Source organism: Zonotrichia leucophrys, chromosome 3 (genome assembly GCF_028769735.1).
Source record: "Zonotrichia leucophrys gambelii isolate GWCS_2022_RI chromosome 3, RI_Zleu_2.0, whole genome shotgun sequence".
NCBI lineage: Eukaryota > Metazoa > Chordata > Aves > Passeriformes > Passerellidae > Zonotrichia > Zonotrichia leucophrys.
In genome coordinates, this window is record NC_088172.1 from 96,621,837 (window position 1) to 96,766,015 (window position 144,179).

At 43.8% G+C, this 144,179-nt stretch overlaps 1 protein-coding gene across 1 annotated transcript; it reads left to right on the forward strand.

The window, feature by feature from the left end:
• Nucleotides 1-40,247: 40,247 nt before the first annotated feature.
• Nucleotides 40,248-93,034, forward strand: SYNDIG1 (synapse differentiation inducing 1). Its single transcript, XM_064709430.1, has 4 exons — nt 40,248-40,422; nt 50,173-50,726; nt 58,444-58,581; nt 91,248-93,034. Exons 2-4 carry the CDS (start codon nt 50,247-50,249, stop codon nt 91,404-91,406), a joined length of 777 nt encoding a protein of 258 aa, XP_064565500.1. The 5' UTR covers nt 40,248-40,422; nt 50,173-50,246; the 3' UTR covers nt 91,407-93,034.
• Nucleotides 93,035-144,179: the final 51,145 nt, after the last annotated feature.

Below are 144,179 nucleotides of genomic sequence, written 5' to 3' on the forward strand. Positions count from 1 at the left end.
GGCAAAGAGCGCCTCCAGTCTTTTGCTTTTGTCCTTGTAAGACTGAGGAAAGTGCCAGAGGTCCAGAGCTAGCTAGATCAGACCTCAAAGGCCGCATAGATCACCCAACGTGGGCCTCAAAACCAGCGTGGGCCTCAAACCCATTACCCAGGGATTAGGAGCCTCATGCTCTACCAGCTGAGCTAGGATGTGTTGTATGCACATTTAGGGTTGAGACACAAAGGGCTCTGATCTGGAGCCATATCCCAGAAAAACTAAGAGGCTCAGGCAGGGGGAAAAAGCAGCAGGAAGAGGCCACACAGTGTGCCAGGCCTGCCTTGTGTATTATGGTTCTGGGGGCTTCTGCTGCTCCAGCTCTGGCAGCTCTTGGGGAGCTCAGTGACAGGGTAGATCCATGGGATGCAGAATGGCACCCCTCAGAAGGTTCTGGGAATGTAGGGAGAGCTCAGTGCTGGACCCAGGAGGTGAAGGAAGGGCTGCCACAGAGCCATGGCTGCCTTACTGTATGGGCATGGAGGACAGGGAAGATTCACAGTGAAAATTACACAGAGGGATGCAGGGTACAGAGCTCTGTCAAGACCTGTCCATCTCCTTGTCTCCGTATGTTGCTCTGATTTTTTAAGTTTTTCTAAGCCTTCTGATGTTTACATTATTGTAACGAACTTTCTCGCACACTTTATGTAAATACCTTATTGTTTTGCATTCTTTTATAGAGGAAGAGAAATTTAATAGACCAATCCACTGTCACTTTTAGAAAACTATAAATGTTAGAGGCAGAAATTAAAAATTCTCTTTCCACCATAGAAGAGCTGCATGTCCACGTCGTGTTATTTCATGTCCTATAGTGACATCCATATTCACACCTTCCAGAAGAAAGCTTTTCCTGATGGATGCAACCACATTTAGGATTAAACATTTGGGTTTTCCAGTAAGGTTTCTCCAAGTGAGGCCTCCCTCAGAGCAGGGATTTCCCTGTGCAGGTGTATCCTTCAGGTACAACGCCTTTGATCCCACACCTTTTGGCCTCTGCTTTGTCTCTCTCTGATTTTTGCTTCCCTTGTGTACATATTCCATGTAAGACACGTTGTGGGGACAGTGGTATCAGGATGCACAGGGATTTGAAGAATCCATTAACACTGGTAACATTAATTACACTGCAAAACAAAGCATCCATGAAAACATATCCCACGGGATCTAAAGCAAAGATTCATTAGTTCAAGCCAAATAACTCTTCTCCAAGCTGCCTGCTAGGGAGAGCACTCTGTGAATGGCAGCTGAAGAAAAATGAATTTATTCTGGCCATGAGGAGCCACTGCTCCTCTCAGAGTTTGTCACCACAGAGGGACAGAGAGACTGGAACTGCTCAAGTCACCAGCAGCACTGAAAGAATTAAGAAAGGTCCTGGAAAGAGAAATGATTTTTTGGTATTGTATAAGGTACCTGCTTGATCAAATAGGGCCTTTAGAATAATGCCAAGTGATTAACAGCATGAGTCCCCAGGACACAGGTGATTGCAGCTGGAAATCAGTGCAGAGCATGAAATGCTAATGAAAGCAGAATTGCTAGACAGGATTGAATAACTGCTTATAACTGTTTTGCTACTGGGAAGGCATAAAACCCCCCTAGGAAACAGCAATCTGTCCAAAACAAAATTATTTCCCAACTTTCACCGACGAGTAGATGCTGCAAGGCTGGGAGCTGTGGATTTCTAACCCTTCCAAAGAGTTGTTATCTAAATTTTCTTTGCTGAAAGTCAGCACTTTCTCCTTAGCAATAAAAACAGCTAATGTAGACTTGTCTCCTAATTACATTCTTGGCATTATTGGTATCTGCAAATGGCCAGTTTCAAAGGCTTTTTTTGATGGGGAAGGGAGAGGGATAAGGATAAATTTTCTAGTTTTTGTAAATTTGGAGCTGTTCTGCTTTATCTCAGGTTGTCCAGTGAGCAAAAAGCTGAAGGTGAAAAATGACATAAAGTTTGGGTGGTGTGGAGTGGGCTGGAAGAGCTCTTCCAAGGCTATTTTTACCCTTTTGGCACCCATCTTTTCTTGCTGTGAGTGTGGTTCTCTGTTCCTTTTCCTTAGAGAAGGAAGTAGCATGAGGATGCTGGACATCATTCACAAAGGGCTTGGAACAGCATCTCACACCTAAAATACCCAAGAAGGGCCAGCTGGACAGCAGCCAGAGTGAAAAATTCCTTGGAAAGTGAGGTAATGGGGAGGAAAATTGTTTGGTAATGCTATTTCTTTTTAAACAATTATGTCTATTTTCCGGTCACCTGATGGGATGGCTGGGGCTGAAGATCTTCAAATATGTGAAAAGTAGAACAGAAAGAGGGGATAAGTGAACAGGTGGATGGGAAAAGCCATGCTAGTCTCAAACTAGTGCAGGTGTTTTATCCATGGAAACTTGTCCTCAGAGTGCCCAAAAACTCAAAGTAGGAGTGTTAATGCAGAGTGCATAAATAGACATGGGCCATGGAACAGGGCATGGGCAGACTGGGGACATTTCTTCATCACAACTGAGTGGGTTTAGTGGAGGAGAAATAACTTTAATCTCCAACCCCAAACATCTGCAGCAAACCCAGGGTGTGCTGTGCTTCTGGCTGGACGAAGCAGGAGGTCAGAATTTCCTGTTCCAGCAGGGAGAGGGGTGCCAGGCTGAGGATGCAGAGGATCTGTCAACCCCTGGATTCCATCTTGCTGTTGAAATGGATGGCAGCTGGCCATCTTCCACCTGGATATCAGTCCAATGCCTTGCTCTGCCACTTGTGCAGAGCAGGCTCAGAGGTCACCTGGACATGAAGGATATAAACCCTGGCATGAGATGGGCTGTGATTAAGGGCAGAAGGGACCACAAAACCTAAAATCCACCCAAGCCCTTGTGCTTTTCATTACCTTGTGATGTCCTGGGAACAGCCAGGAGGAAACAAAACACCTGGCATACTGGTGGAAGTTTGATAGCCTGAGTCTGGGCCATCCATCCATAAGTGAAAGCTGCTTGTGCAGCTTGAAAGGATTTCTGAGAGGAGATTTGTAGGAAATTGGGAGCTTCTCTGGCACTTGGGGAAGATGTATAAATGCATGAGATTGCCAAAAATAGCCCAGAGGCTTTCCAAAACATAAACAAGCAGACTTCACTCAAGTACACCAGGAAAGAAGAATGGATTTTTCTACAGATGGGTTTGCAGTTTATGAACTCCTTGGGAAGACAATGACTGCTGGCCCATCCATCCAGGTCAGAGACCCTTAATACAGCAGAAAACACAGGTAAATTGCCTTATTTCCAGAGGCATTCACAGGGAAATTTACTCTCGGACAAGAGTCAATTGCCTTGCAGTTTGGGTCATATGACTTATGGAAATTTGCCAAGATGCTGGGAATGATCCTGTAGGATAAGTGATGGGATTGGCAGATGATCTGGGGAAATACTCAGCAAACTGAGCCTCAGTTTCCCTGCTCTGAAGAGCTTCAAGCCTCACTGGAGGCACTGTGGGAGGCAAAGTTGCATCTGTCCTTTGTGTCAGCAATTTACCACTTCTGAATAAAGGTGCAGAGAAACTTGTCTGTGCAGAAAGCCTGAGCTGCTGTGACAAAAACTTACACAAATCAAGTTCTCTGACACAATTCTGAACAAGCACTTGGGGTAGATTATTCCAGCTTTCCTTACTCTGCAACAATGACTAATGCAAGGTTTAGGTCATCTTTAAAACAAGGCTTTCATACTGCTGTCCGTGGCACTGAAACCACTGAGATTGATTGCAGATGCAGCAAGCAGCCTTGACAAATGAATGTTCCAAGTATAAACATTTGGAAAGTCAACAAAGGTAATAAATCTGTGCAGCGTATGGGGAAAAAATAGCTGAATAAAGGTTTTTGGGGATGTTTGGCCTGGACACTGCAGAGCTCTGACAGTTCTGGAAACAGCTATCATTATTATACATTGCTTTTGTTTGCTTTATTTCATCACACAGACCCACAGGCAAAGCACGATGTGCTGCAGTGGGTATTTAAACAGGAGATGGAAAAAAAAATGTCTGGGATTTTTTTTTGGCTTTTCTCCTGCCTGGTTTGCCTAGGAGAGCAAGATTTTTGAAAGGGGATATTCATGTCCAAGTCCCATTTTTGAACGGATCTATGAACAAAGCTGAAAAGATTTTGTGAATACCCAAAGGTGCATCCTTAGGCTTTTGGGGAGCCCAGAAGGATCAGATGAACCAATTGGTATCGAATCTATGGGTGCCTTTTGGATATCTCAAAAGCTTTCCTGCATCTTCCAGCATTCTTAATGATTCAAACTCCAGCTGACCAGAGCCTTAGCTAATTCCTGAAATAGAAGTTTGGCCATCCTCAGATCTGATGATAAAGCTGCTCTGCAAGCCAGGATTTCTACACAAGATGCAGAGGTTCAAAAATGCATATTTACAATTCCAGAGCCTTGCATCATTTCTCAGAAGGGCTCAGCCACAAAGATCTCCCCAGCAGAGCCAAGGAAAAGTGAAGTTGCACTTGGTAGCAGACTCCATCCCAGAAATTTAATAACATTTATTCTTATGGGCATGTCAGAAATTAGAGGCTCCAATCTGGTGCTCCTGAAGTCACTGGAGAGAGGACAATTAGCACTGAGCTGTCTCTGCGAGTCCAGTATTGCATTATTCAAATCTTCTTTGCCTCTGGATTTAGGGACACTGCCTTGCAGCCATCCCAGTGATACAAAAATCTTAAATGACAAATGCCAACAAACGGCACAGAATCAAAAATTACTTTGTTAGTGACTTGTTCTAGTTTTTGTTTTGCTTCTCCCTGTTCCTCCCCTGCCGTCCCACATCCCCCATCCCCGGCAGGAGTTTCCATAGAAACAGCAGGAACGGGTTCCTCTGCATCCTCCACTGGGATCCAGGCAGCAGCACAGACTCTCAGAGCCATCGTTGTAAACAAAAAGAACACCTTTGTCAAAATCAGTGTTTCACCTGAGGAGAACACGAGCAAGCTGCCGCCCTGCCCGTGAAGGAGTTGGTGTTTTCTGCCCCGGCTCAAGAGGTGTTTTCTCCTGCAGAAACAGGGAATTACAGAAACACAGCTGCTGGCCCATGGCCACACGTGCCAGGATGCACAGGGCACTGTGAAACTGCTGTGCCTGGCACTAAGCACAGACAGGCCCTGCAGGAGCCAGGAGCCAGCCTGGACAGGACAAACTCTGGCAGGGCTGTTCTGTGAAAACTCAGCAGAGCTGGAGATGAAGTGGCCCCATTTCCCTACAAATCCAGGCAGTGAAATCAGTGCCTTCAAGATTTCACCTCCCATCTCTATATGCAGCTCTTAACTGGCACATTTCTGGGTATTTTGAGACAAAGCCTCCACTTGTATTTTTATTAAATCACAATAATCACATTTGAGCTGGCGTCTTAACCGAGGAAAAAACCTGTATTAAGTTTTTGTGTAGCACTTAAAAAAATAATTTAGTTGTAAATTTTTTTTATATATGAATGACTCTTGTCGAGAAAGAAGCTTTACTTTTAATGTCCACGTGGCCAAAGATATGAAGTCAATGGCTACTCTTACAAAATCTTTGCTGCCACTTTTCAAAGCCAACAGGACCTATGCAGTGATTTTTAAAAGATGTCTTGACCAAGTTCGGCCAATGCAGCTGCTTTATGATAAGTGTTCTAAGTAATTCACACTTCCACTTCTTCCACCTCCACTTCCATTTTCTTTAAATGGAAGTTTCTTCCTTTTAAAAAGAGTTTCTTCCTTTTGAAAACATCAGTTAATTGCAGTGCACTATGACATCAGCCCCTGCAGACTGGAAGGCACCAGTTCATACACTGCAGTACCTACAAAGCACAAAGGATTCCACTAAACAAAATTCATCATGACATTCTGCCAATTATAGTCCCTTCAAAGCTAAAAACTCAAGTTTTCTGAGCAATGCCAGGAATGCTAACAGGGATTGGACTCTTCACAACTTATTAGCTGCTACAATTTTCATATTTTTCAATGGGTGCAGAAATAAGCCTTGTCTCTTAACAGAAGATTTACATACATGATAAATGGAAAGGAGGAAATGAATTAATTCTGATTTGTGACTCTACTTGGAGGTCACGAGCTTGCCAAAGACATCTAACAGCATCACAAAAAATAACCAACTCTTAAAATGCAGTCTGCCCAGAGTCCTGACCCCACCTTTTGATTTTATTTTCTGAAATCCAATATATCCATTTGCTACTGTCAGTCATTCCCTTAGAGAATGACCCTGTTATTTCAGGGAAGCCCCAGACATAGGAAATTCAAGCAGACAGAGCCAGGTTACCCACTAGAACCCTATGGTTTCTTTGCAGGAAGATGAATAGTTTTCTCCCAGAGCTGCATTTCCTACTCTCTCTTTCTCTCTGCTGGTATCTCCAGCACCCTCCCAGACCTAACAAAGCAACCCAGCTGTAAAAATCTCATGCCACACTGATGAAATGCTGCACCTGCCTTCAGCCATGGCTCCATGACAGCAGCAGCTCCCTCTCCTCTAAGGGTGGAAACCCAAACCCTCTGGATTACTCAGAATCCAGGCATGGCTGCTGCCCAGAATTATTTTTCCCATTTTCCCTCAGTTCTGTGTCTGGATGCAGACTGCTGCTCCTTCCCTAGACAATCTGCTATGTGGAGATCTCAGTTCTGTCACCCACTTGTGCTGTGTTTGTAAACTGCTCCTCTCTCTATGAAGGTTTTATTATTAAGATGCCAACACTTTGCCCTGGATTGACTGCTAAAAACCATTTTGCTCTGTTTTGCTGAAAAACCATGCACAGATAAGAGATCTGTTCCACATTTCCATCTTCTGTGTGCCTGCCAGGTGACCTCCTTTGTTTGACAAATGGTTCATCATGGCTCCAAGACATGCAGAACATCCGTTTTGCTCACAGATCCTCTTCTCTCTGTGAACCTTCAGCCACTGTGCCTTGCTTTTCACAATTCTGTCACTTGTTAAGGTTTTATCTCTTGATTATCCAGCCTAATTTCAAATTTAACCTGCTGCAAATTTTCCAGGACAGCTCATCCCCTCATAATGATCTGGTAAAGCTGTGACAGGCATATTTATCCAGAAGGAGCATCTGATTCCCAGGAAAGTTAATGAGCACTTCCACTTTGCCACAACAGTGTAATGCAAAGTACACATCCCACTGTTAAATGAACTGAAATATCACCTTTCTGATAAGACAATACTACAGTGGTATTCAGCTTTCCTCAGTAATATCACAGCTAATGATCCAGCTCTTTATAAGGCTGCATTGATATGGGAACATCCAAGACATCACCGTTTTTATTTACTGGAACCTGGGCTCTCCTGCATCCTCTGCCAAGGGGTTTGGGTTTCAGTGACAGCTCTGAGATCAGGCACATCCTGTATTCCCTAAAACTGCCCCTGCTGGCCAGTGGATGCCATGATTAAAGACCACCAATCCCTTGCTACAGTGCTTTGTAGATGGAGAACTATAAGCTTTTCTTTTACTGAGAAAACACAATGCCCATCTTCTTTTCCCAACTAAGTTACCTGCTCTCATTTCCTGTTCAAATAACAAAAAACCAGCACAGCATTTGCAGAGCTCCCAGCTTTCCTTCTTCCTTCTCCATGCTGGAGGGACTGCTGTGATCTTCCCTGCCCATATCCAAGGCCATTTTCCCAAATGCCACCATCACCAGACTTCAGGCACATTTCCCACTCTGCTCTCTGTGGTTGCCCCATTCTAGGTGCCTCACATCATTATCCCTGCCTCAGATACCTGTGTGGTCCTAGCATGTTTTTAACATGCCAAGTCATGATTTTGCATCTGTAATTGCACTTTTTGTTCCCATGCCATCTCTTCCACTGGGTTTCCTTTAAGAGTGGTTGCTTTGGAAGAAAGTTCAGCATCATCATCCAGCCAGCGCTTCCTCCCCATACAGAGATTGTTCCTCCATCTCAACAATGACAAATAAAAATTTTTCCTTTTTTTTTTTTTTGTAAAATCTGTTTATATTGTGGGCAGATTCAGTTGGTTTTAGTTGGGTTTTTTGGGTTTTTTTGTGGTTTTTTTATATAGGTACTACTTTCTGCCTCAAATCAAGAACTTTGGGCAGGAAGCTGCTCCTTGCAGTCCTCTGGAGAATGGATGCCAGAATTCAGCTGTGTGTCTTGTGAAACAAAGACCTCCAGATGTATCTTGGCATCAACAAATCCATATCAGTTTTCCCTCTTTAAGAAATGCCCAAGATTCAGTCTAAAATACAGTTTGCAGAAGGCTTTTGGTTTGAAGCATCCTGTCACACTCACTCATTACTTTTAAAACACTCACCAAACTATTCTGCTTCCTGGGCTAGCACAACAGCTTGCTCACAGAACTTTGGGGTTTAATTTCAATCAAGATTCCTTGAAACTAATTCAGGAAAATTTCATTATTCATGCTGCTCTTTGGATTGTCACTACGGATAGTTTATACTGTGTTCATGAGCAATAAAATATAGCTTTCTACTCCAGCAGTTTAGGCAATCCCCACTCCTATCTATTTATTCTATATCATGATTACCACTTCTTGTAATTTCATTAAAGTACAGGAGGTTTGTGGGGGTGCTTTATTTTCTGTTATGATGCTGTTACAATCTATTCCAGAAACACAGTGTCAGAAAAGTGTTGGGTTTTTTTTTCTGGTTATTTAGTTGATGCTTTTTTTTTTTTTGTTTTGCTTGCTTGTTTTCTTTTTTTTATCCCTTTATCTTTAATCTGCTATAGAAGTTCTCCCAGGTCCAGGTGAAATTTCTTAACTCTCTACCAGCAGTGCTGCTGGCACACAATTAAATCTTCCTTAGCCAATGTACTTCAGGGTTTTTAGAGGTCAGATATAAAAAAGATCTTCTGTCATTCTCTTCTCAATTGATTGCATCTCCTCTCTCAGATAACAGAAACCTTTTTTTTTTTAAACAAAATCCCTATTTGCTTTCATTGCTTGCTGACAGCTTTCCTGGAACTGTGGTGTCTACTCTGAGTTAATTTTTTGGACAGCTGAAATCACAGCAGTTCACTCCTCTCCCTCACTACTCTATTACACTTGGATTTTTGCTATGGCCTAACAGCCACAAAAGGTTTGTCTGGAGCCAGGGCTGGAATATCTTCCAGGAACCCCCATTTTCCTGCAAACCTTTTCCCTCTCCTGGGAGGTGAGCCCTGTACCAGCAGACAACACCCAAAGATTTCATTATATTCCAAACTGCTGTAGTTTTATTGGGGCTGTGTCTCAGGCCCCCTTAAGCCCATGAACAGTTTCTGCATATTTACTTACCCTGAAAGGATTTCTCCTCCTTCCATTCCCTTCTTCCATTGAAAACCATAAAAGCACATGGCTTTCACAATATCCTGCACTGGAGCCTCACCATCAGTGTTGGATGATGTTCATGTCCTGACAGTTTTTGCATTCACCTCCTTTTGGTTTCATGTGTTGCTTCTTTTGCAATTTGAAAATTAAGGAAAATTCAGACAATCCCCACCCACATTTCCATGGCCTGCCAGTCATCTCTCACTCTCTCTGCCCTCCTCCCAACCACCAAATCTCACACTCTGCTCCCAAACCTCCAGAGCCTGCAGTGTTATTGCTGTGTCAGGTGAAGAAGTGGAGGAGCAAACCCCTGGTGCACAGATCAATGGATGAGCCAGTGGAAAATCATTTGTGTGTCCTGTTTAATACAGGTAGGAGATGCCAAGAGTTGTGTACAGTCCAAAAAGTGAGGTCAGATGTGAATCACAGTGGGTCTGCCCAGTTATGGGGAGAAAGTTGTGCCTAGGGGCCAAGGAGAAGGATGAGGGAACACTGATGAGCAGGAAAAGGTCTGTGATGTGTGGGACAGAGAAAGAGAAGGAACAAACAGCAGACAAAACAGCAAATGTGATGGAGAGCTAGAGAACTGGAGGAAATTCCTGGTGCCAGCACCACTTTATCTCTTACAAAAGAACCTGAACAAAAAAGAAAAGGAACTTTTACCTTGGACTGACTTCCAGCATTTGTGGTACTTAATGGACTGCAGATGGACTTGGTTTTTCAATTGTCCCAAATACCTTCAAGTCACTGCCTGCCAGCTCTCACAGCTATCAAACTGTCCTCTTTAGGATGAAAATAAGGACAGAGATTTCCACTCCTCTGGGAAAGAGCTATTAGATGCTCTTTATTGAGGAGAATTTGACAGCTGGAGTAAAACCATTTCAGTGGTGACCTTTCCCTCTTGATTCCTCCTGGATTTTCTTTTTGAATTCCCACTCACATCAGTGTCACACCAGGGTCTCATCCTGCTAAACTTGCCAGAATCCTCAGCAGCTTTCTGGCTTTCCAGCCACGGTCCATCATGCAGGTTTCCACAGGACACAGAGGAACCTCTCCATCCAAGCTGTGCACACCCAATCCTGCCAGGGAAGGTGGGGTGTCCCCCCAACCTCTGCAGCATCACAGAGCCCAGGGCTGGGCAAGGAAGGATGGTGGGACCTGGAAACCTCCTGAGATTGCATTTATCTGCTGACAGGGAACCACAGTGGTGGCATCATTCACATTTCTGCCATGTCTATTTCTCATTCTGGGAAGCAGGGCAAACAAATTAATTGAATTTCACTGCACCACTAGCATGTAATAAACTCATCTGATTGTTAGTCATAAAGACCTAGTCCCTAGAGTGAAGATAGGACAGAGCTAAGCCTTGGGAATCAGGCAGGAAAAGGAGGTTCCTTGGATGCCACAAATCCAGAAGATACAGAAAAGACCTCACTGTCACAGACATCTTTTATGAAAAATCCTTTCCTTAGGATTTTTCCTCCTGAGAAGCTGAGAAGCCTCAGGAACAAAATGTAAACATTGATTATCTGCTGCTGTGGAATGCAACAGGTGCATCTGTGATTGGTCTCATGTGGTTGTTTTAATTAATGCCCAATCGCAGTGAACTGGCTCAGACAGAGAGCTGAGCCACAAACGTTTGTTATCATTATTTCCTTTTCTATTCTTAGCCAGCCTTCTGATGAAATCCTTTCTTCTATTCTTTTAGTATAGTTTTAATATAATATGTATCATAAAATAATAAATCAGCCTTCTGAAACATGGAGTCAGATCCTCCTCTCTTCCCTCATCCTCGGACCCCTGTGAACACAGTCACACCTCACCTATTCTAGATATTTATTTTTCAATTCATAACTGGTTAAACCAATATCTTAATTAATAACTGGTTAATAAATAACCCATATGTAATAAATAAATTAATGATTTATAATAATAAATTAACCTCTTGAATCAAGATCACCTGAGTCAGGATGTCAGGAAACATCCCAGAAAGTACTGTGTACTTCAACTCTGTCCTACCCATTATTCTCCCTCCCAAAAGACAGACTGATAAATGCATGCAGGGAATTCCTCCCAGGAAAAGAAAAGAAAAGAAAAGAAAAGAAAAGAAAAGAAAAGAAAAGAAAAGAAAAGAAAAGAAAAGAAAAGAAAAGAAAAGAAAAGAAAAGAAAAGAAAAGAAAAGAAAAGAAAAGAAAAGAAAAGAAAAGAAAAGAAAAGAAAAGAAAAGAAAAGAAAAGAAAAGGGATAAGGTTAAATTGCAGTGTGTAGTGGTCTCCATAGATCCATAGTCCTAGGGTAAAATAATCTGGATTTTTTTTCACTTAATTAAATCACTATCTATTTTAAAAGAGAACAGATATTCTTTAGGAAAATATAAAACAATAAAAAAAAATGGGCAGTAGGAGTAGATTACAGCTCCTGGGAGGCTGTTGAGACCCCTCAGTCACAAACTGTCCTGAGCCAAGCCCTGAGGGACAGGGAGGCAGATTCAGATCTGGGACTTCACATCCAGGACTGTAAAGATGGGCTGAGGCTGGAGCAGGATTCAAGGATTTCCTCCCCAGCGTCAAAGGGAGGAGGGTAGCAAAAAAACCCCAAAAACCAGAAAGAAACCCCAAAAACAGGAGACTGAATCTGATGTCTCATATTATTAACACCACTACATTTGGGTGTTAAATAAAAGAGGGAATTGCTGCAAGTACACAATTTCATTGTTTCTAAGCATTCTTAAATGAGAGCCAGAAGTAATAGAGGAGATGTGATTCCATTTTCAACCAGACTTTTCAAAACACTAGCAGTTCTTAAAATAAAGATAACCATTCTCAGCATGGTTGATTTACATTGGTACAAGATGGGACAAAGTTTAGTTTTCAAAATCAAATTTGACAGCTGAAGTTGTAATCCCACTTCAGCAAAGGGAGGGGGTGAAGAGCAAGATCTGCTCACATGAAAAATCTAAATTTGGAAGGATGTGAGAGTTCACAGCAGGACCTGAATTGTGCCTGTGTTTGCTTATCCCCTGGCCTGCTGGAGGGACTGGGACAGAAAGTGAATCTATCTGTTTGCTCAGGGGTATCAGCAGAGAAACTGAAATTATTTACCTAGCTTATGGAGGTCTGCAGAGATCAGTGCTGAACCTGAAATTGTCTGGCAGCCCATCTGTGCCTCAGATGGGCTGCCTCACTCAGCACAGAGACCCAGAGGGATCAGTACCAAATTCAGAACTGTTTGTCTATTCACTCTTCAGCCTGTTTACTTTCCCATCCCTGAGATGGGAAGCAGACCAGCAGAACCATGAAGAACATCTCAGGCTTGCTTCTGAGTGGTGCAAAATGCTACCAATTGTCACAGTTGTTGGAGCCTTCACAATTTACAGAGAAATTGCTAAAACAGACTCCTTTAATGATGTGCAGGACCGCTACACATTTATAAAAAGGTACCCCATGGGCCCTTTTCCTCAACTGTTGAAAGGATTTGTGCATTTATAGCCAGCCACTCACTCCACATGATCCCATCAGTGTTTCCTCAAGTGCCTCCCTGCCTTAAGGGAGTGGGGAGGAATGTCTGTGGGGTCTGGTGGTGAAATTTTTTATTGTGAATAAGAGATCCTCTTTCCCTATAGGATATTTATTAGTGGTCTGTTTCTTGTTTCTTCCTCAAATAAAACCACAGCACCTCATGTTTGGGTTTTTCTGCAAAGGGAGGCAGGAGCGTGGGGCCAAATCCCTGCAAGGGATGATGCAATGAACCACTGCAAATTTGTGGTTTTCTTGTCACCTCTTGTGTGACAGGGGTCTACAGGTGCTCAGTGTCACAAAATGTCATTTTTGCCTGGTGCCTGACAATTGCAATTTGTCTGGCAGGTGAAAAGGATGGATCAGGAGGGTTTGTGAGCTGCTCACACAGGACACCCACCTCTGTCTGTCATTCTGTCCCCTCTGTTCCACTGCATTTCTCTCGTGGAGGGACATCTTTCTCTGAGGAGAGCCAAGGCTTATTGTAGTCAGCCTCTATCAATCACGTCCAGAAAATAAAGTGACATTTTTCTTGCCAAGCGCTTATCAATGCCCGTTTTCAACCACCTCAAGGAAAAGATGCAATTCCTGCTCCTGTAAGTGTTGAAGCAGCAGAACTGCCTGGCAGTAAGCAGGGAATTTGCTCTCCTGGCAAGGTTCCACAGGCTCTGAGGGCTGTAAGCAGCTGGTGATGCTCTTTCACGCCACCCAAAGAGTTTTGGCTAGTCAATGATGAAAACAAAAGCCATAATAATGTGTTTCTTTCCATGACAGCTCTCTGCTCTCTCTCAGGTGACAGCAGCCTGCTCCTCTGCATCCAGTCACTAAAAATGTAGAATTGTGCACGTGCAGGAATATCACTGAGATTGGGGCCAGAAGGGAGTGCAGGGCTTTAAGACTCTATTCTGTGTGAAAAAACCTCCAATTGTGAGAAATGGTCAATCACTGAGCAGCTGGGAAATTCAAATGCTAGATAGGGAGAACAGAAATGGTTCAGAATGTTTCAGCTTTTGTAAGAGTCACAGTGAATCACATCTTTGACAGCAGACACCTGCAAAATCTATTGATCAAAAAAAAAATTAAAATAGAAAGATAGAAAGCCATATCGATTGGCAATTTGTCATTCGAGATGTGTTTTAAAGCCAGTGGAGGAGGCAAGCAGTGCTTTAGCATTCCTGCATGAGAGATGGACTCTTGTTTCCCTGACAGCCCCAGCGCCTGCAGGCCAAACAATGTGAGCACAGCCAGATGTGCCAACAGCTGGGCAGAGCCCTTTCTTCTGCATTTCTTGAATTTTGATTCCTCCTGCCATCCCTAAAAATATTCCAAAGAACTTCCCTGATCCAGGCACCCCTGCTCCCATCCCAGGTGTGTTGAATTTTCTGGGACCCCTGTCAAAGGGAAGAATGATAAATCTGACTCCATGTTCTTAGTTTATTATTTTTATTATTATAAATTATTTTATTTTATCATGTATATTATATTATATTATATTATATTATATTATATTATATTATATTATATTATATTATATTATATTATATTATATTATGCTATACTAAAACTATACTAAAGAATAGAGAAAGGATACAGATAGAAGGCTAAAAAGATAATAATGAAAACTCGCGACTCTTTCTAGAGTCCCAACACAGCCTGACCTTGATTGGTCAATAAGTCAAAAACAACTCACATGAAACCAATGAAACCACCACCTATGGGTAAACAATGTCCAACCACATTCCAAAGCAGCAAAACACAGAAGAAGCAAATGAGATATTCATTGTTTTCATTTTTCTCTGAGGCTTCTCAGCTTCCCAGGAGAAAAATCCTGGGCAAAGAGGATTTTTCAGAAAATGTGACTGTGTGCTGCGTGAAAAAAACCATTGTGCTGCACATCTCTGAGACATTCCCTCCTGCCCCTTTGGCACAGGGGAAAAGAGGCTGCAGCAGAGGATCCGTGACCATAGCAGGGGAAAGAGCAGCACAGGGCACCTTTCCAAGGAGAATCACTTCTGTTATTAACCAAAACAATGAAATTTTCAGCTGAACTGTTATCAGTATTCAAATCTGCACCCTTCATTTCCCTCTCTCTTGTTCCAGACTCCCAGGCAGGCCAACAGCAATGAAACATTTACGAATGAGGGCGAGAGGTGTGGAAAACCACAGGGTGAGGGTGGAAAAGCGGCACAATTATTTTTGTTTAATATTAATATACTACTGAAACCTGGCTAGTAGGCATGGGACATACAAAATGTAAATGACTTTAATGTCATGAAGCAGCTCCCAGCAGGATGCAGAAGCCTTACCCTGGTGGAAGGGAATACATGCATATTCAAAGCCTTTTACCAAAGTGGTGAAGAAAAGAGAAGCAATATTTTCTTTTGACTTGGAATTCCCACTTCTGTTCAGCTGGGAATAGAGGCATAATTAATCAAAGTATTTAAACAAGTATCTTTCTGCCTTACTCAGAGCTGTGCAAAAAAATAATTTTTCCAGTTCGATAGCTAAACCAAAATAATAATTGTATAAATATTTTTAAGACATCTGAATTGAAACTTCAGGCTCCTTCAAGTATTTTCAGTGAGCAGAGATATCTGATTTAACTGAAATAAGGTGTTATTATTTCAGTTAATAAACACTTTATTATTTATAATAAATAAATTATTATAAATAATTTATTTATTGATAATAAATTATATTATTTCACATTAACTGCTCTTTATTTATTTTAAACACACAGAGCTAAATTTGTCCCTAACAGGTTGCTCTGAAGGGAAAAAAAGTGCAGGAATAACTCACAGGCCCCCCTAGGAGCTGATCACCCTCACCAAAACCCCACAGACCCAAAAATCAATGCCAGAAAAAGTTCCAAGTGTGGCTGCCAGCTCTCCATCACCATGGGAATTCTGCCTGCTTTATTTGGGTGGCACAAAGTCAATTTAAGCATAGTGCATTTTATTAAAGCCATTGATGTATTCAGTGTGAAACAAGCTGATTTTCAGGCACACACACCTCCCTGTCTTTGGGTCTAGGTTATAAATGCAAGCTGCAGCACCAAGTACAAACTGAGAATAACTGCTCAATTTAATTTTAGGCTTTAATTTGATTCATTAACTTGGTGGCACCTTGGGTGAGCAAAGGTATTTGGTACCCAGGAAGTGGAGGAGGAACATTTTTAGCATGAGGAGAAGGAAAAAAGTCATTCAGACCCCTGGGAAAGAGAGGGAGAGAGAAAATGAGAGCAGCAGGTAATTTATTGCTGATTTAACAAGAAGCTGTAAGCTGAGAGGAGGGGATAAGAATTATAAAGTGCTGTAAAAACAACATCTCTATCGAGGCCCTGATGCTCAGTGTCCAGAGTTATGAGTTGCACTTCCCTGCCTTGTTTCTTGCTGCTCCTATTTCAGACGTGAAGAAGGACCTGGGAGCTCTAAAAGCTTGTCCCTTTTATTCACCTCTGCGAATTGCTCCCATAAAAAATGTTACCTTTCCTGATAAATCCTGCCTCCAGAACCTCCTTGGAGCCTGGCTACTCCCAGCACAGCACAGCAGAGCTCAGGGCTTGGTCCTGGAGGCACTGGAGCCTGCCACAGGGAGGATCAGGGAGGTGGTGACCTGTGGGCTTTGCACATCTTTATTTATATAAATATATATTTATTTATTTACACACATATTTAGAAAGGAAGTGGCAAATCCCATGGAGATATTGCTTTACACTGCACAAAACTTCATTTTTTGCTGGAAGCTGCAACTTCCCACAGACCTTGTCTCAGGGATCCAGTAAAGGCAGCAGGGCATAGGGCAGGGATCCTGGAGATCCTGCCACCTAAAAGTCACTGCCTCCTATTCCCTGAAAGAGCCTTAGGAATCCAGGCACCTCCACTCCTCTTCCCAGTCACTGATTTGAAGTGTTCTGGGGCTCTTTTGTCCATCTTCACACCTGACAAGAACACCCCCACACATCCTTAAGAAAATGAAGATGTTAGTGAATTAAATTCTCAGCTCTCAAATGTCCTCTGATACCTTTGGGGACACAATGGTCCTGATTCTCATTCACATAAGGGGCTGTTTGTGCTGCTGCACTAAAAGAAATTGCTATCTAGGCTTTGCTGTAAATCCAAATTAGGCCCCTAGTGCTGCTGCTGGGGAGAGGATTAAATTTATCACAAGCAATTGGTATGTAATATTTCGTATTCCCCAAGCAAATCCTTTCAGAGCAGAATGAAAGCCCATACATTGTGTATGTAATTCAAATGGAAGGACTCTTTTTCTTCATGTTAGACAAAATATTTTAAAAAATTAAAATTGACTCCTTTACAACTTTCCTGTATTGATAGATATTTTATAATTTATTTTCAAGCCAAAAAGATGCCAAAAGAAAACAAACGAAAACAAGTAAAAATAATTACCAAGGCTTCCCATGGATCCAGAGCCTGATTTATTCATTAAGGTGACAAATGACCCAGAAATTGGCTCAGCTGGTCAGAGCAGGGTGCTAACAATGCCAAGACTGTGGGTTCAATCCCATATGGGCCATTCACTTTAGAGTTGGACATGAAGATCCTTCTGTGTCCTTTCCAAGGTGCTCTTCACCCAGCCCTCAGCCCCTCTGTCCCTGTGCAGGGCTCACAGCCCAGCCTGGATCCCTCCCTTTTCCTCTCCTTCCTTCCCTCCCTTCTTCTCTCCCTCCTCTTGCAGGTAAGCAAGTCAAAATAACTTGTCAGCAGTCCAATTGTGTTGCACTGCTTCATATTTATTCATGCTGACTTCTGAACCAGACACAATAAATACTCCCACCTTAAGCTCTGAATCCCCCCCTCCTAGGATGCACAGCACATGGTAATCAATAAATATGCAGAACCTGCTGCTTCCTCTGCCAGAGGCTTGGAAAATCCACATTCACTTCCTCCAATTCCTACTTCAGTCTTACTTTGGTTCACCTCTATTTTATAACACTCAGGCTGTTGGGAGGGAGGTATCCTAGCAAAAGATAGTCTAAATCTTCTTTATCTTGCTTCTGGGTTTGATCCTGACCATACAAAAGTCAAAGCAAACTCTGCCAGAGGTGGTTGAGAGCAGCTCTGAGGATGAAGGGTGAAAATCACACTCCAGAACCTATTTCATATTTCAGTTTTGGAAAGCCATATTGAGGGCAGTAGTTCAAAGAGTTCCTTAGCTATCTTAATAGAAAAAAAAATCAGAAAACAAAGCAAAACCCAAGTAAACAGCAAACAAAACAGGCAGAAAAGGAAAAACCCACCAGAAGAATTTCTTCTTTTCTAAAACTGGCACTGCAATCACAGAGGTGTTCCCAACCACGCTGCTGGATTTATGCTCTGGAAATACTGAGGAGGTTTTGGTTTCACCCCCAAGCTGAGGGAAAAATCAGACTCAAACCTAGTACTGGGAGTCACACAGCCAAAGGCACTGAGAGCAGCACTGCTATTTGTCCCTGAAGAATCAGGAGCTGAGAAATTCTCCATCTGTTTCAGGTAGGCTGCACCCAGCCTCTGTCAGAGCTTCAGCAGGTATCAGAGGCACACGTGTGCTAGAAATTAATTTATGTCATCAGATTAATTTATATCATCAAGCTAATTTATATCATCACTGTAAGAGGCACCAGTGCTTGGACAAACACTTCATCTTCTGCTCTTGCAGAAGCCAATTTTGGGATGAGGCAAAAGCATTTATATCTAGTCCAATGGGCTTTTAGGTTTAAAGCTCTGGTCACTGGAGAGATCTAAAGATCTGTGGGGTTTCATTCATTTGTAGTTGCTGTGGTTGCCTCTAAAAGCCAAGAACAGAGCAAGCTCTGAGTGTGGGAGCTTTCACAAATGTCAAAGGAGGTTGGTTCCATTTTCAGAAAGAATTATCTTTACAAATGCCTAGCAGAGAACAAAGCCAGCAAAATGAGAACCCTGCTTCAAACATGTGAATTACAGATCCCTTGATCATTTTTATCTGCCCATTCATCCATTCCCTCCCCCAGGGAGTTTTGTGCTGCAATATGAGCCCTCAGATGTGTTAGGAATACCAGGTGGCAGCATTAATATGCTCTCCTATCACCAAACCAGTTGCAGGAGCTTGGAGGGAGCAAAGTTTTGTGTGCCTTTCTGTGTGCAGAGCAGTGCTCAGCCACAGAGATTCAAACCTGAGGAATCCACAGGCAGACAATCCTGCTCCACGCAGCTTCTGCAGCACAATCAGCCCATACATAATTGTTAATGGTGCTGTTAAAACTTTCATGGTGTTGTTTTCCAGATGAAGACAGCTCCTTCATCCCACTGCCCACAGCTTCCGCTGCCAACACTGCCATGGGGTAATGCTGGCAAGAAAATGAAGGGAAAGCACATCCCACTCCCAAAACCTCTCTGATCTCAGGTCTTTGCCAAAGCTGTTTGGTGCTTCCAAGTCAAGACGAGATTGCTGCAACAAATGTGGAGAGATTGTTTCAAAAGCTAAAATAAAGTCAGCCTGCTGAGTCTCACCATCTTTATGCTCCTGGCAGCCCCCAGCACTGTGTGAATACCATGCCCAAAGGGTAAATGGCACTGCCCTGCCCCACTAAATTCTCTCTTCATCCCTCATGTTGCTGCTTGGGAGTATGGGCCATGATAGGGGGAAGTGTTATTGCTGATATCCAGTGTACAGAGCTTGGGCTTCCCTCCCAGGTTTATTTACTTATTTGGATTTAACAGGGAACTCCACCCATCAGGCTGGACTTCCCCTCCCAGCCACAGGAGGGGAGCCAAGCCACTTGTCCATCCTCCTAAATTTCAATCCTGTTACCTTGCTTCTGAATCTGCTCCTGATAGAGGCAGTGTTAGCAAGGTACCAGGTGTGCCCCACATTTGCAGCCCGTCTGGTGAGAAGGAACAGGGAAACCAGGCTGGCAGGAGGAAGGGGCAGACCTTCTGCTCCTCCTGCTCCTTTTTCTGTTCCTCCTCTTCCTCCTCCAGTCCCGTTCCCCAGATACCTTCTCTGCCACTGAAACTTCACGGATGTTCAGAAATTTTGTGTGTAAAATTCACAAAACATTATAAAAATATAATATGATATATGATATGATATATGATATGATATGATATGATATGATATGATATAATATAATATAATATAATATATATAGTATAGTATTATATATATAATATATATAACAGTATAATTGTGATATTAATTATACAAAATTTATTTAGATATAATTGTACATATTATTTATATACTTTAAAAAAAAAAAAAAAAATAAGTGGGAAGCAGGATGGAGAACTTGATGTTTTCTGTTTGCCCTCTACAGCTGGTCACTCTCATGCTCTCTCAAAATCTCTGCTGGTCAGAGTGACTCTGAGATATGTAAAAGTCTTTTTCCCCAGCCTAGCAGCCAAAGGAAGAGTCAAGATTCTTCTGTTCTGGTTCTCAAGGTTGTTTATTTGCTGTTATCTGTAACATTCTTTCTCCAACTTGCTGAGGTCTGTCTGGCAGGTCGGGTTGAGGCACACTGACTGCCTCAGAGGTGGTGTTGTCTTTTTATACTAAAAACTATGTGTACTTTATTTACAATAATTTTCCAATATCTATGTTAGACAGTGAGTTTCTACCTTAAATCAATCCAAAAGTGCCACCATCACAGCAGAAGATAGAGGCCAAGAAGAAAAAGGCTGGACACGCCCAGATTCTTCCATCTTGCCTCCTGAACCCCCATTCTAAAAACCCCAAAAATCTATTTTTCACCCCGTGACAAACTAACTATTATTCTACTTAAACTCTCTTGACTTGTAATTCTTCATATAAGATTGGTAATTGTTTTTTCCATGGGTCAAAATCAAAGGCACAGGGGTCTTGGGCTCTGTGCCAAGGTCTCCAAGGCCCTTGGCAGGGTCTGGAGCCCTCCAGGATAAAGCAAGAGGAATGTCCTGGGTTCTGACAATGCTCCACTGAGGAGCACCTGGAGGTCGAATTTCCTTACTCAGCTTCTTCCCTGCCTCCATGCAGCCCCTCTGCTAGGCACACTAATGGGGACCTGTGGAAATGGGCATGCAGCAGCTTGGAGACACAGACCTAAGGCCATTTCTTCAACAACAGGATCGCTTCAATACAAAACCAAAGCAGTTGAAGAGCTTTGGTCCAAATTGACAGCATTAAAAAGTGGGGAAAGCTACCTCAGCAAGCCTTTGCCTTTCTTTATGGTTGGGATCCTGGAGCTCTGCTTTGCCATTAAGAGTTTTCCAATCCCCTGCCTTCATCCAGAGCAGGGTCTGCTCCATCCATACCTGCAGTGCTCCTTGCACCAAGAAGCCTTCATCTCATGTGGGGACTGAGCAATTAGTGGCTGCCTACAGAGCACCAAAACCTGGCCCCAGGAATGAAATGAAAGTGAAAATGGTAATTAAGCTTTCCTGACGAGAAAAAAGACAGACTCCAAGGAACTGAGCATAAAAAGAAAATAACAAAAGCTCTGTCAAAATGTACTACACTATTTTTAGCTTTTCTTTATTTTCTGGGGACAATAACTTTGCATTAATGTAGTGTCTTCCGTATATTGATCAATTAAGGGTTCCTCTAACAGCCAGAAATGTTGTTGTCATCCCAAAGATGTGAAGAGTGCTGTCTAGGCCAGAGAACACCTCCTGAACCAGGGACAGAGCCCAGTTTTTGAAAATTCCACATCCTGAAGTTCCCTCACCATGACATCCCTCCCTTTCTTCCATCCCTATTCAAAGAAAATTTAAATTGCAAGACTAAAATCTCAAACAGCTTTAATGCAATAACCTCCCAGAATTCTTACCAGGGGAAAGGAGAGAGTGGGGACCTTTCTGGATGTCATTTATCATACAATCAACAGACTCATGGAATTGTTTAGGGTGGAAAAGACTCCTAGGACTTCTTTGGCGTGCTCTGCAGGGGATTGATGTGTTGCAGAAGGAGGATGAAGCAAGGATGTGGGGAGGCATGGAGGGAGCAAATCCCTGCTGTGCAAGACCTGGAGATCCTGCTCTGGTGTCTGCAGCTCTGAGGGCCAGGGAGGTCTCACCTCCACTTCTGTCCTCCAGTCCCACATTTGGAAATCATAGAACCACTGTAAAAAATGGTCTGGGCTGGAGGGAACCATAAAGAGCATCTGGTTCCACCCCCTGCCATACTCCCTCCTATTTCATGATTTATTTCTGATCCTGTAGGTCTGTCCTGGGTGCCAACCCCATGTTACATTGCCATCCAAGGGCCCAAATCTTGCTCCTCTAGGCCACAGTGGTCAATCCAAACTTCTCTGGAATGGCTCAATATGGACAATCCCCCAAATGGATTAAGGAGAAAGGGAAACAGTGCAAGGGAAGAGTTGTGGGGATTCACCTGCTGTGGCTCCAGTGGCATTACTAAAAGTAACATGGAATTGAGGTGTTGAGGAATTAATAGTGCCCAACAGTCAGCTCTGTGGGCTGGTTTAAATCCCAGCTGAGAAATTAAACCCACTCAAGGCCGCTCCCCTTTCCCCCCCCACCTCTTCTGATAATGGAGGAACACTGGGAGGAATTATAGGTCAGAACACAAATTTACTGAAAAATCTATATAACCACGAGAATATTCATAAAAGAGTGCAGAAAAGAGAGAGGGATTTTTACCCACAAAAAGTGGGTATTCACGACCAAACAAATAAAAACACTTCCTGAAGAGAGTGTGTGGTATAGAATAGACTAAAAGCTCCACCCCCTTTTCTCTGTACCCAGGACACTGCCAAAAATCCCAGAAGGCTAACACATTGCATTTAATAGTAGATTTCCAATGGCTAGAAATAAATATTTTAAAGGAAGAGTGGGGATACTCACAGGGATGATTTCACTATTATTTTGAACAACACTAGAGCTTTCTGCTTTTGTCAGGGATTGTCTGTTATTTGCACAGTGCCTAAAGCTGCTTCTCTCCCCTGGCCTGAGCCATTATGGAAATAATGAGAAGAACAACAGCAGCCACCGTGCTCTGTATGCTAATGCCCTGAGCTGAGGTGAGGGCGGGTTACAGAGAGCTGGCAAAGATGAAGAGACAGAAAAACAACAAGGTTTGGATATGACAGGAACGTTTAATGATAACTGCATAAACAGTGGGGAGCTGACAGGCCAGAACTTTGGTGGAGAAGCAAAATCCTGCTGCAGGGATACATTGGAAAGGCAACAAATGCAGCACACAGTGGTACAGAATTTGTATTTTTCCCCCTTTTTTTCTTTAATTCTGAAGAAGAAGGTGGAAAACAAACATCCTTTCTCTGAGAAAAGAATAAGAGGTATTTTATTGGTGCCACAAGAAACAGGCTGTGAATGTGAAATTCTTCAGGACAAAGATGATCAGCAGACTGTGGGGTTGTGTGAGCAGGCCATACTGATAAAACTGATGCCTTCAGGACACACTGCATTGGAAATAAAAGAGAAGCTGTAGGATCACAAGTAAATTAAATGAAAATTAAAGCCAGCCTGTAAGATGAGATGTTTAATTCTGCACTGTTCAGGAGGTACTGTCACAGACATGTTTTTATGAAAATCCTTTCCTTAAGAGTTTTTCCTCCTGAGAAGCTGAGAGGCCTCAGGAACAAAATGTAAACATTGATTATCTGCTGCTGTGGAATGCAACAGGTGCATCTGTGATTGGCCCATGTTGGTTGTTTGTAATTAATGGCCAATCACAGCCCAGCTGGCTCGGACAGACAGTCTGGGACAGCTGCCTTTATTATTCATTCTTTTCTATTCTTGGCCAGGCTTCTGATGAGAACTTTTTCTTCTATTCTCTTATTATAGTTTTAATGTAATATATATAATAAAATAATAAACCAAGCCTTCTGAAACATGGCGTCAACATTCTTATCTCTTCCCTCATCCAAGAACCCCTGTGAACACCATCACAAGGTACATACCAGAATCCCACATAAAAAGAAAGATTTTGGTCAAAGGTAGAATGCTGCTTACCCCTGGTCTTTCCTTTGCCTTTTGAAGAACCTGTCCCATGAGGCACACAGGATTGTAAGAAAAAATGGGCAAATCTGAGCAATTTTAGCTGATGCAAAGATGTTCATAAAGGCAAGAGGACAATAACTAAGCAGGAGCCATGCACTGCCCTGGCCCCAGTAAATTCTCTTTTCATCCCTCATGCTGTTGCTTGGGAATGTGTCAGAGCCATGAAAAGGGGAAGTGTCTACAATTTTGTGCTAGGGAGTCAAAACATTTTTTGATTTTATGAAGGATCTTTGTAGAGGGATCTTGTTTACTATATTTCCAAAAAAACCCCACAGAATCCTCCCAAGAACATTAATTTATGATGTTCTGTTGATATTTCTCTGACATATCCCACTTGCCCTTGTGTTTACTGCTTCCACCCCACAATACAGCAAACCTCTTTTGCCCCTTCCATTCCTCTGGGGTGAGTCCAGTTCATGCAATCAGGCTACTTTTCCTTGCATATCTATTGCCTAAAGTATTAAAAAAAATTAAAAAGTAAGTTGCCTCTTCATAGTCGATTGAAATAGCTAATCTATTTGATTGCTAATCATATAGAATATTAATAAAATGTGAATATTTATCTATTTGACCCCTCTGTGAGGTGACTCTCATCAGCCCCACCCACAGCTCTGCAGTCACAGCACCCTCTCCATCTCTCCATGTATCCTGTCAGTCAGCAGCTCTTGCTCCAGGCATTTACCTGGGGCAGATGCTGCTGGAGGCAATGCCAGACAGGTCCTGCAGCTAAGCACAAACCCTGCTGTCTTAGTGGAAAGCATGCAAAATGCATTCTTTGGAGATGGTTTTATTCCAGATTTTTTTTGTGTGTGTGTGTGTATGTGTGAGAATAGCTTTTCAAACCTCCTTAATACAAAAATCCAACAGTGTATGTCTAAAAAAAAAAAAGAATGTGAAGGGAACAGCTTTATGAAGCTAATGGCTTTTCCTCACTTCTCCTCCAAGTCGCTCCAGAGGGTAGGAGGACCAGGAGCTGGAAAAGAGCTGGAAGACCCACCTGGAAGATAATTCAGAGCAGGTTTTGGGCTGACAGCAGCTGCCATCCTTGTGTCTGCAGGGCCCAAAGAGACAGCTTGGGCTCTATTCACTGGACCAGCACACAGAGATGGACATGGCCATGTGTCTACTGTAGACCCTGGAGAGCAGAAGGCATCACCTGATCTTCCAGTCAGTACAACTCAGATGTTTCAATATTAATTCTTTTTATTCTGGGGTCTTCTAAACATTTTTTGTGGTTTTTTTTTAATAAATTCTTTTTTTTTTTTAAATTGCATGGGTTAATCACTTCCCAGAGAAGTGCTGAAGACTCTGCTATCCCTTGACCCTCAGCCACAAGCTGGGGACCAAGAGAGCTGAAAGACTGAGCCCCCCCCCAAAGAGCAAAAGTTAGAAAGAACTGATTTGGAAATAAATTGACTGAAAAATCTTTATTGCTAAACACAGCATATGAAGTAAAAATAAAAGAGGAACACAAATGGGGTGGGAAAATTTTCGAGTTCTCAGAAAATGACTTTTCTGCCTCCTGAAATGTTTCAGCAGATACATTTAGCCCAGCCTTTCTTTGCATACTGAGACAACTCAGAAAATGCTTCCTGACATGGATAAGACATCCCCTAATGCTCCTTATTTAGTATCTTCTTTATAACCAGATTTATAACAGCAGTCCCATGAAGATAACCCTTAATGTGATGATTAGGGCAGATTTATTGTTCAAGCCTAGCCCATCTTCTCCCCTTTTGCCAGTAATTTGGTGGCATACAGAGCTGAGATTGATGGTCTGCTTAAGCATGCAGCTAGTACGAGTCTCAATTACTGAAATGAGCTATTGAGAAAAGTTTAGGAAGCCTCCCCATGCTCCTCATCACCTTCTAAACAGCCAAAGCTCTCTCACCAAGAGGAAGAATTGGCCCTTCCTCGTGTCCCTTTAGGAAATGCCATCAGATTGTAGCTGCCCAGTCAGGTTCCCCTTAGAGATAACAGCCCATTCCAAATTTACAGAGTGCCAGGGAGCTCCCAGCTCCAGCATGGCACAAATTAATAGTATCTCACATCAGCAGCAGGAAACAGAGTTGTTCTTTGGAGCTCTTCATGTCAGTAATGACAAAAGACAGATGGGCAGGTCAGGAGCAGAACTTCCACTGCCCACGGGCAGCTCCAGGTTTCTGCATAGCTCTGATGGGACTGTGAAAGAAACCTCTAAGAAATGCACAGAGGGTTCTGTAGGCTGCTGCAGGGGCTGGGGAAGCTCTGCTGTTTCCTCCTTGCAGCAGTGCAAAGGGCTGAGGGCTGCCAACATCTCTGTCTTGACAATGTCAAGGGGGGCTATTTACAGATGTGAACAAGACAGGGCTGCTACGGAAAGTGTCTCGAGCTGTTTATTTTCAGCATCAGTCTCATTAAATGATTATGACAATGGGAAGATGCCATCAGCTCACATCCCAGGCAGAAGACCAAGAATTTAATGTCACAACTTACTTTTAAGCTTCTTGACCAATCACACAAAGCAAAAGCACATTGATAGAAGTTCCATCCAACCACTATAAGCACATGTACCTTTGGTTAAAACAAGGCTTGCTTATTTCAAATACAATACCTCCTTGTAAGCCTTAAATCACAATGCATGGAGCTCCATTATTAAGCTTTAACCTTCCTAATATCTTGCTAGATAAACTTTCTGCAGCTTAGAGAGCTATTCAGACAAACGTTAATACACAGGCCATTGTTCGATTTGCCCTTGTTTAAATAATTTTTCTGCTGACCTATCTCATGGCTGCTGCTTTAGCTCTACTCACACTTCTGCTGTATCTGAGGCCTGCCTTTTGCAGCTTTCCCCAAAACCCTCTGATTTTCCCTCTAATTTTGTGGATTCCCACATGTCTGGCCAGGGCACTTCTCCTGGCAGAATTCTGGAAAGAGCTAGCAGCTGTGCCCTAAGGAGTGATTGACAAACTCTGTCATCCACTGCAGCTGAGATGCTGGCCTATGCTGCTGGCTGTAATGGTTGGTCCTTCATCTTTTGAATGGACTGTGAAAAAGGGCAATAAAATATAAAAAAAAAAAAATTTAAAAGTGCAACAAAAATAAGAAAAAGTGTAATAAAAAATACAACAAAAAATTGTTTCACCTCCAAAAAGAAGCTTTTCCCCATCTCACACCTCAAAGCTGCTGTTTTGCAACTCTGCCATGTTTGCTGTGCCATCCTTTCTCTTTTCTGAGACTCCTCAGAGGCTCGTTCTGAAAATCTGGCAAGACAATAACTGATCTCACCAGGGCTGCACAGTTTGTCTCTCTCCTTCTGTGTTATTGTAGATAATTAGGCAAAACTAAAAACAATGAAGTTGCGTGGTACTGACAAGGGATCTTTGAAGGATTTTTTCTCCACCTGGACTTTTTTTTCTCCAACTGAACATCATTTTGAGTACAAACAGGCTCGAAACACTCCTCGGCACATGTGAAGGATTATTTTAACGATTCCTGCAACAGCAGGTCTCTGCAATCCCAAGAGAAGTCCTGCAATGCTTTTCCTCACCCAGTCCTGGTGGAGTGGAGTACAAGCAAGTGAACAGCAGCTGCCTGGGGTGGGGAAACACCCAAGAAGACATTGAGAGGCCATAAGCACAAGTATAGACACATATATCTGGATGGACACACAGATGCCCCTTGCTCCAGCCAGCCTTGGGGGGAAGGAGGGCAGCTGAGCAGTTGAGACATCCACTGTGTCACAATCTGTCCTAGTGAAAGGATGTCGTGATGACCAACACGGTACAAGGGGATTTGCAGTAATAATCAAAATAAATATACCTTTATTGAATGACCACAGCAAAATGCGATAGAGGGATTAAGGGAGAGAAAAAGATAGAGAAAGAGAGAGAAAAGAGAGAGAGAAAGAGGGGGATAGAGCTACCAAATGTAGAGACAAAGTCCTTTGGTCCAGTCCAGTCGAGGATCCGCCTGTTATGCTGGGGAGATCTCAAAATCTCTAGCTAACTCAGAGGTTTTTATTATGATAACTCTATTGAAAATTATGAGGGGGGGTCATATTCTCAGCAGTAAATGAGAGCCATTGTCTTCTTGGTCCAGCGGTCACAACCTGCAGGCAAACATCTCTCTTTGGTCAGCTTGTCTCCCCCACACACCTGCCCCGGGCTGGGGGTTTCAGTCCCAGTCCTTGGGAGGAGCAGAGGGGCCTTTTCACATGGGGGTTCCATGTCTCAGTCCTTGATGGAGAGGCTCCTTACATCTCAGTCTGTCTGTCACGGTGGGTGTGAAACAGGTGAGGGTCTTTTGTGGGAGACCACTTGAAACTCAGGACTCCAGCCAGGCCGAGAGGTGGGACAGCTTCCAAGGCTATTGTTGCAAAAAGGGCACGGTGCCCCCTTAGCACACAGCAAACACACCTGTAAAAACAATAGCTTAACACTGTTCTTTCAGGTCTCAGGGCCTGTGGCATGTGACTTTCTCCTTCAGAGCCAGAGATTCTAGACGGGGGGGTCGTCTCTTCAGTGGTCGCCCAATGACAATCGTGAGGCAGATAAGGGAAAATTCGGACAGACTCTCACACACTGCTCACCACGGTGTCTCTGCTGGGGACAGTAACACTGCTGTCCCCCACGGGCCCTGGTGGTGCAGGGCAGAGCTGGCAGTGTGAGCCAAGCAGGGCTGCAGCTCCAGTTCTGAATGCAGGCTCTTGAGGTGTTACCAGCACACGAGGGGTTTGCAGGCAGCAAACAAACATGCCCAGTCTTACATAACCAGTCCTGGGGGGGTGCTGCCAAGCAAGAACAGCTTAAAATCAATCAGGCAGCAGCATAAAATAGTGCTTGGCTGAGTGCTTCCACTTTTCCCTGCTCAGCATCCAGGCTGGGACAGACATGGACCTGTGGGAAGGGTGAGGGAGACAGAGGAGCTGCTCTGGCCCAGCCTCCCATGCTTGGCCAGGGCTGTCCCAACTCCAGGGACCCTCAGCTCAGCTTCCAGCTCAGCTTCACCCAGCACTGGGGACAAGTCTGCAGCTCTGACAAACTGCTGTGACTGTGGTTACAGTGCCGCTGCTTCTCTGAGGCCCTGCACTTCTTGCTGGGAGCTACAGCTCTCAGTGTTCCTGTGGAAACCATCTCACAGCCTGGAGCAGGTTGGTGCCAGCATCCTGCACTCTACTCAGGGGCCAGATTAATTCCTGGAGTAATGCCTTTACCTCTGATGTCCATGGGCAGCATCTCAGCTGGACCTGAGGCTCCTCTGAAGCCTCTCCATATCAAGCCTGTGGTGATTGAGGTGATTTTTATTCTCCCTTTGTAGGAAATACAAAGCTCTGAAGAAATCTGCCCTAAAAGAAGAGAGATTCTGATTAGGTATAAGGAAGAAATTTTTGATGGTGAAAGTGTTGAAGCACTGGAACAGGTTGCTCAGAGAGGTGATAAATGCCCTATTCATGAAAACTTTTGAGGTCAGGTTGGATGGGGCTCTGAGCAACCTGGTCTGGTGGAAGATGTCTCTGCTTACTGCAGGGGGTTGGACTGGATGGCCTTTATGGGTCCCTTCAGAGACCAGCTATTCTGTGATTCTATGATTCTTTGAAATTCTGGCTTCATCCAAGAGCTGGAAATGCTGAAACATGCATTAGTTAAAAATTAACTCACTTCCCTTGGTGAAGTTTGCTTTGAGACTGAAATGCCAGAGGACCAGCTGGGATAGGCTGGAGAACCAGCTGGGATAGGCTGGAGATGAACCAAATGGTCTTTCCCAATGACTGCATTTGGAGCAAAACTATGCTCGAGGTGGAGCAAAGTGCAGACTCCCAAGTCAAAGGGACTTAGAGGATTTCATGATCCTTCAATGGGGGAATTATTGTGTCCTACCAAGACAGGAGTGTTAGGAGTGATTTTAGGAGAATACTCCAGATGATGCTTGAGACACTTGGAAAATCTGTGTTTGAAAAAGCCAAGGAGGCATAAGATTGTCTAGCAGCAAAGCAGGGGTGGGAGCAGAAAGGCCAAGGCACACACTCCATCAAAGCACCTCAGCAGTTTAAAATTTGCTTTGCAGTGAGCATTTTCCTTGAAGGCTCAGATTTCAGGGATCAAAACCAACAATCTCCTCAGGATTTTTCCAAGATGCTTGAATACTTTCTCATCCCTGTTAAACATCTGTTTAACACGCCCTAAAAACGAGACATTAGGGTTTCAGTGCAGAGAATTATTCCAGTGAAACTCCTTAGCTTCATCCACAAAAATATGAAGCAGTGATAATGATGATAGAAGATGTGTTCAGACAGAGAAGAAAGATAGACTAAACATAAACCCTTAGTAAACCACCTGAAATCACAGCCCCTGCAGCCTGCACCAAGTCTTCTGGCATATGAAAAACTGAGATTATAGGCACACTTCTGTTTCTGTTAAGTGTAGATCCAACTGTTTATATGTTTTACACTTTTGAAAAAGCAGAGTTAGGATAGGGTCGTGGGCCATAGGATCCTTAGGGTTTTACCTAATGAATTTCAGTCTAATCACACCAGCCATGCCAATTCACCCCAGCTGAAACTGTTTTACACAAAATGCAAAACATCTCCTTCCTTGCCTTCTCTGTAGCTGGAAATTCCAATGGTTGGAGGTGACAAAGCTTTGAGTGACCACCTCTGAGGTCAGAACTGTGCTGGACATGGCAATTCAGGTCCAGTAGCTTTGCTTTGTCCACTGTCTTGAGCAGCCTGGACTGATTTCTGCATTTTATATGCTCAGCATAATTTGCTGTAAGTTTTTGTCTTGGTGCAGTAGACAATTCCCCAATGGGACTTTGTTCTCTATCTCCCTGGAGAAAATGAAATTTTTGGACTAAAAAAGGAGGGAAAAGCCACTTTTTCAATATTATTACCATTCATTAATTATGAAGTGCAGAGGCTGCTGTAAATCCCAAGTCTTAGATTCTCCCTGCCTCCCTTGTAAGTGTTCACAGAAATGTAAGAAAGAGGAGGGTTCCTGCCCCAGTGATTCAAGTAATTTATAGAACAGGTAGATTGCAAGAGGTGGGTAAAGTTGGCAGACTTAATTGCTTGCAGGTAAGAGGCATTTAAAATGGAGACAAGTTATTGTGAAAGAGAGAATCTGCACTAATCAAGCGAAGAAAAATTTCCAAGACACTCATAAAAACTGGTGTAACATAGTGATATTTCGTCAGTAGTAGAAGAAAAATATTGGCAATGATCTAGCATCAAAAATACAGATATTTGGACTTCAGAAGTATTGGGTTATTCATCCAAAGTATCTTTAATTGGATAACCCGCTGTGGAATGTGGAAAGAGTTGTGAAATATGGAGAGGTTCTTAATCAGAAGTTGTGATATTTCTTCCAAAAATATGCCCCAAAACAAAACAGGCCCTTAAACACTGCAGTTTTCTATAAATGAAAAAATGAGGAGTTGCAACACCTAAACACTGTGGAGAAAAGTTAAATTTTCATTTTGCAAGCCACCAAAGCTCCCAATGAGAATGAACACCTGCTGAAAAGAATGAAAGGGAGAACAAAACCACAAAACCCCCCAAAACCTCGAAGAATTTCTGCTGAAAAGCAATTTTAATGGAAAAATTCAGGGCCAGATGGTGCCTGTAAAACTCTGCTGTAGAAATGGAAAAAAAAAGAAATAAGAAAGAAAAAGAAACCCCCCAAAATGCCAAAGAAGTTTATCTGGAAGAGAAGGCTGTTGACCATGTACATATTTTGGGTAACCATACAATAAGATGATGAATGTCTGGTACCTCTGACAGTTTGGGATGCCACAGGAGCTTAAGAATTTGGGTCCCACTGAAGGAATGTCTCCAAATGTGGCCAGAAAGGCAGACGGAAAGCTAGAGGACTTGAAAGGGGAGGACAGGGTGATGAACACTAAATCAGTTTTTTTCCTGCCCACATAATACAGCATTTCTGCCATAACAGATCTGTGAGTATTTCTGGTAGGTTTGGGTATAAAAGGAATGGGATACAGGGTGTGCCAATTTGGAAGAAACCACCAGCATGTTATTAAATATTTAACCTTCCAAATTTAATTCATTAAATCCACTGGGAGCCGTTTCCAGATTGTGCTCTGGGAGAGGTTCCAGGTGAGCAGTGACTTCAGCCCTGCTTGCTTACCCTCCCTCTGGGGCAGAAGGGACAACATGAAGTGATGAAGGGTTTGAGCTCTTTTCCAGCTCTCCCTTTTTAGGATAAATGTCTCTGTTTCCCAACTGGTTGTAAAACCAAGTCTGTGCAGTGTGGCTGCTCTGATTTACACCAGCTGAAGGCCTGGCCTCCAGTTCGGAGGAAATGGGCTGCCAGTTTAATTATTTCATCCCTGCTATGGTATTCATAATCTGGGAGTAAATTTTATGATGCTAAGTAACAGCAACACTGAAGATTTTGTCACATGCATGACAATGTATGGTGCACGGTATTCCTGCTCCCCCTGCGCTCCCTTTTAAATGATGCCCCCTGTGATTTGAATTTCAAAGAGTATTTCTCCCAGTATCTCTCGTTATTGATGGTGACTGCTCTCAGGAGCAGCTCAGTGCTGCTTTGTTGGCTCATCAGTTTTGATTCCATGCCCAGATGCTAAGGACAGAAGCATGCAATTAATTTGGAAGCACAACCCTTGACTGATTTCAATTGGGAGATTTTTCTTGAACACCAGAGCCCTGACATGTCCCTGAGCACCTTTAGTATTGTCTCTACATGGAAAATGTCTCCCTTTTCCACTACAGATCTCTTTCCTGAGAAGGCACCTCAAAATTCTGCTATATATGCAAATATATATTGTAATATACAAAGAGACCAGCAGAGAATTACAGGCTATAGGTGATACCTTCATTGTAGGGAAAAAAAATCTGAATTTTTGGGACTGATGAGTAAGGTGAAAAGTAAAAGGAGTTTGGGATCCAGACCTCTTCCCATGAAGGACAAGAGACAAAAAGCTGCCCTTTTTTCAAGATTGTGCTTAAAAAAAAAAAAAATTATTTCCCTGTAATGATAAGGGTCTTTGAAACTCCAGACTTGCTGAGGAACTTCCCTGTACTCATCCAAACCCATGCCCTGGTGCTCTGAGCCTGGAAGTTCTGGCTGGGTTAGGACAAGAGGAGCATGCCTGCCTCAAGACATCTCCAGAGTCAGAGCAGGATTCCACCTTGGGAGCTAAGGCACTGGGAACACAAGCTCCTAGGCTTTCTGCATCACACAGGACATGCAGAGAACCTCCAGAGTGCCTCCAGGGTGTTTGTTAGGGCATTTGTTTTGGGAAAATCCTGTCCTTGCTCTTAAGAAGTTACTCCATGTGAAAAAAACCCCACTCATCATATATAAAAGAGAGATAAGCACAGGAAAATTAATAAGAGAAATAAATTTATGTTCCCCTCTGCAATTCAATCAGTTAATTCAGTGAGCATTCCTGGCAGCCAGGTATTTTTCAGCCAGATGGATTCATTCTTTTAGTGGATCTAGTGAAATGTTGTGGGGTCACTGAAGAGTATTCCAGTCATTTCTCCTTGACTACAATCCTTACAAGCCATGATGTCCCATTCTTCTGGCCTGTCTCCTCTCCTTTGCCCTTCCACATGTTTTCATATCAGGATCTTTCCCCTCTCCACCTGGGAAATCTGACTGGTTCTCACGGAGCTGTCTGGAACTTTCCTCAGCTTCTCCCTCTTGTTCTGTCTCAGGTCCAGGACCCTCTCTTGCTGTGCCCAGTGGTTTTCCATGGTCTGTCCAGGTAGACAATGCTGCGGCCAGGCCCTAAAACTACCTCCATGCCTTAACAAGTCTGCAGGCTCTTGTCAGGCATCCTGAGGAGCAGTGGCAATGTGTCCTTACCCGGGGAGATGCAGCAGGAGACGAAGTGGGAATCTGATTTCCCCAAAATTTCTGTTCTCCCAACCCTTCCCTCCTGGGATCCCTAATCTCATTCCCCAGCACAAATCCCAAATCCCAATCCCGATGCTGAATCCCAGTTCCTGATCCCAATTTCAGTACCAGATTCAATCTTGTTGAGGATGGTGCGGGGGCACTTCAGGAACGCCAAAATTCCCCAAATTCCTGATTCCGAGGGATCCAACCCCTCCCTCCCTGGATCCCTGATCCCAGATCCCAGATCCCAATTCCCAAATCCCAAATCCCAGATCCCAAATCCCAAATCCCAACTCCATTAGTACCAAACTCGATCTCGTTGAGGATAGTGCAGGGGCACTTCAGGAATGCCAAAATTCCCCAAATTCCTCATTCCCAGGGATCAAACCCCTCCCTCCCTGAATCCCTGATCCCTGATCCCGAATCCCAAATCCCTTTTCCTGACCCTATGGGTACCAGATTCGATCCCATTGAGGATGGTGTGGGGGCACTTCAGGAACGGCAAAATTCCTGATTTCCCCAAAATTCCTGTTCTCCCAACCCCTCCCTCCATGGATCCCTGATCCCAAATCCCAAATCCCTTGGACCAGACTCCTCTTTATTTTCACAGCCTGTTAGTGCAGAAAGAAAAAGGAATTTTCTTTTGGTTTTGCCAACACCAAAGCATTTTTCTAATGTTACGGGACAGGCACTGTCTAGTTTGAATCTGAAGGGTGATGGAGAATTTGGAGCCCATCATGTCCTTTGTGCACAGCTGCTGTTGAGGCTTCTGAGCTGTGGGGCTTCACCCACACTGTGTAGGCTGCAGGCAGCCAGAAAAGAGCCTGGCATTCTCCTGAAATCATAGTTGCCAAGGTGGGAATCACACGCAGAAGACTCAGCTCAGCATCCCCCTGCTTCCAGCTGCTGCCCCAGGGTGTTGCATCTCCCACAGACGGCTTGTGCTGAGTCCCTTGGCACTGCCTGGATCATCCAGGCCTTCTCCAGATGCCCAATGTGACGATCTGAAATAAATTTAATTTAACTTTACCCATCAGCAATTAATTTAACCCATCAGCATGCCCAGATTTAAATCCAGGTCTGAGAACCCCTACAGGACAGGATGCCTCCAACTCCTGCTTTTACTGTCCTGGCTACAGAAAGTATCAGATTTTTGGGGAAAGTCCTGTCTCTTACCATGTTTATACACAGGTTCCTACACACTGGGTGCCTGAACAATCCATAACAGGTCAAATTTAATGGCACTCAGCTCCAAAAGAGTGTCTGATTTCAACAAAGCAGTTTCACCATGGATGAAAAGGCATTAAAGGTGAGATGCTAGATAACTCAGGAGATCCTTAACTGTGGCACTCACATTCTCTGAACATGATTCCTTCACCCAGGGTTTTTCTCCTGGGAAGATGAAAGGCAGCGAGAGGCCTCAGGAAAAAAGAAAAACAATTCTTATCTCATTTGCTTCTCCTTTGTTTTGCTGCTTTGAAATGTGTTTGGAGATTGTTTACCCACAGGTGATTTTTCCATTGGATTCTGGTGTGAGTTGTTTTCACTCATTGACCAACTGGGGCCAAGCTGTGTTGAGATTCTGGAAAATGTCACGAGTTTTCATTATTATCTTTTTAGCATTCTGTAAGTATCTTGTCTGTATTCTTTAGTATAGTATAGTATAGTATAGTATAGTATAGTATAGTATAATATAATATAATATAATATAATATAATATAATAATAAATTAGCCTTCTGATAAGATGGAGTCCTCCTCTTCATTCTCTCCCCTCATCGGGGTTGCCTGAATTTACAATGCTTAATCACATCCAAGAGGAACTTTATCATTTCAGATATTTGGTTGATATTTACCTTGGTTCAATGTCTGCAGCACCTAAATATCTCACCAGTGGCTGGTTCCTTCCTTTATAAAAAAGTCACAAGGTGGCCTTGGCATGTTTTCTGTCTGACAGATGGCCACATCTCAATTAGCACTAAGCTGTGCCTTTCCTCTCTACCTCCAAAGGCCAGTGCAAGGCAGCACAAAAATGACACAGCTCCCTCTCCCTTGGAGGTGCCCATTCTGGTCAGAGAGCCACCTTTTGGACAGGAAAGCATTGCTGCCAGAACTTGCTGTAAGGCTTCCTGGAAGAATCCCAAAAAGTTCAAACACGAGGGCTGTATGCAGAGAGGCAAGGCACAGATGGCAAAAGAAAAGCAGTGCAGGTTTTTTTTTTTTCTGAGTCTCTGAGTCCCCCAGCTCTGGACAAACGAGAAACTGGGCTGCTTTGGCTGAATTCAAGCAACTAGTTTAAGGCAGAAGAGATACAGACAACTCTTCCTAAACACTGGAATATATAAAAGGTTAGTGCTGTCCCACTTTTCCTAACAGGTCCTTCCAAATTAATTTAGCACCAGATGCAAAGACCTCCTTCATCCTCCTGGCAGATGATATCTAGCAGCCACTTCTGGTTTAATTAGGCAGACAGTGATTGTGTTGAGATTTTTCCTCTGTTGCAAGTAAGTATGCATATCCAGTTTATAAAGAAGAGTTCAAAGCAATGAAATATTTGATCTTGAGCTAAGCTACATCATTCACTCAGCCAAAAAATTGTATCTTTTGCTTGTTGATTTGCTGTGAATACAGAATAAGGAAAAAACGTGCTCAGCTTGGCTTAATCCAAACTCTCATTTTTATTCTGGTTTCAGAACTACCAGCAAACAAATCAACATGAACCTCAGCACCCACACAGCTCAGCCACTCCAGCTAACCAATTTTTCTTTCTCAGAAAGTTACAAGCACTCCTGGCTACGCCTTTGGGGTTGGATCCAATTACATGGATTGGATTCTTTTTGCCTTTGGCAAGAAGAAATTACAGATTTTGGGCTACTTCCTGATTGCTCTGTTCCTTCACTCTGAATTATAATCAAGCTACATATGGTTGAGACCATACCAATAATTCTGGTGCCAGGATTTTTGACTGACAGAATGAGACAAAAGCCCTGCACATCTTGGAGCACAGGGTCCACAGTTGTGCCCTCTGAGTGATGAGCAATTCTTTGGGTATTGTAGACCTAAAGGTCATTATTTTTATTCTGTAAATTCCAGCTCTCAGCCCTTCTCCAAAGCCTTCACCTTTCCATCCCTTCCATCTCCTTCTGCTAGCTGTGCCCCACAGGAAGATTTAGCAGGAGTGCAGTGAAAGATTTAAGCCGGGTTCCTCTGCTAGAAAAAGGAAGTTTCTCTGTGGTGATCCTAAAAATCTGGGCTCCAGTCTTGTGCTGAGGACAGGCAGGAGGAGCAGCACCTGGTGTGTCCTCTCTCCTTCCTTCTCCGGTGATAGGTGGTGCTGCTGCTCTTCCTACAGACCACCAACACACTTGCAAGGCTCTGCCTTTCCTCTTTCTTACTCCTGGTGTCCCGAGCATGCATCCTGCCATCCCAGATTCTGGCTTTGGGCAGCTGAGGACCACAGTGAAACATGACTCTCCCGTTTTGGCACATCAGTGGGTGCAGCAGTTAATGGTTCTCTGAAATCCTGGAACGCTGGCCTCCACAGAGCTGCTCCTGCAGCACTGGGTGTGTGGCTCCCAGACCAGGGCTCTCTCCTGCTCTCACTCTGGGCTGGTTCCACCTGGTTTGGCCCTGGGGCTTTCAGGACAGCTGTATCCAAGGACTCTCCCAGGCTGTGGTGCAGGGCACCCAGGGCACCAAAGATCAGGACTGTGTGCTGTTCCTTAGGGTGCTGCCACTGCAGGCAGTGGCCAATTGTTGGGTCAACACTCATCCTGTAACAGCCCTGCTCAGCGTGACTCGTGGTCATTCTGATTTCCCTGAAGCTACAGTGATATATGCCTGCAAAGTCTCCTCCCTTCTCTGCCTCCTACAAACCTCCATTCTGTAAGAAAAGCTGTTTGTACATCTCTGCTCATTTCTGCTTCCAGGTGGCATTTGCTTTTTGACATCCTGCCTTGATGGCTCCCAAATCCCTAGCTCCTCACAGGCAGAAACTGAAGGACCATGGAGGCTCACAAGCCATCATGGGCTGCCCTGCTCCAACATCCATCAGACTCAGGGAGGTGAACTTTCTTCCTCCCCACATTTGCTCCTTTGTGTTCCTCTTTGTGCTTCTGTCTGCACAGCAGCTTTCCTGCATCTCCATCAGCTGTGGAGGAAAGCAACTTTAGAAACAAAAATAAAGAGTTAATTACCACTGCTAGACACATGAACCCCCCAAGTTCTTGCCATGATCAGCTGTGAATTGTGCTGGCACAATGCATTGAGGATGCACTGCACAACCTGGTATTGAGGAGTACTATCAGTGATGCTGCTGCACTTGAAGAGAAGCCACCAAAATCACAAACGACCCTGCTGCAGTTCACCTGCCCCACCACAAGCCCCTTTCTGTTGCTATTTGAAGAATTTTCTCCAAAAATCTGCAGGGTACCAGTGAGCTGCAAATATCAAAATCAAATCAGGCACAGTCATCAGCTTTCCAGCAAAAGGAACAGGACAATTTATGGCAAATGTAGTACCATAATTAAAACTAGTTAATTATGAGTTAATTAGTGTATTGGTAAATTCTTTGATGGTTTTGGGCAAGAGAAGGGGTTAACTAAAAGAAAGGGAGAAGTATGCTCTGGTCTGTAGCAATGTTTGCAACCCCTGTCATTGTTGGATTGTGATTGCTCCTCTACTTAGATTTTCTTGGTTCTGCTGAAAAATTCAAGTAAACCAAATGAGACCAGATTTCCTCATGGACACAAAGTGCCATGGTGTTCCCAGACTGAAAGAAGAATGTGCCTAGTTTGATTCAGGGAGAATGGCAAACGCAAAGGAACAGTGTTAGAGGAAATTATTACTTCCCTGATGTCACTGAATCTCACTTTGATAACATTATGGGAAAAAACCCATATTTTAGGGTTTTGGCCAGAAGGAAACAAACTGCCTGGAAGCAAGGAAATTTGATTTGATGATCAAATGATGATGGGAAATCCCTTCCCCAGTCCATTCTGCATAAATGAAATTTTTTTCTTAAAAAAAAAAAAAAAAGTCCCAACAAATCTTTTTGGATTTCCCCGTATTTCACAAATACATTTGGTCACTGAAAAATGAATTTCAGCAGGAATTCACCATCCATCCAAAGCAGCTGGTACCTCCAATCAGTAGCAGTGATGACTGATGAATTTGCACTGTAGGAGCTGAATTACCTTTGGCTGCAAGCCAACCCCCCCTTAAAGTTGTGTCCCTGTACAAATAGGATGGAAAGGTCTAAACGTGTTACTTGATAAAGGCATAATGATGGTGATTCAGAGACTTCTATTCACAAGAAATGAATAGGTGAAAAACACTCTGGAGAATCAGGGTGATCATAATTTGGGGCTATTTCTTTCTGCTGATTATGTATGAATTGTCTCCCAGTGCCTATTAGACTAAGGAAGAAACTGTTTTCTCTAAGATACAAAACCTCCCTGAACTCCAGATCAACTCAGGAATGAACAAGGGATCAGATATTTAGAAGGAGAGAAAAATCTTCTGTGAATACCACTAGGATATGCTAAACACAAAGTGAGTTTGGAACACCAATAAAATTTTGTTGAAGAGCAGAAAGCAGGGCTGGAGAAAAACCCTAAGATGGGACCAAGTGAGTTAACTTGTGTTTTGAATCTTGAACATTCTCCTTCAGCAAAGATTTGGCATGCCTGCTTTGGGGACTATGAATAACAAATGATAAATAAGCAGTGAGAAGCAGAAGCTGTATCGCTGAGAGGTGGAGGCACCAAAAATGCGCCAGGGCTTTCCATCCTGGTGTCTCTGTCCCTGTGGAGGCAAAGGGAAGCGGTGATCTAAACGGAGCATGTGATTTCCCAGCAGCGTTTTGAGCCGCGGATGTTGAAGCATCTAGAAAGAAGTGGTGACAGAGAAGCTTTTAGGCAAATGACTTGGCTAGCAGGCCTGCTGGGGATGGAAAGAGGAGTGGATGAGGGATGAGCATGGCTTACCCCTGTCGCGCAGGATTGTTAGGAGAGCGGGGAACACCCCTCGATGCCGTGGGATGCAGCCCAGTGCGCTCGGCATTGCGCTGTAAAAATAAACCGCAAACATTTAAAGTTCTCCAGAGCTGCTGGAGCTTCCCCACGGCCCTGGGGAGCTGTGCAGGGGTGCTGGCAGTGCCTGGTGGCTGGGGGAGCAGTGCCGGAGTCCCTGGGCTGCCGGGCAAGGTGTGGGGCAGCCGGGCTGAGGCGAGGGGAGCGGTGCCCGCCAGGGCTCGCTGAGCCCGGGTGTGCGGGAACAGAGGAGAATGGATGGGAAAAAGGCCTGGAGAGGAGGAGGAGAGGGAGCACAGGGGGGTCGGAGAGGGGAGGGCTTTGCCGTACTCACCCGGGGCGGGGGTTACACACCGAGGGACGGGAGGCTGTTCCTGCTGCGCTGCAGAAGGAAAGTTGGCCGCGCTGCCGCGCAGGGCTCCTTCTCCTCCTGCCTCTCTCCCTCCGCCTGCCTCTCTCTCCCTCTCCCTCCCTCCCTCCTCCTTTTCCTCCTCCTCCTGCCGAGCGCACAGTGCCGCCGAGGCGGTGCAGGCGGCGCAGCCCCTTCTCGGCGGGCGCTGTGCATCCCCCGGGCCCGGTGCCCGCCGCCGCCCCCGCCGCGGGGATGCTGCCGGGCGGAGCGCCGGGGCGCTGAGCCGCCCCTCCGGGAGCACCGCGCCGCGGGTCACCTTGCAGCGAGGTGAGTGACCCCCAGCCCAGCCCACCCTGTCCCATCCCATCCTATCCCCTCCGGGCAGCGATGCGCCAAACGCCCGCTCCGCCGCATCCCCCGGCGCATCCATCCCCGGAGCATCCATCCCCGGAACATCCATCCTCCGGAGCGCGGAGCGGAGGCGGGGGCACCGCGGCTCCCGCAGCCTCCGGGGCAGCGCAGGGAAGCGCGGGGGCTGAGCGGGGCCGCCTGCAGAGTGCTTCCCCAGTGCCCTGCGGAAAGCCCAAATTACCGTACCCGGTCTTGCCTGGCGGGGTCTGGGGGGAGAAGAGGCTTTTCCAGTGCGCGGCGAGATTGGGATCATTGGAAGGGAAAGTGCGCGCGGGTTTCTCCTTTTCCCTTCCCTCCTCTTCCCCGAGAGGAATCCCATCTAGCGCACTGTGGCAGCTTTTCCTGCCAGCTCCCGTCCGCCCTGGCAGCCCAGGGATGGGGGAGAGGGGTTGTGCAGGGGTCTGCCGGGGCAGGCAGAGCTCCGGGGATGCTGAGCTCCTGGCGGCCGCATCTGCCCGCTCCCCTCGCTATCCTGCTCCGGAGAGGCGCCGGACTGAATTTCTTTGCCTTCCCATGGTCTAGTTAGAGAGCAGGGAGAGCTAAGTTCGGCAAAGGGACGGTTGAGGCACGGAGGCAGCAGTGGTCTCTGCCACCGGTGGCAGTGGGGTGACATTGGGGGAGTCCTCCGTACTTGCCCTGTCCTTCTGGATGGGGTACCCGGGTACCACTAAAGCATCCCACAGCGGGGTCAGTTCTGTAGGAAGAGGCTGGCAGTGCACTGAGACCTTTCTGGAACTGACATTCCAGGAGTACAATCCTTCCTGGAGCACGATGGGCAGCGCTCCCCAGCCAGGAGTGTGCTGCAGGGGAGAGGTGCAAGGGTCTGTGTGGGACTGGCCGTGGTGGCGGGGTATAACCAACACCCCCCTCTAGACAGAACAGGGAGCAGGAGTGGCAGGAGTTGCTCCAGAGAGCAATCTGTTGAACTGTGCCTTTAAAATCGCTGGAGGGAAGCTGTAGCCTCTGATAGAAAAAAAAAAAATCTAAACTTTCCAGATAGATTAAATATTCAAATTGCAGTTAATTAGATATTAATCTGGTGTAAACAGAGCATTAGCAACAATTAAAAGATGCTTTGATGGTCTTAAACTCAAGATGATGCATTAGCTGGCAGATTGAGGGGGATATTAGGGTATTCTAAAAAGCAGTCAGGACAGAGAGTACACTTTCCTACATTCATGTATTTAAATGACTTAGTTTTAATTATAGCTAATTAACTGTCATCTTTAAAGTAGCTGCGAGTTGATGGTCTGTATTAATTTCACATTACCTCGCTCCTAAGACAACGACTGATTTTACTGGACAAGGTGACATTTTATTGGCAGTTCTGGTAACTACAGATCATGCCAGGGTGTGTGTAGGATAAACTCATTTGTAGGAATTAAATGAAGTCTCCTCTCATTAGCTGGGCAGGCAGATGTCTCACACCACTGGTGCCACACACTCTGGAATAAATCTCACACACAGAGGAGGGCTCTTCCTTATACAAATGCAGATGTAATGCAGCACTGGTGTACACAGGCACCACCACAACACATTTCACTTGAGGAAAGGATGCTCTCAGGGTTTAAAATGCTTTTTCTTCTGAGAACAGTATTAGAGAAAATGTGCAATGTGTTTAAATAAGGCTTTTTTTTTTGTCTTTTTTTTTCTCACTACAGCAAATTCATATCTGCAGACAGCTGTAAAATGCTTCCAGTAGAGTTATTTAATACTGTCCATGTGGCTGTTAAGATTGCAGATTACATGTGTGGTTATTAAGAGCCCAAATTTTGTCGTCTTCACTTTGGAGACTTGAATTTTCACAGGCTTTGGTTTGTACTGTGAAATTGGAAAAAAAAAAAAGGAAAATAACTGCAGAGGTGCGCACAGGAGAAAAATACTCAGCGTGTTCATTGGCTTTGCTTTGACAAACATGAAGAGTGGCTGGGTGTAAGTGTCTGAATACACATCCTCCAGCTATCATGTCAGTTGTTTCTGAGTGCCCTTTCTCTGGCAAAAAAAGCTGGAAACTACTTTGAGTAATAGGGTTACAGCAAAATGTTTCTCTTCAGATGTAGATGCCTGTGACCCTGAGGATTCACGTTGGGCTGCTCTAACCTGTAGCACCTGAGAATCAAAATATTCTGTGATTTCAATTTGGTGCTGTAAAATCAGAAGGGTGACAAACTGGTTGTTTTCACTGCACAAGCAAAGACTGCATTTTGAAGCAGTGGTGCAGTGCATGAGTGCTGTGAGTCCATGCATGCCTTTAGCAGTGCCAGTTTTATACCTGGCATCCCTGTGGATGTGTATTTGTATGTGTGTCCCTATAAAACCTGATTGTGCAAAGTTCCCTCATTTATCAATAACTGCATTTCTATCCTTACACTTTGAGGCTGCACAGAGGCACAAGAAGAATGAACTGACTGTTCACACCAAGCTGCCATAATTCTGGCTGAATTTTGATGGGGTTTGTGTGCTTTGATTGACTGCTCAGATACCTTAAAAATCCCCAGGCAAAACAAAGAACTCTAAAATGGTGTTTGCTAAAGGACAGAATCATAAAATGGTTTGGGTTGCAAGGGATATTAAGGTTATGTATTTCCAAACCCCCTGCCATGGACAGGGATGCATTCCACATTCCACTCAGGCTGCTCAGGGCCCATTTAACCAGAAAACTTCCAGGGATGGGGCATAATGGAACAGTTCAGTTTCCAGAGAAAGGACCTAGGAAAGGCACCCAGCCTGGTGTCAGGGGTTGCAGGACAGCTGTGCTCAAGTGTGCTGCTTCAGGACATCTCCCACAGCAGCTGCCCCCTACATGCAGTGATTTATCCAGTTCTCTCCCAGTGGGTGATGTCCCCATGTCACCCACCCAGCTTCCAGCTCCTGTCCTTGTGCTCTGTGCAACAGAACAATCTCCCTTCTTCCAGCTGCATGTGGCTCACAAGACCATGGAGGCAAGGTTGTGGTGTGGATATGCTGCCAGTCCAAAGCCTGTGCCTCCCAAACACAAGTCCCTGAGGTCCTATATCCCTTCTCCTCCCAGAGAACAAAGGAGACAGGACTTTGTGTTCAGACAATGCCCTGACTCTAATAGGCACCAGCATTACTCATTTCCATTTTTGTTTCTGCAGGGAGGGGTGAGTGTAGGGTTAACAAAGGTCTGTAAAGGTCAAACTATGCCCCACTAATGCTGCTGCCTTATTTTCCCCTGCCTGCCCTCTCTGCCTGCAGCTACCACTCTCACCATGGCTAAATCACTTACTCTGTAAGGCTTTTGTCCCATGGTACAGTCCTGGCTCTGCAATTTTTCTGTCTTATGGAGCACAGCTGATTTTATGGCCCCAGAAGCATCTGTTTACTCTAATCATCCTTGCCCAGATGAACTGACTACAGTAATTTTGCAGTGTTTTCCTAGCAAAGTGACTTACAGCCCTGGGGTGCTTTGCTTGGGGCAGGAGGGACAGAAACTTCCATTTTTCACCAAGTCTGCACCAGCACACTGTCTTCCTGTTGTTGTGTCAGCTCTTTATTTCCCATCTGTGCTTCAGGAATACCTCAAGCCCAGCCTAGGGCACAGCACTGGGGGTTTACATGCAGAGAGAGTGTGGGGCAGTGTCTTGCCCTGCTTTGCTCCCTGCCTGCAGTGTGTGAAAGCAAGCAGAGGCAGATGAGCAGGGTGTGTGCAAGAACTGGGCTCTGTGGGCTTGGCTGCCCATCAGGAATGAGGCTGGAAAGAGTTGGCAGGGTCAGTCCTGCATCCACATTTATGTGCTCCTGTCTATGTCACAAGTTAAGCAGGGATTTTAGGTCCAAGGAGAGGCACAGGATTCAGCCAGCAGGCAGACCAAGAGCCAGGGGATGCTGTGATGTTGGTATTCGTGGGAGAGACTCCCAAATTCTCTTTTGGAAGCTCTTAAAGTAGGAATTGCTCCTCATGGCTCAATCTCTCCAGTTTGAAATGGGGAGTTGGAACAGGATGCTCCTGCTCTGCAGTACTGGGGAACCTCTTGAAAACACAGCAGGAAAAACACAGCCAGACTTTCTGACTACTTTCACTCTGCCAGAAGTGGTGCAGGTGTCAAGGTGTTTTTACACCAGTGCCTTCCACAGCAGCCAGGGTTATTTACACCAGAGAAAGGTGCTCTTAGGCCAGTTATTTATTATCTGGAAAGTGCAGTGAATGACAAAAGTTGTGAGTTGAGACTGAACCCCACTAAGAATTAAGACTGAAAAATTGGAGTTGTGAAGGATTGCTAGAAAAGTCTGAATGTGTCTTCTTTTTTAAATTTTTTTTTAATTGGAGGCAAGTTGAGGCATAGTGAATTAAAAGCCAGCTTGTTCAATTAAAAATAATAAATAAATGAAACACTGCATTTTATTTTAGCTCAGGCAAAATACTTCCATCTGCTCAAAAGGAAATACTTTGTTGCAGGAATAACATTATTATATATTAGGTCAACGCAAAGTAATTCCTCCTTTCTTCCCCACACCATTCTTTAGTTCAGATACTGAATTAAGCAATCAATTATTCAGGCAGATATGCAGATGGTAATTGTTTTAACATATATCTCTGCACAGGCAATCAAGAGACCTGGATTTTATTTCCAGCTGTGTCTTGACATGACCTTGGGCATTTCACCATTCTCCAGGTTCCTGGTTTTTAGGAGGACAGATCACATCTCACAGCAGATTTGCTGCATATTGGTAATACTAAAATAGCATGGAGGTCTTTGTAATTCCACTGTTAGCAATGAAACATTTAGCTATCACTAATGCATGCATTCCTAATTTTCCCAGTGTGAGTAAGTTGCACTGCCTTACGAAACTCCCTGTAGTTTACTTAATAGAGTAAAAGGAATTCCAGCTGCTGAAATACAGCATTCCCTTGAAACAAAACCTACTTTAATAAGCTCAGCTAAATCAAAGAAGGAAAATACAAGTGGGAAAGGGATTTTTTCCCTTCATTTTGTTAAATATTTCACTTTGTAATCAGCACTCCAGATCCATACATTGCCTGTGATTTCTCTCATGCATAAGGTCTGTATTTGTTGTTGCAGTTTCTAAATGTCTGGAATGCCTCAAACCATGCTGAAGCTTATTGCACTGTGCTTTAGAAACTCCCTCTTACCTGAGAGATCATGCCAAGGAATCTGCAACTTATGTGGGGCAACTCTTCAAGAGAGATTTTTCTCCTGTCCTTCCCTTGGCAGAGGGGAAACCAGCTTCAAACCCAGGGGCATTTTGTTGAGTCTGATAATCCTGGGGCTGAATCACCTTCTGCTGGTAGCACAGAGGGTCACTGTTGTCTCTTCTTGCCATTCTGGTGATTGAGCATCACTGAGGGATTTGGGAGCAGTACTTTTGGGGAGCATGGGAGACAGGTGGGAATCTGTAAGGATCAGAGGGATTCAAATCACGGGATGATCAAGTTGAAGGAACCTCAGGAGGTCTGCAGCTCTATTTCCTGCTCAGAGAGGTCAACTCTGGGATCACACCAAGATCCTCAGAGCTTCATTCAGTTGGGTCTTCAAAACCTGCAAGGATGGAGACTGCAAATCCTCCTTGGGCAGCTTTTTCCCAATGTGCTTGACTGTCTTCATGGGGAAAAGGTCTCTGCTGATATCCAGCAGCCCCATGCAGGAGCACATGAGCTTTTGATGCTTTTTTTCCTGGCTGATGACCTGCCAGATCTGCAGGGAACGGCAGAGGGTACAACCTCAGGCTTTGACAGCAGATGGGGACTCTGCCTTCAGCCTCACTTGCCTTCATCTTCCAGTTTTCTTGCCAACAAACCAGTCTGCAGGGCTGGTGGTGCTTGGTCTATGAGGATGAATGTCCTTCTGGTCTGCTCTGAGGAGGTGCCTGGGGCTGCTCGGCCACAGCCCAATGTTCCAACTCTATGGCTTGCTCAGAATTCAGGGGTTTGCATTCAGAGTCTCCCAACTGCTTATTCACACAGGACATTGGGTGCCTGGCAAGGGTCTCCAGGAGGCTGAAGAGCCCTTAAGCTATGCAAAGTCCCATGGAGAGGGCAGGAAAACAGCATCCTGCCAGGTGCCAAGAGAGCAAAGGAGATTTGGGATGGTGGGCAGTAAGAGAGCTGGCTTCTGCTCAAACCTGGGGCACAGCATTTAGCTGTTCTCTCCCTGCCCTCCCTACAGCTGGCATTTCTCAGTCTCACACCCTGTGCTTAATTAGTTTGTCAGGCACTGTCATCATAGCAGGAGGCTGCAGAACACCCAGCAGAGCGTGGCTCTCAGTGCAGCTCCTCATTGTAGCTGGGCTCTGCTGTAACACCACTGATAGCTTAATAAACCACAGCATTGCAGGCTAGAGATCTTGGCACTGCTTGCAGCTTCTTATTAAAATAAGAAAGGAGGAGGGGGGAAATCCAAGAAATTGGAAAGAGTGAAGGTTAACGTAATTAATGGACTCACTTTTTATTGTAGACTGGGGTAAAAATGTCTAACCCCAAGGTAAACATTAGATTGAAGGTTGATATATTGATTATGTATCTATCTGTTAATAACTTGAACTTGGCTTTTCCTTTTGGTTCCAGTCTCAAGTATGAAAATGCAGAATTATTTCTGGTTGGCCTCAGTGCCAGTGAGTGATTTGTGGGACAATTAAAACGACGCAAAAACAGAAGAAACCTGAATCCAACCAATTAAAATTAACTCTGCATCTTTGAGCAGACCGAAAGCCTTTCTTATTTCAACAGCTCTGATGAATTTCATTTTCCTGTTAACATCATTCTGAAACCTCACCGTGGTTATAGGTGATGAGAGCTCTTTCCTGATTTGAATGTTGGCTTCCTGCAGAGAGGGCACCCTCCAGTTTCCTCAGGTGGTCTGTCAGAGGTTACCTGCTCTGGCACTGCCATCCAGGGACTCTGGGCTGCAGGCAACCTGGAAACTGGGGCAATCTTAATTTTAGGACAGGCTTGTGATCCTGGCCCAGGCTGTGTCCATGAGAGCCCCTGGTGAATGTGGAGTGGCTGGATCCGTGTCCAAGGGTCCCTGCAGGCAGGACAAAGGCTCTGAACCACTGCAGAGGCACAGGTGCCTTTTGCCCCTAAGTGTCACCCTAAGTGACCATGTGCCACTCTCTGTCACACCCCCATCTCAACATGGGGGATCCCATTTCAGGAGAAATACTAATATAATTATTTATTTCTCTTTTTTCCCCTCCTCTTAATGTATTATCCTGAAAAGGCCTGAGTCTCATCTGCCTCTTCCCATCAGGCAATACTCTTGTAGGGTCAAGAACATTGGGTCAGGCTCTGGTAGGGCAGGCAGCCAGCTACAGATTAAAAAGCACCTGGGGTTAAAGCATTTACCCTGATTGCATGCTGCCATCCACATCTCCCTGCTGACCTTCCCCGAGGCATGCTGCCTGCCCTGCTATGTGAGACTCCTGTCCTGAGCAATGGACTATCCCTGTTATCAGAGGAGCTCTGTGAGGGAAGGATGCTCCCTGTCTTGTCCTTGCCTCATTTTGGATTTTTTTTCCCCACTTTTTGCCCATTACCAAAGGAAAGTGTCACTCAGAATCTGCAATATTGGTTTACAAGACTGGTTGAAATGCACAGAAGGTAAGGACCTGCCATATTGATGTTTAGATCCATGGTAGGGCTGAGAAACAAAGTAGCTCCAAGACATGCAATAAAACTGCCCTGAAATGGCATTTTCCTGAGTGCTACTTAAGCCAGACTTTGCTGAAATGAGGTGACCACAGGCAGGTGCAAGGCCTGGCCCAAGTTTTCCAGCCACTGATGCAGTGACAAAGTGTTGACCTCTTCATACATCTCTCTAGGAGATGATTTGTCTGATTTGTGAGTCTTCCTCCAATTTTGGCTACATCTGTGGCATATTCCTCCTGACCACTTCACTTTGCTTGTCAGGTGGCAGGGATAAGAGTGTTTGCAAGACGGTTTGCAGTTTTTGGGTGAAATCCTTTCAGCTTCAGTAGAATTGATGCCTGATGTTACACATTAGGGAGCCTCTTACATTTTCCAAGCCAGCTTGGGAGAAACTGAGCAAAGTCTGAGAATTTACTCTTTAATTGATGAGTGTTTCTCATATTCTGCCCATGGGGATGTACTTTCATGCATTTTCTTTGGGAGGAGGAAATGGGATGTTTGTGGTCAGGCAGCTGGAGGCCCAGCAGGATGATCCTGCTACCTGCATTGCACATGGAACTTCCATGGGATCCCACATGGTAGATTTTCTTTTCTGTAGCTTTCCTGCTGGTTCACATATGAGAAGCACTGAACTACTTGACAACACAATAAAAATGGGGCTTCTGCATGTTAAACCAAGTGCTGTGAATGTGAACATGTCAGCACTCTGGGTCAAGCTCTCGTGTATGTTAAACAAGTTTCTTGCTTAATTGGTGGTGTTAGAACAGCTCTTAGCAGTGGTTTAAATACCTCCTGCATCCAAAAGAGAGACTGAAGGTGCTTGGAGTCTGGAGTTAAGAGGAAATAATACTGAGGTTTTGCTAGACATTGCTCTGTTAGAGGTTGTCTGACATAAAAGGGAAATAAAGAGAAAGCCTTGAGTAAAAAATTAGATGTATTTATGTGTTTGTGTACTTCATTCTTGGTTTCCTCCAGACAGCACAATTGGGACAGGTAATCCTGCATTAATGACTTGGTCTTAGAGGATCTGATATGAAGAACTTTGAAGGCAGTAGCATGTCTGTAATTTTTATGCTTATACCCAGAAACAGACCCCTGAATTTACATTTCCTGTGGCCAATACATAAGTATTTCAAAAGGCATTTGCCTTTGGCTACACCTGAGAAAAAATGAGCAGCCTGGTGAAAAAGTGTTTGGGCTGGAAAAAATGGGTTTTCAAAGGAGAGTAAAGCACTTGCCAAGGGCAAAGGGTGGTTGCAGACACTGACAGGTGAACACAGCAGCTGCCCATCTTTTGCAGTTGCAGATTTCTGAGAACTGAAAATGGTTCTTTTAGGAGATTTTGTTGTTGTTGTTGTTTTGATCTTTTTTTGGTTTTTTTCCCCATCTCTGATACAACGTATTTAGAGGAAAGGAATGTTGTTTCCAGGATGACAGCTGCATACCTGTGGGAGGCTGGAGCAGGCACCAAAATCATTCTTTGATGGGGTCCATCACTACCAAGACATTTCACCTCATCTGCTTCCTTGCATCCCATGGATGTGGGGCAGGTGTTCTTTGCCTCCTTGAGTGGAGCTATATTTGGAGAACTAAATCAGGGTGTGCACATATATGGGGCTCTGTTTTCTCTTGAGACTGTATGGAAGACAAGCTGACTTGAGTCCTTCAATTTATTGCCTTTGACCTCATTGTTGTCATCTTGTTGCAGGGGTTCCATACTGCTGTCTCCTTATCACAAAAGTTTCATATCTTCTTGGCGTTTCTTGTGAGCAGCTCCTCAGAGCTCTGACTCTTTCTTCTCACAAAATATCCAACTGACCCCAGTTCCCTTCTCAACCAGCCACCCCACTTTTTTTATAGCACTTTTTTTCTCATTGGTTACACTTGTGGCCTGTTAAAGTCAGGCCTGCTCTAATCTTTGATAATTAGCCCAGCTGCAACTCCCTTAGGGGTAAGATTACTTTCTACACTATCTTTATTTTCTTATATTCTATACCCTACAGCTCACCTTTGTTTCTCTTCCCTTTCTTCATCAGGAAAATGGGAGCCACTCACCCGGCGTGAGCTCTGAGGCACGGCAAAAGAAAGGCCTCGAGTGACACCTCCCAGTATGGATGGCTTGGTTGAGCAGAACAGCGTGCTGATGCACAGTAAGATCACTGAGGCTGGGAAAAGGAATGGTTTAATCAACACAAGGAACTTGGTGGCCGAGAGCCGGGATGGCCTGGTCTCCGTGTACCCCACCCCTCAGTACCAGAGCCACCGGGCGGGCGGCCTGTCGTCTCCCAGGCGCCCCGAGAACGGCAGGAGCGACCCCGTGCAGCAGCTGCTGGACCCCAGCATGCTGCAGCAGACAGTGGAGTCCCACTACAGGCCCAACATCATCCTCTACTCCGAGAACGTGCTGCGCTCGTGGGGCGAGGGCCTGGGCTCGGAGTGCTGTGAGACCACCTTCATCGAGGAGCGCTCGCCCGCCAAGGACAGCCTGGAGTACCCCGACAGCAAATTCATCGACCTCTCTGCCGACGACATCAAGATCCATACCCTCTCATATGAGGTGGAGGAAGAGGAGGATTTCCAGGAATTAGAGGTCAGATGTCACTTGGGATACATGGGGAAGGTTGGGAGGTGGAGGGAATGTTTGAAATTAAGTGAACAACCCCCTAGAGCTGGACGGCAGGGGATCAGATGCTTTTTGGGTCAGCTGTATCACTTTCTCCTCCAACTAGGACAATGAATTTGCTCATCTTTATTTGTTGGGTAAGGTCCCAGATCTGTGGATACAGATGGCAAAATTCCCACTGGCCCTAATGGAGATCAGCACTTCTCTGTTGCCTCTGAAGGGGCTGGTCAGAAATAGAGGAAGACCTATGTGCTTAAAGGCTGTGTAATGTTGGGGCTGGGAGCATCTGTCTATCTGCATGGAGCCCATCTTACTCAGCAGGCCAACATCATCTCTTGCCTTCACCTGACTTGAGCAGAATGTTTTAAATTATTGGCTCAGACACAACACATTTCTGTCTCGGAATGAATGCAGAAACAGAAGTCTTTGGGTTTCAAGCTGCAGTGGATTCATATCCCTGAAATAAATGATATTTTTCTGATGGAGCTAAATACTTCTAAACCCAAATACAATGTTTTCTTCAGGAGTCCCATGCCTCATTGATTGCTCACTGTAAAGTAACAGGGAAGACTGTGGAAATAACTTTGCTCTTTTTTAAATGATGCAATTTTTTTTATTTTAACCAGAGGCCCAAGCATGACAGGGATTTGTGTTTTCCAGTTTTTGTGGGAATGGAGGGTGAACATAATGCTGGTGATCTGAAAACTTCCTCCACCACTGGTCAGAGACTCCTAACCTAGCAAAGACCCTCTGGCTGTCTAGAGCAAAGCTATGCCTCAAACATGAATGTCATAGCTGAGATAGGGATACTGGTCATGTTTCTCTGTTGCTGTGATTTTCGGTTAGGACCAAGATCTAACAAGCCCTAAAATTTCTATTTTCGCCTCCTGTAATACCAGTGTCTCACCCTGTGATCAGCACAGGGGAAATCCAGCAAGAGCCTGACTTCCCTTTTATTCTCTTTTCTCCCCGTATTGATAAGGTGGGAAGAGGGAAGTGTTTTTCACAGTGCGTGCCATTAATGCAGTATTCAATACCTCCACAGGGAGACAGAAAGCTTCTCTCTGAAGCATGTGAGAATATTAGCTCAAATCACACCCTTCCACAGAATTTCAGAATTGACTGTGGGAAGTATAATTTCCTTAATCAAAACAAAATTCCTGGTTGCTATCTTTTTGCCACAGTTTCTCTCATGCAGTAGTGACACAAGTGACTGCGGGACACATGGTGTTATTGACACATCTGGCCTGATATTCAGAGAGCAAAAAAAAAATCTCACTCTCATCAATTCAAGTCAAGAAGACATTCTTGAGTCAACTTTTGGAGAACGAGATAAAAAAAGGCTGGGAAAATGAGCAGCATAAGGAAAAAACCTCTTCAAAGTGGTACTGGAGGAACTTGATGAGCTTTTCAGAGAGAACATTTGTGTCTTAGAAACCAGCTGTAGAACTTCATCCTCCTCGATCTTAAGGGGAGAAATGAAACAGTAGATTTTGGTAACATGCTCCGACAGTGTGTGCATCCTTTTCCCTGGCTCCTTCTTCTTTCTGACCTGTTTCTCTGGAAACAGACCTCCTGAGATGAAATGTGGCAGTTCTTGAATGAGAATAGAGCATCTGGAATCACAGATTCCCTGTCTCATTTGACCCTTTGGGGTGACACTGTGCTCACAAACACAGGTGTGTGCACAACCATCTTGACCTATGTGTACAAAATGCTCAGAGTAAGATGTTGGCAAAGTACAAAACACCCCATGAATTGTCCTCTCCATCAAAAATTCTCCTCCACTAGAAATAGGAGAGGAGAAATCCGGGCATGGTTTGGGTAAGGACCTGGTTAGCTGGAAACACTTGCTTTGCTAGAAGCCTCTGCTTTGATGCCAGGGTCTGTCTCCATTGCTGCACTGAGATTTTCACACTCTTACATGAACTTTTCCCTGATCCCAAAGGACCAACCTGCTGAGCAGCTATTTGCAGCAGAAGTAGCTCAGCATGGCAAGTAGCTTCCATTCCAGGAAAGTCCAAATTCTGCAGATGCAGCTGGTCATGCAGGAGAGGAGAGAGGAATTTGACAGCACCAGACCAGAAAAAACGTGTCTGCTGTGTTGTGCTCTTCTGGTTCACAGGGGCTGTGTCTGTGTGGTGAGACGCATGAGATCCTCCTGGGCTTGGCCAGAGCACAGCTTCATTAGAGACCTAAATTCATGTGTGGAGACTCTGGGAATGGAAGAGCACTACTTAAGGACAAACAGTCACTGAGTAAGGTGATGAACCATGCCAGATGGTTAGCTACACAAAACCAGCACCCGAATCACAAAGTGCAAGTGTGTCACTGTAGAAAGAATTTTTTTCCTGCCAGTCACTGACAAGAAGCAAATGCTTTTTTAGGGTACTAATAGATGGGATGGGAAAGAATGAGTACCAGGACTGGGAGCAGAAGTTAGGAGGAAGAGGGTGACACAACAGAGGTGCAAATTTTGCTTCTCCACTGTGAGAGTCCTAAAGGGTTTGAGTCTGCACAGGACATTGTTGTGTATCTTGTCATGTTTGCTATCAAGCCAGAGCTCATCAAGGCATGGAAGCTGAAGAGTGTCAGAGCAGTGCTTTGGCACTTCTTTCTGAGAGAAAACTCTATAAACTAGCCCCTTTTTGCAAACACTGGCAAAGAGGGCAGCTTTCTGCAGAAGAGCTCTTTCCTCTTGAAAACTGAGGGCTACCTCCTGTTTTCCACCTGTCAGGGGAGTCCCAGCTTGAGCATCTCTGTAAAATGCCTTCTGGAAGACACACCAGCCATGGGCTTGTGAGTCATTGTTGTTTCTCCATGTCTCCCTGGCACTGCCTGTTTTATACCAGAGTTCCTGCCTAGGGTTTTTGAGGATGGATATTTAATTTTATAGAAATGACAAAAAATCAATCTCCTCCATTTGTAGTGTCCCCGCCCCCCACCTCAATGCAAGATTCTCAGGAGGGATACACGCAGAAAATAATTTTATTGCAGATCAGACTGCTTCTAACATGATTGCCTATTTGAAAAGAGTTGGGCTCTTGATAACCAGAAAGGTTGCTCTTCTCTGGCAGAAAACTTTGCAGTAGAGAAAGGTTCTCGACAAAAAGCACAGCCATTTTGATAAATTTGGTTTTGGTTTGAAGAATTGACCAAGCCAAGCTGCAGGGTTTGCATCTCTGTTAGCTGTCAGCCTCTTCAGGATGGGTCTATCCAGCTCAACACGTCTTGGACAAGTTGCTGGGAAGGAGACACCTTCTTGCCTTCCCAAGCCCAAGGACTCTGAAGAACATGGGACATGAGACAGAAGAGCAGGAGACATCCTGATCATGAGTTATGCCTTGAAGCAACATTTCACAATTTATTTGTAGGGATTCTTTACTAGCAGTGCTTCTCAGGTCCTGATGGAGTGTTGTTCAGTCTGCCTAAGAAAATTGTAATTGTCTGTAGGGAAAAACATCTCAGAAACAGCTCTCATTAGCATATAGAGCCCCGCTCTGCTCCAGCAATTTCCAGGCATGAAAACAGAAGGCTGCACATTCTGTCAGGGATTTAAACTTCTCTCTTCCATGCCCATCCCTGAAATCAAATGATTCCCTATTTAGGTATCTCTGTAAAATTTATAAATATCTTATGAGTTCTTTACGCCGCAACTAATAGACAGACAACTTGTCAAATGTGGCGGCAGTGAAACATGAAATGAGTTACAAGATGAAATACCCGCCTGTTAGAGTTCATGTGCCATCTTTTATCCAAAAATAGCATTTGTCATATTATACTCCTGCTAGTTTCCCTCCTAGCCACTAGGTAGATTGCTTATTTAGAGAAACCCAAGCTATTCATGGCAGCAAATTAAATTATTCATCTACGTCGCATCAAAGAATACCTTGGAGCTGTCTCTTAAAAACCTCTTACTTTTTCCCAGCAATGTCTGAAACAATCTCTACAAGCAAATTAAATAGAATGTTCTGGGAGTGAAAGAAGAAAAGAAATGTAATGCTTTCAAGGTATACATTTCTTCTTTTTTTCCCCACTGGAAATTACTGGATTCTGTAGTGAAAACTCATCCTTTGGACCTGAGCATGAAATTGTAGAGATAGAATTTGGATCCTGTTCCATCAACCACTCTTCTCACCATTCCCAAACACCTCCTGATACATTTTTCCCACAACATCAAGAGAAGACCCTGAGGAAATTTATGCCCATCAAGCCCCATGAAATCACACATGCTTTCTGTCAATGCTTCCAGCCTGTGTTCCTACACTGGGCTGTGTCCTCAGCCTCCCCTGGCTGTAGATATCCAGAAGGCATGTATGAGCACTCCTCGGGGGCTGTGCATGGCAGAGTTCCCTTTTCAGAGAGCTCTGCAACCCAAAGACAGGCTCTTGCAGCCTGGTTTTACTGATGAGTTCACTGGCTGTCACAGCTCTCCTCTGAACTGGGTGTACAGCATTTTTCCTGTTCTGCACCTGGGCAATGGAGGAAAACAGTGCCATAAAAGCCTTGCCCAAGCTCATCTAGGGCTGTGCCGAGAAGATGGAAATGTAATTTTCAGTGGTTTTGTCCCATGGCAGATGTTCAGAAGTGCTGTCAGAGGTGTGGTGCCCTGGCATGAGCTCCTAAGAGGAGTGGCACTCAGGTATGCAGTCACAGCACTGACTCATCCTACCCACAGGACACACTTTATATCTCTGAGCCCCTTCAAAAGCACTTTGTTAACAGGTAACAAGAGTGATTATACTTTGCATTTGACTTATTTTTCTCCTCTGAAGAAGAAGCCACTCAAGTCTGGAGATACTGAGCCCTGCCAAGGGATATTAACCTCTATTAACCAGCTCCAGATGAGGGGAGCATGGCTGGAAAGTCACCTTCAGCAGTGTCCAAGTGCTCTCCTATGAATCTTGTTAATGGTAGCAATTCCCTTTCCCATCATCACTTCCCTGAGTTTCAGGGCTGAAGCTCTGCAGGGATGTCTCTGGGATGCAGCCTGTGAGTGGCAGGAGCCCTGGATGAGCTGCTTGCTGTCCCTTGCAGAGGGTGGATATTTGGCACACGTCTTTGAGGATTGCTGTGTCAGCTGAGAAGCAAAAAGGGGACAATCTTGAAGGGTCACAGCACTTGCCCCAGCTTGTTTTAGTGCAGATTGTTTATTGCTGTCTGCAGTTATCCCCTTCCAGTGGCAATGTGCTGGATACCAGTTCCTGATGAGCAGCCTGGCTGTGGGGGTCCAGAAAACACCACAAGGGAGGTGATCAAAGGGATCAAGGAGGAAGAATAGACCTGGGCAACTACAGCCAGAGGGTTTTGCCCGTTGAGTTTTGGTGTTGCCAAGTTACATGTGAAAAGTTTTCCAAGCAAGGAGAGGCCTCTGTGAGCCCATTCTGCAAGGCTGGCTGCCTGACTGACAGGGCAATTTTTACACTGGGAGTTGGGGAAACAAGAGGAGCTGCAGCAGGTCAGGGTTAGGGGATTGTGGCTCCTTTAAATGCCTTTAAAACTGAAAGGCAATCAGCTGCAAAACTCAAAGTTGTATGGAGAAATAAATAGGCATAATTAAATAAATAGCAGGCTTTAGACACATCACCTCTTAAGAAGTTATCAGCAAGATAATTGCTATAGTAAATAATAAATAAAGATAATAAATAATCATCCCCCTGCTGCTCAGGGATGAGTGAGTGTGTGGAGGCAGAGCATGATAAACTACAGCCTTTGACAGAAGAGCCTCCATCCAGCTGCTGCCTTCAGCATCTGCTGCATGGAGGAGAGCTCAGAACACTTGCAGGAGAGCAGAAGGATGCAGAGTGCTGGTCAGAACAGGCTATCCTGTTTAACTACATTACTGGAGCAGACATTGTGTGGAGGGAAACAGAGCACATATTAACTTGGAGCAGTGTTGTGTTGGTCTTTGTCAAACCAGACCACTGGACCATCTGGGTTTGAAGGCAGATCCCACAGGGCCACACAAGGAATTAGTTTTGTATGCAGTGTGTGCATGTTGCTGAATTGGTTGCTTTGAAGGAAAAGAGCAAAAGGGCTGCTTCCTGAATATCCATCAGAGGTTGCTGGCAGCTCTAGCTCAGAGCAGATCCTGTTGTCTGACATCTCCAGTGTGCTTGGCAGGCTGTCTGCAGAGCAATTGTAATGTCTCAGTTGAGGTAAAGCTCATAGCTTTTAGGGGTAGCCAGCCTTGATTTAAGAAAAGTTTTTTTTGTTTTTAATAGAAAATCCATTACAACTGCAGAAAATGGTTCATCACCCTCTCTGTTAAAAAATCTGCACCTTGTGTCTGCTTTCCTCTATTCTTCTTTCAGTCACTTCAGCTTTTCTACAGAATGAAAGAGCTGCCTCTGATCAGAAATTATCTGCTCAGGCACTTACAGACTGTGATGAAACTGCATCTTAAATGCACCTTACAAATGGAGTTGGCTTCCCTTCTTTGTTCCTTCCTGTGTAGATATTTTCTGTGGCATTCTGCCTTCCAATGCCTGATTTCTGCAACAAACGTGGAAAATGGTGCCAGGGAAGGGAAGGGAAGGGAAGGGAAGGGAAGGGAAGGGAAGGGAAGGGAAGGGAAGGGAAGGGAAGGGAAGGGAAGGGAAGGGAAGGGAAGGGAAGGGAAGGGAAGGGAAGGGAAGGGAAGGGAAGGGGAAAGGGAAGGGAAGGGAAGGGAAGGGAAGGGAAGGGAAGGGAAGGGAAGGGAAGGGAAGGGAAGGGAAGGGAAGGGAAGGGAACCCTAACTCACAAATATAATTCTGACTTCTCAAAAAGACTAATATCAAGCTTCTTCAGTGTTAGGGTGCAGCCCTTGCAGATTAGGGAATAAGTGAAGACAGAGAGCTAGGTAGCCAAATTATCAATAATCCCAATGTCAGGGGGGGGTTCTGAATGGAGGAAATTCTTGGTAAGCTCAGGATGCGGTGTCCTGTTGTAAGAGAGAATGTTGGGAAGGAAGGTTTGCTTGGGGAAAGGAATGTTTAATTGGAAGAGTTGAGGTACCTTTTGCTGTTGATTTCTTTCTGGGATTTTTGACTTTTTTCACCCCTTCTGGTTCACAGTTGGTCTGCATGGTCAGGACTTTATGATTAGAACTACTCTCTCACCCTTGGTAACTCATTGGTGTGTCAGTTTGGCCTTTGGGAAGCAGCATAACTGATAATTTTGTGATTTAACACAGCGCCAAAGTTACCTGTGAAATCTCTTCCCCATTTCATCTTTATGTGAAAGAAAAGGCAATTTGAAATTTCAGAAAGGTGGCCTCCACAGATACTATGCCAGCACACAAAAACCTGAAAATCAAAAACCTGAAAAATCAAAAGCACTTTTTGATTTTGTATCTCCCCTGTTCAGGTGAGTGCCCAATTTCAAGGAATGGTTTCAGCAATACTGTGGATTTTCTCCCTCCCTCTCTCCTCCTTTATTTTTAAAAGGATATATTCACCCTGGTTCATCTGACTAGAGAGCCCCTTCCTTTAATGGACTTCCTTTTCAGCTGCCTGCAGTGATATCTTTACATTTGTCTTTTCTTGCTTTCAAGCTTAGCCAACAGTGATAGAATCTGTGACACAGTGGGTGAGGAAGAGGAGGAGAAATGGTCAAATGATCAGGGAACTGGCTGATGGCAGAGGAAGAGCAAATATGTCATTAACCAGCCCATCTGTGTTTCTCTCTTTTGCCACTGCAGAGCGATTACTCGAGTGACACCGAGAGCGAAGACAACTTCCTGATGATGCCACCAAGGGATCATCTTGGCCTCACTGTGTTCTCCATGCTCTGCTGCTTCTGGCCACTGGGAATTGCTGCCTTTTACCTGTCCCATGAGGTAAAGTTAAACCATCTCCTGCCAGACATTCTCTAGGGCAGTGGAAGGCAGTTCAAGGAGTGGCATCTTCCCCACCTGGATGCGTCTCTGTGGTAGTGGTGGCTGCCTTTTGAGATACTTTGCTGAGGGAGGTGTCTACAAATTATTTTAGTTTTTAGTTGGTCAGGTCCATGCCAGGTTACATGCCCAGCTAAGCATCCTCTGTGGACTTGGCTTTTGAACAGAAAACACCCTTGATAGCTCAAACACTTGGCTTTCCCATTGGGAAAACAGATCTACTTGTCCCAAGCTGATAAGCTAGAATATCTTACAGGAGTATAAAAATAATTTCTGCTCTGCAGATGTGAATTTGCTTTCCAGAAACCATTTCCTTTCCCATGGAAAAAAATTGCTCAGTCAGTTCTTCCTTTCAAATTTTAATATGCAAATATCTTTTTTTTTTTTTTTACCAAAGAAGTGACTGTGTTTTGGTTTGTTTTCTTCACGAGGCAGTCTTAACATTTCTTAACTTGCAATCACCTCGTGCCCATCATTTGTTTCGACAAGTATGTCTCCATAAGTGTCTGCAGTGTAATTACTGAGTTTCCCAGCAGGGCAGATAATGTGAGGTGACAGGGAAGGAGTCACACTGGCAGCCTCATCAGCGACTGCGAGGAAACATTTGATTATATTTCTCTCTAGTGCCTATTGCAAACTACAGTCTCTGCTCCACAGCACCCTTCACATTCACCCTCTCAGCTGTCTTTCTAATCTGCCTGCACTAAACATCTACCAGCCCTGCTGATTTGTCAAACCAGAGAAGGCTCTTCAGATCTGAAGAATCCTACTCTTCAACATAAAAAAAACCTCAAAAAGAGATAGAGAACTAATTTTTTTTTTAACTTCAAATGAACAGTCTATCTTTGCTCTGGGAAGCCTATGAGAAAATTAGTGTTTGTCCTGTGGAAAATAACAAGTTTTGATTGTTTGAGTTTTGATTGTTTGTGAGATAGTTTTATCTGAGCAAAGAAAGCACAGAATGATCCAATAAATACAACCCCCCCCAATGTAATTAATACTAAAAAGCAATATGGCTGAGAAGCTAAATGTGCTGACAACCAGTGTGCAAAGACCAGGGCATCCAGCTGTGAATGGATCCCAGGGGCCAGCATGAGTCCATAGGAACCTCTGTCTTCCATGGGAGAATACAGAAGGTGGGAAAAGCATGAATACAGGGAAAAATGCTGGTACTATGCTGAAGGATTTTGGCATCTGAAAACCAAAACTTGGGTGTTTTTTGGTTTAGTAAAATGATGAAGAACAGCTGAATGTGGCTGCCTAAACGCAACTTTTAAATCTCTTGTAGAAATATGGTCCAGCTTGTTCCAGTCCAGCAAAATCACATGTCTCTGTCCTCTGCCCAAGCTCCCAGGAATCTCCTTTCTCTCCCTGCCTTCCCACTCAGCAGGTCCATCACAGCCCTGAGGAAACACATGGAAAAAGTGATTCTTTTGCAGAACCCCACAAACAACAAACTGGCATTTTCCAGGGGAAAAATGAAACCAGCATTAAGCCCCAGCCTCCTGTGGCTGAGAGTTTGCTGAGATAGTTGGTACAAACCACCAAAACCCTGCACCTTGCTAAGCTGATATTGACAGTGATACCCACTCATACTTGGACTCATAAACCATATATGTGATTTCTGTTTATATAGCTCATTCAACTTAAACTCCTTCATAACATTTGAGATCACTTCTTAATTCAAAAGAATAGTCCAGCTTTCCCCCTTCTTTATCACAAGCCAGAGGTATAGCTAAAGATCAACTCCTGCTACTCATGATCAAACCTCTTTTTCTGCAGTTGCTTGAGCTCCTGAAAATTTTGTGTTTCCCAAAGTTTCCTGAGCAGTTGTAGCAAAAAGGCCATCTGGGAATAAATCATAGCACGTAGGAAACTCAGAGATGGGAGATGGGTTCTTTGATGCAGTATACAGCACTGGCAGTGAATTTTGTTTTAAAAATATAGTCATTTGAAGATGAAGCCTCTGTTTGCAGCAGCTGTATCTGCAGTACAGCTCATTCCACAGGCATAGGTGTTCTGTTTATTCCTGCATCACCTGCCAGCACATTTATGATGTGCACGCCTCTGTCATGCTGCAAAACAATCACACAATGCTGGATCCAACATTCAATCCAACAGAATGATTGAATTTTGGGGGGTTTGTGCTCCATGAAAGCCAGGTTGCTCCTGCAGGTGATGTTTCTGCTCTCTGTGTGGGATTTATTGTCTCCACCAAGGCTCTTGCCAATGTGCTGCTGACCTGGGGCTTCTTGCAGAGCCTCTGTATTGAGGGGTGCAGCGATGCAGGGTCTGCCTCTGGGGTAGCAATGAAGATGTGCATCCACAGGTGAGCTAGCAGGGAGGAGCAGTGGATTCAGAAGTGCTCTTTAAGAAAGCTCAACATTTTTTTTTTTCCCATTAGGATACCCAGTTTTCCAAGCAGGATGTCACCTGGTGATCTTATCCCAAGCAAAGCTGAGACTTGCTTCTTTTCATCTTCCCTCAGAAAAACACAGAGCTTTGAGGCCATAGCTGTGCTGCCCATTTGTCCAGTTATTTCCTTCTGGTTTTGTTTGTGTTTTTCTTCCCACAAGAGTCTTGTCCCCATTTCCTGTAGCTGCTCAGTCCTGCGCTCCTCTCAGCTCCACTCTCAGGCAGGTGTCCTGTCTTCTCTGACATCTGCTTCTCCACAATGACGCTTGTGAGTTTTTAGGCTTGCCATTGTTTGGATTGTCTCATTAGTCAACAGCTGAAGAGCTCAATCAAAGGAGTTTTTGTGCATTTTGCAAGGAAACCTTTGGAAAGAGGAAAGCAAATTATGTCTTTCACCAAAACTTCTTCCCCACAAGCAGTGTGTGATCAAAAACCCACCTCATTATGTTTATTTTTTCATAAATCACCACCCTCTGGAGTCTTGAGGGTTCCTCAGTTTTTATTTCCAAAGATATTTTTAGCTTTGTAGATTGTAGGCAAGTGTGAAGCCTCATAAATCAAAGAAAGGACTTTAAAAATATATCTTTTTTGTCTTGTCAAGTTTACCATTGAACTTGTCAGATGATTTCTCAGGGGCTGTCAGGCTTTCTGCTTGGGCTGGGGGGTGGCGGTAACAATCTTGAAAGGTCTTTTTTGCATGAATCCTCTTTTCCTCCCTGCTTTTATTTTTAGGAACGAGAGCAATACCATGTCACACATTTCCCTCCCTACTGTAAACAGAGATTCATTATGAGAGAGCTGAGCCTTTGATGCTGTGAATGAGCTTCACTTTGTGCTTGCTCCCTTGCAGGCAGAAACAAGAGCGTGCACAACACCTCCACCCAACTCTGACCTGGACACACACCTGGAAAAACCCCCCCTGCACACTTCTCCATGTGCTTAAGGTTCTCAAATATCCACCCCACCTCCCTCCCTCCTCCCTGGCAGCAGAGTGCCCTGGGAGCACAGGGAAGCAATCCCTGCCTGTCTGCTGCTCTGGCTCCCTGCTGTAATTACCTCCCTGGCAGGGGCATGCAGGGATGCAAACCTTTGTAATTATTTGCTCTCCTTGTCTCACTGGGTAAAGGATTTTCTACAGTTTTCACATGGAAACAAAGCCTATGTGAGCAGAAAAAAAAGAGTAGCTTGTCTTTCTTCGTGATAACTTCTGAAATATTTGGTTACTTTTCATCCACTCTTCAGAGACAAGGGCTTTAGGAAAATATCTGTATTTTGACATATTTCAGTAGTCACTGGGGAGAAGGAAAGAATGTTCATGTTTCCACTGGCAGGTAGAAAATAATATGAATTCTAGCTTTTTCCAGAGTTTCAGTGCTCAGCACACATGGATTTCATGGTCCTTGCTTTTCTGGCATAAGGTTTTGACATCCAACTTCAAAGGAAGAGGACAGAGAAATAACAGCCAGGTGCTATCTGCTGTTTGTTCCTTAGAAAGGTGGCTCATAATCCCCATATCAACAGGGGAAACAATAAGACAGAACAGCAGAATGATGTGCCACACTCCACCAGACTGGCTGGTGATGCCCTGCTCTTGTCCATCCACCCTGCTTTGTTTCTTATCTGTCCCACTTTACTCCATAAAAAAAATGAATATGGTCTATTATAAAGAGCTTGACACACAGCCAGGAGCGTGTGTTTGTACAGGGGATGCAGCAACCTCTTATATCAAAGAAGAAAAGGCAAAAGAAGAACAAAAAATGTGGTATTTTTCTTTCCTTGGCAGTGACAGGCCAAGATCTATACTTGCAGGATATGCTGGTCAGCATTGCTGAAGCAATGCTAGCAAAGCAGGCAGGAGGCTTTTGCATTTTCAAGAGATTTTTCCACACTGCATTATTTCTTGGTCCAAGTAATGCTTGAACAAAAGAGCTGTCTAAAGATGATGAGCTTTAATGGAAATAAAAGGCCTTTGATTTGCTGTCCTGGACCAGATACCAAGTTTCACAATTCTTTTGCTTAAGCAGGGCTGTTGCTTTGAGCAACAGAGATTGGGTAAAGGGCACTGGGTGTACTCTGGGGCTGCCCAGCCCAGTCTCTGCTGAGTGCCACACAAAGGTTTGAGCTCTCTGTGCTGCTCGCTCAGAAAGCAAATCCCTGAGTTCCTTCTCCAGCTCTCTGCATGTGACTACAGGCACACCCAGGTGCCCTCTTACCCTTCTGAACTGTTGCAGTTTTGCTGCTGCAAAAGGTGATGTGTAAAACAATTAAACCCAGTTGTGCTAGGAATGAGTGAAAATAGTTTAAAATTAGTTCCTCCTCACAAGGAACTGCACAGGAACTCCTCTAGTTGTCCTAGAGGAGCTCAGTGCTGCTGTCTTGCTGAGATGGCGCAGTGCTGATGGTGCGGCCACTGCACTCACATGAGAGCCCTGGTCCTGTGAGGCCACCAGGCCATGGGCTTCTTGCAGAAGGTCACAGCTGGCTGCTGTGACACTCCTCCCCTTACTCCCATCACAAATCTGTGACAGATCTGCCAGGCAGAGGGGAATAAAATAGCAAGGCTTCTGTTCCCAGCCACGACACAGAGAGAAGCTGCCTGCTGAAGGAGCCAGGTACACACGTCACCATCAGAGAGTGCTGGCTGGCTTTCCTGTGCTTGGGAAAGCAGCTCAGAAATAGATGACCCTGGCCCCTGGTGACATGGGGCATTTGGGTGACATCTTTTGCCTCAGCAAAAAGCTTGTGGTGTGGTTTAATGCATTCAAGAAGTTGTTTGCAACTTCTGGTCCTTTGGGAGAAGAGAGGAAAGCTTCACCCTGGATTGGGTAGAAGAGGATCTCTTTCCCTCTTCCTTCCCCCAGGCAGCTCTGCAGACAAAGATAGCTGCTCTGAAGTGGGGCTGATGAATTCCCAGCATCTCCAGTTCTCATCTGTCCAAGTGGGAGCTGGCTGCCAGCCAGTGCTTTGCGTGTGCAGGGACGTTGCTCCTGCCAACTTTTCCCTTTGGGAAGATGTCTCCAGAGAAGTGTTTGTCTGCACAAGAAAATGGCCATTTAGAGTGTGTTGTGGACCAGCAGAGACTGTGCATCCTGGCTGAGGTCATGGGCCAGGGAACTTTGTAAGTGTCTTGTATAATTTCCTCTTCATTCCTCTTTGTCCTTTTGATCTTGTAGTTTCATTACCAAGTCACGGAGTACGGCTACAAAAAGGAATTAAATTAATGAATGACCTGATTGCTTTAGCCCTTAAGCTAATTTTAAATAATTGAAAAAGTAGCTAGCAAATAACATTCCCTGGAGAGTTTAATTCATTATGCAGGTGTTTAATTACAAGGAAGTTTTGAGATAGGAGAGAGACCAACTTGAAGCATTTGAGGAGATGAGGGATCTTTTTTTTTTTTATTTTCAAGAGCATCCTGCAAGATAGCAAGTATTGTACATGAATTTTTCTTTGCCAGTTATTTATGTCTCACACATTTGCTAAGCCAGATACAGCCCCAGAGACTTGTCAATATAGTTATACTTCAAGGAAATAAAATATCCTGATGCCAACAGGGCACCCTCTTCATCCTGCTCTTATTTTTTGTTGCCTTGCAATTGACTTGTTATGTCACAGTTTTATGAGAATGTGAGGATTGTTCCAGTCCACAGCTGCCACTAAGCTGGAAGTGCCTGTAGTATTCACAAATTCACTCAGAAGCCTCTCTGGTGGAGTCATCAGAACAGTAGGGCAATAAATATCCCACAGGAGTTGATCAGTGTTCAGTCTCCCTGACTTTTAGTCAATTCTAAGTTTAAGGAACTTTTTAGTCTTAGTCAGTGGGGTTTTAGTATTTTGCATTTTTTTTTTTAAATTTAGCGAGCAGGGATGCTGTTAGCAGGATTATGGAAATGGATTTGGGGCTTTTGTTAGTAATCCTCACTTATCTCAGCTAAATACTTCCATTTTTTTCCATCTCCAAAGGTAGATTTTCCAGGAAGAATTATATTTCAGGAGAGGAAACAGAAGGAGCATGTTCACAGTCTGAGGGCAGAAACAGGGCACATAATTTTGCACCTCCTGTTGTCTGCCCTGCTGAAACAGGCTTGAGAAAAAAAAAAGAAGAGACCTTTTTGCATTCCTGGGAATGGAACATGGTCCCTTCCTTCTGGCCATCCCAATGTCTGTTTCCATTGTCAAACAAGGCCAAAATGCTTTGTGATGTGCTGAAGGTCTTCACATGCAAGGTGGTGAATGATCTGCTTTGAAGTCTGCTGTGGCAAGGAGAACAGCACCCTCATCTAGAGCAGTTCTTTGGGTGCTGTTTATAGAACAGCCCTTTCTTTCATCTCTTGCTGTGGCAGCACCCTCTAAAAAACAAGACCAATGAAAGAAAGGAGGCTCCTCTCACTTGAAGTTCAGTGTAGGCAGCAGTAAATGGATGAGGGTGTTTTTGAGGCTTGAGGTTAATATTTTATCAGTCTGCAACATACACAGAGTTTTTTAATATTCTTATCAAAGATTAACATCATGTACCAGAGACTCAGGGCTATATTCTAATCTTGAATATACAGCTTGCTATCTCTCAGCATCTCTTTTGGTGAGGGCTTCTGAATTACTACTTTGTTTGAATGCACAGCAGAGGAAATTGATCACTTCTGATTTCAATCTACACATCTCTTTCAAACAGGCTGCAGAGTATCTCTCTGCAGATTTGAATCTAGTGAGCTAGGCACCCAAAGATGCCTCCCAGACAATGGTGATTCTTCATTGAATTGACTGACTTCCCAGCAGTAGGAAAGAGATCAAGTTTTTTATATATTTATTTTGGGACAAGCTACAAGAACCAGCTAAAAAGAAATGGAATAGGATCTACCTGCATCTGTGTAGTTTGCATCTAAAACATTCAAATATACCTATCAAGACATTTTTGTCATGTTGGCAATAAAATTGTTACTGTTGGAATTAAAACCAATCTGCAATTTTATCTGCTTGGGGTGAAAAAAAATCAGCTTTTTCATGTTGGGAAAACCTTCCCCCATGCCAATTTGGTATTAAATAGACTCATTATGTGTTGTGACAAACAAGAAGTTATCAATGACATTTCCACATGTCGCATTGTTGCCATTTCTTGCATTATTTCTGAGCGGTGTGGAAGAGTCAGGGTGATCCTGCCAGCTCACACGTGTTTGCAGGAGGACTCAGCTTCCTCCAAGAGGATGGGCAAGACCAGGGGCAAAATAAGGGGTCTTAGAGCATCCTCTGGGAAAGATGGGCTTGGCAGTCTCTGCTTGACCCCTTTCTTCATCCTGCTACCATCATGAAATCCAGGAGGAAGAGTGCAATTCCAACCAGACATCACCTGGAATTCCCATTCCCAATGGTGGCCAGTGGGTGTTTCTGTCTGTCCCAGAATTATGAGGTGTATCATCATGAGGGATATTTACTTACAACTCCTGTCTCCACCAGGAGGGATAGAAATGTGGTGTTGGGAGCAAGAAGGGCAATTTTTCTTCCCAGTTTTGTTCAGAGAGCCTTGTCTGGCTTGCATTTGGACTTTTTGTAGCTCATTCATCTCATGAGCAATCTGCAGAAGGAATTGTGGAGAATTAATTTCCCACAGATCCAGACCAAGTAGCTTCTCCCAGCATTTCCCTTTGCTGTGACAAGGACGTGCTGCAGAAGCTGGCAGTGGTCCTTGGGCTGATAATGGCACTCCAATCCTCCCAGGTGTAAGAACCCTGGAAGTAGGATTTGCTCCAGAGACACGTGGGATTTTGTACTAATTTAAATAGTAACTGTCCCAGCCTGACATTTCTGAATTTAATTCAAGACACCACACTCAGTCATTGTTCCAAAAGTGTCCTCATTCCTTGACCTTGTTGCACAGATGGCATTGTTCTGAGCAGGTTTCTACAGGCTGCAACTAATTAAGCAATTAATTAGGAGCCCTGTTTTACACAGAAGCCATTGAAAAGCAGGAACTTCTGTGACCTCATGGGATCTTGTCAAAGTGCTGGTCCCAAGACTGTCCAAATTATCTGTGCTAAAGATTCAGGTGTTCACCCAGCCTCAGTTTGAGTGACCTGAGCATCACCTGGGCCTTTCCTGATGTGTCCTCAGGATGTCACACATACTTGAAAGATTCACTTTTAAATGTGGTGCAGACCACGTTGTCCTGTGACATTTAGTGGCTTTTTTTAGTGTGCTCTCCAGTTGAGAGCACAAATTTCTTGTTTCCCAGCACATTCAATACCCCCCACAGTCAAAATCCATATTTAAATCCTGAGGGCATTGTCTCTTTTTTTTACCATATCTGACTTTGTTCTGTTGAAACTTGAGCAGTTTTTCCTCAATCAACCTTGTTCCAAAGCTTCAAATATTGTGATTCTAATTGTGTCAAGTAAGATTGTTCTTCCTAGCAAGTTGCAGTCTGAGGATCAATGGTAAAATATAGAAATACCACAACTTGTAAATTCTGGCAAGGTGGCTTTCTATTTATTCTTTTCACCACATGCATAGCAGCATCATGTAGTCTCTTTTAGGAGAAAAGAGAGGAGAAAAATCAAAAGTGGAAAAAGGAGAGACCTGCAGGGAGGGGGCTTGAACTTTGTCTGTGTAACCCTCCCAAATCATAGGGAGTCCTTTAATCAGCTCAAGACCCCTTCGGTGAATCCTGTAAAACTGTGTCACTGTGAGTTAGGATGTCTCAAGGAAAATCCTGACTTTAAACCCAGCCAGACACAGCAGTGCTCTGAAAGCCATAAACAGCTGTGCCCAGGGAATCTCACCAGGGCATTTCTGCCAGCCCAGATGGAAAGGATGCTCAGTTAAGCAGCCAGAACAAGAACTGCTGCTAAAGGCTGCAGTTAAGTATTTTAGTTGGTGTTTGGATGTAGCTGTGGTGGAGCTGTTGGTGATTTGTTTTTCATGATGGAAGTTCTATAAGTGGTTCAAGGAGCACATTGTTTTTCTTTGCATATGCAGGAGAAAGCCTCACTTTTCTCTGATGAATTGATTTAAGAGAGAGGGGGCATGCATTTATTGGAAAGCACATTAAAGGGGTTTTTTGTTAATGATAAATGGCTGAGGTTAATTTAATTTACTACTAATTCCAAAGAGAGCAAAGAGAGCCATGATGTCATGTCTCTCTAGCCCCATTCAAATGTTTCATTACCTCTTTTTCTGACTGAAATGACTCATGAAATCATAGACACTGCACATGGCAAGGACTTTTAAGTTCATCTTGTCCATCTGTCTGTCACCACTGTGTTCTTATTCAGAATGGTAAACGGGGAAACTATGCTAGAGACAGACACAGTGCTCTCTTAAAAAATGGGGAATACTAAAAGATTCTTTACTCATTTTTGTACATCACCTGGGTGTGAAAGCAGAGCCCATGAAGTGGATGTGAATTAATTCAATGCCACGTAGCACCAAGTAAAGGCTTACATCACTTCTCACAACTGCTTTGTCATGTGCTGTTTTGCTGATATCCTTTTACATTTAGTGGGCTACTTTTCAGATCTAATGGCTTTCATGAGTCACTGTGAACAATAAAGCCCTAGAGCATCCCTGATGGGTGACATCTGTGACTGGGGACATCAGGTTGGAGGGTAACAAATACAGCTGCGGGAAATAGAGGTGATCTGCTGGAAATTCAGAGCATGAAAGGCAGGCCTTAGAACAAAAACTGGTGTGAGAGAAAGGGTCTGTTATCACATGCTTTTACAGAACCTGCCATCCTCTGACCCTGAAACCGCTAGGAAAAGGCTGAGGGACACACACCAGTGACTGCTCAGGAGCTGCAGTCACACACAAGCCAGCCTGCCTCTCTGCCTCCTTGCACATTCATTACTGCTGTTGTGACGTCTCTGCTGACTGGAAACCCTGTGTGTTCTGTCAGAGCTGGCAGTGCAGCTCTGCATGAGCAAACACCATCACCCATGCTGCTGGACAGCTCCTTTTTCATCTTGTTTCATGGCACCTGTGTTCTCTAACATGGTGAGAACCCACAGGAAATCGTTATCCTCAGGGCAGCACGTGGAAACCCAATCCATCTCCCATGGCATCTGCCTGCTCAGCTCCCAGGAATGCTCTCACTGGGGCCTCAGCAGCTCAGGGCATGGGCTAAGCCTTCCCTCTGGAGCAGAAGGGACTGGGACAGCTGCTCCCTCTCCACATGGATCCCCTGATCTCGGGTTGCTGTTGATAATTGCTGCCCCAAGATGCTCTGTATGTCTCTGCTTTGGCCCAAGCAACTGAAGAACGAGTCTGGACTCTTCACTTTTCAGTCTTGAGGTAGTTTATTAATTCTTATCTATAAAATTTTCTTTCTGCCCAGTGGAGATCTGCTCTGCAGGGCAGCCACAGGCACTCTGACCACCCCCAAGGTGGTGTTGTCCTTTTATACAACAAACTACATATATCATATTTACACTTAATTCCCAATACCTATCACCTATGTTAGACAGTGCACTTCTACTCTAAACCAATCCCAAAGTGCCAACATCACTGCAGAAAATGGAGACCAAGAAGAAGAAGAAAAAGGCTGGACACGCCCAAATTCCTCCATCTTGTCCCCATAACTCCCATAGCAAAAATCCTAAAATCTACATTTTCACCCTGTGATCATTTTGTTATTACACTATTCAAACCTGTGTGACTTCACGTCCTCGTACAAAGCTGGTAACTTGCTCCAAGGGTCAAAATCAAATCCCCAGGTGCTCTAGGCTGTGTGCCAGGGTCTCTGAGGCCCCTGGCAGGGTTCTCAGCAACTCTGGACACCCAGAGGGATGAGCTGAGTTCTGACACCCTGACTTCCCTGATGAGCTGTCTGTGGCAGGGATCTCTGGGAGAGCTGGCTGCCTCTGAGCCCCAGCAAGGAGGGATCAGTAGCCTGCAGCCTGTCTGCCTGTGGAAAATATCTCCATACCTACCAGCAAAGGATAACCACATCAACACCCAATTGGACTCCATTAATATGGCTGTCAGGAGGCAAATGTCTCTTGACATGAAATTATGTGCCACTGATCATTTCAGCTGCCAGGGCTGCTCATTAGCTCACAAAACAGGGTTCTTTTTCTTTTTTTTCCCCTAGAGAAACATCTTCAAACAGCATCTTTCACAGCCATTGCATCTGCTTCCTTGAGTGTCAGGATGTATGTGGAAGGGGCATTTTGGCACAGTTAGGAGTAGGGATCTCATTTCTGGTGCAAAATCCCAGCTAGGAGTAAAGGTCTTGAGGTCTTAAACCCATTTTGTCATGACCTCATTAAATTTCTTGAGTAAATCTCCTTATATTTGGGATATATTGGTCTTGTATTGGGAGTCCCCAGTACCCTTGGCCCCTTCCACTATCTGTGCCCCCTCTTAATTCTTCTCTTATCTCTGCAAACAGAGACATGCCACCAGCAGCAATAATGGGCCCCCCTGGCTTTGGCAGGGCTGAGGGTGCTGGATCACCACGAGGGAATATCAGATGGCTTTATATTTCTGATTTATACAGACTGCACTGGATGGGTTTACAGCCTATCTGTGCACTCTTTGCTCTGCTGGGAGCTGTAAAGAAGAAAATCATATAATAAAAACCCTTCTGGTCCTGATGTAAAATTCAGCACAATGCATCTCTGCCTGTGCCAACTCTTCCCTCTTTCTTTTGCCTGCACTTCTATTGTGTGGCACAGTTACCAGGATCATTAAATTCAATGTCTGAAGGGCAGCTAAGGCTCCTCAATGCTGCAGAGCAGAGTAAGGAAAAAGGCTGGAGAAGACATGAACAGGGAGAAAAATCAGAAATGCTCTCCAAGCATGGGAAAGGCAGGAAATATTTATATTCTTCTCCACACACTCTTCAGGATGACTAAAACACTCTCAGTTCAGTGAGATGGGCTTGATCTCAGAAAAAGCTTTCTGGAGGTAAAGAGAGTGAAATGCAGGATCATTTCACCTGGGCAGAGATGGGCAAAAAGTTTAGATGAGCAGCCAGGAATGGCTTTGCAGCTTTTATAGACACAGATGAAGATCTCTACAAGCTTTTAATTACTTTTCCTTATGCCTGTTTGCTACGCACCAGAACTGATTTATTAACATGCCTCTCCTCTGTGACTAATTTCAGTGGGGAAAAAAAAGCCTAGTAATTTTTAATTTCACACAGCAGCAATCAATCTCCTTCTTAAATTAGTTTACCGGCTACTTTGATATCTGGTGCATTTGCAGTCTTTTCCCAATGATCTTATTTACAGACCTTGGGTTTGGTGAGTACTTCTTGTCTGTGTCTCCAAGCCAACTTCATTAGGAAAGGAAAATTCTTTCAAGGCATAGAGGCAGGTGAGCGGGCATGACTTTGAGCTACTTTGAAAGGTAGCTCATTTCTTGAAAGAGCAAAAAGGTGTTGGCAGCAAATACCTGGAGCCTCTTTTCTCCCACTATTCATTTCTCCTTCAACAGGAGAAAAAAAACAACAAACAAACAAAAAAATAAACAACAAAAAAAACCACCAACAACAAAAAACCCAACAAAAAAACCCACCCAAAAATCCAACAAAATAAAACAAACAAACAAAACCCACAAAAACAAAACCCACTAATTTTTCAACCTAAGACGTCTTTCTAGACTTCGAAAATCTTCCTCAGGATCAAATTCCAGTTCTGACATTTCTAGGCTTTTTTTATGAAGAAATGGGAGGGAGATGGGACTGATGATTAGAAATCACTTTGCAGCTCTGGAAAACCTGCATCATGAGATAAGAGGTCTCCATTTCCCATAAATGGGTGCATTTAAGGCTCTAGGATTTAATTTTCTACTTAAGGCCTATACTTTGTTTCTGAGTAATGGGACAGATCACGACTCCAGGCTGTTTCCTTCTGAATTATTCTTGATATCCATGAAACATCGTATGCTTCCTTTGCTTTCAGGTATAATGTCCATTTTGTATGATTTCTCACTTTTTTGTGCAACTTTTGTGTCCTTCAGATGGTGAAGTCACATGAGATCCCTGTCACAACAATTTGTGTTGTGTTTGTGTTCACTTGGTCTGATGTCATGTTTATAATATTTTGGTGAGTTTCCTAGATGGTGACCCCACTGCTTTTCAGGATTGCAGAGATCAAATCTGCATATTTTTAGACTAAAATTGAGTTATTTTCTGCTTTATTTTGTTAACTCTCCTACACTCTGAAAATAGTCAGCAGTCTCCTCCAGCAGGAAGACTTTCAGTGGTTTTTTTAATACTCAGTAAACCTGAAGTGATTATCTAAGAATAGTAACATTTTTTTATAGTTACATTTATCTAAGAATAGCTACAAATTCAGTCTAAGAGGCTGTGCTGATACATTTCTGGCCATCAAAAAGGGGTTGAGCTGCTGGTCCAAAAGCAGAATGTTTCCTTTTATTTCCCCTCCATGCTGAAAAAAAAAAAAAAAAAGAAGAACTTAAACCCAACATACAGAATTGCTACCCTGGTTTTTATTTGTGTTCTTTAGTGGTGGTAGGAGTCCCTGTGGGAACATCCTGGAGCTTCCTGGGCATGGAGCATCCTGGTGGAGCTGGAATTGGAACCAAAATATTTCCCTTTCCTCAGAACAGTTTTACATTTCCCCAAGAAAATTTTCACAGGGACTGTCCCATTCTGTCAAATGTCACAGTACAGGGAAACAAACATAAAACATGTGGAAAAAAATTCCCAGCCAGGCCCTGCTGGTTGTTTCTGTAAACCTCAGGTTCTGCCTTGGGAAGGGCTGTGAAAAATTCCCCCTGGGTTCAGTATTCCTGGGATGCTGGGGCTCAATGCCTGTGTCAGCTGACAGCTATTTCCTCCATTGAAACTTATCCACTTAGAGCAGGAGCACTTTTAGTCCGTGCTCTGCCAGCAGTCACAGCTATTTTAATCAGCCTCTTTTGCCAATTCTGGATCCTGCACATCATTCTGACATCCTCTTCACCCAGACCATGCAAGCAAGCAGCTGCTTTCAGAGCACCCCTCTCTGGAAGGCTGCTCCAAGCTGCAGAAGGCAGATCTGTTTGTGAATATTTAAGATCTGTCACTGGCTGTGACAGCCAGCCTGCTGGTTCTGCTGGGACCTTCACTGCACAAAGGAATGAACAAAGTAACAAAACAAACAAAAGGGATCTGAGATCTCTAAATTGTTCTTTTTCCATGGCAACCTCCCTTGAAGACTAGAAGGCTGTTTAGGGGAGATAGCTGAGTGTACTTTCCCAGCCTTATAGCTGAGTGTACTTTCCCATCCTTTTTACACTTCCCAGGGTATGTTTCCCACTGATGAAAGCTTACTGTCCCTTCCAGTGTCCATTCTTTGATGTTATGCAAGCTCAGCTGCATTTGTGCAGCCTCAGACTTGCTGAGGAGCAGCAGTCCTGCTAATGGAGCAAGAAGTGATCTCCAGCCCTTTTGGATCCCAAAGAGTGGTCTCTCCTCCAAGCCTGGAAGCATTAGAGATGAGATTTCCGAGGATTCATAGCAAGACATCTGTCATGAGAATACTCTAGTCAGTCCTCACTTCAGTACCAACAAAATAGCATGAGAACTGGATTTTGTTTCATGAAGTAGAACCATAGAAGCAAACTTGTCTGGAGGTGTTGGACACCCCAAGTCTGTCCCACTGAGGTCTAGAACATCTGCTACCAATGCAAAGTCTGCCTCCCCATCCTCTTTCTCAAACTTCTTGCTATTTTTTTTTTGTTATTCCACAAGGATATCTCACTTCTGCTGTCTCTCAGAAGGGTCTGCAATGGGGAATTCTGTGGGGTTTTTGAGCTACAATTATCCAGACCTCTTCAAGGAGTTGGTGCACATTGGTCCTGTCTGTCCCTTTGTCTGCTGTGGGAGGATGTCCTCTGTGTTCATGGGAGGAACTTGAGAAACTCTCCATGCCCCTTCACACTAAGGACATGGACAAAGCCCAGTGCAGGTTAGGCTGGTGCTTTCCCACATCTGTATCCTCTCCCAGCTGCAGCTGGGCCTCATCACCAAGTGTCTTTGCTCTGAAGCAATTCCACTCTCATTTCCACCCATTTATGGTGGAATACCAACCACAGGAAGAACAGGTCACCCAGGCTCGACTCTTGGCCCTGCTGTGTGGCCTGAGATCTTGCTTGGCCCCTGAGGTGATGGATGCCAAGGTCTGATTGTGTCCTTTGAAGCAGGACCCCTGACAAGGCATGGAAGTGTTCTTGCAGTTGTGGAGGGGAATGTGGGGAGGAGAGGTGGTGCAGGCACGGAGAGGTGCCTCAGATCTGGCTGCTGTTGCTACCTGTGTGTCTTCCTAGCAGGAAAATGTTGCTAAGTTCCCCGTGCAGCCCTGGGAGCGTGTCATTCTCTGCGTGGGAGGGTGTAAAAAAGCTGTTGCAGAAAGTTTCAAAGGCAGCTTAGCAGTGAGAAGAGCTGCAGCTCGGGCCCATTTGCAAAACATGAACGACACCTCCGCTCCGCACGGGGATCAGCTGACACTGGAGGAACAGTGCCACTTCTTCTACTGCTCTTGCAATTTGTTCACGTCTTCACAGAAATTATTTGGTTCAAAACATAGGTAAATTAATCAGTGTCAAGGCAAGGGCAGGACAACACACTTACCACTGGCCCCTGATGCTGCAGAGAAAGGCTCAGTGCTGGCATTCTCATGGTTTGGGCAGGTTGCTGTAGAACAGGGTACAAGTCTGGTCTGACCAAGTTTTCAATGTTTTTCTGAATCAAAGCATCCTTGCCAGCCCACTCTGTGTTGTGAAGACCTTCATGTTGTGTTGAATTTGCCAAGAGGAGATTTTTGAATAAAACATACAAATGGCAATAAATTTCAAATTTCATGGAAGTTAAAGGCCACTAAAGATTGCTGCTTGAGTCCTCCAGCTATTTATTCTTGACTCTTCAGTGCAGCAGGATCTCTTACCTTTCTCCTTTTCATCCCCTTTCCCCTTCCCAGTGCTCTTTGGCATGTTGCCTAACACTGAGCTGGAGAAGGAAGTTTCAGCCTGCAGTCCTGCCCAAGAGGGGAGATGGCACAGAGGAGAGATGAAGCACCACCTCCAGCCCACTCTGGAGTCCCACACAGAAATTCAGTGCCCACCATTCCAACCTGCCCTGCTGCCCAGGGCTGCCAAAATCACCAGCAGCTGTGGCAGTTCCACACCACCTCCCTGGGGTGTCAGGAGACCTTCTGGCTTCAAAACTTCCCCTTTTCTGGAACTGCCCTCCTTTCCCACCACCTCAGATGTCTCTGGACATTTGAAGGCCCTCTTTCTGGCTGGTGCTCTCCTGTGGGATGTATTTGCTGACATTCCCTGAAAGGGTATCATCAAATGGACACTTTTATTCAGCCCCCAGCATGCAGACACCACAGAGCACATCTTAAATCTGTCTCAGCAGCAGGTTGGAAATGTCACTGAGACATTTGCTGAGGGGGTCAGGGACAGAGTCCTGCAGCACTGCTGCCATCAGGAGTGGCAGAGCTGTGCCCTGGGACAGTGATTTTCTGTCTCTGCACGTTGTACTTATGATGCTGCTGTTGGCACAATAAACCAAGGAATCACTCTGGTGAGCAGGAATAACTGCTTTTGTAACAAGGAAATATCTCCTCCAGCGGCAGACAGCTTTTCTGTAGAGGGAGATAGAAATGTAATTACAAGTGCAATATATCTTTACCTTTGATACTTTTGGGGTTGGCATCCTTGCCACTGTGAGAACCTCCTTTCTGAACTGAAGGTCCCCAAAGGGCCACAGTTTAATAACATTTGTGTCCTGTTCCAAGAAGTGTTGGGGCCTTTTGCTGTTTTCCAGTGAAAGAAAGAACTGTGGACAGTTATCCTCATCTCACTAAGATGCTCTTGATAACATCTGTGCTTCTTTTACTGCCACCAGCACTTGTCCAGGAAAAGGGTCCCTGTTTTCCTAGGAGTTCTACAAATCAAAGACCTTGGAAATATTAAGAAAAGTGCTTCAGCCTATCCCTGAGGACTTACAGTTTAAAAAAAAGTAAGACACAGAGAGGGAGAAGAAGTCAACAATGGGAAAGTGCCAGTCACCAAGACAGACAGCTGTTTTAGGCCTCTGGTAGAGTAGCTGCCATGAAGTCATTAAGCACTGAGCAAATAATTAAAATTGTTGTTCATGAATATTTCAGTGGAATATTTTCGGAGAGGATGTATTTCAGTCATGAAACATGTATTAGCCCAGTGAGGTGGAGACATGACAGAGAAAGACAGAGGGAAGGGGAAGGAGAAGCAAACAAGCAAACTCTGAAATAATTAATCATCAAATCCTTTTCCACTTGCATGAATTCCTGCTAAAATCCTCTGGTGGACAAATGCAACAGTTACATCAGAGCAGGACAGGGTTTGGGCCCCACTGAGTAGCTCTCCTTCTGTAGCTCCACATGTGCACTGTGGAATGTCAAGCATCCACGCTCTTGATATCTTTGCATCCAGCTTGACTTGCGGCCACTTGTGGACGGGGCCCACCATATTCCACAGCCTTTTGTGTAAAACTGCAGCTGAGTGAATCAGACAGGTCTGTTTATCTCCACAAGAGGTAAGAATTACTCTGAACAACTTCTGTTCACAGAGGCAGAGCAGATCTTCCTTCAGTACTTTGCTCTTACTTAGGAGCCCACACAGGAGGCGGATTTTAAAAGCAGCTTGGCACTGAGTGCCCCTTCCATCTGTTCCCAGCTGGCTGAGGTCTTGGGGAAACCCTGGCACAAGCAAATCCAAGATATGGATCCTGTGAGCTGTCAGATCCTAAGGCACAGTGGTCCCTAGCCTTCCCAGGCTGAGGTGAAGCCCATGGCTCGTATACTTTCAGTGTCTCATCTGACAGAGGGACATTTTTGCTGTGGCAGTGTGGCATGTGATCCCTGCCAGGAAAAGAGACATTCAATATTTAACAAGGAAGGAGAGGTTTCAGCTGGGTATTGCAGGAAAAGCAAACTTGAAGCACTCCTCTTCCTGCCTGTATGTGATGGAGTGATATTGGACATGAGACAGCCCAAATAAAGGGACTACGATGTGGAAGGATATTTCCTTCCTGGATGATGCCATCCTGCCAGATGCCCAGGGTTGTACACCCTGCTCTCCACACCTTAAAATAAAAGGATGGGATAACAAGAAGCAAAATCCTTTCACCATGAGGATGGGGCCTGCACTGATTGCTGAGTTTGCATTTGCCAGGCAGAGTCTTCTGCTCAGCCAGGGTGTCCTGCAGAGGCTTTTATCCCTCCTCACACCGTGCACCATATGGATGGGCTGCTCCTGCAGGGAATATGTTTGTGCATCCCCGCCTCTCCCCAGCCATCCCCTCCATGCAGGGACTCAGACAAGCAGCCCTGCACACAGGGAGCTGCAGCAGCTGCTGCTCAGGCTTGATCCACCTGCTGCTAGACAAGCCAAACAGGCTGGAGAGCAGAGCTCTCTATTCCTGTTACTCATTTCTTTTGGCATAAAAACATCCAGGCCAATTAAATCACAGATGTGGAGACACTTCCTATATGTATGCAAAAGAATGAGAGGGAAAGAGAAAATAAGCAGACTTCATGGTTTTGTTTGTATACACTGGAATAATTTTATATTAAAAAACTTGAACAGGTTGTTGATGACTACTGAGAGGCACGAAGAAAGATCCTTGTTAGCAATCTCTGCCCTCCCTGTTGGGCAATGAGGACTTATGTTTGTGTGCTAATGGGTTTCCACTGAGGAAAAACCCTGCTGCTGTGGAGCAGTCTGTTAAAGGGAGAAGAGACCCCCGGGGTGGACTCTTTCTTCCACCAGCAATGATCAAAGCAGCAAATATTCTGACTTGGGGCCCTGGAAAACAAAAATGAAGTGGTCCCAGAGTGCCAGCATAGGAAATGCTGCAGCACTGCTTCATCCTACTGCTTTCTCTAAGTACAGCAACAGGAGATTCAGGGAGCAAGGCTGCATGGAGAAAACAATACCATGAGGTAGTCACAGCAGGCATTGCTGAGGTGCTGGACAAAAAGAGCACCAGAGTCAGAGAATCCTTGGAAATCCATGCCTCAAGGCAGTTTGCTTTCTTCCTGAGGTCAAGAATAGGAGCTGACTCAGGCACAATGGAGACACATTAAAAAGATGTTAATGAAATCATGGAACTTAAACCAGCAGCTCTGTGCTGCTGCAGGGTTCCCCCATTTACTCTTTTTCTTATTGCCTTGCAGTTGAGTGGGGGTCTCTCTGCTCTCCCTGTGATGCAGGCAGACAAACTGCTGGGAGAAGCTGTTTGTGCTCGGGCAGGTGACTCACTCTTCAGCAGCCTCATTTCTGGAGCACTGTTCTGATTTATCACCAGCTTCCTGTCCTGCTCGCTGTGCAGTGGAAGGATGAGCAAAACCCTCCTGGCTGCCTCTTGGTGCTACTGGGCTCCTTGCAGCTGCTCACCTGACTGTCTTCCGCACACCTACAGCTCAGCTCTTCTGTGGGGGAAGAGAGAAATCTCCTTGAATGACACCCACACCCGTGCAAACCCTGCCCATTGAGACCCAGCAGAGCCTCTGAGTGCTGCAGTTGTAGGAGGGAGGGCTTTTGTTTACAAGAGATGAGGGGCTGGTATCTGCTGGCATGACAGCTCTGGGATGTGCTTCTGCTGGAGAACATGCAGTTCTTGTCTTGCAGTTGCTGAGTCATAGAAAAGGCAGAGCAGTAATTTCAGGGTGCTGGCAGCTTCACACAAGATTAGACCTCCCATTCCCATGCCAATGGCAGTGGTGATGCACGGCAGGGAATTGCTTCAGGGCAGCTGGTGAAGTTTTCCCATTGTGAGAAAGGGGATCTTGTTGAGTCTTCCTGTGCTGAGCACAGAGTTGAACCCAGAGATTCCAGAGCATGTGCTCCAGTTTCTGCAGCCAGTGCTGCTGGCACTGGGAGGTGCTCCTCGGGGTCTCTCGCTGCTCAGACTGACTCCAAGACACATTAGAAAGTCTCTTTTCCCAGCCCAGTGGTTGAAGAAGGAGTCAGAACTCTTCATTTCTCAGACTCAAGGTTGTTTATTTTGTCTTATCTGTAAAATTCTTTCTCCTGTCCCACTGAGGTCTGCTCAGCATGACAGTCAGAGGCACTCTCCCTGCCCCCGGGGCAGTGTTATCTTTTTATACTAAAAACTACATGTACATTATTTACAATTGCTTCCCAATTCCTATCACCTATGTTAGACAGTGAGCTTCTACCTTAAACCAATCCAAAAATGCCAACATCACAGCAGAAGATGGAGGCCAAGAAGAAGAAGAAGAAGGAGGAGGAGGTGAAAGGCTGGATATGCCCAGATTCCTCCATCTTGCCCCCTGAACCCCCATTCTAAAAACCCCCAAAAATCTATTTTTCACCCTGTGATAAAGTCACTATCATTCTACTTAGACTTTTGTGGCTTGTGATTCTTCATATAAGGTTGGTAATTGTATTTTCCATGGGTCAAAATCAAAGGCACAGGGGTCTTGGGCTGTGTGCCAAGGTCTCTGAGCCCCCTGCGCAGGGTCTGGAGTCCTCCAGGGCAGCCAGAGGAATTTCTGGGTTCCAACAGGTGCTGATGGGTGTCTGGTTATGGTGCCTGTCTTACAGAACATTTTTTGCTCTTAATTCTTTTATTCTTCATCCAAGGATGGTTTTGGAAACTAGGCAGGAAGGATGCCAGATATTATCTTTGTGCTGCAGTGATCACACTAAGTAATGCAATTACCAGGTCTCCCCCACAGAATGAGCATCCTGGACAGGAGTAATTTCCTTAGTGTCTTCCTTCTCAGCTCTGTGTTTTTCAAAGTACACCCTCAAGTCTGCAGTCAGCAGCAGAGACAAAATATCCCCTAGGTCCAGAACATCTCTTCCCAGGAGTTTATTCACTTAAACCTCCCAGCCTCAACAAGAGGAGTTGATTCCTCAGTAGGATCACATTAATGCAAAAGAAAAATGTGTTGACTACTGAAAAGCAATTAAAAATGGAATGCTTAAACAGCCAAATAGGAATTTATGCACCAAATTCTTGTTGATTTCTTAAGACTTTGTGCGCATAAGTATATATATTTATAAATATATATACAGCATTTCAGAAAAGAGTTTCTTTGAGAAATTTATTGTATCAGAAGGTGTCCTAAAATATTTTGGAAATATTTTATCATATCTTATCAATACAGTTACAAGGAGAACAAAAAGAATACTTTTTTTCAATTGGAAAGAAACTTGTCATCTGCAAGGTTTAGTCAATGTATATATATACAAACACACAGAAAAGCTCAGTAGCAGCAAGAAATAGTTCAAAATTATGTATAGAAACTCCTAAAATTAATTTCCATAATTAAAAAAGAATTCTGATGGCATACATTTGAGTTCAACATATTTTTTTACAGTGTTTTCTGCTCTTGGTCAGAAAGAAATGGAAATTTTCATCTCACTCCTTGCCTTTATCTCTGGTTAATCTTCAATAGACTTAGACTTTAAAAAAAAAATATTCAAAGATGTCCCTATTCTTCTCCTCTAGAACTTTTAAAACTTTCCTTCTGGGTTTTTAATCTTATGGAATGTCACAGTTGTATTTTTAATGCACTTAAATTAATTGACAAAATCCAGACATCTTGTTTTATATGGGAAGGAAACGTTAATAATTTTAATCAGAAGAGAAAGATAACGCATTAAATTTTTGAAATAAAAAAACCCAACCACATAAGTGTCTACAGGAAAGAGACAGATTTGTCCAGGATTGTTTCTGTCGCTGCTCAGGAGGAATCCCAGAGCTCGGAGACACCTGAAACGCGGATTTCCAGACACTCAGCTGTGTTTGCTGCTGTTGTCTGGCTGAGAGCCAAAGCCAGGAGGCAGGAAAATGCTGACTCTGGGAGCAGACAGGTGCTGCTTCTGTTAGGGAATGTCTGTGGATATGCACAGAAGGAACTGAAGCTCCTGGGTGTAGGATTGATGGAGGGTAGGACAGACGGAGACGAGAGATCTCTGAAGGTTTATTGCAAAGGGCCTGGGTGCCGGGCCCTGCTGGGATTTGGGGTTTATTGAAAAGGGCCTGGGTGCAGGGTCCTGCTGGGATTTGGGGTTTATTGCAAAGGGCCTGGGTGCAGGGTCCTGCTGGGATTTGGGGTTTATTATTGCACAGGGCCTGGGTGCAGGGCCCTGCTGGGAGCTGCAGCCACAGCTCAGAGCAGGCCTGAGAGAAGAGAGGGGTAGAGAGGATGAGAGGGTAAGAGAGTAAAAGGGGTAAGAGCATAGAAAAGTAAGAGCTAAGAGACAAGAAGTAAGAGAGCAAAGTTCCCATTACAATACAATAAATCATCTTCTGTGTTGAATATTCTGATTCTCACTAACCAATCTAGTACAATATACAAATCCTATAGCATTTCCATACAGCCTATGAGAATCACTACATTACTATACTGTGCTACATTTTAAACCCTAAAAACTACTCTTTAGACCCCTTCTGCCAAGCTAGCAAAGTCTGCCCAGACCCTGAGACCTGCCTGCAAGCAGAGGGTCTTGTTTCATCAAAAAGAGATTACCTTCAGCCAGCCATACTGTTGTTTTCCCATTGTTCAGTAACTAAAGAATTTCAAAGCTTGCTTTCATTTCAGTCTCGCTTATAGTTTCCATATTCTCAAAATCTTTTGCCAAGCAATCATATTGCTTATAAATATGCTTATAAATACGATTGCCAAGCAATCATATTTGCTGTTTCATTTTCCCCAGCACCTGGGATCCTACTTTTTTTGTGGACTGGGCTTTGTGGTGCCAAGCTTGGCACTTCCTGCTTGCCCTGGGCACTTCAGACCACCAGGAGTTTTCTGAGGTTGAATTTAGGGCTTCCTGCTGTTTATCTGTCTCCTCTCTGTCATCATCTATCTTCAGTGTTTCCTGCTATGTCAAATGCATCCTTCCAACACCAGATCCAGATTAACTGAGTCACTTTCTTCTTGACACACATTAGAAAAGCTCCTTGCATCTTTTCAAAACCAGAGTCTTTCTTTGCAAGGAAAAAGAGCCTTGTTCATACCCTGCAAAGTGATGTATTGCAGAGCTGGCTGATACAAAGAGCTCAGTGCAAACTGATTTGCATCTTAAAGCAATACAATTAAACCAGAAAATATTCTGTGTAGACACTTTCTGTATCCTAGTGACCCTGTGATTTAGTTAGACTTCTCTCTAATTGGTGTTAAAATAGAAGTTTAGTGGAATCCACACACATTGCAGAAGCCTGAGTTTGCTGAAGCCTCCACCTTTCCTTGCAGGATTTTTCCAGTGAGAAATGTGTAAAAGACACAGATCTATCTCTAGAGGATCTTGCAAGCTCAGAAATAACATGATTTTGAGCCCCATTTTGTAGCCACTTTGAAAAAACATTAATTCTTCCATTGTATCCAAAAAAGATTTTAGTCTCAGACCTTTGGAGAAAGTTTCCAGCTTTTCCAAGTGTTGTGATCCACTGGGTGAGAGATGTCCCTGCTTGAGTTAATGTGCAGATAATACCACATGCCAAAGTCAATAAAACAGACTTTCATTAATAGTAAATGTGAGGTAGAGAGACAGAAAGAAATAAAAAAGATGAGGGGGTGAGAGAGATCAAGCAAAAGGTAATCACCACCTGTAGGTCCAGAAACATCCTCTTGGTCCTTCCTCACCCTTCTTGGCAGTGGGGGAGGCCCCAGAGAGCTGTTTTTCTGGGGATTCCATCTTTGTGCACTCCAAGTTCTGTGTATCCATGGAACACAGATGCCATTCCCATCCTTTAAGGTGATATGTGCACCAGCAGTTCCTTCCTTGCTGACATCATGCCACAAGGGGAAGTTTTGTCCTAATCAAACACATCCACAGGCCTGGAATTAGCACCTTTCTGTGACAAATTTCTGCCACCTGTGCTTATTTCAAGTTGCCACTGTGGTGACTTATGGCAAGTTCCTTCTGTGGCCTTGACAGTGTTGGGAGACAGGGAATTGTGACAGTGTTCACAGGGGTCTCAGGATGAGAGAAGAGACGAGGATCTGACTCCATGTTTCAGAAGGCTTGATTTATTATTTTATCATATATATTACATTAAAACTATACTAAAAGAATAGAAGAAAAGGTTTCATCAGAAATCTAGCTAAGAATAGAATAGGAAGGAATGATAACAAAGGCTTATGGCTCAGCTCTCTGTCTGAGCCAGCTGGGCTGTGATTGGTCATTAATTACAAACATCCAACATGGGCCAATCACAGATGCACCTGTTGCATTCCACAGCAGCAGATAATCAATGTTTACATTTTGTTCCTGAGGCTTCTCATCTTCTCAGGAGGAAAAATCCTAAGGAAAGGATTTTCATGAAAGCATGTCTGTGACAGGGAATTGTGTTCTGTCCTTACACCTGACCACAGGGAGAATGGTGGCAGCCTGCTAATGTTAATTGAGACAGGAGCCTGAGTGGGATGTATCCCTGCTGAAGTAGTTTGCCTGGCAAGAGTGCTGCAGGATCATCAGGCTCTTAATTAGCTGTGCTCTCTCCAGTTATAAAGGAAATTGACTAAACATTCTGGCCTAGTGAAGAGATGGTTAAAACATCTCTTGTGGCTCTCCTTGCCCTAAGAATTTTTTTAACAGTGCTGGGAACCTAAGAACAACTTTTTCCTCAATATTTCATTGTCAGGCATTTTTTCTCATATCCCACTCCACACAATCCATGGAGCACGGTTATTGTTCCCTGTTAATCACCCCTCTGGTCATGAAGCTCCTTGTGCCTGCCTGCTAAAGCCAGTTGCATCACTTGTGCTGTGTCTCCAGGAGAGAGGGAGAAAAGAGGATTAAGTTTTAAAGAAAACAAAAATGTAATGCAAGGAAAAAAAAAAGATTTGTGGTTTTATTCCACATTGTTGGGGTTTTTTTTGAGAACTTTGAGAAAGTAGAGGAATGGAAAGGGGAAAAAAGCTTTCCTATGAAAGAGATAATCTTCATCATTCAATCTTTGGTGACTGTTTTGAAAAGCTGAGTTCACACAAGGCGAACAGAAGGGAAGATGAATAAGTTACCTCACATTCACTGTCAGGTGCTGCAGAGTCCACAGTGCCTGCTAGCTTCTTACCCTTTTAGTTAACATATTGAATTACAAAATGTTTCCCAGGAAATAGCTGGGGATGGATCTCCTTGCTAGAAAAATGAAACCGCATTGGTGAGGATCACAGGAACTGCAGCCTTTGCAGGCTGCTCTGGCAGGAACTCCCAGGAACAGCCCTCTGTTGGGATCATTAGCTGGACAGAGTGACCCCAAGAAGAGTTCCAAAGTCTCTTTTCCCAGCCCGGCACTTGAAGAAGGAGTCAGAGCTCTTAATTCCTCAGTCTCAAGGTTGTTTATTTTATCTTATCTATAAAAAAATTTTCTCCTGGCCTGTCAAGGCCAGCTCAGCAAGACAGGCCAGGCACTCTGCCTGCCCCCAGGGTAGTGTTATATCTTTATTCTAAAAACTACGAATACATTGTTTACAATTACTTTCCAATACCTATCACCTATGTTAGACAGTGAGCTTCTACTCTAAACCAATCTGTAAGTGCCACCATCACAGCAGAAGGTGGAGGCCAAGAAAAAGAAGGAGAAAGGCTGGACATGCCCAGTTCCCTCCATTTTGCCTCCTGAACCCTCATACCAAAACCCCCAAAATCTACTTTTCCACCCTGTGATAACTTCACTATCATTCTACTTAAACTGTTGTGGCTTGCTGATCTTCATACATGGTTGGTAACTTTCTCCACTGGTCATAATCAAAACCACAGGGGCATTTTGGACTCTGTGCCAGGGCCTCTGAGCCCCCTGGCAGGGTCTTGGCTGCTCAGGACATCCTTCTGGCTGTCCTGGATTCTGACAGCCCTCCAGGGAAAATCCCATATAACTGGTGTGGTACTCGCCACTTGTGCTGACAAAAAACAAACTCTCCTAGGGAAATCAGGCTCTGCCAATAACAGTTCAGAATGTGTAGCTCTGAAAGCCCTCAATACATGAAACTGGAAGTAGATAAACAGTGTGACACAGAATACATACAGGGAAACCATGGGTTGTTGTAATACCAAAAAAAGTAGCTGGAAAAGGCACTGTGATCAACGAATGAGTGAACCTTACCTCCAGAGTTCTTAATCTTATCTCAAAAATCATTAATATGCTAGGGGACTTTATAATTCCCAGAGATTTAGTTTCAGCTCTGGAGGGACACCTGTGGGTGAGGAAATTGATAAACTAATTCTCTGATCAAATCTCTTCCTGTCAGGAGCAGAAACCACCCCAGAGACAGTTTTAAAACTGCACCTGTCGTCTTTCCCCTGTTCTCCCCCAAAATGTGGCTCAGGGTGCCCAAGGCAGAAACTCCCATCATCCTTGCCTGTTCCAAAGGTGGGAGGTGAGGACTGAGGACTGAGATCTTCTCTGGCAGCACTGTGCTGCATCCTCCACCCCTTCCCGTGCTGTGTGACTCATGCTGGGGGGAAGAGACATTGTTATGAATGTAAAGCACACACTGGCATCACAAAGGGAGAAGAGGACCAGAGACAGATAGAAGGAGCCACAGGAAAAAGAAAAAAAAAATAAAAAGAAGAAGAAAAAACCATAACAAAAAAAACCACGAAAAAAAAAACCAACAAAAAACCCCCTCAAAAAAAAAAACCTAAAAAAACCCAAACAAAAAACCAAAACAAAACAAACAAAAAAGAACCACAACAAAAACAAAACAAACCCCCCAACCAACCAACCAAACAAAAAACCCCACAAAGCTGGTTCCCTCTCCTTTAGTACTGTGGACATACTGCAGGAGCAGCAGGTTTGGATCAGGAAAAAGAGAATCTGCTCCTTACATAACATGTTAGAGGTGCAAAGAGATAAATGCAGCTTTCCTCAGAACCTCCCTCTAGCAGGGCCCTCAGCAGGGCCCTAACAAAATCATCACAGGGCTCTAGAAGTTCTGCCTTTCCTTGTGAAATGGAGAGGAGACTTTCTCCAGGCATATTTGTGTATAATCACTTTATGAATAACACCTTGTAAAACTTTGTACAACAGCAAGGACTTGTAAGTCTCTGAATTTTTGTGTGTAAACTGGGCTTCCCACCTGTCATCCTTTGCAAACTTTCTTCTCTTTCATCACAAAACATCTACTTGAGGGCTAGAAGGAAAGTGGAAAGGCAAAATCGTCTTCTTTACCATAAGCATCTAAATTCCTGTATATGCCGGGAAAAAGAGAACTGCCTTTGTGTCTCAGGCTGAGATCTCATTCTCTCCAGTGCAATCAAATGAACAGCTGTTGCTGTGGAGCTTGTCTAAAAACATCTCTCTGCATTCTGCTCACTCAGGTCTTTTATTCCTGCTGTTCCCAACATTTGTACTTTTATCTCTACTCAGAGACACAATCAAATGCCACAGGCAACACCAGCCAGGGGCTGAATCATATCTTTGCCTGTGCCATATTTTCAAATTCCAGCAGAATTCTTTGATACCAAAATGGTGCAATGGCTGAAACACAGATTTTATGGAAGTTGAACATGAAAAACAGACAGACTCATGCTGGTCTTCATTTTCACCTTCATCCCCTCATTCACACTCTATTCTCTTGAACCTTTTATGGATTTCCAACGATAAATATTGCTCCCAGTGTGTCTCCTTCTACCAACTCAGCATCATTTAATTTGGTGGCAGTAGCAGTACCATTTCTCAGGCCACTGCTTTTCACCTGCCACATCACTGCTCAGGAGCTTGGCAGGAAAATGTAAAGGCTGGAAGTTAACATGGTGTTGAAGGGAAAAGAAGGAGGTGCTCTCAGTGCAGGAAATGCCACTTGAAAGGTTGGATGAACAAAGGTCAAATTAAACTACAGAGGGATTGAAACTGTTTCGATCTGTTTGGAAGTGCCTGCATTTCAGGCGACACCTGTTCCCCATTGTTTCCTTAGTAATTTCCAGAAGGAGAAGGTCTGGGATGGAGTTCACAGGGGTCTCAGGTTGAGGGAAGAGACGAGGATTTGACTCCATGTTTCAGAAGGCTGATTTATTATTTTATTATATATATTATATTAAAACTATACTAAAAGAATAGAAGAAAAGATTTAATCAGAAGGCCAGCTAAGAATAGAATAGCAAAGAATGATAACAAAGGTTTGTGGCTCGGCTTTTTGTCCGAGCCAGCTGGGCTGTGATTGGCCATTAATTACAAACATCCAACATGAGACCAATCACAGATGCACCTGTTGCATTCCACAGCAGCAGACAATCATTGTTTACATTTTGTTCCTGAGGCTTCTCAGCTTCTCAGGAGGAAAAATCCTAAGGAAAGGATTTTTCATAAAAGATGTCTGTGACAAATGTCTGTTTGAGCCTCATGTCCATTCCCTGGGCCATCCTTCCAGCTGAAATTACAGAAACTTCTGGAAGAGCTCTTTGCCACCACAGGCTGAACTTTCCATTGGAATTTCCAAATACCTGGCAGAGCAAAGGACAATTTGTCCTTTATTTAGCTCATAATTTCTGCCTGTGGAGCTCTTTGGACTGCATAGATACTTTGATGCTCTCCACAGGACTGAAACCCATCCTGCCATGTCCCAATCCCTGTGCTGTCAGCCCCATGCTTTTCCAGCTGACTGGCACCTCCCTGCTGGCATTGTCGAGGTCCAGAGCCAGATCCTGACTTCACCCTTTACCCATCCATGTCTTTAGCAAAGACACTGGAGTCTTTTTCTCACCATCAGTGGAAATAACTGGTGTAAGCCTGAAGGTGGGATTACTGCCCAAAAATTGGAGATCAGCAAATGTACAAGTTTAGGCAAGTTAAAAAGAGGAGACAGAGTGTTTGACTAGAAGAAAGATAGAAGATACAGGAGCAGAAGCATCATCTGTATGAGCTACTCCTCATTCTGTGCAATTTATTTTTTTTGCATGTCACTTGAAGAAGTAAAACTCAGAATCTGGCCAGTGGCTGCATGGAGCCTGTGCGTCCCTGACCTTTCTGGCTCTTTGTTCCCATGAAGTGAAAAGAAATCCTTTCACCATCTGACCAAAGGGGTCAGGATAATCTCTTCTCCTCCTGCATGGAGCCAATCCTGCTCTCCAGCCCCGGGGAGAAGAGGCAGGATTAATGATTGTGATCAGTGTGTTTCTTGTTTGCAGATACTGCGTACCAGGAGGTATTTTGAGAGTATGATATATGAGTCACTGTGGGATGCAGCAGAATGTTTTAGCCTTGCAGCTTGGAGGTACATTATTCATCTTGTCTGGGCCTGTAAAGCCTGCAGCCCAGAGACACCCTGAATCTGGTCTGCAGAAGCTCAGCTTGAACCTCCAGGGAAGTTCCTTGAAAGTGTTTCTTAAAAAGACATTCATTATTTTAGTTTAAAAAAAAAGAAGATAATACTTCCAAATCTCCTTACCCTTTCTTCCCCCACCCCTCCTCACTTTTCTGGCTTACTTTCAAAACCTCTAAAGAGAAGATTGATTGGTGGCTGGTATTTGCAAAAATCCCTTTTTTCAGCCTTGTAGCACCCAACCTTTATCACAGCCTGTGCCCCCTGCTCCCGTCCAAAAGCTGCTTTAAATTGTTATATCCATCATCTGTCTGCCAGCCACAGCCTTGCCAGGGAAGGGAAGAAGTGAGTGGACAGAAGTACTGTAAAACTCCACAGATAACACAATTTTGTTCAGGAAGAACACTCAATTTGCAGCAAATTTCAAGTGCATTAGAAAAGGTTGATACACCTGGAGTAGCTTGATGAGTCTGTAGTGAATCAAACTCTTGTTGGTAGAGCATTTGGGTCTTCATTCTTGCACCAGTCCTGGCTACACTGTTCTCTGAAACAGATGTTGCTGAAAAAGCTATGGAAAAGGTGGGTATGATTTAGCTGTCTGATCTACACCAGACATTTCTTGACCTCGTGGATTTTGCCAAAGAACAGACATCTCTCATGGAAAACTCAGCAGGATGTAATTGCTCTGTGTCAGGCATGAAAAGGGATGGTTGGATTAATCCCAAAACCAAGGGACTTTCTGAAAGTGACCAAAACCACCAAAGAGCTGATCCCTGTTAAAAAAAAGAGATAAAAATCAAGAAAAACTGTTCATTATTTGCTAGACACTAAACTATTACTTTTGGCCTTAGTTGCATTTTGTTTGGTAAGTATTTTCATATCCTTTTAGCTTAAACCTGCAGAAATGCTATCATTTTCGTACAATGACATTGAGTAGTAATGTGAGGGTTTTGTTAATTAGGAAATGCATCAAAGAATTTTCTTATTACTAAGCAAATTCCTTCAGATTACTCTTTCACAGACAAACGCTGGTTTCTGTGTGGTTGGTTTCTCCATCTCAATGTAAATCTTTTTTACCAGAATAAAGGAGAACTATAAGATTTGTCCTTCCCATAGGGCCTTACCAATGCAGTCTACAGTTAAAATTCCATACAGGAGGGATTTAATTCTCCTAAATTACAAAATATGCCTTCAGTTAAGAGGAAAAAATGCACTCAGATTAGGTAATTTGTTGGAAACTAGAAATTCTGTGAAGGCGCGAGTGTGTTCCCCAAGAAAAATCACTTTTTATCATCATGTCTGGAGCTGCATAATTCAAAAAATTCATGGCAGCACATGACAAATACAACATATCTGGTTTTGGCTGGGTGAACATTTTAACAAGAAACTGGTTTTTCACCATAGATCCAATCGTTTCACAAAGGCCAGGGCTGTCCTCAAAGAGTTCATCAAGGAAAAATCCCTGTTCTTTTTGAGCAGGGTTGTTGCTACACTGAAGATCTTATCAGGAAAAAGGCTACTAGTATTTGAAAAATCAACCTTCTGAATCCTTTCTGGTCTTTCAACTCATTATTTTTGGTAAATCCAACCTCTTCTATTGAAGCGATCAAGATATACTGTCAAGTTTTCAGATTATTTGACATTTTGACTAATGGTTTCTTTTCCCTTTGACTTCCCACCTATTTTTAGGCAAAGAAATACCGGTTTAAAACTTTACAAAGTTTCATTTAAAAGAGGTCAACCCAAATGTTGCAGATTTTTCAGTTACATAAAGTGACATTTCAGAAATGCCAATTTCAAAATGTTCTATCATTTTTAAACTTTCCCTTCATTCTAGGGGGTCCAACCTCGGTTTATCCAGAAGTTCTGTTATGTTTATTGCTGGGCATTTACCTCAGTCCAACTTCAGTAAACAGGAACCTTCCAGACTGGTTTGTGGTGGGCAGCAGGTGCATGAGGAAAGTCTTGAGGGGAGCTGAAGGACCAACTCTTTCAAAAGCTTTCTCTGCTTTCCTTGCCCACACTTTTATGAGTTGATGATGACTAACATGATCCCAAAAGACCCTGGCATTTTTTAAAAAAGGAATCTTCTTTTGAGTCTTTGGTGGTTCCAGACAGGAAGATAATGAAATCTTTGGTTACCTACCCTGCTGAGAGGCTTTGCAGAGTGAGTAAGATGCTTTCCCCACCTAAACCAAAGGGCACAACAGCAGGTGTGTAAACCTGTGTTATTTCTATCTTGCTGCTTTGAAACAGCTCCCTCCAGCCTGCAGACTCGCCTGTATTGTTTGATATTGCTTCTGCCTGAAATATTCATAAAGCATTATGCTTAAAAAATTAGGTTGATGAATGAGAAGAGACAGTTCTCCTAATAAAGTCATTGACAGAAGGGCCAAAGAGGTTTTTTGGGGGCTTTTTTAATGTGTGGAAGCTTGTCATTTGGCTGCTGCAGATTGGTCTGAGGAGCAAAAACATAAAATGAAAAAACCCCAAACAAACAAACAAAAAACAAACAAAAAACCCAAACAAGTAAACAACAACAAAAAAACCCCACAAAGACCAAAACAGAGTAGTAGATGGCTCAGAAGAAGAAAGTGTCCCAGCACATCGATCATTTGTAGAGACACAATTAAAACATTGAGGATTCCTCACTCATTGTAATGAGGGAACAAAGAATGTCTCAGAACTTAAGGAGCTCATTTGCTTATACAGGACCTATCTTGTAGTTGACAGATCTCTTACTGGAGTCCCTGCTTGATACCACACCATGGTCTGTAAAAAATGATGGTTCCATCACTGTCTCAATTGTGCAGACAACCTCATTTGACTAAAAAATGCCTGATTGCCCACCAGTTTAACCCATCAGCTCCCAGGATCCTGTTTCAGCCAAGAAATTAGAGTCTCACCTTTATTTCACCAGGTAAAACAAATAAATCTATGGCATTGTTGTTGTTGTATCTCTTGCAGACAAACAAAGCAGTGGCCAAGGGGGATTTCCACCACGCGAGCTCCAGCTCCCGGCGAGCTCTCTTCCTGGCTGTCCTGTCCATCACAATTGGAACTGGCATCTACGTCGGGGTAGCTGTGGCTCTTATTGCCTACCTGTCGAAAAACAACCATCTATGAGCCTCAGGAAAGGGGGAAGAACCAGCCAAGCCAGCTCCTGCACTGCAGGAGTCCCCAGCACATCGGACTGAGCGGTTTTCCAAAAACAGACAGACACTTTTGGGGGCAGGTACAGGATGAGATGGGCTTGTGCATTGTTGTAGGGTGGGAAGCTGGAGGGGCTGGGGGGAGTTTCACCATTTGTGATGCACAAGTCTTGCTTATCTTCATCAACCCCTGTACAAAAAAGGGAAAGAAAGAGCAAAAGAGAGACAAAGAATGAAAAGAAGAAAAAAATAAAAGGAAAGAAAACGAAACGGGGAAAGTGTGGAGAAGGGTGTTTTGCCTTTGCCTTCTTTTCAATATGGTGTTTACAAGCATCTGGCAAACTGAGCTGTTCTCCTATTACCTTCTTGGTCACCTGAACTTTGCAGCCAGCATGAGCTTGTGCTTAATTTGCTTGTTAAGCACGGCACTGAGGTCTGGGAAAGCACGGACAGTGACTGGTTCTCTGAAAGAGCAATATAAAAACAAGAGGAAGGACATGGCTTGTTTTGTCTCTTGAATGCAGGACTCGTTTGCCTAAGAGGGAATCAGACAACTCAGTGTAGAGTGGTATTGCCTACTCTTCTCGTTGGGGGTAGGTTTCCATGGAAGGAGAAAAGGGAATTAAAAACATTTTTACTTCCTTTCCTTGTTTTTGGATAAAGGTGTGCCCCACAGGCCCACTCAGTGAGGAACAGCTGAGGTTACCACTGCATGACTCGGCTCTGCAGACTGAGTACAATTTCGAAGTAACGTGAGACCCATTGTAAAATTAATTCCTCCATCCAGTCACATTGTGATAACAGCACTTTACTGTGGCATTATTGCTCATCTGGGCTGCTCCACCTTGCTGTGGAGACCTGCACAGCAGTCAGTGCAAGAAACCTGGGGAAAAAACGCAAACTGAAATACTAATAAGTTTTTAATTAAAAAAAAAAAAAATCACGGTAAAGCATGGGAATTAACCAGAGAAGGGAATGCTTCATACATTTCTGGGGTCCTGCTCATACACAGACCAGTGAATACCACTCAGATCAGAAGCTCACAGCTCAGCTGTGCATCAGGGACATGGCATAGCCATGGAGAGACAAGTCTGTTCCCCAAAAAGCAGAGCAGTGGTGAATTGTAGGGGAATTGAACCTTGTCTTTCCTCCACTGACTGAAATGATACATTTATTTTCTTCTCTACTTTCTCCCCACACTCAACTGTTTTTTTGTCTTACAGATTTTCCTGCATTCAACTATTTATTTTGCCTAACCATTTTGTCCCACCCCAGGGTGTAACAGCATAGACATATATATGTAGCTACATATATATTTACACAGAGAGGGGAAAACCAATCAAATCAGTGACCATTTTATTATTCAACTGCCTCGTGTTTTACAAACATGGTTTCTTTAAACAAGGATGTCATCAAAGATGTTTTCCTCCAACTGTATTGTGTCATCTTTGCTCTGGGACAGTTTTTTTTCCTCTTGTTTTAGGTTTCCATTATTTTGGTTTGAATTTGACTTCTTTTGGTTTTGGGGAGGGGAGAACAAACACATGCAATCCTATTTTTCTGGTAGCTATACGGTTTATTAAAACACATGGTATACAGCTACTGGTGCTTTGTGTGACACTTTTTTTTGGGGTGGATGTGAAGCTTTAGACTGAGTGAAACTTGGCCCAGGACACCCAGTCCAGCTACCTAGAGAGGTGCTTGTATGCACCATCTCATGCTGTCCCTGCATCCAAAAGCCTCTTGTAGTCACTGACAGGTTTTTTGGCATTGAATTCACAGAACCACAGAATGATATCAGTGGGATGGGAGCTTAAAAATCATTTAGATCTAACCCCCCTGCCATGGATAGGGATGCCATCCACATTAGATGGCAAATTGTTGGGCTACAAGCTAAGCCTGGAGACTGGCAATGTACTCCCTGTCCCTTCTGCATATGTATTATGCATGATTTGTGGGAAATCAGTCAGTTTTTCTCATAAAGCTTGAGCTTTGGAGTACATGGTATTGAATAAAAAAACACTGATTATTCCCTTAAAGGGAAAGGAACTAGTGTTTCCTAACCTTAATTTGAAGTATGCCTGGAGTTCAAAAAATTAGAAAGCAAATACAGGTACTGTAAGGTCATTAAGCAAGCCTAACAACAATAATAATGATGTTATTTTAAAACCAGTCTAATGGTTAAGGACTCTGCCTTATGATCTTTGGTGATTGTGCTGGCTGAATATTAACCTGAGAGGCAAAAGGCAGCTCTGGAGCTAGGAAAAACATTCCCACAAGGGCAGCCTTAAAAATACCACAGGGGCCCTTGCACCCAGCTTTAAAAACAGCATTCCAAACACAGGGAATTCAGCTTTCCTTGTCCCCAGGGCCCCCCAGTGAACAGCAAACAGGAGCAGCAGCACTGTGTGAAAGACCTGCATAGCAGGAGCTCTCCTGGAAACATCACCTGGCTGGAAGGTGATGTTCTTGTGCTCCACATCCTGAAGCAACCCACAGTGTGACATGGAGCTGGCACTTGGAATGTCAGTCCGGGGTGATGAGCAAGGAAGGTGAAGGGGGTTTGCATGCTAGAGAGGAGGACCTGGGCCCCACTGCAGATGGGAGTGGGGATAAAGCTCCCAGGGATTGCTTTTGTGCCTTAGTAGGGTCCAGTTTGCTGATTGAGCTGTGGGTCATTGAGGAGCTGAACAGGCACCTGTGTCTTCCTAAGAAAGTGATGTTGTCATGGCCTGCTGCAACATCTCTGGCTGGCAGAGCAGATACCGCCATCTAAATATCTAAAATCCCCAAAGTCTATGGCATGAAGACCAGAAAGTGCCACCAACACCTGCTCTCTCTGAGACAGCACCACTTAACCCCGCATGGTCATTCTCTCACCCCTGGGGAAGAGCAGGAATGGTCCATATGCAGTGAGCTCCTATGTTTGGATATAGGGACATCTTTAGTTTACGATAGATCTCTTCCACCCCAGAGAGGGAGGAGAGAAGCCTTTCTGAACTGAGGCCTTTTTGGTCTCAATGAGTATATGTTAAAGAAATTGGCACGGGTGTCTTTAACCAGATGATAAATATCAGCTGCAAGGAAAAATCCCAAACTGTTAACTCCAGGGTCAGAAAGCTCCAACTTAATTGTATAATGTAGGATGTCATTGTGGATTAACCTCAAAAGATACATGAGGAGTGCTGGAGATTCACTGAGAGGGAAGAAAAAAATCCTTCTTTCTGAAAGTCTCACAGTTCAAGGGAACAGAAACACTCAGCAAATAATTTGCTGGGTCAGAGACTAATATTGCATCTGTCATCTGACAGGATTTCATAACTCCCTGCTACCTCCATTGATTTTTTTTTTTTTTGCCTTCATTTGGGAATCTCCTAGCCTTGAGCATTTTTATAGCTCAGTCTGAAATTAATTCCTCCCATCATCCAGGCAATTCCCACCACAGAGCCAGCTTGCAAGAGCTCCCTGCTGAGGAAACAAGAGGGCAATGCTTGGGAACATCGCTGTACACCAAGGGGAGAGCAGCAGAGGAAGTGACAGCCACCTTCTCTGGGCTGGCTGCCACGCATCTCTCACAATTTGGGAAATGCCACCTGCTGACTCGCAAAGGAAATTCAAAGGCAGCCAAAAATGTAATGCAGTTAAGTGCCTATGAACTTCACTGTAAGGAGGATATGAGAAAGGGCACAAAGAGAGAGTGGCCTGTGTTTTAGATATCAGAGAAAGCCCCAGCCAGTGCTGGACTCTCAGTCAGAGGGCACAATAAGCCAAGTCTGCAGAGAAAGTGGCTCCAATCTCAGAGATCATTACACTTGTCTGAGTAAGGCAAGACCACAGGAGAGAATCTGCAGAAGGGTTGCACCTGAGAGATTTCTTCAGGGCAAGATGCAATCTAAATATCTATCCTTGGCTTAGAGAGCTTCAAATCCAAGAAAGGAGGCAGAGGTGGAAATGGGTGACAAGAACAGTGTCAGTTTTCTCAATTAAACTAATCCAGCCCATTTCAGCCCCCTGCACCAGCATCTCTCTGTGTCAGCCAGCACAAAGGATGCTCTATGCTGGCTTCATGCCTTTGCTCACAGATGCTGCTGTAGTGACACACTCAACAAAGCATGGTCAGGCAGCCAGGTCACCAGAGCACACAGTCCTGCTCCCCTTGTGAGCAAAAGAGCACTGGGCTTTGCTCCAGACATGGTGGCATGACTCAGTGCTGCAGACATCAGGATCACAGCAGTGCCAAAGGAAGGGGAGCAGGAGCTGCCAGCACTGTTACAAGCTTAAGGCTGTGTGGTGAGCACAACATATGTCTGCTGTTCACTAATCATGAGGCATCTCTGGGGAACCTGCTCCAAGCAGCTGTCAGAAGGTGGGTGGCTCTCCCTTGTGCCACCAATTTCCCTCCTTGGACATGTCCAAGTGTCCTTATAACCAGGTGAGCTACACTGCAGGATCTGCAGGAGGAAGCAAAGGGGGAAAAAAGGCTCTGTGAGTGAGATGCAGTGAGGTGGGAGGTAGGAAGAATCTGTAATTTGCTACATCCTATTTCTGAATGCACACAGCCAGAGTGCCATGTGGCTGGGATGAAAGCCACCTTCTCTTGGCTGATAGCTCAGTGTTGCTTTGGTCAAATCCTCCCTCTGAAGAATTTCCTTGCAAGCAACAGACTGAGCTTGAGCAGAGGAAAAGCATCTGAAGTGATGCACCAGATGGATGACAGCAGCCCTGCCTCCCCAAAACAAGGTCAGGTGTTTGCATACACATTCAATTTGTCCTTCCAGAGCGCTCAGTGGTGTCTCAGACTCCTCTTTCAGACTCCTGCTTTCTTAGTGCTCTACAGGTGCAGATACATACCCATACATTTATATACACATATACAGGTTCCTCTACACATACATACCCATACTAACATACAGGCACATGAGAAACGCTGAAAGAGAAAGGGAAATCAATTTTGTTCTCAGTCAAGGAGCAGGCTGCAACTTCAGCAATAAAAATCACAGCAATGCTGCTCAATAATCACCTGCAGAGGGGACAGCAGGCTGTCAGAGCTGGACTTTCCCTGCTGTATTTTTGAGTCAGCTGTTTGCTGCTTCTTTTCTCCCTTCCACCTTTGCCCAGTGCATCTTTTGCTGCCACTTAGTGGGTCAAACTGGTGGCTGTGAATGGGAGTAGCAGTAGCACATCCTCAGCAGCATCCCCTCATTGTTTTGTGTGACGGTGTTCACAGGGGTTCTTGGATGAGGGAAGAGACGAGGATCTGACTCCATGTTTCAGAAGGCTTGATTTATTATTTTATCATATATATTACATTAAAACTACACTAAAAGAATAGAAGAACGGATTTCATCAGAAGGCTGGCTAAGAATAGAATAGCAAAGAATGATAACAAAGGTTGGTGGCTCAGCTCTCTGTCCGAGCCAGCTGGGCTGTGATTGGCCATTAATTACAAACATCCAACATGAGCCAATCACAGATGTACCTGTTGCATTCCACAGCAGCAGATAATCAATGTTTACATTTTGTTCCTGAGGTCTCTCAACTTCTCAGGAGGAAAAAATCCTAAGGAAAGGATTTTCCATAAAAGAGTTGCATATTTTATTTTCCATAAAAGTTTTGCAATGGCAAGGACACAGCTCTAGGAGGGCAGGCCTTGATCCAGCTTGGACATGGATTTAATCTCTGTCTTTTGCTAAGCCTTCAGAGCTCATCTAAGTTATCTGTCACCTCTCTGGTGTCATCCTGCCATCCAGAATCTCCAGGATTAAAGAGAGTTCTCTGTGTGTAGGACCTTAGAGTACCTGGGGCTGCATTTCATTGTTCCATCCAAGAACAGATTATCCATCATGTTTTTAGAAGACTTGCCATAGTCCTGGTGTATTCGATATTTTCTACTCATTTGAGACATACTCAAGCAACAAGAGTGGTAACAACAAATAAATAAATGCTCAAAGGAGCCAATATAGCCTAGCTAGTATAGATTTTCTTTCAAAAACAGTTTAATGAACCAGCAGCTTGTATTATTACTAAATTGTTGGTAACCAGTGGCAACTCACAAAACTGAATCATGAGTAAGTAACCCAACACATCTCACTGAAGGCTGAACATGCAAGAGGAAGACTTATAAGATATCACCTAACAGTGGCACTTCTGAAAGCAGTGTGAAATGTGAACTCCCACCAGTAACTTTCAAGCAGCCAGTGGCTTGTTGAAGCATCTAATTGAAAAAAAAAAAAAAAATAGAAGACCAAGCAACCACCTGTTGAGTCAAGCACACAGAAACTTGGGATAAAATAAACTTTCTTGGTGGCACTCAGAGCTCTGAGGAGCTGGGTGCAGATGGACTTTATTTCCATTTATTACCACTTCAGCACTATGAGTTTGGTCCTGTTCAACAAGAACTTTCATGATGACAGATTCATGAATAGTGTGGTTTACTGATACCAGAGGTCTGGCTGAATTCAGTAAGAACATCCAGAACCCAGATTCACAAATAGTGTGGTTTATTGAAGCAAAGGGAAAGCAGTCTGAGGTTGCTGGTGATAAATACACAAACTACAGAGTGTATCTGGACAGAAAGTATAGTAACAGAGATTTATTAGATATATACATTGAAATATGTCTGGGTCTGTTCCAATGCAGTTGGAGGCAAAAATCTCACATAAAAGTGAGAGGAAGAGAGAAAAAGTCCATCAACCAATCCTGAGCAAGCAGAGGTGTTTTTCTTCTGCTTTATTCTTCCTTTTGTCTCTTCCTTTTATTTTTTTTCTGTGAAAATCCTTTTTTATACAAAAATTTTTAGTCCTTCCCAAAGAGAATGACAACTGTATGTCATAGGGTGGGTGTTGGTGACAGAGGTCATAGAGGTAAGGTATATAATCTTTTCTCTTCATGTGCATGCTAAGGGGTGAGAGTGCAGATAACATTTAATGAGGGTCTTGGTTACTTATGGTCAGCATTTATGGTTGATACAAAGGTTAAACAATTCCTTTGGTTCACCCCAGATATAATTTTGTTGTTAGCCCATGCTCAAGACAGGTGCAGGATCAGCAGGAAGGCCTGATCAGGCTTTTCTTGGTCATTAATTCATCACTGACTTCAACCAACTCTGTAGCAAGTGTGACAATTTACCACTCCTCTATTTTCCTGCTGCCCTCGAAGAGAGGAACCTGTTGCCACTAACCTGGCACAAAGCAGCAATTGTTTTGTGTTCGCCAAGAATGTTTTTCATCACAAAATAACATTTAAACACAAAGAAGTTTGCCTGCAGGAAAGTGTTCATTTCAAGGACGTTTTACAATTGAGAAAATAAAAAGCAAAACCCTTTCACAATCACAGAATATCACACTGGTGTTTTGGAGATGCAATGCCAGGTACTTTCTTTAGAAATTATTTGTCTGAAATATTTGGTACTGCTCCAAGTGCAGTTTGGGTGGCAGGAGCACATCTTGAATTTTCTAACTGACTTTGTTTGACAGATCCAAACTGAAATTGTTTTAAACATTTTGTTTGTTTATTTTTTTTTGAGAGAACGGGGAAAGCACAATATTTTTCTGGTTTGAGCCAAGAAAAACTGTTCAGATTGCAGTATTAACCTCTCAGCTAGGAAGTCCCATTCACAGATTTTTATATTTCATTTTTCTGTGGAGAAATTGTCCCTGGCCCTGTGTTATCTGTCCTAAGCCCCCTTGCAGTTTCTTGGAGATAATGGGAGTAGAAACCCATTCCTAAACTCCCAGGCCAGGGTGCCACAGGCATTTTGAGGAAGACTCTGATGTGCCATCATCCCTTGTCATCTCCAAGGAGCTGTCAGCTGAGGAATGTCCTGATGGCTGAAGGTGCCCTGTGCCTGATTTGGACTGGCCCTTCTTCCAGTCCAGCACCAAAACATCACTAAAGGCATCTGGGAGGGATTCAGGGCAGTGTGAGAGGTCAGAGTGGAACATCTTCCAGCTGAGCTGCAGGGTCATGGCCAGGGCCCAGAGCATCTTTAAAGGCTGCATTCCTGTTTTGTTTGGCAGGGGAGTTCTCTTGAGAATGGATTTCCTGTTATTTTCACTTCCTCCCTTATATCCATCAACGCAAATTATCTTTTCTTCCCTCTTTCTTGGCTTTCCTCACCACAGACACTGCTGGTCAGCTTATTCATCTGGAATCTGGCATTTGCTAACTGATCTGATTAGAGCTAATTACTAATTATTTGTATTACTACAACCCTGATGTTATACGCATCATGGGAATATAATTTAATTACAGAATAATATCAATCAGATGCATAAATTAAAATGTTCACATATTAATAAGAACCAATTTTCTACTTTCAGCTGTATGATCTGCCAGTCTTGGAGGAGGAAAAAAAGCTCTTTTTTTCTCCTCTTTCTTGGGGGAGGAAAAAAGCTCTTCTTTAAATGGGGAATTATCCAAAATCAGGGAGAGGGCTCACAGTTGAATGAATGGGATAATTCAATGAATTCTGGTTTGGTGTTCACACAGAAGACATCTCTTTGCAAATTTTTTTTAATTATCAAACTCCAGGTAGGCACTGTTCTTTATAAGCTCTGTATCCTCCCTGGCAATCATTTCTCTTTGAGGTCCCACACCTGAGTTCTCCCAAGGTTCAGGTGTCCTTTCCCATGGTAATCCAGGTGTGTGTGGCCATCACCCACAGGTGGATGGGACAGTTCAGTGCCTCCCTTCTCACCACACTTTTTTTGGACAAAGAAACAGCTAAAACATATTTCCAGCTTCTCCTGGGAGTGGAGGAGCCTTTGCCAAACCCCGGCCCCATCTGCACCCAGAAATGGTGAGCAATGGTGAAACTCACCATCTGCTGAGAAATGGTGAAACTCACCCTTCCCAAAGAACTTCCAGCAAATAATGAGGGACTTATCAACTCTGCACAACCCTATGGATGCCAGTTTACTGTTCTTGTACAATGTCCATTGATGAAAGCAGCTGTGGAACAATACCAGGCAATGAATATATTGGAGGGAGCAGAAGATACATCTTGAATGTCTAACTAGATCATGCTTTGACTCCAGTTTCTCTGCTTAATCGTGGGTGTGCTGTATGCATTCACCACACACAATAGAGCTAAACCCAGGAACTGTTTGCAACACTTGCTACCTCTGGAGAATTCAAAAACTGAGTGAAAGGAAATGTACTTCTGTTTTCTGGAATGTCAGCTGAGCGCTTATGAATTTCAAACGCTCAGCTAGAGGCAGGAACTGAAATACCAGCATCTCCTGCTCCTTTTCTACAATTCTTTCTTCAGAACTCAATTTTTTTTCTTTCTTCCTTTGCTCCTTTGATTTTCTCCACTGTTGCTGATGCAGCTTGCATTAACAAAAAAGCCTTGAATGCCACCAGCATAAGAAAGCTTTTGAATACACCAGCGTGGAGCTTGGAGGGACAAACACTCAAACCACAAAACCAGGATACAAGGACCTGGTGAGGAAAAGTCTGAACCATGATATCTTTTGTATTTGGTGTCACCATGATGTTTTCTGAAAAATCCCTTTGCCAGGATTTTTTCTCCTGAGAAGCTGAGAAGCCTCAAAAAAGAATGAAAACAATAATTATCTGATTGCTTTGGAATATGGGCTGGAGATTGTTTACCAACAGGTGAATGTTTGATTCGTTCCATGTGAATTGTGTTGACTTAATGACCAATCACAGTCCAGCTGTGTTGGACTCTGAGTCAGTCATGAGTTTTTACTATTCATTCTTGTTAAGCCTTCTGTCTGTATCTTTCCCTTTCTTAAGTATAGTTTTAGTATAGCATTCATGATATGATATATTAATATAATATAATATAATATAATATAATATAATATAATATAATATAATATAATATAATATAATATAATATAATATAATATAATATAATATAATATAATATAATATAATATAATATAATATAATATAATATAATATAATATATCAGCCTTCTGAGAACATGGAATCAAATTCTCATCTCTTCCCTCGTCCTGGGGACCCTCACAAACACCACACTTTGGTTTTGCCTTTTTCTTTGTGTTTTGGTTTTGGGTTTTTGTAGGAACCCAGGGCACAGGGAACATTTCTCTGTCTGCTCTGAGTGGTTCTGACCCCCAGAGAAACACTGCCTTTGACCTTTGCCCATGGAAAGGACTTCCAAGACTTTGAGATAGACTGGAGTCTACCAAAATGTGAAACAGATAATAGAGAGTAGTGCAGTATGTCACTTGGGTGAGAAATTTAGGTTTGGGGATTTTTAGTATGGTGTAGATAGGAAGCAAGGTGGAGGAATTTGGGTGTAATTATCATCATCATCATCATCAATCTTCTTCTTGTCTTCTTCTTCTTCTTCTTCTTCTTCTTCTTCTTCTTCTCCTTCTTCCTTCTTCCTCTTCCTTCTTCTTCATCTTCTCCATTTTCAGCAGTGTTGGTGGCACAGGGTGATTGGTCAAGGGAAGAACAGTACAGAGATTACATGGACAGTCAAGGGATGAGTTGGTAGATAAGTAGAAATAATGTACTTGTTAAGAGTTAATTGGATGAGACAACTTTAAAAAACCTTGAAACACTCCATCTCGTGGCGATTTTGTGGTGCTTTTCCAGCACGCGGAGCCTGGTGTGAACAGCGTGCAAAACTTTAGATAATATAACAATAAACAAGAAGCTGAAGACCAAAAAAGTCCCATGTGTCTACTTTTTCCTGACACATTTACAGAACTGCTACAGGAAGGTTTCCCCCACCCAGGGAGCCCCCAGAAGGGCCCAATGTAAAACAAACATCAATAGGTTGGGTTTTTTTAGTAAGATTTTAGTCCTTTTGAAAAAAAAATTGGTCCCTCAGGTTTTAGGTTTTTCCTGCTGTCCTTGGGTGTATGAGCCACTCAGCCACAGCAAAAATGAAAGGGATCCACCACCACTGGCTCCCATTGACCTTTGGGCACAGGACAAGCAGGCTCTGCTGGCTGAGCCTTCCCTCCTGTGGCAAAGACGTGGGGAGAACTGATTTGTGTGAGCAACGCTCACCAATCTGAGAGAAACAAGAAACATCAATTGGTCTGTGGGCTTGGATCTCTTCAGCCATCAGTTCTGTGTGGAAAGCTGCAGGGAGTTGCTGAGCATCCTTTTGCGCTGTGAATTCCGAAATTAAAACGTTTCACACTTGCAGACAACTTTGAAATATTTAATTCCATCCACTTGTGCAAACTGTTCTTACTCTTTAAGACAGTGGCTAGTTATTCCAACATTATTTTCAATAAAATTGAAAATAGTTTCAATAAAATCCATTCACAGGAGTCAATCTTTTTATCTCCTAAGACACATAAGTTGCACTGGAATATAAGGCTACAGAGAAATTAACTTATCATCTTCAAGTAGTCTCACTTGCTATGTATCTGTGTACATATAAATGCATGTATTTTTAGCAAATGAAGCAATAAGTGTAATTTAAAACTTCAGCTAACAGAATTATATGGTTTTATAGAGAATCAGAGTTTTACAGCTCCTGCTAATTAGTACATGATGGAGCAGCTGAAAAGCTAGACCAAAAACTTGCATTTAATTTTCTGACTTAATTTCAAACTACAAATTGGGCTCCCTTGGTTAGTTTTTAATTTTATGTTTAAATGCTAAAGGAATATTAAGGACTCATGATTTCCAAAATTTGTGGCTGCAAAAGTTACCAAGACAAGGAGGTTTGGTTTCATCTTAACTCTGTCATGCTTTGCTTCAAAGGTAAAAAAAAGAAGAAAAGACACAGGGAAATGAAGTTTTTGAGGATAAAGCCTGAAGTGAAGATGAATGGACAGCAGATGCCAAATAAAATAAGCACAGAATGACAAAGGAGTGGTGATGTTACCTTCTACTGACCATTTAAATTTAAAAAAAAAGAGAAGCTGTTTTTCCTTATCTATTTCTTCCCACACCACACACAATTACACCTCTGTCACAATTCCTGTGATGAAGAACAACCAGCTCTGATTGCTGTGGGGATTTACTGCTGCAGCTCCCTTCCCAGCAGGTTTTTTTTAGCAGTGAGTATCATAAGAAGTCCTTCAAGAGCCTGCTTGGATGAGGTGCTTAGTTGGGCTGCAAACCTCCTTGCAGGCACTTCCAGAAGTTTGTAATGACCCCCTCTGACACTTAGACATGCTGAATCCACTCTTTGGTCTGAGAAACCTGGAAAATGCAGACTCCAGAGCCACTCAGGCTGTGCTGTGAAACCTTTCAATGTTTTCCTCCTCTGCTTTACTATGCAACAACTAAGCAAACATGCAGTGAGAATTCCCAGTCAAACACATTCCACTGTAAAAAAAAAAAACACAATAAAATGTATCTAGCAGCAGAGCCTCTCCATCCACCACCTTCCCACCTCTGTAGCTTGGCTGGATCTCAGCACCCAGGTCCAACCCAGCTCACTCCATCAAGCCACACGTGAACTTGAGCAGCAAAAGCCTTTCAGCCCTGTGTGAACAGCAGTCCCAGCCTCCAGCACAGCACTGCTGCAAGGCATTCCCCTTTAATGTCCCTTCTACTCCGAGCCTTTCTCCCTCCCTAGGCTGGGGAAATTCTGGTAGGGAGCTCAGGGCACTGGGAATATTCCTCTGTCTGCTCTGGGGTGTTCTGATCCCCAGAGGAGCACTGACTTGGATCCTCATTCATGGAGAAAGCTTCTAAGACTTTAAGATAGACTGGAATCCACAAAAGTGTGAAATAGATTGTAGAGAGTAGTGTAGGTGTGTCACTTGGGTGAGAAATTTAGGTTTTGGGATTTTTAGTCTGTTGTAGATGAGAACAAAATGGAGGGCACAGGGTGCTGTCTCAAGCTCTTCCTTCATGCTTCTTCTTCTTCTTCATGGGTTTGATTGAAGTTTTGTAATTGGACAGAAAAGTCCGCATTGCTGGCTTCCAGGGATCAGTTATTGGGTTAAAAGGGAAAATAATCTAAGTGTCAGCACTTAATTTGATAGTTTAGTCTTAAAAGACCTTGTAACAAGAGATTTTTACAGTGCTTTTTCAGTACACTGAGCCTGGTGTGGACAGAGTGCAAAACTTTTGATCAAAAATTAATAAACAAGAAACTGAAGACCTATAAAGTCCTGTGTGTCTCCTTTTCCTGACACAGAACCACTCTAAGAGGGTTTCCCCCCAACAGGGCAGCCCCCAGGGAGGGGCCCAGCTTGAGGCCCAGAAATCGAGGAATCGATAACTGGTGCCCTGTGTCAAAAAGAGTGGTTTTAGCTCAAAGAGAAGGGGGAGATCCACCAGCAAAGAGAAAGGGCTATAACACACAAGACCATTCTGTTAATTAAGTTGGATAAAAACTGACTTCTTTTTGGAAAAACTAAAAAGCAAACTGAAGTGACACAGAGTATGAAGTTGTATTTAAAGCCTTGGTTCCCATCAAAGTGAGAACCTTCATCTGGATTTTTCTGGCTTGCCCAGTCCAGGAGACTGAGGACAGCTATAAACTCTTCCTTATTAAGGGATGAAGAGAAAGGGCATTCCTTGGTCTGCTTCCTGATTCCTAGAGTCTTGGTTGGAGGTGTCCTGTGGGTCATCAGCATCAGGATGGCTCATCCTTGCACCTGTGGGATGTTGTCCTTCAATTCCCATCAGCTTTACCTAAGCCACTTTGCCCTTCAAACTGCTTCCCATGGCATTCCCTGCTCTGAGGCACAGCTGGGACTCTGGTTTCCAAGGAATTCCTGCTTCTGTCTTCCCAGAGCTGTAGAACCCAGCCCAGCACAGTATGGCACAGGCCAGCTACAATTTGACAAAACTGTAAAACCACAAGCAGAGTGAACGGGATAAATAACATCAATCCAGGGCAAGGCTGTAGAAATCTCCCTACAGGATCTATTCTCTGAGGAATTAAAGGGAATACAAGGCAAATCAATTGGTTTTCATGGAAAATAGGCCTTGTCAAGCAAACCTGATTTCACTCAGTGATGAGATTACAAATTTTGTTGATAAAGGGAACTGTCCAGATGTAATAGGCTTAGATCGTCAGAGCGCTTTTGACTCAGTATGAAATGATATTTGGCTTTAAAATGTTGTGCTATGTAGCATCAATAAAGCTTGAAATAAACAGGTTAAGAACTGCCTACCTGACAAATATCAAGAGGAAACCAGTCAGGGGAAGCCAGAGCAGCCCTGGTGAGGTGACATGAAGAGCAGGACTGTGCCCAGAACTCTTTGCTGCTTCCAGCCGAGCTCTGGGAGATGATGCAGATAAAACTGGAAAATGAAGCAAAATCCAGCAAGTCTGCAGAGACAGATAAGATGAGGCTGTGATACCAAAATATCTGTGTCACTGAGGGTGGGGGGTCAGAACTGGCTTGAATATACACAGAAACTTCTAGAAGAGGGGCTGCAACCCAAAACAGGAGATGCAGTGGCTGCAGGGCTGAATGTGGCCTCACAGAAAAAGGATTGGCAGAAAGACAAAAAATCTTTGTCTACCAATCAATGGCATGTGGCCGACTTTTCATGCTGTGATGAGGACATCAGTTCTGGGATAAAATGAAATCTCCTGCATGCTGGAGATCAAGAAATCACGGAAATGTCAAAGACAGAGAGGAAAAACACTACATAAACTATCCAGACCAGACCCAGCCTGTCACACACAGCTCCTTGCTGCAGGTAGGGGAGATTGGAAAGGATAATCAAGCCTTAGCAGTGCACTCTGACACACAAATAGGCATGGGAATAATGGGCTGTGCTACTTCTAATTTACAGCTTCCTAGCCACTGTAATTTGCAATTTTCCCAAATGAGACATTTGAATGTTAATTGTCAGCTTCCAATTGCGAGATGGGCAGTACATGTCCTGAAAAATAGCACCAGCCACTTTTGGGAACATTAAAAAACAGCATTGCAATCTCACCTGGGCATTTTAGGGGCTTAACCAACCAAAAACTGCGGTTCTTCTTTTTTTCATTTATTTTTTTTTTAAGAACAGCAGCAAGAAGCTGCCAAAAGTGTCTTAACCATGTGGAGCTTGCCAAGGTGAGTTCAGCAGTGCTATCTTGAGACAGCTAGACAGCATTGTTTTGAAGATTTTGTTGTTTCTTTGCTTTTGGTTTCGTTTTGTTTTGGTTTGGTTTTAAGGAAAAGGGAAAAAAAAAAGGAAAAAAGAGGAAATGCAATAAAAAAAGAGAAGGATAATGGCAACCTGTAGCCTTTCACTAGGAGAGCTGGATCTCCATGCTAAAAAATGCAGGCAGGAGCTTTCTGGAGGGTACAAGGCAGCTCATTGCAGACAAATCCTAGAATCCATGTCATTCCTCCAGGCCAGCTGGTTCCCCAAGGACTTGCAGGCCACCATGGCAATAACACTGCAGTTCTTCTTTCAGCAACAAATGCACCACAGGTGCAGCAGACAGAGCTGAGTGAGCTCTCCAGCAGCACCAGCAACTTCTGCTGCCAACTGCCCCCAGCTCCCAAATGACTTGGAGCAGCCCAGAGGGGGAATAAAACCAGTGCAGATGGAAGGGAAAATAGGCACCGTGTAGACAAGCAGCTTCTTCTTCAAGAATATGAGAATTAACCTTCTTGGCATGGAGCTGGACAAGAGAAGTGGTGAAAGTGCAGAAGGAATTTAGTACTGAAGGGACCATGCCTGGTTTGTGTCAGCTCATTTGGCATTCACAACCAGGGCCAAGGGAGATTTCTGTTTGGTTTTTTCTCATGGGCTGCCTGTTTCAAGCATCAAGCTGTCTCCTGACAAGCTTTGTCTCATTTCCCTCTCCAGCATTACTTTATGCAGGCCATGTTTTCCAGCAGACACCAACAAGAATTTCTGCCTCAGGGAAGTCTAAATTGCAGTGGGATGTGCAGAAACAAACAGGTTTCCTGCCCCACAGTCAGTATCAGGCATCACCTCTTCATTACAATCCTTTCTGGTGAGCAACAACCCCTCACCGCCACTGAGGGCACATGTGGGAAGCTCTGTTATGTGGGAGATGAAGAGGTTTTATTAAAAAATGTTGAAAGGGCCCTAAAGGTCTTATACCAGTAATATGTCTCACAGACTGGCATGCAACTCTTTTGTCTTCCCAAAGACAGAAAAACCTGTCCCTCAGCCTAAGGGCTGGAAGATTCAGGAGAGAATTTCATCAGGACTGGGAAGGTAACAGGGCTGTGCATCAGGTGGGTGGGATATACCAGGAAATGAATCCTAAATCACATGGTGGGGAAAAGCTGTCCAGGATGTTTCTCCTGTGTATGGGCTAGCAGGGTTGAAATGGCAGCTGAATAGAGGGATTTCACAAGCTAGACCTGCATGCTTTTAACCTGAAGCATCCCTGGGCTGAAAGCTTATTTTTCTGTCCACACACTTGCCATGAGAACAAAGAGCTGCCCTAGAGCCACCTCCTTGCAGCTCTAAAACACATGGCACACATCTTCCCTCTGAAAACCAAAATGTACTGCTCACAACACTAAAGCTGGATGTTGTCCCCTGCTCTCAAAATGCTGATTAAAAATTCACCACAATGTTTACAGTAGAAATTTTGAGCATAATTATCACTGTAACCCAGGTCTCTTCTTATTTTAATCATTTCTTGCTCAGTTTAAATACCTAAAATGTTCGCTATACTTGAAAGGTAGCAACAGTAGACTCTCATGCAGGCTGGGATCATTTTTCAGCTTTCAAAGAAGAAAAAACAAGCCTGAAAGCGTGATAAATACCTCTGAATTCCAACAACTTTTAAATGTAAACTTCTCTTGCAAGCAGATTGCATTTATGAAACATGAAAAAAATGCACACATAAAAAAAAAAAAATGCGCCCTTCAGTTACGGAGATTGAGCTTGATGACTTGTGAAAAGACCCCTCAAATCTTCCCTGGGTGTTTGCCACTCTGCTGGCCTGTGAGACAGCCCAAATCTCAGTTTGAAATTGGTTTATAGGATTCTCACAGAAACTCAAAGAAAGTAGAGTGCTAATTAAGTGTTTTTATCCCTCTGAGCATCAGGTAGGACTGAAAGCAGCTGCACTGCAGCCTTTTCCCTGCAATGGCCCACTTACACCTCCTGAAGGCTCCAGACTGAGCCAGGATGGAAAATATATTTCTGCTTTTGTGTTCTGAGGGGGCAGGGGCTGTGCAGGGCTGTGGAGTGCATAAAGCTGAGTGATGCTCAAACCTGCAGGCACAAAGAGCCGCAATCGCTGCTGGGCCGTCGCAGACAGATTTCCCCTGCCAGGAAAAAGCAGGATCCCCATAGGCCAGAGCTGTTATTAATGATGTGGGGAAGTCTCATTGCACACCATAAGTGCTCATTTGACCATGATAAAGACAGTGATGAGAGGAAGCACAGAGGCTTCTCAGCTCAGTGTGAATGCTGCACCTTAAATCACAGAACAAATTAAATTCTAAGAGAAAAATGCCATAAGGCACTTGGCCAGGGTGCCCGAGCTGGAGAGTTATTTGCAGTTTCTTTCTTTCAACAGCAAGTTTTCTGAGTGAAGCTAAAGCAAATATTCACTGGGGAATCTAATTTGTAATAGACATTGAATGCTAAAAAGATTTGAAGGCAGAGGAGAGGAGATCAGACATGGTAGAAAGAGATCGCTTCACTCATATTTAAATTATTGACCCACAGACTTCTAAATAAACTCTCAAGAAAAATGTATAACAGTTCAAAGTAAGAAATTTGGACATGCAGGATGCATTCTCCCTAGTAATATTCTATCCCCAGCCAACACACTGCATTAATGCACAAGAACTGAAGATTAAATCCTTCAAAACTGTTATCTCCCTGTTAAAACTTAGGATAAACCCAGAAGAATTTGAATTTTGCCATCAAAGCAAAATTGAGTCAAAATGCCATTTAAAAATGGCATAAATTACTCTCCACAAACACGACTGCAATCTCATGACCAAATCTGTACTTACCAGGCTTTTCTTTTTTTAAGTCCATTGTTTTGAAGTGCACTAACTCCAAGACAACAATTTTCTGAACTTCTAGGTAAGCACCTCACTTCCATTGTGAACATGAAATATGAATAGTTTGACCTGGAGGATTAAAAAAAAAATAAAATTAGAAATGCAAACTTTTATGTATGGAAACTGTTTAAGCTGAGGGGAAATGTGGGCCTGCTGCTGAATGGGGTGGGGGTCCTGGTGACACAGGGCACAGGAAAAAGTGAGGTGTTGAATGAATGCCTTCTTAACTTCAGCTTTTATTAGGAAAATCAATTTCAAATTTTTGATATTTTTTTATTTTTTGAAAATTCAATTTGGAAACTTTTGAATATTTCAAGTTTTGAATTTTTATTTTTTTTTCTCCAGACCCTGGAGACCAACAGGAAAGTCTGGAGCAAGACGGAAGAGAATCAGGTCAGAAAATGCCAAAACAAACTGGACACACATAAGACCATGGTGGGATGCACTGGACAATGCAAAGAGAGGTGGATGATACATCCCAGCCTGCATCCCAAAGGTTCCCTCTGTTCCAGTGTTGGAGACAGCTTTGCCTCAGGGCACACTGAGCACCTTGGCAGTTTTATCAGCAAGACTCTGCTATGTGTTTCACCTGTTCGTTTGTTCAATTGATCCTTATTGGTTTGCTTTGGCACTCAGACAAAAAGAAATTAAAATTCTTAAAAATGTCGATGCGGTTGCTTAAGTGAATCCAGCAAACACAAGTGCCAGTCTCAGAAGGAAAACATACAAGCATGTTAAAATAGCAACACAGCACAGATGAGTCATATTCATTGAATTTTAGAACAATTTTTATTGGAGTGGACCTCCAGAGGTCAGTTTGCCCATCCATCTGCTCAAAACATGTCTAATCAGATCAAGGGATGCTTGTCAGCTCCTCATGCATTACAGCCTTTGTTTTCCAAACCCTTTTCCACCCCTCTCAGTGCTTTACCAAGGAGAAGACAGCTACCACTCCTATTATTTACAGGAAGGAGCTGGAAGAAACAGTTTGTCTGATCAGAGCTGTAAATGAAGCACGAACTCTCCCCGTGGGTTTTTGAATCATTTCAATGTCAGGCTGTTCTGGATCAGCCTTCCAGAGGGAGCACAGGATGGAGCTCAGCATGGAGCAGGTACAGTGGCACTGGAGATGCTCTCCAGCCCTGCATCCCCTTGCTCACCATCAGGGCACAGCACAGCCCCCAGCACAAGGCAGAGGCTCCTGGTGGCCAGAAAAGACAATATCTGAAAGGAAATCCAGACCTTTATCTGATCCGAGCATCTCTCTTAGGTGCTGTTCTCCACTAAGTGGGATCCCAGGGCATAGAGGAATGAAGAACAAACACTGGGATCACACACAGCCATTCAATCTCCATCTGCTCCAGAGGAACCCAGGGCCATTATCCTGTGCTGTCAAAGCTGTTAATGAGATATTTGGCTTCGCTGGTAACGTGCCAGCCTGCCTCAAAGACAGATAGCGAAACAAATGGATCAGGACAGGGGAAACAATGACCCAGATGTCTAACAGTGTCTTGCAAACCATGACAAAAAAAGATAGAGAAGCGCAAAGAGCTCATAAAGAATATTTCTGATTCACAGACCTCAGCAAAAAATTTGGCCCCCCTCATTTGAATTTTTGACTGCAGAAGAGAGGAAATGTGGCATTCACATTCTCCGAAAAATCCCTTAGCCCAGGATTTTTCTCCTGGGAAGCTGAGAAACCTCAGAGAAAAAGGAAAACAAATCTCATTTGCTTCTCCTGTGTTTTGCTGCTTTGGGATGTGTTTGGAGATTGTTTACCCACAGGTGATTGCTCCATTGGATTCTGGTGTGAGTTGTTTTGCCTCTTTGGCCAATTGGGGCCAAGCTGTGTTAAGACTCTGGAGAGAGTCATGAGTCTTCATTATTATCTTTTTAGCATTCAGTAAGTATCTTTTCTGTATTCTTTAGTATAGTATAGTATAGTATAGTATAGTATAGTATAGTATAGTACAGTACAGTATAGTATTCTTTAATATAATATAGTATAAAGTAATAAATGGGCCTTCTGAGAACATGGAGTCAGATTCATCATTCCTCCCTGCCACAAGGGTCCCTGCAAATACAATAAAGAAATAAATTCAAATTTAAAAAGTAAATTTTAAAAAATCCTGTTCTTGACCATGACATAGGGACTACCAGATAGGAACAAAGCAGTGCTTTTAGACCTCTATGTTTCAAGACAGAGAAGCAAGAGGGGTTTTGAAAAGAGATAAAAATCCTTCAGAGTTCTGGAACAGATGTCTTATCAAGTAAAATCTATTCTAGAGCTTTTTCCTTATTTAATCCTATCAATGTAGGTTATCAATGTTACTGAGAAGTGTGAATTCTTCCACCTCAAAAAAAAAAAAGAAAAAAAAAGAAAAAAAAGCAAACGCAAAATACAGTTCAGCACTGAAATCTGAACATTTCTAAAAGGAATACAAATATACAATATACAAATCAATCACTCAGCAGAATCACTGTCACTGTAAATCTGCAACCAGTTGGGTAAAGGATCCATCCTAACTATATCAGGAGCTGAGGGCCAGATAGAGAAACCACTGGGTAAAGTTTCAAGGCTTGAATTTATCCTAGGAGGGGATGATACAGAGCCATAAGGAGCTGATCCAGCTTTAAGATCTATGAAGGATAGAGCCCTACTCTTGTTTTGGCAGCAGACAATGTCTTGGATGCAAGTCCCCAGAACTCCACTGCATACTCTATATCTGAGCTGAGTAAGTGGGAACACCAGCTGAGGATGCAGCTTATGGGATGGAAATTTACAGAAATGAAACTAATTAGCAGCTTCCCAAGCTCAGCAGTATTCATCTGACTCTGCTGCACTGAGTGTGCTGAGAAGGCTTTGGCTATAATTACACTGCCCTGCTCATTGCTCCACTGCCCAGACCAAGGTTTATAGAGTCACAGGAAATCTTTGGTTGTTAACCCTGGCTCTTAGTTACTGCTTTCACTTCATCTTTTCCCAGTCACAAGCGATGTTTATGTTTCCTACATGCTTTATGGGGGTTTCACAGTAGCTTTTTAGGCTCGGTTTCCATCTGGCAGCATTGCAAGAGAGCCATTGCCCTTCTTGCTTGGTAGGATTCTTCATCTCAAAGGCAGATGCAGAACTGCAAGCTGGGGAGATCAGCTCAGATTTCCCCTTCAGTTCAGTTTCTTCCACATATTCCAGTGTGACTGACATTTGTCTTGGATCCAGGCACCTTTTTCCTTTCACCCAGCAGCTTTACAAGGTGATCTTCAAGGCATCCAGAACTGCTTCATCACTGCTTTGTAAAAGGACACTTATCTTTTATTATCATGTGCTGATTGTATTGCAAACAGGCATTACCCTCACATTATCAGCTGCCTCTGATTTATCACCAGATTTATTATAGTTCCATAATGGGGTCAGATTTATGCTTTCATTTACTTTTATGTCTTAAAGAGACCAGCACATGTTACATTTATCTCATTTTCCTGATATTTTACTAAAAGCCACTTCTTTGCTGCTTTCTAACCAGAGTTCTTTCAAACAATCAAAATATTCTTGCCACACTGAGAGAAACATGGCAACTGACACTTTCAAACAGAATTTTGACTTTACTCACTACAGTATATGCCACAGAAATGGTGTTTTCTACACTAAGTACATTTGCCAAGAGACAAAAAGAGAAAAAAGAGTGAAATAAGGAAATCTTCCAGTCACTACCACCCTACAGCCTCCTTAATTAACCAAACTCTTAATAACATGAATACCTCTAAATCAGCAGCTATTTTTGTCACACAGAAATCCTTACACCTCTAAATGTGACAAGTGAAACCTGGCGTTGATCCAGGTGGGGTTTTCACAGCACATCTTAATTTATCATCTCTTGTAACTCCTGGGCATGAAGTGCACCAGGAACCTCTGCCTGCTCTGCTATCCACAGAGTGTCAGCTGGAGCCTGTTACAAGCTGGGAATGGGAATGGAAGCACAAAGCAGCAGACACACAAGCCCCTTCCTGCATGAAGCAGAGCTCTGCCAAAAAAGAATATCTGAGTGCTCTATCTAAGAATTCTGTGCAATATCAGGTCACGTATAGGCAGCAAAGTTATCCATCTCTCACTAAGTTATCCATCTCACTGCCCTTGGTAACATAGGCTACTGCAAATAGATTCATTTTCATTAAAATGTTGGAAATTTGTTCACATCGCACTTCCAAAATGGAGAATGCCTTGATTTAAGCTTTTCTCTGGCTACAAACATTTCAGCATATATTTTCAAGCAGTTTTCTCCCCATTTCCCTAGAGACTTCTCACTTGAGAAACATTAAATGCCTCCTCATTCTGCTTCCCATATCATCCAAATCTTTTTCATATTACCATGGTTTCAAACTGAGAGGACAGAATTAGAGTAGGTATGAGAAAGTTTTATACAACGATGGTGGTGAAGTTCTGGAACACCAGTGAAGTGAACATCATTCTTTTGCAGTGAAGTGTAAATGCCCAGAGACCACTGGAAATATTCATGGTCATGTTGGACAGGGCTCTGAGTGACCTGGCCTACCTGGAGACATCCTTGCTCACTGCCAAGCAGTTGCATTGATGACATTTAAAAGGTTCAGTCTACCTCAAACTGCTTTACAATTCTGTGATCCAACATTTCTCCTATTTGCTAGATTGGTTCGGAGCCAAAAGCCACACAGCCTGCTAGAGAATGGAGCACATTTGAGTTTTTTGAGAAGCACCAGGGTAGCAACACTGGGGTCCTAATTTATCCCAGGATCCTGCTTGTCCTGGCTGCTCTACACACTGCCCACCTCCGTGTTACGGATAAAAGATGCCTCTCGTTGTATTTGTGGAGGAAGGAAGGAAGGAAGGAAGGAAGGAAGGAAGGAAGGAAGGAAGGAAGGAAGGAAGGAAGGAAGGAAGGATCTGACTCCATGTTCTCAGAAGGCTAATTTACTATTTTATGATACTACAGTATATTGAAGAATGCTATACTGAACTATACTAAAGAATATAGAAAGGATACTTTAGAGAAAATTAAAAAGATGATAATGAAAACTCACAACTCTTTCCAGAGTCCTGACAGCTTGGCCCCAATTGGCCAAAGTGGCAAAACAACTCACACCAGAATCCAGTGAAACAATCACCTGTGGGTAAACAATCTCCAAACTCATTCCACATGAGCACAACACAGGAGAAGCAAATCAGATGATTATTGTTTTCCTTTTTCTCCTCAGCTTCCCAGGAGAAAAATCCTGGGCAAAGGGATTTTTTCAGAGAATGTGAATGCCACACCTCTGCCCAAATTAAGGTGCAAAAGAGACCACAAGCCAAAGTCAATACTATGGATTTAATTTAACAGTAAATGTGAGGTGAAGAGATAGAAAGATAAAGGGGGGGGGGAGGGAAGAGAAAGAGAGAGACAGAGAAAGATTAAGTAGAAAGATATCACCATCACGTGGATGCCTGCAGAGTCCTGCTGGTCCTTCTTCACCCTGGTCTTTGGCTGTGGGGTCTTTTGGGTCATTCCTTTGGGGGTGACCCTTTTATCCAGTCCAAGTCCTGGCTTTCCACAGAGCATAGATGCCATTCCCACAACCTGGGCTGGCATTTGTGTCACTTCCCAGATCTTGCCACCGTGTGAATGTTAGACTTGGAATTAACACCTTCCTGTTTTGCCATTTGTGCTTACCTCAAGTTCCTGTGGTGGTGGCTTATCTTATGGGAACTTCCTTCTTCAGCAGTGCTCTGAGATGTGCAACTGCATCCTTCAAATCCTCACACTGCACTCACAGGTGGGGACACTGGACAGCTCCACTGAGCTCCCCAGCCCGTGCAGATTTGTGTGCACCCACACAAAAGAGAGAAGGCAGCAACGTTTGCCTCAGCCCTGGGCACCAGAAGAATGCAGCAACAAGAGGTGCCTTGATTCCTGCCAGGCAATGCCTGACCACAAAAATTGCTTTTAGCACAGAAAGCACCTTAGATTTCAATGCTGTTTTTCCTTGGCAGTGCTCCAGGCCCCAGGATGACTGTGATGAAATCCAGCATCATCTGGCACCACAAGGCTCACATCTGCTGCAGGCTCACTGCTGACACCCACCCTGAAAGGGAGTCTGGAAAACCCATTTTCACAGGCTCCACACTGACCACGAGCTTCACCTCTGTGGCGGGCAGGATTTTAGCAGAACAGACACGTTCTGAACTCACAAAAGGGGCTGCTAGAGCACTGTCACAGTGTGGTTCATGCCACCTACCACCCCACACCTGGGACAATCCATCCCAGGTGGACTCTCCAGCCAGAGCAATCAGGACAACCTTTCTGGAGCAGCTGGCAATGGCCCAGGCCATTTGCAACACCATGGCTAAACTCCTCCACATTTCACATTTCAGTCAGTATAGAGACACTTCAGATGTTTTTGCAAAATCTTTTCTCACTTTGTTTTATTTCCTCCTGCTAAACAGGGCTTGGATTACTTAAAATCAATATCACCAAGAAAATAAATATTACACCTTACACCAGCTGGACTGAGCAATGTTTTGCCTTATTTCAAGGTCAGAGGGAATCCCAAATTTGCTTCTCTCAAGTGCTCACGCAGGTACCCAACAGTGTTTACCTAACTTGGTTTTTCATAAATTTTGCATGGAGTACTGCAACAGACATGGAGAAGCTGTGCTTTATCAGGAAAGGGTGAAGCAAGCAGTGTTCTTTCAGCTCTCTTTTTAAGCTCTCTGCTGCACAAAGCACAGTGTGGAGGCATAGCACCCATGCAGGGCTCACTGTCTTCACTCAGAGCAGCTCTGGATTTGGTCCACTGATCTCTTCTAGTGTCAATTTATGGTCTAATGTCAATCTCTGTGCAATATCCTGCTCTACAGCCTAGGAAATTCAATCTGTCTCTCAACACTCCTGTATTTTCAATCTTGTCTGTCCCACAGAGATGTGCACTTCCACATCTGAGTGTACAAGCTGTCGCCTCTCACTTGCCTTTCTTCTTGCAAAAACAGCAGCTCAGTTCTTCCTCATTTCTGTTTTGGGCTGGCTGGCAGGGGATTTTTGCTCTATTTTTTTCCCTTCTTTTCTGTGTTTCATTTGTTTGTTTGTTGCAATGTGTTTTGTCTCTAAATGCCTTAGAAACTCCAGGAACTACCAACAGGAAGGAGAATGGTACAAAATCCAAGCAAAATGAGCAAGCCCAGGTTAAACATTGTGAGGAGTCATGGCACAGCTGGAAAAGAACTGCCCATGGGAGAGGAACACTCTCAGAAGTATGGATATTACAGTGACTGCTGGTGTGGGTGAGCACAGTTTGGGAAAGCAGAATGATTCCCTGGCTTCTTCAGAAAAAATTTGGAGGTGCTGAGTTGGCTAACACAGGTTAGCAGCAAAATGGGTTTTGGTGAGACAACATTTTTCCATGAAATGAAAAAGGGGATGATACAATACAACCCTTTATTAGTTTATATAAATAAATTAATAAATAGTTTATTTATTGGTTTAATTAAATTAAAAATATTTTAGAAATATAAAATAATATAATATTTTATATTGTTTTATAATGTGAAATAAATATTTTACAATATTATTATTTTATTATTTGTGAATAATAGTCACAGTACATAGAAACTATTTGTATTAGTTTATATAAATAAACTTATATATAGTTTATTTATTCGTTTAAATAAATAAATAATATTTTATTATTTTAGAAATATAAAATAATATATTTTGTTATATTTTTACAATATAAAATAAATTATTATTTTTTTTATTTCTAAATAATAGTCACAGTAATATAAACTATTTATATTCGTTTGTATAAATAAACTAATAGTTTATTTATTAGTTTAAATAAATAAATAAAATTTTCTTATTTTAGAAATATAAAGCGATATATTTTGTTATATTGTTTCATAATTTAATAGAAACAACAACACCACCAATAATAATAATGATAACAACAACAACAACAATAATAATAATAATAATAATAATAATAATAATAATAATAATAATAATAATAATAATAATAGTGCTGTCAGCATTTCCTGCAGGGTCAGCCATGCCCACCCCACTCTCCTGCTGCACACACTACAGCCAACAGAGTAAGCACCCCAAGGCAGAGGAAGGACACCAAGACAGCTTTCATCCCAGGGCTGGGGGAAAGAGATGGATCACAATCAGATTTGGGAGACTGGGGTGCTTGGCTGGGCGGTTTTTGCTAAAACACTCAGTCAAGCACTTGGGCAGCAGGAAAATGTCAATGCCAGAGACTTTCACTGGCTAATTCCCTGCCACCAGCCAACAGGAGGATTAAAATTCAAGAGCAGATCTCAGCTGTGCCTTTCTTTGTTGTCTGTATGAACAGACAGTGGCAGAGGCTGAAAAATCCTCACTGTTGTCTATGGAGGCAACAGGAGGAAATCAGAGGAAGAAAACAACAAAAAAAGGGCAAATAATGATCAAGGAGAGCAGGAGCTGAAGAACTGTTTGTGCTCCTGAGCTTCATCTTGTTTGACATCCAGAGTGTGCTGTGTCAAACACAGAGGGGTGAGACTCAATGGGAAAAGGGAATCTGAAGCCCAGGCCTGACAGAGCATCCTGCTTTCCTGAAACCATTCCTATGAGGAGCCCTCATCTCTGAATGCCTCAGAAACTCCAGGAGCTACAATAGGGAGGAGAATGGTACAAAATCCAAGGCACTGCAGGACTATCAATGAAGCACAGCTGATGGGAAAGAGCAGGAGAGCCCAGCAGACCAAAGGGAAACGCTGCTGGCCTTTGGAGATGGCTGGAAATGTATCTGCCCCCACCTGGAAGAGTGTGAAGGACTTCCATCTTCCCTTTCCTACCTGCAAAATCTTGCCCTGGGAAATGGCTGATTAAACACTGCAAACTGCATTATTTAAGACACTGTTGCTGTGATACAAAGAGAACTTCATTCAGAGCCAATACCTGACAAAAACAAGCACCCAGAGATACTTAGAGCTCCTGGAGAAGGAATTTAAATTGGTCAGGAAGAGCCTCTGGAAACCAAAAAATCAATGACAATGTCCATTTCAAGAAGAAACTCCATGGAGAACAATGTTTTTCCTCACATGACCAGCTCTATTGACCTAAACCACATTGAATTATGTTTTGTTTTTAGTAAGGGAAGCTAAGTCAGCAAGGCCCTTTGCTCATTATTTGTGTTTTCTAGAACTATCTTAAAATATTGGAGGATACCCAAAAGGGAGAGATACATACATACATATATACATACATACATATATCTAAAATAAATATGTATAAATATATATTTATGTATATATTTATATCAAAATAAATATATATAATTTGTTGTTTATGATGTCTGCTTCAGACAGCACTGTGCCAGTAGTTTGTGAAAAAATGACATAATAATCTTTTATGTACCAGATGCTTCAAGGTGAACCAACTAAAGAAGCTGCAAACATTGCTGAAGTATTTATGATCCAAAATCCTTGCCAGGTCTGAGGAACAAATTCTTCCTCGATGTTAGGACAGGTTTATTTAGTTCTGTGTGACCAGCTCTCCTTTCCTTCACCACAAGTTAAGAAAACACACAAGACTGTTTAAACCTCAAGTTTTCTTTGGGTAGTGACTGTGCCATCCTGAGTGTGCACAACACTTCTGACCCAGCTGCTAAATGCTAGCTTTGATTTGGGTCCAATAGAGAGGGTTTTGGGAAAAAATGAATATTAAGAACACAGTCACAATAAATTAGCTAGGCCAGACTCTGAGAAGGGCTTGTAGCTCTCTCTCCATGGATTAGATTTCTAACCAGAGCTCTCTCCCCTGTCTCGTCTCTCTTTAACAGTTTTAATTTTTGGAGCTACAAGGTATTTTTTTTTTCCTGCTGAGTGCTGGGTTAACAAATGCAGGAAGCATATATTAGCAGAATTCTTTGGAGACCACCTACAGCAGCGAGATGAACAATGGGCCCTCAGCCATGACTAATTTGTAGCCCAGAAACACGTTGTATTTTTTTTTAATGTGAAACTGTTACTCACACTTAATAGTTTATTTGAACGAAAACCATATTATTATCCCCTCATTATTTTACCTGGTATATTTTAGACAACTTATCTCAGGGTTGCCATAGCTACCTGCTGAGTGCCTTTGACTGGAGTGTTTGCAGTAATCAAAATTAAAGGCTTCTTACCAAAAGAAGTGTGCTCTGACTAAAGAGGAACCTGGGCAAAATTGCCCATAATTGTATTCTTTTGCTCAGTGCTGCTGCTGTTGGGTGAGCTTGTGTGGTTGTTTGAAGCACAGCTAGAAAATTAATCCCACTCAAGCTGCTCCCTTTCCCCTGCCTCTTCCAATAATGGGGGAACACTAGAAGATTGAGAGTTGGAATAACAATTTACTGAAAATGGCAATAGCCACAATAATATTAATAACAAAGGGTGTACAAAAGAGAGAAAGGGTTTTACCTACAGAAGGGTGCTCACCGCTGAACAAACAAAACCAAACACACTTCAGTGGTAACTACAATCCTTAGTCACAGAAATCACATGGAAATAAAAGTTTGGAAAGGACTCTGGAAGTTTGCAGTCCAACCTGCAGCTCAGAGTGGGTCCAGCCAGGATTAGGACATTGTGCAGACTGATGTCAGAGATGTCCAAGGACAGAGGAGGTGTAAAGAAACCAGAGCCTGGAACCTCTCAGTGGCATCCAGTGTAGGGACAAGAGGCAGTGGTGACAAACTGAAACACAGGAAATTGTGTTTGAGCACAGCAAGCACTTACAACAAGCACAATTGTGTTTGACCAAGCCCTGGCAGAGGCTGTGGAGTCTCCAGCCCTGGCAGCTGTGCAACCAAGGACTTCTCCACTCATCCCCTCCTAAGGATGAGAAGAAGGTGGCCCTACCTGAGCATGGCTCCAGAGGTCCCATCTAACCCCAACCACTGTGAAATTCACCATGAGGGATGCAATCCCACAAACTCTTGAAGGGCAGGCAGGACAGAGACCTTCAGCTTAAAGGACAAATGCCATCAAACGCAGAGGGAGTCCCCACTGACCTTCTTATGAGCACCTCCTCCAACAGCTCTCTCCAAAACTGAATGCCTCCAACACACCTAAACTGGCCTGAGCCATGATGCCAAACCCTCAGGAAGTGCAGGATGCATCCAGGCTCTGCCACTACACCTCTGGGTGACACATTCAGCTCCTGGCCATTCCCTGCTCCTCTATTCCTCCTTTAGGTAGCAGACTGGACACGTCCCTGAGCTCTGATCAGGTGGCAAGGACTTGTGGGGACAGGGAGAACTGCCCCAGGGACTTGTGGGCACAGGGAGAACTGCCCCAAGCACTTGTGGGGACAGGGAGAACTGCCCTAGGGACTTGTGGGGACAGGGAGAACTGCCCCAGGGACTTGTGGGCACAGGGAGAACTGCCCCAAGCACTTGGGGGGCACAGGGAGAACTGCCCCAGGGACCTGTGGGGACAGGGAGAACTGCCCCAAGGACTTGTGGGGACAGGGAGAACTGCCCCATGTCCCCCAAAGCAGGGACACCTGAAGTAGCTCAGCTCTCCATCTGTGGATTTACTCAAAACCTTGTCTTGACATGGTCCTGGACAACAGGTTTTGTAGGGGGTTGGACCACAGGTTCCTGCCAACCTCAACCATTCAATGTTTTTCTATGATGTAGGAGTGAAAAAATCCACCAGAACCTGAGTACAGTCACATACAGAAGTGTTTTCCATTTTACAGAACAGGAAAATAATAGAATGAACACTCCTTAGAAGTTGTTTGTGTTTCAAATAATTCAAAAGTAGAAATGGTTGGTTTTGCTTTGTTTTTTTTTTTTGTTTTTTTTTTTTTTTAATACAGAACCATGGAGCTACAGTGCATATTAAGGCTAAGATACATGGCACATGTGAACTGATAAACACAGCAGAGGAGGGATGGGGCCTTTGTGTGCTCTAGACTTCCCCAAAATGAGGAGTTGTTTATTCTACCTTTAAAATCATCCATAAAATATTTTCTTTGGATAGATATCATAAAAGGTTTTGCTCACTCTTTGGGGAAGACTGCAATGTTTCAGGATACCTCAATATGCCTCTGAATACTTTACTTTTGCAAAGAAGTGGGAGCAAGTAACTTAATACTTTTGTAAAGAAACCATTTTCAATTAAATGATTTTAATTCAGGGCATTTCATGCCCTGCTGAAACCATCCAAATGAGCTGCAAGCAGTTAGACAATTAAAATGGAGGTCACTACAAGTCCATACTAAGCAGCCATCCTGACAAAGTATTTAAGTACAGAAGAGCTGAACAGCGGAATTAAAACAGTTTGCAGAAACAGAGCTCTGCTGGGTTGGAGACAGACTTTTGGAAACAAATCAACAAGGCAACAGGTTGCATTTAGGGGACATTCTGATTTTCCACTGTGGCTAAAAGCAGCTCTAGGATTGGGTGGATCTGAATGTTATCAGCTTGTCCCCCCCTCTGCATCACCTGTTGGCAAGCATCCCTGGCTAGGGCTCGCCTTAGAGCGTGGTGGCCCCTACAGAGGAGGAAGCAGGCTCCAGAAACCTGCTGTAATCCAGAGCAGGAGATGTGAAAACTTTCCTTTATTTTTCCAGATAAAGCATCCCTGCAAACAGCAACAGCAGCCAGCTGGCAATGCAGGCACGCAGGGAAAAGCTTGAAATACTCAACAGGTCCCTGGGCAGAGAACTGGACCCAGGAGCACACAGCCTCCCCTGCCTCTTGCTGGAAGGTGTGTAGAAATGAGCCATTTGTCCTTTCCCTCCATTCATTCAGGTTTCTGGAAATGAGAAACAAGAAAACAATGAAAAAAACCTCACAAACCCAAACCTCTGCAGATTGTGCTGTTATGGGGCCTGACACATTAATAAGGCAGGAAAACAATTTCTGCTCTAAAAATATGGAGTTGATTTGCCTCACACCCACATAACAACCTATGTGCCTGAAGCAAACCAGCTTCAAAAAGTCATTCCCCCTGTGCAGTGTTTAGCACCCTGAGTCACCTCTCCAGAACTGCAATCCCCTGATGTCCTGCTCTCCAGACTGCCTGAATTTCCACTCTCCTCAGGCTTCTTTGATTACTTGCTCTGAAATTAATCTGAAGTAAATTACTCCTTGAAATGAACTTTTTTTGGGGAAAGTTAAATGTCAGCCTTTCTTAGTGCCCACTTCAGCACAGATTTCAGGAGGAATTATTGGCTCCCAGTGCTGGTGTAAAAAGCCAATAATGCTCATTAGGTTATCCACTGCCAGAGCTGAGGGATTGTCCCAGTGAGGAAACCCTGGCATGATGCCCAGGTGTTGTAGAGGTCTGTGTCCAAGGTACATTTTGATCCTAATGGCTGTTCAGAAGCCACCCACCCCCCTGGCTCCCATACGAGCACAAACCAAGTGTGAAACCCAAGGCAGCGCCCTCACACTCTCCTTGGGCTGGGTGAACAATGTACAAGGCTTAACTCTCCACACTCACAGCTTTCATGAGGGGACCCACAAACCTGTTTCATTAATTTGCAGGTCTTTTTGCAAAAAGATGGTTTACTGCTTGCACAGAGAATAAGAGGAATCATTGGTGGCTCTTTTTGCTCCCTATTTCCTCAAAAAGCCCATTCATACATGAATTTGTGCTCTGCAGAGGCATGTCTAGATTTACAAACCAGCTCTATCTGTGACACACCAAGTTCAGCGGCACCCAGCTCTCCAGAAAGCTCATCTTATGCCCTTTAAGACACAGGAATTTGCACTTTTACCCTCTGCCCAAGCCCTACCCTCTCCCTGACCCCACTGAATGGGGGACTGTCACAGACATCTTTTATGGAAAAACCTTTCCTTAGGATTTTTCCTCTGAGAAGTTGTGAGGCCTCAGGAACAAAATGTAAACAATGGTTATCTGCTGCTGTGGAATGCAACAGGTGCATCTGTGATTGGCTCATGTTGGATGTTTGTAATTAATGGCCAATCACAGCCCAGCTGGCTCGGACACAGAGTCCAAGTCACAAACTTTTCTTATAATTTTTTCTTACTCTATTCTTAGCTGACCTTCTGATGAGACCTGTTCTCCTACTCTTTTAGTATAGTTTTAATGTAATATATATCATAAAATAATAAACCAAGCCTTCTGAAACATGGGGTCAGATCCTCATCACTTCCCTCATCCTCAGATCCCTGTGAACACGGTCACACAGGACAGACTGGGGAGATGGGTAGAAAACAATCCCATTTCTATCCCATGCTTACACCTCCCTAGACTACTGCAGCCACTGCACCAGGAAAGCAACATCTCACAGACACTGCTGTTTGTCACCGGTAGGAAGAATGTAATTCCACAGCTCCCACCAGCTCCTGCATCCTATGCTGGACTTCCCCAAATGGCCAGAAAAAATTAGGGTGTTAATCTTCCCCATCACATGAATATAAGGTAAAGGAGGTAACTCTCAGAACCAAAAGCAATAGAGGCAACCAGTGCAACAAGTCCTGAGGGAGAAGAGAGAGCAATGCTAGATGACTGCTGAAGGAGCAGAGTTAGCAAAGTACTGAAGGTCTTAAAGCCAGAGGCTTGAAAGGGAGAACAGCTTGGCACAACCCCTGTGAGCCACCCTTGGCAGCAATAGACTGATGGGGAGTGATTTTGGGAGGTTTTGCCCATGATTTTTCTAGAACCAGTCTCCCTCATGCTGGCATCTTTGCTTTAAGGGCTGCAGTTCTGCCCCTTTCACCCTCGTGTATATCCCACTACCAGCTCAGCCTCTAGGAGATGGGCTGCTCAGCTTTGCTTGCTGTGTCTCACATTTACAGCTGCTGCCCTTTCCAGCATCTCTTCAAACACCAAACATCCACATTCTGCTCCAGACCCACAAGTGTGTCTCAACAGACAAATTCAGCGCTGGCAGCCTGTTCTCCAGCACCCCTAAGCTGCTCTGCACATCCCCTTAGAAGGATTTTGTAACTGCACAAGTGAAGCTTGAAGAAAGGAGCTTTCCTAACAGAACTTTTTAATGCAAGTTTTCTCAGTGAAACACAAAGCACAGCTCGTGTTCCTGTGTGTGAGCATGAAAATTGCTGCAGCAGGTTTTAAGTCTTTTCATCAAAGCAGTTTTTCCAGCATGGACTGTATAATGAACATTAGTATAAAAGCAAGTCTGTTAAAATGTTGTCTTCAATGCCATTGTGTAAAAAAAAAAAAATCTGCAATTTTTCCACCTTTCCCTTGACGTTGCATTTCAGGCACCTTCTAAATTTGCTTTTCTTTTTTTTTTTTTTGCGCAGTCTTCTTTCAGGCCTGTGGTTGCTGGAAGAAAGGACAGTGTAAGGAGATTTTCTTACAGCTTTGACAACAGCTCAAATACTGAGCTGCAGAAGAGAATAACAGACTAAAAATAAATGCATTAATTGAGCCTCAGGTAAAATTCAGTCATACAGTGTTCTGTACAGGAGCACTTCATAAAAGTAAATGAAACAGGATTCAGTGGGAAAAAAACAGGTTTGTTCATCTCACAAAAATGTACACCTTAGGTTCACAAAGAAAAGTTCTCTTCACAGTTCAGAAATCACCCAGGTTAGCCCCGAGCACTGAGAGCACAAATCAAGCTCTCTCTGCTCCCAGGGCACACACTTTTGAAACAGTTCTATCTAGAGGTTAACACACAAAGCAACCTCACACATTGTTCTTGGGGCACCATCACAAGTATGGAAAAAAATGCTTCGGAGTGAAACAGACTGCAACTAAAATAAGGAAAAAACCAACTTTGGTAAGCTGCCAAGTGCCATCCCTGTCACAGTGATCTAGAGTACATTTGTTTTCCAGCAATACCACAACTGTAACCCCATCATCTGTCATTCCAACCCTTGGCTTTCAAGGACAGCCACACATCAAAGCAGCCAACAGGCACCGTGGTGGAGGAAGAAATATTGAGCTACAAAGAGATGGTAGACAAGCACATTTTCCTGCGACATTTTTCTGGGAGCTGAGGCTGCTCAGCTCAATGCAATCTGACCCAGTAAGACCATGATGTACAGTTCATAAACCATGTAAATGAGTTTCCCAGCCTTGCTCATCATCTATTCCAAATCTGCCCCTTGTGCCACAGGGGCCCCCAGTCTGTCCTTGTCCCTCTGACCTCTCACAAACACAGCTGTGCGTCAGGCACCATGGAAATGGGTCCCTTCTTACCCCCAAAGCAGCTCCATGGGCAGCCAAAGCTTCAAACTCTTTATTGCTAATAAACTACTCTGTACCTGTCACAGGTGAAAAGGAGAGCAGAGGTTCAGGGAGAAAAAAAGTTAGTCTTTAGTGAGCAACAATTTCAATTAGCTAAATATTGTGACAGACAATCTGCATATAGAAAAAGTGGATTTTGTGTATTCAAACATCAGCTGCTGGAAAACAGCAAAGTTTTATTTTCTACACAGGAGGAAGAATGGATAAACTTCTGCACTCTGTTAAGTACCTCCATTATAGCATGAAAACAGCACAGCAAGAGTGAATGTTTGTTTAAAACAGCTTAACTGCAACAGAACACCCAAATCTTCTTAGTTGATAATGGAAATGGTTTGTGTATGATTATCCATTTCAAACATATTTATGCCATATTTCACAGAAAGGCAAAACTAATGTTAGAGCAAAAGAATACTTCAATGTACAATTATCTTGACTCTTGGAGCAAAGAATTTTCCTATTAAGTCTACCACCTGGGGTTTAAATTTCACATTTGCTTTACAATTTTATATTTTAAACAGGTTACCTCACAGGTATTGGGGGGCTGCATCAAAGAGATTTTATAGCTCCTAGGTGTAATGCTCAGTAGTTGTTTTTCTTCCTACTACTTCACCAATCCTGATTCTCTGGGGGTTCAGAAGTGATGTCTCCAAGAACCACATGGAAGTTTAGGTGTGGTATTTTTGGGGTCCCCCATCTTTGGGAGGAAATGATGAATCTGACTCCATGTTTTTAGAAGGCTAATTTATTATTTTATGATACTATAATATATTCAAGAATGCCAATTTATTATTTTATGATGCTATATTTTATTCAAGAATGTTGTACCCAACTATACTAAAGAATAGAGAAAGGATACAGACAGAAGGCTAAAAAGATAATAATTAAAAACTCGTGACTCCTTCCAGAGTCCCAACGCAGCCTGACCATGCTTTGTCATTAAGCCAAACAATTCCCATGAAACCAATGAAACAATCACTTGTTGGTAAACAATCCCCAACCCCATTCCAAAGCAGCAAAACACAGGAGAAGCAAATCAGATAATTATTGTTTTCATTTTTCTCTGAGGCTTCTTATCTTCTCAGGGGAAGAATCCTGGGCAAAGGGACATTTCAGAAAATATGATGGTGACAGTTTGGGAGGGTTTTGTCCTGCTAGTCCCATTGCCATATTTCTCTCAGTTTAACTTACATATCTCCTCTTGCTGACATTTCTCAGTGGTCAGTGGGAAGGAAGCAGAATTTTAAAAACTGAGTGACAAATCTCATGACAACAGCCACACAGAAAAGTTGTAATTTTCCTACACTCTGGAGCCTGCTCTTTCCCCTCCTCATTTCCACAAACTTCCCAAGCCTTTTTGTTGACATTCTTACAGAGATCCAATGCTCTCTGTGAGCAGATGGCATCAAGCTCAGGAATCTTACACTTGCACTGTTACATCAAGCCCTGTCTGACCCAAAGCTGTTCCCAGCAGAATCATTTGCTTTCTTGGAATAAGCAGCAAACACATCTTCAGAGATTTTAGGCTCTTGCATAGCCTCTAGCATTGTTTAGGCAAGAAGAAGGAAATGCATAAGCCAGATTTTCTTGGATTTTGTTGACAGGGTGCATCTCAACATCTTACTTTATTCAAAGTTTTAGAGAGGAAGCAGTTTATCTGCAAATTCCAAGCCTGCTGTTCCATTCAGTCCCCTGCCCTGAGAGCACAAGTTGGCTTTCTCCTCTCATTATTGCCAGAGGGATACATTTTTCGTGTCCTCTACTTCCTTCCCGAGTTCTGTCCTCTTTCCCTCTTCTCTCCAAAACACAGAGAACATCATGATGTGCTCCATCCTCAGGTCCCACACTTTCCTCTGGCCTGGCCCTTGGATAGCAGCTTTCACACAATCAGCCATCAGGGTGCAGGAAAAACATTTCATGGCTCCTTCAGCTGCTGTGAGTGAAAGGTACCCACAGGACACACCAACAGCAGCAAGGTCTGTCACTGTCATATTTTCTCAAAAATCCCTTTGCTGGAATTTCTCCTCCTGGGAAGATGAGAAGCCTCAGAGGAAAAACTATGTTATCTCATTTGCTTCTCCCTCTTTGCTCCTCTGGAATGTGGTTTGGAGATTGTTTATCCAACATGTGAATTGTTTTTAATTAATGGCCAATCACAGTCCAGCTGTGTTGGACTAAGGAGTCAGTCACGAGTTTTTATTATTCATTCTTGTTAAGCCTTCTGTCTATATCCTTTCTCTTTCTTTAGTACAGTTTTAGTATAGCATAATAAATATAATATAATAAATATATATAATATAATATAATATAATAAATATATATAATATAATATAATATAATATAATATAATATAATATAATATAATATAATATAATATAATATAATATAATATAATATAATATAATATAATATAATAATAAATCAGCCTTCTGAGAACAGAGCACAGAGTCAGATTCTCATCTCTCACCTCGTCCTGGGGACCATCACAAGCTCAGCAAAGGTCCATGTGTGTACATGGAAGAAAGCTGTTCTCTTCATGACCCAGCGCAGCAGAGATGTCTCTAAAACAGGCTCAGCTGGAAGCTGAATTAGCTCAGCACACCCCAACCAGGAATGAACCTGTAGATATCAGGGAAGTTCCTCCTTTGCTACCACGGCTTTGGATGGGACTGCAACTTTCCCCATCAAACACCAGCTCAGGCTGTGCATTTGCCCACATTTTTGCACGGAATCATCAAATGGAATGACTTTTAGTCCAGGCAGAAGAAAACTACTTCAGTCCATTGCCTCACTGCAATTCATGCCTTACCAGTGAAGCAGCCACAGACACACTTGGTTTGGCCTGATAAGCTCTGACTTAAGTTTTGCATGCCAGGTAAATGTCTTGCCCTGGGTTTTGTTGGCTGCACTGAAATGGAAGGGATGAGACGGTGGTGGAGCTCCATGCAGAGGGACCTACACAGACAGGAGGGGGTTAGAGGAGTTAGAACCTCTGCTTTGCAGGGGCTCCATGATTCCTGTGCCCCTAAGCTCCTGAGTGAGGGAAGTTTTCTGCCTCTGCCACCTAAATTTGTGCTTTCTGACACAGAGTCCAAAGCTGGGCTGCACCACTCTAGCAGAAGGTGCAAACTGATGCAGCATTTTGCAAAGAAGAGCAGATAGAAGGAATCTACAAATTCTGCTGGGGACAGTGTGTGTGTGCTTAGCACTGGTGGTGAAGCAGCAGAGTCCAGATGCCCCAACCCAGGCTTAACTCCTGTGGGAGATTGGAACTGGGGAAGGAGTCTTCCTGCCTGAAGGATGTTGTTGGAGAAGCACGGGTGAAGATGGGAAGTCTGCACAGCATCAGATATTATAGGAAAGAGCATAGAATCTTCTCCAATTCTTCAAACACCCAACAACACAGCATGAAAAAATTCAGAGCCTGTACTCAGTGGGTTGGGTACAAAAAGACTCCAGTGATGGAAAAGGCTGTAAGTTGGTGACTTCAGGCACCAGGAGGAAGGTTGCTGGTGCACTTTCAGGTCAGCAATTACAGAATAGATTTAGTGCCATGATGTTGACATCATGAGGGGCTGGGAGCTGTTTTCTGAGCAGTGTTGGAGGAAACTGAGCCTAAATCATACGGTGGCACCAGAAGAGAGAGTGAAGTGAGTGCTGAGTAACAGCAATGGGCGTCTCCCTGCTGAGGAAAAAGCATTCACATATTCTTCTATTAAATGGATGTGTCTTGAGCACTAATCCATGCAGCATGGGGAGCAAACAGGAGGAATTAGGAGCCTGAATGCACTCCAGGGTCATGAGCTCATTTGGATCACTGTCACATGGTGCCTGCAGGCCCATGTGCCTGGAGGGCTCTGATGGATGGATACGGTTCTGCAGGCAGAGCTGGCCAGAAGAGCAAGGATGGTTAACAGCTGGGCGCAGTGATCCTAAAGCTCTTTCCCAAACTAAAGAATTCCATAATTCCACAATAGGGAGGTTCCTTTAAAGTGAGAAAGAAGAGGAATGTTTGAAGCTTTATTTTCAAGTGGAGAGCTAGGGCATCATGCCCTGAGCACTCTGCTCTGGTTTACACTGCTTTGGGACTTGGCAAGGTCTTCAGAGATGCATATTTGTCCACGACAAAGTCCCTAGGCAAAAATCAAAGCTTCACCCCAAACACAGCAAATGGGAATTTTAACCTCCTTTTTCTCCCTTGTCCATAGGATTTTTCACTTATTTGACTCCTCTCTGCTCAGAAAGGGAGGAAATTAAAGCTGAAAGCGAGGACTCCAGGGGACTCATTAACTATGCAAGCCTAGGCACAGAGTTCTGCAAATGATGGACAAGTGATGATAAATTAATCTTAGCATGTTCCTACACAATATGAAGGTGAGGCTGAGTGTGTCATCCTTAACAGCCATGCCATGTTCAAACAATACTGTCCATCAATTACACAAATCACACACAGGCCCACAATTTTACCAAGGCTTTCAGAAGTCAGTTTTCGTGGAATTTCCTGAGTGACTCCTTTACATACCAGGTGTCATCATGTGGCTAATGGGCCATAAGAGTTATTGAAAGGTTGTTCTTTGCTGTTTCAGGCTTGTTCTTTACGTGTGTAGTGTGCACATTTTGCAGGAAGCACATCACAGTAAAGGTAACTCTCCGCATCTAGAATGAAGCAGAGGACAAATCCAGATGATATTCAAATACAAACAAAAAATCCAGGGATGTTCAAGTAAATATCTTAAACTAATGTCCTTTAGTGGACAAAATGGACCAAATATCCCAATAGAGTCAAATTATATAAATTTCAAATTTTGGCAGGGGATCTGCCCTTGAAAAAATGAATCAGGATGGACAGATGGCCTTTGAATCCATGAGAGGCAGGGAAGGGGAGCTAATCAGAGTTATTTGGCACACAAATGTCTACAACACTCACTACCTGTCCGATTTTCGGCTGTTTGGATGGCCTGGAAAGGCCCAGGGTGGCCTTGGGGCAGCCCACACTTCAAAGGATGAGAAGAGGCTTCAAATCTTTTCTCGGTCTCGGTGTTTATTAATTGCTTATCTAAAAGATTTTCTCTCGGCCCGACAGAGGTCTGCTCAGCAGCCAGCCATGAGCACACTCCCTGCCCTCCGGGGCGGTCACCTATCTTTATACTCAAAGTTACGTATACAATATTTATCATTTTTCCCCAATACCTTTTACCCTTATTAACCAGTGCACTTTTAGTAATAACCAATCCCAAAGTGCCACCATCACCACAGAAGATGGAGGAGAAGAAGAAGAAGAAGAAGAAGAAGGATAGGACACGTCCCAATTCCTCCATCTTACTTCTTTAAACCCCCTTGTACAAAAATCCTAAACCCTGTGTTTCCCTCTCTAATTAAGTTATCCCTTCACCATTCACTCTGGTGAAATCCTCCTATCCTCATACAAGTGTCGTCTGCTGTGTAGGATCAAAGTCCAGCCACCAGACACTTCTGGCAACATTCCAGGACTCCCGAGCCCCCCAAGGGTGGTCTCGGTGACTCAGCACCTCAGTCCTGAGGTGCTGAGATCCCACAACTACCCTGAGAGAAGACAGGCTTGCACATCTGTACCTTCAGGTTTAACAGGTCCTACCTAAAGTGCCAGAGGCTGGGAAGGACTTTCAAAGAGAAATAACTTTTTGTGCACCTCCTTTCTTCTGGGCCCTGTCACAAAGACAAGACTTGGTCCATGAGAGCTCCTTTTTTCCTTTTTTAACAAAGACAGTCCACCAGAAGCTGAATGAGGAGGGCAGAGCCCATCCAGTGAGAGCAACCACAGACAGCAGCCATCACTGCACACTTCTGTGCTGATGACAAAGGTTCAGGGTCAAGCAGGGAAATGAGGTCAGTATCACACCAAGAGAAAGAGTCTGAACTTAGGGCACCTTTAAAATAAAGTTTTTTTCCCAATTCCATGATCCCAGGTTACATCTGCACTGTACTGGAGCCACTCCTGAGAATATCCATGGATCCAGGAAGGGGGCAGAGTGTGCAGAGCCCATTTTGTTTGCTCAGGTCCTGGCAGCCCCAGAACAAAAAGAAAGTAATGATATGGATGATTTTAACTGTTGAACAGAGAGGAGTCAGAATGACTTAGCAGAGCTTAAGAGGGAACACTTATTCTGTGTCTGGCTCAGGAACTCTGCCACAACAATCAGTCACCTTATAAACCTTAGGAAAAAAATTTTGTGGTTCTTAAGAGAAGTTCAGGGAAAAGATTCATTTGTCTTGTCCCATCTCTTCCCAGATGGATGAAGTTATCATTCTTGAAATAGGGAAAACGAGACTTTGAGAGTGCTTTGATGTTCCTTTTATTAATAACAGAGCAGGAAAAAAAAGGATGTGTGAGAACTGCAGAGGGAGAAGTCTGCAGGGCTGAAAGGACTAATTGGAGACAGATGGTCAGATACAGGCTCTTAGAAGCATGAAGATCAGCTAAGAACATCTGAAAATCTCTTGAAATTCTGAAAGAGGAAAATCACAGATTTTAGTTCCGTGAATCCAGCTGCAGCCTTCAGTAATAAAACCCAGCTCAGTGAACATGAATGTGGTCACAACTGACACAAGACTTCATGCTGATATACCTGTGGATGCTCCCAGCAAGAAACCTGTGAGAGATTCAGCTCCTCTTGTTATTCACTGCTCCACCCCACCACTGCCATCCTTGACTGCATGTTTATAACATCTGCCTCATCTTCCTTCACTTTCTCCTCTCGAGAACTCTGTTATCCCTCCCTGTGAACACCACCTGATTCAAAGGGTCTGCCTGACATTTACAGAATGTAAAACTCCTTCATTGCAGAAGGAGTGACAATAGGCCAGTGTTGACTCCCCATCCAAAAGCATGTGAAGAATTCCCCAAGTGGATGAAGACTTGACTTCATAAGCAGAGTGTGTGTAGGCTTTGATACACCCAGTGATCCCATATCCTCCCTGTCACATTTTTGGTCTTAAGAGCAAGTAGAAGTGCTGGATTGAGGCAACCCCATGGACTGGGACAGAAGACATGGATGGGACAGATGACTTACAGCTCCAGAGGAAGATCTGATCTGCCTTCTCATCACTCAGCCACACTCTGCTCCACACAGACAGCATCCCTGTGGGAATGGCATTGAACAGCTTCCCAAAGGGACCCCAAAATGAACGATCCTCACTTGCCCTCTGAGCCAGTGCAGGGGAGGGCTGCAGGTGTAATATGGGAGGTGTGGGATGCCCGTGTCCCCAGGGTGATGCCCAGACACAGGGGAGCAGCCTCTCCACCAGCTCTGCCTCCCTGGCCATTGCCGGACACCCCCCTGTCAGAGGAACCTGGGCAGCTCCGAGCTCCCCTGCTGCAAGCAGCACTGATCCTTCATGCTGCAAATGGGGCCATCAATCTCTGGCTAATGCAGCTCGTTAAAGCAGCAGCCATCACTTTGATGAAGCAGCACAGTGAGAATGTCGTTTCCGAGCTGCCACTTTTAGGGAGATAAGCCCAGAGATCTCAGATAACCAAGATGTTACAGGAAACTTAAAACACAGTGGACAAACCTCACCTCACTATCTCTGTCCACTCTCAGGGTTTTTTTTTCCTCTTCCTTATATTCCTTTGGATGTTCTCTACACATGCCATAGTCACTCTTTCTTTCTCCCATGTTTAGTGGAGGGGACTTTTACTCCATCTACTCAGAAACAGAATATGTTATGTTCCTAAGTCAAATACATCTCAGTGGAATTGTAACTCTGTGGCACATAAAACACTGTGTGAAGTCCCAAATATGAGAAAGACAGCTCCAAGGAAATAGTACCACAGCACAGATGTGGGTAAGTTAGAGCAGAAGATATCTGGACACAGATAGAGGGTTGATCTTTCTTTATAGGGATATTGTGCTTGCCTGTTCAATGCTAATGCCTCTCCCATCCAACATTTCTCTCCCCTATCTCTCCATCTTCAATGTTTCCCTTTTGTTTGAGGCTCCCTGCCATCAGGCTTCCAATACTGTGAATTTCTTCCCAAGCACTGGTTATTTTTGAAGCTGCTGATGTGACACAGCTCTAAACTTTTTCCTTTTGGGGTGGGGGTTAATCATTGAAATTCAGATCTTTGCTATTAAAATCCATCAGACAACAAATGAATCAAGGTAATGAGACAAGACTGTCACTTTGTGGGAAATCAATGTCATGGTGCTTTAGAAGCAAATTCCACTTTACAGTCACATTAAAAGAACAAATCTATCTAGGCCTCTCATTTCAGTGTTGATTTTGAGACATGCACCATCAAACACCAGCTATGCAGCCTGTGCAGAATATGAATACAAGCACACATCTCATGTTTGGAAGAGATGGTGCTAAACTGCACTTCCAAGACTTTTGGATGAAGGCTTTGTACTTTTTTTGGAGCTTACCAGTCACATTCATAGTTTTCAGTAGAAAGAAATGGCCAGTGTTCAATGTGGTTACACAGGCCAGTACTGTTATCTTGTCCCACAACTACTGCAAGGTGCTGAATTCTTGTTGGAAACAGGGATTCACCTGTCTTGCAGAAACCTGCAGTTCTTGTAAGAAATCCCCCAGGAAAGCCATGATGATGCCCTAAAACAGAGTCCTGGTGAGGAACAGCATTTTCTAAAGCTCATTCTAGGATGTATCCTGTGAGCAGAAGTGTGACCCCACAGGCTTGAAGACCTAAGGGGTTTTTCCTCACCAGCCTCTTTGCCAGGTTTCCATCTCCTGTGTGTCTCCACACAGCAAAGCCTGTATCTTAAAGATACAGATGCCCACAGAACACAGAACAACACAAACAAAGAACAGTGCCTTTGCTGGCCCCCAAACCACCAGCAGCACTCACATGAACAAAATCAGCAGCCCCACCTAACTGGGTACCTTGTCTACCTTGGTAGCACTGAGTTCCTTCCTCCTCTGCTACAGAATCAAGCACAAATATCCTTTAGAAGGTCAGAACAGAGGGACAGGTCCTCCTTTGGGTTTATTGTTGTTGCTGTAGCTGCTTTGCTTGTTTTGTTTTTCCAAGCCAAATATTCAATAGGAGATCTCCTTCTTTGTCACAGGCTGTGGTTTTTGCAAGTCACATTTGAAATGAAGACTTTAGAGGTGGGTATCTGCTCTCTACCGACCTGGAAACCTGCAGCCAGGCCCATCAGATGGGCTGCAAAAAACCCACAAAAGCTGTGGTGATTATTGGCCATGGGGACTCCTGTTTGGGGGTTTAACAGCTTGGGTCAGGAATGGCAGCAGCACCAGGCATGAGGCTGCCCATTCCCTGCAGGAATTCCCTTGTACATCAAGGGAATCTGGGTCTCCAGACTCTCACACAGACAAAACACCTGGAGCTTCCTGTTAGAGAAGCTTTGCTTTAGCCGCTTTTGGAAAATGCCCTGTTGATTTGTTGGCTGTGAGCTACAATCATCAGCCCAAAGATGATAAAACATTCAGAAGGACTGGAGGGCAGCCCTTTCTTGTGCAACACCAGCTGATTGATTCAGTGTAAACACTGAGAAATACAGCTACCCCTCTGCAGTGAGATTTTGGACCCATGCTTTGAATTAATCTCTTTGCAGAACGTGCAGAATCGTTTTAAAAACAGACCCAAACACCAAGGCCGGAGTTCAGTATCATTGAGGAAAACCTCAAGGAAACTTTTTCCCTGACAAGACCTCCTGAGTGCTCTCTGCTTAGGTACAGAAAGCAGGTAAACACATGCCCTCAAAGTGGGTGTGTGCCTTAGGATTGAACTCCAGGAGGAGTCCTGGTCCTGTAAATTGCATTATATTAGAAGGCTGCTGTCCCTGCCCAGAGCCCATTGCAGTATCAGGACCTCTTTGTACAGCAAGATTAATTATTTCAGGGAGCAGACCCTGAGCAGTGGTAACTATCTGTGTCACAGCTTGAGAACCCAGAGACAGAACCCTCTCTATTCCAGCAAATTGTTCTCAATGCCAGCAGTCTGAGGTCCAGCCCAACCCCGCACACCTTCTTAACTCTAAATAATGCTGGTTATTTTCCTAGCAAGCATTTACAGGCTTCACACTTCCTTCATGTGAAAAATGTGTATTTTATGATTGGCTTTGTTCAAATATTGAAATGAATATTATATGTGTTATGTCAGAAAGTAATGCTGTATTAATTTTCTTAAGTAGTGTGTTAAATATAGTTTTAGGTTATAACATAATGTTAAAATAGAAACTATGCTGTGTAAGATACTTTTTTAAAAGAGAGGACTCGCACTGACATAGCAGCCCCAGGACACCTAAATCTTTCAGAGAAAAAGAATTTATTGCTCTCTTATCAGGAGAAATGAACTTCTTCCTGCCTCACTCAGGCTTGAAGATGCCATCAGGATTCAGAGGAAGAATCTGATACTGGCCAGACAGAATCCTGTGTTTGAATGGAATTTATGCATCATGGATGAGGTGTGTGATTATCAACAGGCTGTTGCTTTTAAGGGTTAATCCTCTGTTAATGTGGGTCCTTTTTCAGGCTTATTTTACCCAGAAAGAGGTACCTGGACTGTCCATAACTCGTTGTTTTTATTGTCTCATATTGTCCTAATCCAAGTTTTCCAAATTTTATTACTCTAATTTTATTACTATTTTTATATCCATTTTATTACTATTAAACTTTTAAAATTTTAAAAACAAGTGATTGGTGTTTTTCACACTTCACGAGGGGCTTTGCCCTGCAGATGAGTTTAAATCAGCCTGCCATGGCAGTAGGTCACACGAAACACTGCTGTCCCCCAAGGCTTTCCCTGCTGCCCACCCCCTGGCTAAATGGGAGCCTCTTTGGGCCAGATGCTGATGTTTTTATTCACATTTCCTCCTTTCTTGCAGACTCAGAACTGAAACCTTGGTGCAGGGAAATCCCCAGAAATTCGGGTAAAACTGTGGGTGCTGTGGGACAGAGAAACGGCAAGCATTTCTCATGGAGGCTTGTGAGAATTTTTAGGGAGTGGTAAGAATGTGATAACCTGTTAAGTATAAACAATTTGGGGTCTATGGTGTTGAGATGACCCTGAAGTGTTAGAAAGTCTCTTTTTCCCAGCCTTGAGACCAAAGAAGGCAGAATTCCTAGGCTCTCATTCTCAAGAGGTTGCTTATTTGCATTAATCTAACACATTGTCTTTCTCTGACCTGCTGAGATCTGTCCAGCACGTCAGTTCATGGCACACTCACCGCCCTTGGGGCAATATTATCTTTTTATACCAAAAATTACGTGTACTTTATTTACAATAATTTCCCAATACCTATCACCTATGTTAGACAGTCTGCCTCTACTCTAAACCAATCCAAAAGTGTCACCATCACAGCAGAAGATGGAGGCCAAGAAGAAGGAGGAGAAGGGACAGGATATGCCCAAATCCCTCCATTTTGCTTCCTGAACCCTCATTCTAAAAACCCCAAAATTCTACTTTTTCACCCTGTGATAAATTCACTAACATTCTACTCAAACTCTTGTGGCTTGTAAATCTTCACCCAAAGTTGGTAATTGTTTCCATGGGCTAAGATTGAAGGCACAGGTGTCTTTGACTCTGTGCCAAGGTCTCTGAGCCCCTTGCCAGGGTCTGGAGTCCTCCAGGGCAGCCAGAGCAATGTCCTGTGTTTTGACATACAGGTGGTGTTTCTCTAATTTGTCTTTCTATTCTTCTCAAGGATAGTGTACGAGGAAGATGTTTTTGTTAGTTAGCAGTCAAACAGAATCTATCGTATCACTCTATAAAACCGCGCGATTCTCTCTAATAAAGCCTTCTTTGCTCTTTCTACAGTCCTGCCTCCCACCTGTTCCTGTGTCATTCTTGGTGCAAAAGTGACATGCCCCACACGGGCTCATGCAGCAGAGCAGCATTCCTGCCGGGTGAACAGGGCAGCACTGTGCTGGCTCTGCCCATGTGGCACTGTGTCCGTGTGCCCTCTATCGTCGGGAGCCGCGTGTTTGTCACCTGCCCATGCAGAGCCACTGCATGGTGGCAGCAATTCCCGCTTCCCTGATGCTGCTGCTCCCACAGCCCAATGCCTTGGCCAAGCACTGCTCCTTTCCTGGCTGCCCAAACAGAGCAGCACCCGCTGGGGAACCCCCAGGAGTTTCCCAAATTGGATTTGTGGACAGCGGTGACCCAGAACTGCTTGCTGAGCTGAATCATCCATCTCTGTCATGGACATATTTTATGAAAAATCCTTTCCTTAGGATCTTTTCTCCTGAGAAGCTGAGAGGCAGCAGAAACGAAATTTAAACAATAATTATCTGCTGCTGTAAATGCTACAGGTGCATCTTTGATTGATTTAATGTAGTTGTTTCTAATTAATGGCCAATCACAGCCCAGCTCTCTCGGACTCTCTGGTCAGTCTCAAGATTTTATTATCATTTCATTCCTTTCTATTCCTTGCTAGCCTTCTGATGAAATCCTTTCTTCTATTCTTTTAGTATAGTTTTAATATAATATATATCATAAAATAATAAATCAGCCTTCTGAAATGTGGAGTCAAGGTTCTCATCTCTTCCCTTGTCCTGGGACCCCTGTGAACACCACCACACATCTCCCTCACTCTGCAGTGTCTCCATGCTCAGCTCTGCTCTGGAAAACTCCTGTCCATCCTCTTCCATGCTCCTCTGAGGTGTGGTCTGCATGCAGCCCAGCACATGTCTACTTCAGAGAAGTTTGAATTAATAACTCTCTGTCACTCACACCTCACCAGCCTGACTTCCAAATTCAAAATGAAAGCTGGAGGTGCTTAAGGCATGAGTCAGGATGCTGTTTGCTGTGGGAATCCATAAAATCAGAGGGTTTTGGGAAAGCTGCAAAAAGCAAGACTCAGAGACAGCAGAACTGTGATTAGAGCTAAGCAGTAGCCATAGGATAGGTCAGCAGAAAAGTTATGTAAAAAGTAGAAAAGTAAAGACAAATAGAACAATGGTCTGTATATTAATTCTTGTCTAGAATAACCTAAGCTGCAGAAAAGTATATATAGTGAGATATTAGGAAATTCTAAACTTAATAATGGAGCTCTGTGAATTGTGTTTGAAGGCTTACAGGCAGGTATTGTATTTGAAATAAGCAAGCATTGTTTTAACCAAAGGTACCTGTGCTTATAGTGATTGGATAGAACTACTGTCGATATGCTTTTGCTTTGTGTGATTGGTCAAAAAACTTAAAGTAAGTTGTAACATTAAGTTTTTGGTCTGCTGCCTGGGATGTGAGCTGCTGGCATCTTCCCATTGTCATAACCATGTAATGAGACTGATGCTGAAAAATAAAACAGCTCAAGGCACGTTCCCAGCAGTCCTGTCCTGTTTGTAATTTGTACATAGACCCCTGCTGGCAATATTTTCCTCTTCCATGCTCCTTCCAGAGAGAGAAAGGCAGGCACCTTGCAAGAATAAGCCACAGGGAAGGTATGACTGAGGAGGAACCCCCACTCTCCCTTTGATTTGGCTTAGGGCAAGGCTTTACAAATAAGCACCAGAACAAATCTGGGTTTGGCATTTTAGCACCAGGAACATCCCTGGGGATGTGGCCCCACTCTGCTCCAGGAAATAACTGTATTTTCAGATCTACTATACCAATGAGATAGAGTTTTCTAAGAACCACCATTATACCCACTCTCTCAGCCAGTGGAAACAGCACTTTGCCCCAGTTATAAAGCTCATTTATGGCCCAAACGAGCTGGAAGAGAATTTCAATTCTCCTCTGCCACCAAAGGGGTCACCAGTTATCACCAAAGGGGTATCGGGGACAGACAAAGGTGATACAGAGACTTCTCCATCAGAAGGCATGAAAAGGCACTTTATCATAAGAAATCCATAGTTCTTATAGAAACAATGGTGGACCTAAGACATGATTGGCCTTTAGGAATCTTCTCTCACCTATTGGTCAAGAAGGGACAACGCCTTCTTGTAAACATCTTTGGCAAACAGAGATTGCCTGTTTGGTGCAGAGATTGAGATAACAATTGTTTTAATTTTTTCTCTGAGCTTTCTCACAGCTCCCCAGGAAAACCCTGGGAGAGCTATGTCTCTCTTTGTTCAGAGGATATGTGATCACCACACTCCTCCCCTGGATCAAGCGCTGTTCTTTTAAAGCTGGGCTCCCTGTTTATGGGCAGCGTAGTGCTCAAACAGCACTTCCTTGCATTTCACACTTCCTGGCTTCCTGAACCCTACAGGAATATTTCACAGGACATGGTGCATGGACAGACACACACAGTCCCACAGGGAGTGCTGTCCCCGTGGTTTGGCATGGGACAAGTGACAGTCCCAGGCCACCTGACACATGATTTATAAATAAACACCTCTCTGAACTTCAGTGACCCCAATTTGTACCTAGCCACTGGCATTTTAATGGGCACTGTATAATTAGTGAGTAAAAATAACTTTAGGTCTATTACCATGAAAATGTAATGGGAAGGGACTTTACTGTCTGGTAATTAAAATCTTATCCCTTTTGGTAGCATACAGAATCAAGGAACAGGCATTTTTGCTTAGGGTACAGAACCAAATTGCACAAGCAGTAACTGTGCTTTATCTCTTGGTAATGCACAATAAAAGATTCAGATCTAACTTTATAAAAGGCAGCAGTAATCAAAAGCCAGCACAGACTCTTACCAAACATTTCAAATATGCTAATATTTATTGACCTTTTTTTTTGTGTGTCTCTCTTTTTTTTCTGAGATGTTTTACCTATTTCAATGGTCTGATGGTAAAATGGAGATGAGAATGTAGACAAAAATTACTCAGAGTTTCTCTTGAAGTTTGCTCAATGTGGCTACCAAAAAGAAGATCTTCCAGCAGCCTTCCAGTACTGAAAGGGGGCCTGCAAGAGATCTGGAGGGCTTTTGACAAGGGGCATGTAGCAACAGGACCAGGAGGAAAAGCTTTAAATGGCAAGAAAGTAGGTTTAGATAAAATGTTGGGAAGAAATTGTTTTCAGGGAGGAAGGTGAGGCACTGGCACAGGTTGCCCAAAGCAGCTGGGATGTCCCATCCCTGGAAGTGTCAAGGCCAGGCTGGATGGGGCTTTAAGCAGCCTGGACTAGTGGAATGTGTCCCTGCCCATGCAATAGGGGTTAGAACTAGCTGAACTTTAATGTCCCTTCAGACCCAAACCATTCTATGATTCCACGATAACAACATTTCTTTGAAACCACCTCATTTAAACCTTCTCAAATGCAATTTTGCTTTTATTAAGCAAAGCTTTGCACAGTGATGGAAAGAGTCCAGAGCTTGCATTCATAAAGTTAAGTTATTGCTACCAATAAAAATAAATAGATGGCAATTACTGAGGAATTACATTTAGAGCAAAAACGACTGAATTTATTACCCCTCTGAATATGTGCAGCATAATGTGCAGCAAAACAGAAGTTTGAGGAGAAGGAGTGGGCAAAGAAACTTCTCTTTCTCTTTAATGACAAAGCCAAGTTCCCACAATATCTGAAATCTGAAGCTGTGTGTGAGGAGGGCCTCTAGGTACAGCACTCATGTGCAGATAACAGCAAGTGGTTCAGTGAGGGATGTAATGCAAAAAGAGCAGAGACATCTCTGCATTAAATGAGAACGCCAGGCTGAGAAAATTCCTATTAGAGAGATGCCTTCTGTTAAACTTTATCCTCTACAACCAAGAGGTTTTAGTGAAAACCCACTGATGTTCTTCCCACTGATGCACCCAAGCTCTGGCCACCAAGCCTCGCTGCAGGTCAGAGCCCTTTGCTGTGCCTGTGGAGTGCAGTTCATGTGGAACTCACTTGAAAAGTGGACAAGGTTATCAAGCCCAAAAGTACTTCCAAGGGTGTATGTGTGCCTGCACTTGAGGAGGAAAAAATCAAATTTATGGTGTAAAAGCATGAGTGCAGCTTTTATCAGCTTTTCTGCCTGTGGGCACTGTGCTGTAATGGGAATGAGAAGCAAGCAGAGGATGCTCCCACACAGCACAGCCCAGACCATTCTCAGATTAATAATGACAGATTCCAACACATGTTCTTCTAATACAATATTGCTAAAATAGACACTTTTTTTTTTTTTTAAGAGCATTTACAAGCTGGGAAATTTTAAATGATAGCTCCCACAAGTTACCTCTGACTGTACTCTCAGGAAACCACATCTAACTGCTGTGGAAATATGAGGTACATTTTTCTCTAAAGTGATAATAGTTTCCTGGTTAGGAAGTGGCAGTGCAATAGCTTACAAAAGATGTTCTGAAACAGCTTCCAGATGATGTCCTTGAAAAATGAAGAACTCTCCAAAACCAAAATTGGCACAGATCATCTTACATATGAGTCTCAAGAATAGAGAGCCTATCTCCCACCCAGCTGACCCAGGGATGCAGCTCTGGGGGAGATTGGTGTGCAGGGCTTTGGTTTATTTGTGAGATTCCTGGTTTCAGCTCAGCTTCCTCAGTTCCTCAGTCCTGTTCATCCTTTCTCTTCCAGACATACTCAGCCAGAGGCGGGCTCTGTCCTGGGAGCATCACTGAGGAGGTGCAGCACTTGCCACACACAGACTGATTGCTTGGTCCCCTTGTACCTTGTACCCCTTCATGAAGCCCCAGAATTCTCCTGCCTTTGTGCTGGCAGGCTGTTAAAGACATCTCCCTTTAATTTAAAGACTCACATTGATGGAGAAGTCAGTCCCTTGGCAATCAGGCTGATTGCTCTCTCTCTCTCTTGAAAATCTACATTATATTTCTACATTGATTCTCGCTGACTTCAATTTCCAGTCACTGGGTATTACATCCTTTCCTATTAAGAAGCCCTCTAACACCTCTCCTCCCTGGGCAGTCATTTCATCAGGTTCTTTGTGATACACTAAATAGGCTGGCAGCCTTATTTAGGCACCACAGTACAGGGGGTGCCAGCCCTGACCCTGCTCCTCCTGCTCGGTAGTTCTTTAATTTCTGGATAACATCTGGCTCCTGTTTGTCCAAGACTAGAGCAGAAAGGGACATGCAAGAACCTTGCATTCAGAACTCTTGTTGCTTATCCCTTTACAGATGACAGGCAATCAAAAAAAATCAAATGAGAGCTGATTTAGGAGTCACAGACCCTGTAAATGAAGAGAAAGCCCTCTTTGTACTCATTTGCGTTCTTGCAGGTCTGCAGAGTTCAGCAGTGTGTTCCTAGAGCTGAGGCTGGGCAGACACATCAAGGTACTGGAGGTGATTTACCATTTGGCACTAGCTCTACCTAAAGGAAGTGCAAAACTGCATTTATGTCAACAGGACTTCAGGTTCAGCTCAGCTCCAAGTGCTTTTCTCAAAGATACAGCTCCCATTCCACACCTGGGAGGCCAGGGGAGGAAAATGAACTCCTTTGCTTCTGAATGAATCCCAAAAATGTCTCACCTTCTGTGCCAATCTCTGCCTGCCCCAAGGTGCTGTCCAAGGTCTCCTGGCCACTTTTATCAGCCTCAAAAGGAATGCACAGGATGCACAAGGCTGCAGTTCCCCTCTCCTCTGGCTCATTATCGTGCTCATGTGGTGATTCTGGGCTGCCCAGCAAGAAGGAGGAGAAGAGCAAGCTCCTTGAGTGTCCAGAGAATTTTTCTCACACCTCAGTGTCCCTTTTAACCTTTCCCAGCTCTTTCCATCTCACACAGAAAATCTGCAGGGCCTCACTTCACCCCATTCTCACCCTGGTGAGGGGTCTCCCCTGGCAGCTTGTGACAAAGCCATTCTGTGCTGTGGGGGAAAGCTCTTCTTGACTGAGAGAGCTGCTCACTGATCTCTGCTCAGACTCTTAGCCTGACATCCCATTGTCCCAGAGAGGTCAGCAGCCTGAGGAAACAGAAATAAATGGGAAAACCTGATCACTGCAGCTGCCTGGGAGGTAGGAGAGGGTCAGCTTCAAGGAAGTCTGTTCTCCTCCTGTATCTCTGCTCCCTCTGCCAGAGATAACTTGTCACAGACATGTTTTATGAAAAATCCTTTCCTTAGGATTTTTCCTCCTGAGAAGCTGACAGGCCTCAGGAACAAAATGTAAACATTGATTATCTGCTGCTGTGGAATGCAACAGGTGCATCTGTGACTGGCCCATGTTGGGTGTTTGTAATTAATGGCCAATCACAGTCAGCTGGCTTAGACAGAGGGCCCAAGTCACAAACCTTTGTTATCATTCCTTTCTGTTCTTATCTGAGCCAGCCTTCTGATTAAACCTTTTCTTCTATTCTTTTAGTATAGTTTTAATGTAATATATACCATAAAATAATAAATCAGCCTTCTGAAACATGGAGTCAACATTCTCATCTCTTCCCTCATCCTAAGACCCCTGTGAACACTGTCGCAATAACTCCTTGCTTTTCAGCTTCCACCCTCAAGCACAGCCCAGAAATGCCAATTTGAAGGACTGCAGGACAGCACCACTGACACACAGCTTCCCACTCCTGCAGTATTATACAGAAAATGCATCTTTGAGCCAGAGCAAGAACTCTGGTCATGGGCCCAGGGGGAAGTGATGGGGCTTGGCTGCACCTAGGGCACACACACTGCAACATGAGGCACTACTAAATGTGCTGGAAAACCAAGACAGCCCCAGAGGGAGATCAAAGTTAACACACAGCTTGACCCTTTTCCATGCCCT

What these genes read in the sequence shown, in the direction of transcription:
- SYNDIG1 (XM_064709430.1), top strand. Translation starts at nt 50,247, where the DNA reads ATGGATGGCTTGGTTGAGCAGAACAGCGTGCTGATGCACAGTAAGATC. An exon ending in AGGATTTCCAGGAATTAGAG is followed by an intron (nt 50,727 to 58,443) that starts GTCAGATGTCAC and finishes TTGCCACTGCAG; the next exon opens with AGCGATTACTCGAGTGACAC. An exon ending in CCTTTTACCTGTCCCATGAG is followed by an intron (nt 58,582 to 91,247) that starts GTAAAGTTAAAC and finishes TATCTCTTGCAG; the next exon opens with ACAAACAAAGCAGTGGCCAA.